General features: G+C 41.2%; 2 protein-coding genes across 13 annotated transcripts in view; both read left to right on the plus strand.

Moving 5' to 3' along the window:
• The window catches only part of yipf4 (Yip1 domain family, member 4), a 5,900-nt gene extending 2,372 nt beyond the window's left edge, over positions 1-3,528 (plus strand). Inside the window, exons 4-6 of the mRNA XM_034609052.1 lie at positions 470-547; positions 661-774; positions 2,221-3,528. Of these exons, the coding sequence (XP_034464943.1) occupies positions 470-547; positions 661-774; positions 2,221-2,358 (330 nt within the window). The 3' untranslated portion in view covers positions 2,359-3,528. The remainder of the gene's footprint in view (positions 1-469; positions 548-660; positions 775-2,220) is intronic.
• Positions 3,529-7,721: 4,193 nt separating this feature from the next.
• birc6 (baculoviral IAP repeat containing 6) lies at positions 7,722-113,493 on the plus strand. Of its 12 annotated transcripts, none has more exons than XM_034608281.1 (73): positions 7,722-8,156; positions 12,606-12,787; positions 15,607-15,744; positions 18,396-18,589; positions 20,435-20,546; positions 21,681-21,763; positions 21,886-22,111; positions 22,245-22,414; positions 23,153-23,211; positions 23,388-25,043; positions 25,936-26,085; positions 26,183-26,408; positions 27,829-27,989; positions 28,221-28,352; positions 29,171-29,302; positions 29,452-29,618; positions 30,687-30,820; positions 30,917-31,078; positions 31,188-31,319; positions 31,611-31,708; positions 31,816-31,963; positions 32,071-32,204; positions 33,940-34,086; positions 34,170-34,357; positions 34,508-34,819; positions 35,021-35,120; positions 35,273-35,487; positions 35,586-35,794; positions 36,177-36,529; positions 36,648-36,867; positions 37,537-37,673; positions 37,835-37,972; positions 38,658-38,785; positions 39,007-39,138; positions 39,494-39,709; positions 39,810-39,993; positions 40,504-40,707; positions 41,184-41,317; positions 42,387-42,540; positions 42,645-42,761; positions 42,853-43,013; positions 43,484-43,610; positions 43,732-43,842; positions 44,686-44,944; positions 45,063-45,634; positions 45,955-46,130; positions 46,240-46,336; positions 46,669-46,863; positions 46,982-47,182; positions 47,388-47,667; positions 47,754-48,010; positions 48,395-48,503; positions 48,751-48,987; positions 50,058-50,907; positions 51,162-51,305; positions 52,997-53,126; positions 54,317-54,448; positions 55,349-55,510; positions 55,649-55,822; positions 60,297-60,520; positions 61,660-61,993; positions 62,956-63,173; positions 64,661-64,825; positions 65,348-65,519; positions 87,391-87,613; positions 90,093-90,238; positions 92,791-92,901; positions 93,847-94,064; positions 95,735-95,896; positions 97,272-97,349; positions 98,974-99,162; positions 109,460-109,594; positions 111,636-113,493. In XM_034608281.1, the coding sequence occupies exons 1-73, from the start codon at positions 7,946-7,948 to the stop codon at positions 111,813-111,815; spliced, it is 15,024 nt and encodes a 5,007-aa protein (XP_034464172.1). In that variant the 5' UTR covers positions 7,722-7,945; the 3' UTR covers positions 111,816-113,493. The 12 variants fall into 12 exon arrangements, with proteins under 12 accessions (XP_034464172.1, XP_034464179.1, XP_034464177.1 ...); XM_034608288.1 differs by having other exon boundaries at positions 41,274-41,317; XM_034608286.1 differs by having other exon boundaries at positions 40,504-40,677.
• The last annotated feature ends 9,053 nt before the right edge of the window (positions 113,494-122,546 follow it).

Consider the following 122,546-nt stretch of genomic DNA (forward strand, 5'->3'; position numbering starts at 1 on the left):
AGAGCAAAGAATGATTTTCTTTACAGAAAAGAAGTTTCTACTCTTCTCCTGACTGACTTCAACAACTATGATAGATGATGAAAGACAGATAGTTCATCCATCACCCACCAAATACTTTTGAAAGCACCTGCCCTTTGCTAAACAGATTCCACCAAAACCTTCGGGTGTGTCAGGTTTACCTGAACTTGTAGTGTCAGGGCCTCTGCTCCAAAGGTCAGTCAGTCGAATTAAAAACAGAACTATGTTATAAATTATGTTGCATTTGTTTAGTTCCTACAGTGGACTAGGGGTCAACTTGAAAATATCAGAATGAATATAAAGAGTTGTTTGTGTATTGAGCTGTTTTAGTTCATGTGGTTAAATCATGTTGATGATGTAATGTGAATGTCACATAATTAGTTAAGTTTATTGACTCATAATTAGTTAAGTTTATTCAGTGATGACACCAAACTCCGCTTTGATTTCACAGGTTGTGTCTTGGATCATCACCATCTGGATATTTGGATCGTTAACAATCTTCCTGCTGGCACGTGTTCTTGGTGGTGAGGTAGGTGCAGCCTCTTCAGCCGGTCGAAAGATCCTCAGACTTGACACTAAAGTTGTTATCGTAAAACATAAACGTTTTCTCATGGAGTCTTGTCTTGTGGTTCTTTTTGGTAGGTTTCCTACGGCCAGGTTCTCGGAGTGATTGGATATTCCCTTCTTCCTCTCATCGTTATAGCCCCTCTGCTGTTAGTGATCAGTCGATTCGAGGTTGTCTCTACACTAATCAAAGTGAGTCAAAGACCACGTAGGAATGAAGAGTCTTTATATTCTTCATGGTGTGGAAGACCAAATGTATAGAATCTGTACAATGACAGTTAACAGGAGGGTCTGCCTCCTTAATGCAGTACAATGCAAATCTTTTTTGGCTGCATTACAAAACAGGTTATGCTGCTTTAATTTGTCATGTGTTTGCGGTAAACGATTTTATTTTTATTTTTGTCATAAATACTCCACATTATAACTGAGCTTTTGTCTTTTTAATACACCTTGCATTATGCACTACTCATTATGAGAATTAATTATTATTTGTAGCCTAATATCACAAACTCCGAGATCAACCTACAAGATGTTTAACATTTAATTGTCACTTTTTGTCACTTTTTGTCACTTTTTGTCACTAATGCCCTAGTTTATCATCTGTGATATGAAATCATAACATTTCCAAAGGGTCAAGAAAAAGTCACAGTTGAGTTATGAAAAATCAAAAAGTGCCTGTGCTGCCTTCCAGCTGATGGCTCTATGGCATAGAGGAGGTTGCACCTACTGACGTCTCACTCACCAGCATTCAGGCGTCGGTGCAGCCCACAGAAACAGGTCGCTCCGCATTGCTGAGCTCACCGTTTCCATTACAAACAACATGTGATTCCATCTATGTTGGATCAGTAGTCAGAGGATCTGAGCCATGACTTTGTTGTAAAAGTTTAGAGTCCGCCATGCTGTTATTTTCCATTGCTGCGTACATTGACATGGCTAAAAAAAGGGCAGTGATTTAAGTGACAAAATGCTGCCCAAACTTTTTTGGGGCAGCCTTAGAAGCAAAAACTGGCCCCAGAATTGTGGAATAATGTCTGAAGTATTATTATTATTTTTGATTAAGTGTAAAGCAGCAAATCTTCATTTGTAGGAAGAATGGAAAAGTAAAAATGTTTTGCTTGAACACTTGACTCGGGTCAGAGAACCACAGTTACTAACTACATTGATGAGCCTAGATGAACTTATTCACTAGTTTAAATCCAGCACACATCACCAGCTCTTTCATACACTTCTTGAGGAAGAGTGTACAAAAACTTTGTAACATAATGATTAATACATATAAAGCTCATAATCACAATCATAAGCCTGCTGTTGTATGTTTGTTCAAACCAGACAAACTATGAACCTTTATCAATCAATCAACAGAGTAAACTGTAGCATGTTGAATTACCTTGTGATATTTGTAAACAATGAACTCAGGAACACACAAGAAATAGTGTTTTATTCCAAAAATGGCATCAGAACACAAGACCTACCCTGAATAGTTCAGCCTGTTAGTAAATAAGTTCATATATAAATGTGAGGAGGGATGCGGTGATGATCATGTCACTTAAAAAGATGAATGAGTCATGTGATATTTGTTGGTCAGAAGTTTTGATGGATAAATGTATTGATACTTTCTGGTCTGCTCTCGTGTTTCAGCTGTCGGGAGTGTTCTGGGCTGCTTACAGCGCTGCTTCACTGCTTGTCGGAGATGAATTCAAAACGAAGAAGCCCCTTCTCATATATCCCATTTTCCTTTTGTACATATACTTCCTATCACTATATACTGGTGTGTGATCGGATGAGTGGAGACTGTGGACCTTCTAATGGACAGTGACCCTGGAACATAGGGGAATAAGTCAAAACTTCGGAACCAGGATTTTTTTAAAAAAGGTGTTTATTTCTTTTTTAACTCTGTTAAACTCCAGATGACGGGGATGCTGGGAATACAGTATGTATCAATGTATATAGTTTTGTCCCTTTTGTCTTTCGTCAATAAAATGTTTATGTTGTTTGCACAGCTTCAACTTTGGTATGCAGACTTCTCGCTCACCAGTGCAATACAGTCGCTATTGTCCTATGTTTATTTGTAGTTCATAAAGCTTGAAATAATCAGAGTTCAACATTAATGTAATGATTTTTTTATGATATAACACTAAAAATGTGTTGCCAAATATTTGTGGGGTTTTTTTTCATTTTGAAGGAAGAAGAAAAGCAGCACCACAGAAGAAGATTGTTGATCAGAAGGTTCTTTATTGTTGTTCACTGTAATGTACGATGAGAAATGTACATTTATGCTTTTCATTTTTCATGGACTTGTTGGTTGATTTATGGATTTTAGCAGCCGATCAGATGGACTAGGGCAGTTACAGTGATATGAACCATTGTCTACTGAATGTGGTGCCTTGTTTTCCCTCCCATGAGTCTTGTTTGTCACTGGTTTACTACAGGAAGATAATTATTTGATCAACAATTACAGTAAATTATAAGAGTAATCATTTGGTATTAACTGACTTATTACTGCTTAACATACAGTCAACACAGCTGTTCACACTAATGTAAAAAAGAATGCTGTATATTAATTGCATTTGTGTTGGTCTCCAATGGATTCACTCACAAAACCTCTTTCAAAATAATGGCTTTTGAATAAGTTGCTACATGCTAATGCTAAACATGTTTTAAATATCAATGGTTGTTGGTTGTCACATTAGAGGAGTGATTAAATTAATTGTACTCTTAATGTGTATAGTGAGTCTACAGCTGCACTACTGCTTCGGTGAGGCTGGATTTAAACTCAGTGCTTTCAGTGCAAATCATGTGAACATGCTTTAATGATGACCATTTCCAACATGAGAAACTGTCTCAAATTAGCATCACACACAAATTCTCTTCAGCAGACATTTTTAGGGTGAAGTAGGACCTCTCAACGGCTTAACAGGAGGATCAGTGAATAAAAATGATGAAACACAAGTGTGTTGGTGATCAAATGGATATTATGTATGTGTAACTGGTTCAACAGGTAGTTTAGAGAATGAGCTTCCCCAGGTTATCAGTGTCAGAAACTAGCGAAGGCCTTAGGTCAGACCTTGTTCTATGTATTTGGTGTAGTCTAACATACAGCTTTATTTTCTCAATTACTGAATGAATGGAATCAAAGAAAAATGATCATGATTACATAGGTATCCAGAAATTGAGTGAATTGACAGAGTACGCTAAGGTTGAATGAGGAGGTGCCTTTTTCTTTGCATCATCTGGTGGGAGACCCACATGTAAGACTTAAAAACATTCTGGATTTAAATCAAACTAAAACTAATTAAAATAAAATGTCATAACAATATGACATGTCATTAGAAAAGATTTGATACCCTTTCTGCTGTTTCATCCCCACTATTTATTCATTCCATCTTGGACCTACACCTCAAGTTCTTCAGTGTGTTGCATTGTGGGAGAACAGCGTGATTCAACAGAACAACGTTTGTGCTTCTCAGGTCTGAGCAGACTTAATGTCACACTTTCTGGGTGAACACAATACACACTCAAACTCTGAACTATATGTAGCGTATACCCGAGACAAGTTCCAATCATTCGGACTCAGAGATGAGAATAAGGATTTCAAAGGTCACTTGTCAGGGTGCTTGCAGCCTGTGGTTTTCTGAATGTGATTTATCAGGGATGCCCGGAGGAAATTTAATTACGTCTGGCACAAAAATTCACTTAGACTCGAAGATGACATGATTAGAATGCAAAGGTCAAAGGCTAATATTCCTTACATTTTGTTGTCAGAACAGCAGTCAAATACTGAAAAGAAGCTACTAACCGTGATTATGAAACAAAAGCATCTTAACATTTCGAAATTCAAACCAGCAAAGGGTTATTTTACATAACTGACTGAAGCAAATAATTGATTGACTGTCATTTATTTCATTTCAGCACTATATTTGATAAATATATGCTATTCATATTAGCGTATAAAATCTGTAAGCTACTTTATTTGCAAAAACATTGACAAGTCTGTATGAAAAAAGAGAACAGATGAAAATAAGCATGAGGATAAACATTTTACATAGCAGAAGTAATAAAAAGAATACCTTTTATTTATACAGCGCTTTAACAATGCTCAAAGACACTTCAAATTAAGTGGTTAAATAAAAGCAAATAACTACATATATAAAATACACATTATCACTCAATATACTGTTTTACACATTGTGTGTTACACAGTGGACACAAACTGCTGATTTAACACAGTGTGGTAGCAGATGTGTTTCAATATCTGCAGTGCGTCAACACCCTAATTGTGATGTTTATTTGCAAACGAAAGCAGTGACATTTGTGCTTGCATATGCAGTGTAGCACTTTACAACCTGTTCAACAGCTCTAATGACTTAAGGGATTCATATTTATAATACATTTTATTTTTCATTCAACTTTTATTTATCCTCAAAGCATACAGCACAGGTGCAAAGAGTTTTCTCAAACCCATGTAGGAATAACTTCCTCAAATGACAGGTTGTCTCCCGGCTGAAAGCTTGGCATCATCTGCGTCATTAAAACCAGTGACTTGTTTTCTGTTGTGGCTGATCAGAGTATTCTTGACTTGGTCAGGCCATGAATCCAGTGATGCCTTTGATTGAAATATATAATCTTAAGACCAGCCAGGTATTTACAGATCATAAACCAGATCAGAAAGTTTACCTGAACCAATCTGGTCCAGTTTCCTCACTCACCAAATAAAACCAAAGTAAACATTCTTGCATACAGGTCTCTGATTGTTGGGCAACAGCTCCTTCTTTAGTGGCAATGAAACACCATCCACACTGGTCAAACAGAGCTCTCCTGTACTTTTTGCAGTTAGAACATTAGTTTCAGTCTCAGGAAAACTGCTTGTAAGTTTTATCAGGCCATTCATTGCCCATGTTGAGAACTGCAAGATATACAATCATATTAGATTTTGCGCAGGATATTGTCTGTATGTTAATCTTGTTGAATAAAATATCCTCTATCTACTTCAAGCCAGCCATTCTTGGTGAAGGGGGATGTGTGATTGACAACACCATAGTTTCTATCTCCCCCTTTTTTCTTTTTTTTTCATATTCAAGGCCCTGCATGGCTTGGCACTGAGCAACTTGGCTAAATCAGTGCTCGCCAGCCTGTAGCTTGAGATTGTCCGATGACACCCTGTCAGCTTTCCCCCTCCTCAGACCAATGATGAAAGGGCCTTTGCTGTCAGGGCCCCGACCCTCTGGAACTCAGATTAGAAACTTCCATGTCTGCTTTGAAATAACCTCTCAAATGTCTTTTACATTATTTATTTTGGCTAATTATATTTCTCTTTTACTATAACATTTTTACTGTTTCATGTGGTATATCACTTGTTCGGGTTTGGATTTTTTGTGCAATTGATCTTGTTTTGTTGTACTTGTTGCTTGTTTCCTTGTTTCTCTTATTTGTTCTTCATGAAGTATTTTGTAAAGCCTGTTTTAAAGGGTAAATATTGTAATTATTATTATTTTGTGTGCAGTAATGCAATGAATGCACGTATACTATTATTCCCCATACTTCTTCTCGTCATTATGTCTGCAGTAATGCAATGGATTGGACATATATTTCGTCCCACTACTCATCCCGCAGTTTTTGTTGCACATGCACGGTGCGGCTCTGTCGGGAATGGTGTGATCTGACTTTTACATTACATTACATTACATTTCATTTAGCTGACGCTTTTCTCCAAAGCGACTTACAATAAGTGCATTCAACCATGAGGGTACAAACCCAGAACAACAAGAATCAAGAAAGTACAATTTCTTCAAAAAAGCTAAACTACAAAGTGCTATAAGTAAGTGCCATTTAAGTGCTACTAAATTGTTAGTTTAAAATTGTATTCAAGGTATAGTCGGAAGAGGTGTGTTTTTAGTTTGCGGCGGAAGATGTGTAAACTTTCTGCTGTCCTGGTGTCAATGGGGAGCTCATTCCACCATTTAGGAGCCAGGACCGCAGTCGTGATTTTGATGAGTGTTTAGGTTGCAGTGAGGGAGCAAAGTCTTTTCTAAGACTTTCGCCAAACAGTTCGCTCGTAAATTGCGAAACGGAAATTTATGGGAGTCAATGGGAGCCTTCATTCAAGGAACAAGTGATAAATGACTGATTTTCAGCCACTTTTTCTGTGCTTAAACTGCTCTCAAAGCCACAAATGGAGGTTGTCATACATGACTGTTAGGTCAAAACATAGTAAAACTGGTTAGCTTAGCAGAAATGTCTGTATGAAATCTATCAGAGCTAAACTTGTAGCTGTATCCATTTCTATAAAAAAGATATCTGTGCGTTCGGCAAAGTCTTGGGATTCTCACGGTGTTTTTATTTCAGAGATATAGGCTTATTGTTTTTGAACAATCGCAGGTTGTTCGTGGGCTTCGCTGGAGTCTAGGTGTCTCTTCAACAGTGGGAGCTCTGTATAATGTCACAGTGTCAGTGGTCTTAGATCATCTCTCTCTCTCAAACTGAAACAGTCTCTGGACCCAGCAGGAAGCACGCTGCACACATTCAAAATATCTAAGGAGGAATTTCCTTGTTATTATTATGCATTCTTCTGCCATAGATTTCTTCCCGCTACACCTCCCACGCACAAAAAAATAGGTCAGAAAGTGCGGCTCGGTCGGGAATGGTGTGATCGGACTTTTCTGAGACTTTCGCCAAACGGTTCGCTCCTAAATTGCGAAAAACAGCGGGAAAAAATTGAATGGGAGTCAATGGGAGCCTTCATCAAAGGGACGAGTGACAGTTAGTGGTCATAGATCAAAGAAATCGTTGATGTCTTAGACAGCTGCAAAGGTGAAAGATTTCATTATTTCAAGCCAGTAGACCCGCTCAGTATCTCATTCTCTCTATCTCGATAAACCTGTCTGTCTGTCTCTCTGTCTCTCTCTCTCTCTCTCTCTCTCTCTCTCTTAAACCAGCCAGTCTGTGTCTCTCTCTCTCAAACTGAAACAGTCTCTGGGCCCGGCAGGAAGCACGCTGCACACATTCAAAATTTCCAGGGAGGAGTTTTCTAGTTGTTATTATTATTAATATTATTATTCTTATTTTGGTGTTCCCAGTCTACCCGTGTGTTCTCAGTTGGACTGGTGTTATCGCGAGAAGTGGCTCGGAGATACGCTAGCGCCGTCTACCTATCGTGTAAACTGACAGAGCCGAGCCCGGAGTTCCTTAGCGCTGATGGTGAATAGCCACCGCTGCGCTGACGGGCGGAGGAGAAGACGCCGCAGAAGGAGTCCGGAGTGGCAAAGGAGCGATACTTCGGAGTTAGTCTGGTAGATTTAGCAGTATTACGTGTATCATCGGATCCTTAGAAAGACCAAAAAGGAAGGGAAGGGGAAAATAAGGAAAGATGGCGGCCGCGGCCTCGCCGGGCTCCGGCTCGTCCACCTCCTCAGACTGGATTGTGCTGAGAGACGGTTGCCTGCGTTGCGACGAGGAGGGCCTGCGAAGCCTGTCCTACCACCCGGCCCTCAACGCTATCCTGGCCGTCACCAGCCGCGGCAGTATCAAAGTCATTGACGGCACTTCAGGGGCCATTCTCCAGGCTTCAGCGTTGCACGGTGAGCCCCGGAGCCTCCTGTCAAACCCTGACACCACTAGTTATAGATTTGACAAACCAGCCGCTGGCTGTCAACACTCTACACACGACACAGGCTGGTAACCTCCGTTAGCTAACGTTAGCTGCTCCTAGCTCCTACACTCGGGCCTTTAGTTGGTTAGCTTATCTGAAAAACACCGTTCTCTTAGTTAGCCTGTTATATTTTTGGACATTTATAACAATCGCCAGACGTCCATCAGTCTTAGTTGGTGCTTATTGAACGTCATTATACTGTTTAGCCCCTTGTAACATGACATATCTACCGTGCTAGCTAATAGGTGGCTAGTTAACTTAGCACAATGCTAGTTCGCCGGGGAAACCTGCCCTGACAGTTTTCTGTTATTCTAGTGATCGGTCACGACAACGTTATGTGTTGGAAGCGCCGTTCATTTCCTGGACATCTGAAGGAGCACATCTGCAGTTGTTTATATGTGAAAGCCCTCTTTGTTATTGTGAATGCTGTGATAGTCTCAAAGCTCAGCTAGCGGCTCCCTAGCTGCTTAATTCGTGCGCTATGTCAGTCATTTGGAGGCAGTGATGTGATGCTGAAAGTAAACTGACATGATGTTCTGGAGCTGGTGTCCTGGGGCCTTGTTTGCTTGCTGGGTTAATGTGGATCATTCAGTCAAATATCACTCGGAAATGTTCTGTCACTAAGCACCGACAGGACATAATGAAGTTTCTGCAAGAGTCACAATGAGCCGCTACAGCTCATCTGGTTAATACCGCAGTGCTGGTCGTTGTCCTCTGTGATCACAACACAGCATGTGTCATATGCTGTAGAAGTTGTGAAAGAGAGATGCATTAGGACACCTGGGATGGTGGCCTACAGACTGTAGTGTGATTTGTTTACATCTTGAATGGTGTTGATCAGCTGGTGGGTGTCTGGATTTTCGCTCTGACCTTTATCATTGAACAAAAGTAACACATTCGAACATTGAGCTCAACAGAATAATTTGTATATCAGTTTACCTGTTCACACATGAAGCATTGATGGGGACCACAGCTCCATCCTGAGCCCTTACTCTTTGACTGTGTGATTGTTGACCGTAAACAATGTTACTACACAGCATGCAGTCGCTCACATTAACACTGTTCAGCTGCAGACCTGCGTTATTCTGCACGGGTCATTGTGTCTGTTGTGCTGCAGCCCATTTGAGGATCGTTACAGATGCCCTTATGATGGAGCCTTTTTTGGAAGTAGGAATTGAAGAAGATAAGACACCTCTTTGTTAGATGGAATACACAGAAGTCTTACAAACATCTTCCCCATCAATGCAGCCTGTCATGTTTGTAGAGTCAACCTTAATTCGACAGAATAGCTAATATGATATTTCCCCCATGGAAGCTTTAAAGTGACACTATACTTCCAGAAAGCAAGACCGATGTTAAACAAATGAACCCTCAATGATATTTTATGTCTTGTGTACAGTTTACTTTCATTTCAGTTCAACTTCTGAAGGGCTTGTTTGATTTTTTTAAAAGTCAGGGCTGATGTTTTGTCTATCTCCATCAGATGGCTGTCAGTTGTGATTATAGCAAGGCTCAGCCAGAGTGATGCCATATACAGATCTGTTTCAATACTTGTTTTTGTAAAAATAACACACTACCATATGTATAAAGTATGTCGTTATGTTGAAGTGGAAGAGGCTCTCGTTTTTGTAAAAAACTTTGAAAGCAGTGGTATATTGCTGTCTGAGTGGTTGTATGGTATCCAGTTTATGTTTTCTTGAATTAATGCGGTGTACTATATGTTTTCCTTGGAAAAAAACATGAACAACATGAACAACATTATAATCATAGCCCTCATTGATTATTAACTCCTTTCGTCCACCCACCAAACTCATGTTTGACAGTGAAAGTTTGACATGAGTGCTTCAGGTCCTCAACTAACCAGGTTCACAAAGCAAAGAAACTCTTTCTGTCACATAGCACTCACATGTTGGGAAAAGGATATTGAATAATAGTTCATCAGAAAAACAGCAATTTGTTATTACATCAGTAATAGCATATGTACTTGTATTATATAACCAGCTTTGCATTATAATGTTACTGTTAAAATAGCCACAAACATTCTATTGCTTTCATTTTGTTGTACTTTGTGCTCCTGTCAATGTTGCAAACGACTGGTAACAGATCTTTAGAAGGTGACAGACTCAGTTGTCACACACATTACATCATCATAAAGATGCACATCCTCTGGCACAGACCTCAAGCCAGCTCATAGTCTTTGAACCAGCATCTGGAATTCAAGAACAATTCCAGACCAACAGATGATAAACCTGTGTACAGCTGTGTGTTTATTCAACTGCAGGGTCCTTTGCAGGAGTAGGGCATTTCAGATTAATTCAGTAGAAATGTACATCCCCAAAGAAAGCAACACATGTCACACTGTGGTTTCCTCGGGCTCGCTCAGTACATGGCCCACAGCAAGTGAGTGCTTTTAATGATTCTGCTGCTTTTCTGTAGCCTGTGGTCACTTACAAATCACATGACCCACGTTTACATTTCTCATCAAATAGTGTTCAATTCATATTAATGTACATCAAGGTTAAGGATATAATAACATCAACATAACAAAAATGAATATTTACAGAATACAAAAATTCACATGTGAAAATGTACATGATATCAAATTGTAAAACCGGGGCCAATCGAGTCTGTTAAAAAAATATCCCTTCTCTGATCCTGACAGTTTGGAGGTGCCTTTAATCCTAAAAACTGATTAAAATCCAGAATTTGATTTAAATCAGTGTTTATTCAGTATACTTCTCTTTTTAGTAGCGTTTTAATGATGTCACCTCCCTTTTGGAATAGCCATGTCAGGCATTTTTTTCTCCATCTAGTATGTGGAAGTGGTATTGTTTGTGCTAGAATTTCTACTGAATGAATTTCTCTACACTTCAAGTCTTAGTTTTGATGTTTTTTTTTATTGTTGATGGTTAATAATATTGACTGTGTTGCCATGCTTGATTGCGGATATGTTTTTCTGTGCACTTTGCACTTCTAAAAATGACTGTGTCAGGCCCTTAGGGTGTTTTAGGTGAGTGTGGGTTTGAGTCCCCTGAGGTGCAGTTTACTTTCTGTCACTGACAGTTATATGTTATGGCTTTTAAAGATCTTTAAAATTCTGGAATTGTTTTCCTACATTATAAAGATGTTTAATATTTCTATACTATACATATTTTATACAATATTATTTTTTTCTATATTTGAAAAACTGATATAACTGTGATGCTTGAATCCTATTCATAAATAATCACATGTTTTGTTCACAGCACATTCTTCGGCCCTTATCACTTAAAGCTCTCTTGATGTCTTCGTTGGTGTTTTCTACGTGTATGGCATCGCTTTTTAATCCGGAGCTATTTGTATCGGTGTTGTTTGTTTGTCTGTTGCATGTTAGAAACATCATCAACACACCCACTCGCTAGCAGTGAATCCTGCGGAAGATCCTCCTGCTGTGTTATCACATGAGCTCATTCGGACATTCTCCAGGGTTTTTACTAGGAGCCTGGCCTGAGAAACTCTGGCGAAAGTCTGGAGCATCTCACTCAGACATTTGCGTTCTCACACACCAGGGAATGTCAGGAGATTATCCAGAGTTCAGTGCATGTCTGAAAGCAGCTAATGTTTCCCCTCTGTTAACTGAAGCCAACTCAAGTACATTACATATATATTAATACTTGCATAATCTATAGGGATGTTTATTGGCAAGACCCTGGCAATACGATATATATCATGATACAGGGGTTACTAATCAATATTTTTAAGACACATTGTGACACTGTATGCAAGATGGTGTATCGTCATTTTAACAATCCAAATGTAAGAACTGATACAGTATAAAGAATACACTACCATATGTATACAATACATTGTTATGTTGAAGTGGAAGAGGCTGAAATTGTTGGTCAAACAAAAAATGAACCACTGTCTGCCGAATTGAAAGTAGATACAGTATCACATAACATACTTTCACTTTCAGTTGTATTGATATTTTCTCACATCACTAATTAAATGGAAGTTGAGCTAAACATGTGCATAAAAGGGTTTATATTGCAATATTTAACTACACACCTCAAGACCACTTACCGTAATGTAAAACCTCAGGGCAGTACAGGAAATGAGCCAGTGCTCTGTTTTCAGTGCTACAGTAGAATAGCACAATCTATGTGTGTCTTGCAAAAATAGATTGAATTTTTTTGTATAAATTAAATGAAGTTTCGGAAATACTCTGTCCATTTACCAGACATCAGAGTAGCTGATGCTGTCTGTGTAAGAGGTGGCCAGCCACTTGTCTTGGTGAACATGCCGAATAAGTGAGGTCTCATTTTGTATTTTTCAGCCAGTAATTTGGACCGTTCTCCTTCAAACCTCTTGACTCTGTTGTCCTCTGTTTCTTTCCCAGCTAAACCTGGTGGTCGTGTGAGGTGTCAGTACTTCCCCGCAGTGGACAAGGTGCTTTTTGTGGACGACTATGCAGTGGGATGCAGGAAGGACCTGAATGGCATCCTGCTCCTCGACACAGCCCTCCAGCCTCCAGTGGCCAAGCCTGAGGACATGGTTCAGCTGGAGCTGCCGGTCACAGAGGTAAGAGAAGACTTCCCCACTGTGGCCATGTTCTTTTCACAGAGGCACCAGGAAGTACCTTTCATGATGGTTACTGTCACCTAATATGTGACACCAGTTGTTGTGTCTGGCCCAGATATGTGTAAGCCTTTTGTTTAACAATCAGATTATAAGTCCTTTGTCAGATGGCATGCTAGTTAAAACCATTGACAACAGTCATTCAGCAAGTGACGTCTTTGCAAAAGTGTAAATGCTCCCTGGGCTATGAGTCAATCTGGCATTCCTCACACTTATTCATTCTTAAGGCACTCAGTACAGACCCCAAACAGCAGAGGGAGCTCAAGAGGAGGGCCACTAATGAGTGTAGCCCTCCCCTTCCCTAAAGTTTAGAAAGTCCAGAGGTGCGTTGGAATAGTCCATTTTGCTTAGGAAGGATTCTAACTGAGTGAAATGACGTATTTCAGCAGAGCTGTTCAAATTCTCTAAATGATAAGGAAAGGAGCTTCAGTGCTTCCTCGGTTATCTTGTTAAGCATATGACGCACTGGACCATTCTTCATGAAATGAAAGGAAAAAATGGGGTCCCACAATTAATTGCGGTAGCCACCTTTACGCAGCGCAACCTCGTAGTTGCACCTGGGAAGCATGTAGGGGCATGTTGGACATGAAACACCTACTCACCATGTAAGTCCCAACCAGATCATAGAGCAGTGGAGGAAGCACACTGTTGGATGGATATTGTTCCTGTATATACTAATCCTTATTATCCATTATTTGTCAATACTGATAATGATCAAGATTAATGTCACATTATGATTTCTGTTAAGTTTAAAGAGTGATTGCACCTAAGTGAAGGATGTGGGTTTGAACTCTTCTTTATTTGCAGAGATTGACAAACACTTGATAAACAGTAAAACAAATATGAGGTAGATTGATGATGTGTTACACCTCCTCACTGAGCACAATGCACAAGTAATTTATTGATAAATATTTAACCTTTTGTTGTATTGCAATTGATAAATTATGTTGTTGTTGATAAAGATTATGATATTGTTTTATTGCCTAGCCTGAATTTGTCTGAAAAAAACAGAAAAGTCAGCAGCCCTTTCTCAAACCACCTTCTTCTCTGCCTGCCCACTTCCACTCTGTGTGTGTTCATGGGGAGGGTCCGCCTAGGGCTGGGCAATAAAACGATAAAGATAATTAGGGTTACATCAGGGTTAAAGTGACAGGAGCGATCAGGAGTCATGATCCGACATCATTGATTAATAACTTAATACATGTGGTTATCAGTTTGTGTGTGAAGAGGGACAGAGACACACACACACACACACACACACATTTGGACATTACACATTAAAGAAGGTGCTGTGAAGGAGTGGTTTGGGTCACACAGTACAGTAAAGTAGATTGCCCTTAAAAACATCAGATATATTGAAAGTAACATTTCTCCTTCATCCTGCACTTTTAATGGCCTGTTTGGTCCAGTTCCAATTTCCACTCTTACCTTTTCACTGACTTTGACACGTGTTCCTGTAAGTCCATGAAGGATCAGGTATATCCCACTGTGTAAATCATTAGAATTAGTTTTCCTGTAAGAACATCGGAGTGACTCCTTTAGCTCCAGCTGTGTGAGTAGTAGGTCTACCTTTTTAATTGTGAGTAATTAGTGTGGACTGAAGCTGCCTCAGGTTGATGACTCTCATTACATTTAAGGTAACGTTTGGAGGAGAAAAATGGACAGTACATTTTGTGGTTACATCACATGAAGCTGCTCAAATAAGGGTTGTTGTCATTTCATGAACACAACCACACTGATATACTGGCTGACATTGTTGCATAGAAACCCTACTTCCTGTCTGGATATGCTACCGAAAGCTCTGGGTGTGGCAGAACACAAGTTTTCTGTGTTTGTGAATCAGGAAGTGATATAGCACTGGTTTATTATATAATATGTAAATCATGTCACACCAATAGTTTGTACTCCATCCTATGCCCAGGCTGCATAGTCATCATAAATAATAACTAATACTTGGGTGTAATCTGGTCACTCCCTTTTCCTTTCTCTTGATGTGCTCCAGTAACTCCACACCTATGGGCAGTAAGCAGCTCTGATTTAACCATGAATTCTCACCTTAATACACACAAGCAGGAGAAAATGATGATAGGATAGCCAGGAATGTAAACAATGGTTAAAATGTATGTGCTCGATCATATGTATTTAAATAAGGAAGTTCATTACATCATATTTTTAAAAGCTTTATCCGGAGATCTGACTTTAGTCTGCTTCAATGGTCAATGGCAAAAAATAGTCAAGTGTCCATGGACATTAAAAAACTGTAAAAGCCAAGGACTGTGAGGCAGATAGAGTGATGGGATTTTAAATCTAAAAGGTCAAAGTTCAACTTCACTGTGAAATCAAAATGTTCTGCATAAACACCTTTCTGGTTGTTGTATGCACCACAATAGGATAGACTGTAACCATGTGTTCTGCAACTTCACCAGTTGGTGGAGGTAAACCACTGTTTTACAGGATGTAGTCTGATATGGTGATGTCAGGCCCTCTAAAGAGGATGTCCTCTTTCTTTGCATTTAAACGTCATTCTTAAGGTCATCAGATATTTCTCTACTTTCTTACTTTCTACTTTGTTTGTGGGCATGTACAATCAAATTACAGCTTTTATGACCCTCCAATCAAATTGAAACCTTGAAAATGTCTCACGTGACTGCACAGTTAACACAAACACCACAAAACTGTGATCATCATAGCAAAATTAAAAATGTTAGATCTGTATCTTGGAACTGAGCTTTACTGCATGTCTGTGTTTGTGTCTGTTTCAGGCCCAGCAGATGCTGTCAGCCTGTCAGGAAAAGATTGATGTGTCCAACACAGAGGGCTACGAACTCTTTATCTCCCAGCTCAAAGAAGGCCTGAAGAATACCTCACATGAGACCGCAGCCAATCACAAAGTGGCAAAGGTTAGTCTGGCAGCCTTACACAAGAAGGTTAATTTTTACTGTGTACACTAGGGCTGGGTATTGCCTACAACCTCACGATACGATACGTATCACGATACAGAGGCCACGATACGATACGTATCATGAAACACGTTGCTTTTGAATAATGACCATGTCCTGCACAGAATTCACTACAACAGCTGTTCTTTATTATTCCATATAACAACAAAGGCAAAGCCTTAAGGATCGCACTACTCAAAACACTTACAATTCTGGCCAACAAAGATCTTACAAGTAAAATAAAATAATGATCTTTCTAATCCCAGAGTTATTGATAAATGCAAATAAAATATTCCTTAACTTTTAAACTTAAAAATAGCCATAATATTCTGGTTTCACTTGACTTAAGTGCACTTCTATTTGCTGTAAGAATGTCCACACAATATATCAGTTCTTTTATAAAGACAAAATTATAATTAAAAAAAAAAGCGATGCACAGAAAGGATCTGTCGTTCACGTATCTCTTCCCAAGATCCCCGGAGTGTTTTAATGTCCCTCGTAAGTGCAGAGTCTGTTGCTTGGACATGAGCGCCGTTGCACAGCTGGGCATGCAGCGGTGCTATAACAGACAGCGTAGGGGTCTTTTCTTCTGTCATTACGAGTGTTGCAACTTTTAGCGGCTTCAGGGCTTTAGCCACATCTTCAGCACAGGCCAGGTCCGCTTCAGTTAAGGTCCACAACTCCTTGGCATTCTTCCGCACCTCAGTGGAGAGTAATGCTGCGCAAATTGCTCTAAGAAGCGCGCCAACATTTCACAGGCGCTGTTCCATCTCGTAGCTGCATCTGTCATGAGCTTGTGCTCGGGGAGATTAAGTAGCTTCTGCTTTTCATTCAGGGCATGGCTTGCAATTGTGCTTTTCCTAAAAAAAAGCCATGATGCTGCGAATTCTTCCCAGTTTACGGGAACAGTGGGCATCTTGAGTGCACTTTGAGCGGCCAAATTCAGACTGTGCGGAATGCATTTCACGTGCTATAACTCCGCCAGTTTTTCACTGTTTCCTTCCATGTTTGTTTTGAATTGAGACGTGTGCTGTTTTTGCCTATGCTGCCACCTATTGGCATTATTGTGCACTGCACCATAGGTGATGTTTCGTTTTCAAGACTGCCGTCACAGCATTTGATGCCGTATCGATACAGTAGCATCTGCATTGATACATGCATCAGCAAGGAGGACGTCACGATATATTGCCATATCGATTTTTTGAGCACAGCCCTAGTATATGTACAAAGCTCCACCATTTGTCCTCATATCAGCTTTGCAATAAACATATCCGCAATCAAGCATGGATACACAGTCAATATTATTAACCATCAACAATTAAAAAAAATCATCAAAACTAAGACTTGAAGTGTAGAGAAATTCATTCAGTAGAAATTCTAGCACAAACAATACCACTTCCACATACTAGATGGAGAAAAAAATGCCTGACATGGCTATTCCAAAAGGGAGGTGACATCATTAAAACGCTACTAAAAAGAGAAGTATACTGAATAAACACTGATTTAAATCAAATCATTTTTTTATTTCGCCTTAAGTGACAAATAAAAATCATGTTTCAGCACTTGAGAGGGAGAGCCTGTCAGGGATAATTAAAAATGCTTCCCCTGTCTGGGGTCATCAGAGAAGCTCAGTCATTTGTTATCTTGTTCCTGTGCCTTTGGTGTTTCCTTCTACCTCTGGGCTGTTACTTCTCAATAATAATTTTTGCCAACATATGAGGAGCATTCATTGTAGGTTAGAGGGCTGTAGCTAAAGAACTGTCTCACACCTAAAACAGTAGAATGGACATGACCACCTTTATAATCCAACCCAGTGTAGTCCTCCAGAAAATGTGTGAATCCTGAAGCTTGTGTTGAATTGGTATTGACACTGAGCTGTTGTTTGAACCCAGTTGTACTAATGCCTCTGCACCAACAACAGCTGTGTTCACTATGACATCACAAAACTGGTTTATGGTCATCATGAATGTGATGAATGTCTAATGGGATAAACTGATAAAATGATAGTGATGGTAATTTAAATCTAGAAAGTCAAAGGTCATCAAAGATGTGACATCATTGGTGTTTTACAGGATTTAGTCTCATATAGTGATAAATTGCATTATACACACTACTCCAAAAATGAAGGGAACACTTAATCGTCACAGTATAACACCAAGTCAGATGAACTTCAGGGATATCAGTCTGTCCCTTTTTTAAGAAGCACAAGTGATTGTGAATCAATTTCACCTGCTTTTGTGCAAATGAAAGTAACAGCAGGTGCAATGGAGAAGCAAAAGCAAGACAACCCCCAAAAAGGGAATGGTTTTGCATGTGGTGACCACAGACATATTTTAGTTTTGACCTTTGACTGATCGGTTGTATAGATAAACCTGACATTATATCATATCATTCACTAATCACAGTCCATACCCTGAATGAGTCACCAAGGAGAGTTATGACCATGGCTCCTGATTGCTGTTCAGTTGCTATGCAGTGATAACACGACTATGTTATAATGCTCTGAAATGAAAACGAAGATTTCAAAGAAGATTAGACAACGTGATGTGTGGTTGTTTCTCCCTCTGATCTGCATTTCCTTTGATATCTTCTAATCCTATCTCTTCTCTCAGTGGGCAACAGTGACCTTCCACCTTCCCCACCATGTGCTGAAGCTGGTGGCCAGCGCCATTGTCAGTGAGCTGAAGAAAATCAACCAGAACGTAGCTGCCTTGTCTGTGGCCTCATCCATCATGGACAGGCTCTCCTACCTCTTGTCAAGTGCCAGGCCTGAGCTTGGGGTGGGCCCTGGGCGTTCTGTAGATAGGTAAGTAAGAAATGAAGCATATTAAATCACTTAAACAAACAAAATACTGGAACTTTGTGTTTTATTGATTCAGTTTAATTATTTTCACAAAATAGATCAGTCATTTGTTTTCAAAAAATATTATATTATTTATATAATATTTGACAGCAGGATTTATTACTAATTGATTATCACTTACATTTTGTGTTTATGCATTTAAAAATAATTTCCTTATGAATTATGATCCTTGAGGGGTAGGGCTGCACAATATGAGGAAAACATGCGATAACATTTTTGAATATCGCGATGACGATATGACTTGCGATAAATATACTTAAACGTTCCCTGGCTACGGACGAAGGGACCATGCACAGCTCCACAGCCCGCCGAGGAGGTGCACAGCCCGGCCGCAGAGCCATGCACAGCTCGACTCTGTCCACCTACAGTGTTAAATTGGGATTTTTTTTTTTACAGTTTTGTCAGTAGTTTACTGCTCCTCTGTGTGACTCTACCATTCGCGCGGTGCGCTGCTCCAACCGTATCAAACCAGCTCAATACCTGGTCTAAGTTTACAAATTTGATTGTTTTTACCTAGATGATTCATTGACAGAAAAAAACATCAATGATCTGAATATCTTTAAAGGGGACATAGCATGCAAATTCCACTTTGTTAGTGCTTCTACAGGTTAATGTGGGTATCTGGCATGTCTACCAACCCAAAAACTCTGGGGAAAAAACACTCGCGCGTTTTGTTATAGTTCCTCTAAGTCAGAAACGTCATGCTTGAGCGACTCGATTGCGCTTCCTGTGTATTGTGTCGTAACAAGGAACTGGAAGTCTCCCTACATGGTCTTCCACACTGCCAGCTGTGTGGAAGACTTCCGCAGTGTTCAGCTCTACTGTATGCCGGGTTACAGTAGTTACGCCAGGTTACAGTAGTTACGCCGGGGTACACCGGACGCGGAAGCGCCGTTCTCCAGCGTGCAGCCGCCTGGCTGTTCACACGGGACGTGCATTTCTCCGCTGGTCAGCCCCATAGACTGTATATATAAGGTCAGCCCGCGATTCTGCTTTCTCCGCTTGTTGTTGTACCCGTTGAATGTCGGGGTTCGGGGGTAAATGATGGTCTTCATAGCCCCCCCCCCCCACCCCTCTCTTTCTCTCTCTGTCTGTCTGCTTGTGTGCTTGTAGTGGATGGGCAGAGGGGGACATTTAATTATGTGATTGGGAAAATTAAAACTCCAGGACAACAGAAGGGGAATACAAAGTATGGGATGCATATTTGATAATTTATATCATATAAAATATGTAATTTATATCGTTTAAAATCATGGGGGGAGAGGAGGGAGGGGGGAGCTGGCTCATTAGCATTTAAAGGAACAGGCACTCAAAACAGGTCACTCTGTGGAGGGCTGTTTTATACAGGGTAAAAAGGGTGCTGTTTTATATGATCCTTGTGGTATTTTGACCAAAGTATGTTACAGACATTTCATTAAGACCCCAAGGAACCATATCAACTTGTGGTAAAATGGGCATACAATGTCCCCTTTAATATATTAGCATATATATTAGCTGGGCTCCATCTGATTGGCCAAATTGACATGCACAGTGTGAATGTGTGGCGCATGGAACACCATTTATCGCAGTCTTTTGAGATACGCATAGCGCACACGTTGACATCTCGATGGCGATACATATTGGATATATCGTGCAGCCCTACTGAGGGGTACATGTATGATCTGTAATGCACAACATGCATACAACACAGGTCTCACAAGTAGTGCGCTACTAAACAGTCACAGTGACACATTCCTCAGCAGCACACAGGAAACTGGGCATCGTTCTTAACTGTTTTACTCTCTGCAGATCCCTGATGTACAGTGAGGCCAACAGGAGGGAGACGTTTACATCGTGGCCACATGCTGGCTACAGGTGGGCTCAGCCCGACCCAATGGCTCAAGCAGGTTTTTACCACCAGGTGGGTGAAGAGACAACTCAGCTCAGCTCACGGGAGCAACATAGTCTGTAGGCTCATACACATTCACAATACGTGCATGCAGTTAGAGGCTATAGGCCTCCACAGAAGAATATTGGTGTTGCTGAAAGATTATTCAGTCAGTGGAAGAAATGGTAATATTTAACAGAATGTAACCACGGCGACTATTCCTGTTCAAACCTGTGTTCTTATAGTAAGTGAGTCATCAGTAGCAGTGCAAACGAACAATAATGTTGCCGTTGGCAACAACGGTTATCATACACAAAGAGGTTATATGTTTTCAGAAGTTCTTTCTGTCCATCCCTCTGTCTGTCCATACCAATCCTGTAAACAATGTCTCTCAGGAACACCTTGAGGAAAATTTCATATTTGGCACAAACATTCAAGGGAAAACTAATTAGTATTTAATGTTTTAAGGTCAAGGTCATTGTGAGCTCACAAAACGTTTTGGGCTGTACCTTAAGAATTATGACATATGCTGAATACATGTTTAATTAAATTCCTTTATAAAACTAAATAACTTTAGTTCTATTTTTACACCTGTTAATCTAACTGACTTCCCCACAGTGGCTGACACATGACAGTGGGTTCAGAAATATTCAGACCTCTTCATCTTTTTTACTCATTATTTTGTAGATTTAGTTTGAATTGATATTTGTCATTTTGGAACCAAATAACCCATAATGACCAAGTTAAACATGTTTTTCACAATGTTTGCTAATGTTTTTTTAACAATCAGCCTCAATTCAGTACAGTAGAAGCACATTTACATTACACATTACAAGCAGTTAATCACATTCCTCCTCTCAGATCCTTTTGGATAAGTACCTGTAAGTTGCCATCTTCAAGTCTCTCCATACATGTTCTATGGATTTTATGTCTAGAATTTGACTGTTGGTTTTTATTTTTAAATATAAAAAAAAAACTTCTAAAAACTAGTTTTACCTTATCATTGTGGGTTATTGAGTGTGGACTGATTTGTAAAATTGGCTATTTCTTTTTTTGGTAAATCTCCAACTTTAAAGTATAGAGATTGAATTGCTCTGAATTTCAACTGAAGCCACTGTTGCTTTGTAAGTATTAAGAAGCTCTAATGATCCTGTTGTCTCTCCGCAGCCTGCCTCAACAGGGGACGACAGAGCCATGTGTTTCACCTGTAGTGTGTGTCTGGTCTGTTGGGAACCTACAGATGAGCCATGGTGAGTGCACGTCATTAACTACAGTATGCATTTATTTAGCTGCTAGAGCAAATGCAAAGCTACTGCCTGTTGTATGTTGGTCCACACATATCTGTAACTCAACATTTCTCCACTAAATCCAGGTCGGAACACGAGCGACATTCTCCCAATTGTCCGTTTGTAAAGGGCGAGCACACACAGAACGTCCCACTGTCAGTGACACTGGCAACCAGCCCCGCCCACTTTCCCAACGGCCACGACAGTTCTGACAAGATCGCCTGTTACGGCTTTGGCAGCTGCCCACAGTTCCTGGCTGCTGCTACCAAGAGGGGCAAGATGTGCATCTGGGATGTCTCCAAAATGATGAAGGTCAGATCATTAAACTGTGAACACATAAGAAAAGATCATCTGTCTTTTTCTTTGCATCCAGACATGAAGGTGTCAGACATTAAATGTTAGGAATGACCCCATATTAACGAGTGTGTGATTGTGTGATGAACAGGTGCATTTGAAGTTTGACATCAACCCGTACGACCCTGCCATTCTGAGGCAGCTGATCCTGTGTGGAGGCGAGCAAAGCCAGCAGACGCTGACAGAGTCTCGGAGACCAACTCTGGCCTGGCTAGAGGAGACCTCCTCCTGCTCTGACCTGCCAAAACTGGAGGGAGATAGGTGAGGCACCCACATTCACTATACACACATCAACAACTTGTGCAATTGTTATGATGGAAAATCCCCCCAAATGGAGTAATAGTAATAGTTATAGGGATGTCACGAAAAACCGTTACTTCGGTACCAAGTCTGCCAGTTTTCTAAAAACGTCATGGTACTTTTATATTTATAGAATCTTGGGACAATATTTCTACAGCTTAATATGCAAACATTTTATTTTTGTTTCACATAAAAATACTGATACTGAAAAATAAGATGTTTGGAGTATGAATTTATATTTAAAATAAATAAAATGGGATTGTAGATGAAACGTTTGCTACTCACTGATCTATCAGCTCTAACTCACTGATTTAATGAACTGTCACTCTCATGTGTCACTTCAGCAAGAGAAGTCCTCTGTATCTGGAATATCTCTTCTTTTATGAAGTAGTTCACAGTTGTTCAGAACATAGTGATTAAATCAAGAAAAAAAGCAAGAAACTAAAACGGCAGGAAACCAGTTACAGTTCATTCAAAAAAAAATTCATAGTGATGAGATATCATTTCTATTTACCTACAGAGTTAAAGAGTTAATAAATAGATCCTCAATTTTATGATCATGCCCTCGAATCGAATGCTCTTTAATCACACGCTAACGGCAAGAAACAGTTTGGACAACTGCAAAGAGAGTACTTTGTTTCATCACAGTTCTTAAATTTGGGTTGTGTCATGTTTTCTTAACCACATCTTCTCTTCTAGTGACGACCAGTTGGAGGATTCAGATAGTGATGAGCATTCCCGATCAGAGTCAATAACAGGTACTTGAATTTAAATTTTGTGTAATCTAATGCTTGGTGGTGCCCTTGTTATTAACTTGTTAATGATCCATATTTGTATTAATGGATTTAGTTTGCTTATTAGAATTGTATTTTCCATCACTCATACTGTGGTGTGAAAAGGAAAAATCTCAGCTCTTTCCTTTTTTCTGTTTCAGGTCAGCAGTCTCAGTGGGAGAGCATGGATGTTAGCCTAGGAGTGACAGCGCTGAGTGTGCTCCAGCAGCCGGAGAAGCTCCAGTGGGAGGTGGTTGCCAGTGTGCTGGAGGACACGGTCAAGGACCTGGAGGAGCTGGGTGCCAACCCCTCATTAAACCAAGTCAAGGCCCACAGCCAGGCCAAAGCAAAAGATAAGGCCCCCGACCACCACAACATTCCCCTCCCTTGCCTACTGGCCGGAGGTCTGCTCAGCTATCGCTCAGCATCCAGCACCCCAATGGCTGGGCCCCAACCCACAGCCCCATCAACAACACGCAGGACCACAGAACTAAGAACTCAGGGCCCTGAGCCCTTTCACTCTGGGCCTGTACAGGACCAAGGTCCCATGGAAATAGAGATCTGCAATCCCCAGACTGCAGCCCAGCAGCAGGGCCTCTCTAATCTAGCAGGTTCTCATCCTCCAAGCCCCTCTTCTCTGCAGGCTGTGCACAGGACTATACCCGTGCTGCTGCTGTACAGTATCAGAGAGGTGGATGACAAATCCTCAGGGCAGGTGTTCGCCCAAATGAACAACCTTATGAGCAAGGGGCTGCACGAGGATGGCTTCACTGTGCCACAGATCATAGAAATGGAGTTTGACACACACGAGCAGCTTCTTCTTCAGGATCCCCCAATCACCTACATTCAGCAGTTTGCTGATGCAGCAAATAATCTGGCAGGGTTAGATGGTCACGTGGACAAATGGAGCACACTGGCTGCGGCGAGTGTCTCTGCCCCACCTCGACCCGGAGCGCTGGTGCAGTGCTTGAGGCTGCCCAAACAGCTGGAAGATGAGAATCTTTATGTGGACTCAATAACACCCTGCTGGGATGGTGTGCACCTTCTAGTCGGCCTGCAGCCATGTGGCGCTGAATCTCTTAGCGCCACAAATCAAGTTGAGGCCCTCAACAATCTCAACCGCCTGCATTCTGCCCTTTGCAGTCAGCGCAAAGGAGATCCCCTACACCCAGTGGCCAATGGGGTGGAAGGCCACCACCCAGGAGACTCCCCACCTCAGACACCCCTCATTCTGCCCCCGGGTGATCAGCAGCAGCAGAGGTCCTCGAGTAGTGGAAGCGGAGGGGGCTACCTTGCACTCTACAAGCTCAACTACTCTACCCGTATTGTCACTTTGGATGATGAACCTGTGAAGGTGCAGCAGATCTGGGACCCTTGTGATGCAATCACCTCTCATATATTGCTACCTCCAGATTTGCTGGATGGCAGGGAGGATGACAGCGAAGAAGCTCCTGAGGAGGCTCTTCCCTCTGCTCCAAAAAAAGGCTTGTCTGGGTTTGGGAAGGCCCCGGCAGGTTCTGCTGGCTCTGGAACTGGGACTGCATGTGGAGCAGCCACAACCAGCAGCAGCGCTACTGTCACTAGTCCCTCCACCTCTGCCTCCAGTCCCAAAGACTGCAAGAGGTTAGAGGTGACAGGCCTGGGACACCTGGTGGTGACCACAAGGGCGGGATACATTATGATTCTGGACCTGTCCACGTTAGAGGTCCTGGCCAAGGTGGAGCCGCCTAAGAAGGAGGGGTCAGTTGAGGAGACAGACCCCTTTGTTTCAGTTACCTATTGCTCTGGGACCGATCGCCTTTGTGCCTGCACTAAAGGTGAGTGGGTTATTTCTGGACCTGTTTCCCTATAGAGAACAACACTGTTGACTACCGGGATGACAAGGTCGGGTTTAACTCATCCTGAATTTTGTTTTCATCCATATTTTTTTGTTTGATTGTATTTCCTGTTGTGTGTTCTGTTACCTCTCAGGTGTTCAGGAATAGTGAGGCCTTTTCGCTGACAAATGTTAGGATATTTTCTATTTATATGTAGGCCGTTACGATTCTTAAACTGAGACCAAACGTCCCCGGTTTTGTGTAGTGATTCCAGAGGACAGAACCATGACATATCTCGTGTGCGTGCGTGTGCGATGCATGGCTTCATACTGTATAGTACTGGTATTTTTTGGAGTACCTAGGACTTCTTTAAACAAGGTAATACATTAGTCATACCAGAAACCTCTCATAGGCTGTAGTTATAAAGTTAACATTAAGAACTTCAGGTGATGGGCAGTAGGCAGGCTGTCTCTCGTGCTCTCTCTCTCGCTCTCTCTCACACGCACACACTCGTTATGCTGGAGTGAACGTCACTCCAGCAAGATTTATATGATCTGGACAGAAACAAGAGTGTTTTTGACCTGAACAGATCTGTTAGTCTGTATGTAGTGATAGTGATAGCACCACCTACTGTCAAAATGAGGTAAGCCTTGTTTTACAACTTTAATTCGATTTACATAAAATGTTTACCATGTGGTCTGAACTTAGTGTGGACCATAATGCTTCATTAGTGGGCGTGGTTCGTCGTTGCGTGACGGACACAGGAAATGACGAAGTTATCCTTCCTGCGGTGTGCAAAGTGCATGTAACACTGTATCCCATGTTGTAGTGCTTCAGTGCCTCCAGGTAAATTATCTGTTGGTGTTCATTTTGTTTCTGCTCTCCTTTGAAGGTGGAGAACTTCATTTCCTTCAAATTGGAGGCGTGTGTGACGATGTAGATGATGGAGACATGTTTATTGATGGCCCCCTTTCTAAAGGGGCTGAAATGCTGCTTGAGGGGGCCAAGCCCTCCTCCAACCCATCTAGCCCAGGGATCACAGGTAGAACCGACACAAGACACTCACTCATTACTTTGTTGGCCTCTCTGTGATACTGTTGTGACGTTGAATCTGATGAGCCACTGATCTTTGTGTGCAGGAGTGGACCTCCTGGTGGACCAACCGCTGACCACGGAGAGCCTGATGTCATTGGTGGAGCTGACACGCTTTGAGACATTGACCCCCCGCTTCTCAGCCACAGTGCCGCCATGTTGGGTGGAGGTGCAGCAGGAGCAGCAGCAGCGACGCCACCCGCAGCACCTTCACCAGCAGCACCATGGAGATGCAGCCCAGCACACTCGCACCTGGAAGCTTCAGAGTGACAGGTATCTGTAACACTAAATTATCTGGATAGATGATTGACAAACAATGGAAAGTTATCTAAGGGCTAGTGTCTTACAATTCTTTACTTCAGAGGCCTGTTTGTCCGGAGGGGTGCAGAGTAAAGCTGTTTTCAGACATGACCTCCTGGCTACTGACTATACCCAGTTTTCCTTTCACACATGCACAAAACAGCGGGAGGTTATCTGCACGGACATGTTCACAACTGCATCAAATCCTCACGAGAGGTGGAGCAGACAGAGTCAGGAAGTGACGAAATATTAGTTTTCTTTATTTTATTTTATTTTTTGCGTGTTTTTTGCGTGCGAAGCATCATCAACCCCCTCACTCACTTGCGGTGCATCCAGCGGGAATCCCCTGCTTTTTTCACACGTCGACTCATCCTGGATTTCTACGTTCATTGTACTAGTAGCCTCAAACATAGTTTGCTTTCTTTTAGGGCTGGGCGAAAAAAACATATCGATAATTATCGCGATACAGCTTTTCCTCATCCCGTCCATGTTTTGATGGACAACACGAACAGCCAATAAGAATGAGCATAGAGCCGGGCCGCTACCAATCATGTGGATGGAATTGAGTTACACCAACATCAGGTTAGGTTGACGCGCACAGAGCCGAGGAGCAGCAGCACCACATGTGTTAATGTTGGGCTCCTGTACAGAGGTGAATGACTGTGTCGATGCAGTGACAGAACATTATCATGATTTCAGCTACGTTCATAGTTTTAGCGGGTTTTCACCGCTGAATCATTATCACACCGCCACTTCAGGACCGCGCCAGAATGAGACCCGTGATAGGCCTGGTCGCGTGTTACTCAAAGTGCAGTCAGCCAATCAGAGGAGGGGCTCAAGAGGCAGGTGAAAACAGCCTGTTCTGTCTGCAGCTCCAGAGAGAGGCAGAAGAGAGGACATGGAAATACACATTGCAGCAGTTTTTTCGACTTTAAACCACTGATATATCATCTTACGGGTACCAATACCTCAAATTATCTTTGACAAAAACACAGTTCCGTAGCTGGTCTGGAGGAATTATGCGTACATGAGGTTGAATTTAACAACATTTCTCAAGTCGCACAGTGTATGCTCAGCTTTACGCTCAGTGTACCTCAGTGACTAAATGTCCATTAATCTGCTAAGAAATCATTGAGCAAAGACACCGTGTACAGAGTGGGGTCCGAACGTCTGGTACCACTTTTGGGCCCCACTGTTACCATAGACTTGTGGAATTATCAATATGTATTTTCTTTGGCATCACAGAAATGCAGTGGCAATTGTCTTTACATCCATATCCAAACAGCAAATACCAGTAGTAAAATCTACATTGACAGTCGTCTTACTTTTGTGGGAAGGGAGGGGACCTTTATTTGAACATTTAAGCAGTTGGTGACCCATATTCTCTCTGCAGCTCCAGCTGGGACGAGCATGTGTTTGAGCTTGTGCTGCCGAAAGCCTGCATGGTGGGCCACGTGGACTTCAAATTTGTCCTGAATGCCAACATAGTCAACATTCCTCAGATCCAGATCACTTTACTGAAGAACAAGGCTCCTGGGCTGGGTAAAGTCAGCGGTGAGAATTTTTATTCAAACATTAATCTGAGATGGTAGATTGTTCTCTTCAATAACAGTGTTTTGAACAAGCATATGCATGGACTTTTAGTGATATGGTATCAAAAGATGTATTTTCTCTTTCCGCAAGTAGCTCAACTGAACTGAGATGTTGATGATACAGCTTCTTGCGGATTTTTTCTTCACAGGTAGAATTGCCTGTGTTTAACTGTTACTTTCATGTCTTTAACAGAGACAGCGGTGGACAGACAGATCTCCTTTCCCCTCTCTAGTGTCCTCCATGCCAATGGGGAGAAGAATGGCCAGCCTGTGCTGCATGACTTCACAGAGGACATCCAGTTCATGGACATAGAGGAGACATCAGGTTAACAATTAGTCTGTTTAGTTTTACATCTGTTTTATTTGAGTATTACAGTTTTTTTACTTTTTCTGAAAGACAGTTATCAACCCCTCAATTTGTCCAGCAAATAGCTGTTACCCAACCAAATATATCAAGTGTTGTTTAACCACCACTGCCTTTATCATTATTTAAGAAACTATGTCAAAATTAATCACATTTACTAAAAATGTCTTTCTATACATGTTTCTTTGTGAAGTTGTGTTACGTAATTTCAAGTCTGATCAGATGTCAGTGTGTGGCAGATATTCACTGCTCATGTGACAAATAAACAATGAGGGATGCGAGTTAGCATGGTATTGATTGGCTGCAGCAAACCAGCAGTATGACACTGTCCTGCCTTACAGCAAATAATTAGCCAGGTTCATCTTTTTCAACAGATTTTTTTTTTTCAGATCCTCCAGCGAAACAAACAGCCCAGTGTTTAGTGGGTCACATGATGTAAAATGCTGACCCTAGTATAAAGACTATATTTGAATCAGCAGTTTATTTTTTGGTGCTGCAAATCATGAATTTCTGCATACATAAAGGAGAACACAGCTGGATTTGATTCTCCCTAACAATCAATTTGTTATTGTGCATTCTTATTCATGGTCACTGGTTTTTCATTAGCTGTGTTCAATTAACAGACAAGGACTGCCCACTTGTCATTAACATTTTCTAATATTCAACCTTGATGTCTCACATTTCCTGCTCCATCTTTAAGAGGGCAGAAGGTTCCCAACACAGTTAAATGTGTGTATTATGTCCTATGTGTAAAGTAGAGCTTTGTATGTTTGTCGTAGGGTCCATGTTGTGTCCATTCCTAGAGGACCATAAGGAGGATATCCTGTGTGGTCCAGTGTGGTTGGCTAGTGGCCTGGACCTCTCTGGCCATGCAGGCATGCTCAGCCTCACCAGCCCCAAACTGGTCAAAGGTAATAACAGTCCTATCTATATGTTTGTGAGAAGTCACAGTCTGACGCTGACCTGACCACAGCTTTCTACTAAATAGTGTTAACAATCATCCATGGAATTGTAAGTGCATCAATGTTTCTCACTTGTCCTTTTCGTCCCTGCATTGTAGGCATGGCAGGAGGAAAGTACCGCTCCTTCCTGGTTCACATTAAAGCAGTGAGTGACAAGGGCATGGAAGAGAGTCCCCGGCCTTTGGTTAGAATGCCCAGTGCCAAACCCCAGGGCACTAAAGCGCACTCACTGTCCACACTGCTGCAACGGGCTCAGGCCTCCAAGGTACAAATTCAGTCTTGAGTTTTGTTAGAATATTTTTTCTCAATCAGGAAACAGATCAAATTTTTCAGAGGTAAAACTGTGCCAACTTGGTGTAATATGTGGTCCAGAATGAGGTGGCCTGTTTGGCTACCCATGGCTGCCAGAATCAAATTCAAGTCACTAATGGCTTACAATGCAACGTCTGTCGTCTGGGCTGCGCCCGTGGTCGTCCGAGGAACGTCGACAGCCCTGCAAGGCAGTAACAGTCCAGACTGTTCTTGTTTGTGGTTTCTTAAAAATTCTAGTTAGTCTGAGTAATACATTTGGTTTTTTGTCATATTTACTCTTTTGAAGTTATCAGCAGATTATTTGAAAAAAAGTTGCTAACAGTATAAGAATTTTAACTTTCATATATTTTATCCACCTTTTTTTAGGATAAAAGGACAAATAAGTCACAAAATGACAGTTTGTATGATTAATCATTTGGGTTTTTCTGTAAATTTGTTGGCCTTAGTCTTAGGTGTAGAGGACTGTGTCTCAATACAGTAAAACAACTCACTAGGTTAGACAGCTAACTTCTGCCCAACATACTTTATTCAAGTCCAGAGCCAATCCTCTACATAATATGCCAGTAGATGCTACAAATGGATCACATTTAAGTAGACCAACACTCAAAATACACAAACCTTTCATAAAATAAAGATTGCCCACTTTAGCTGGCAATGTAGTAATGTCCTATTAATTGAGATGCAAATATATTATGAAAGCCCACCGGCTTTAGTGGTTGTTCCAGGCTCTTTAAACCTTGGTGGTAAACCACCACACATTTCCACCAGTTTTCAGCCTGTAACTAAGGACCATTGTATTTAAGGATGTGTCATCAACCTGATGACATACTACCTGAACAATATGACATGCCCACTGATAGTGTCACGGTTCACACATCTGTGAACCACCTTATTTTTAGTTTAATGGCTCAGAATGGTGGAAAACTAGGTGTGTAAACTGAATCGGAACTGAATAAGTTACAGTGACACTATGGAGACATAATCATGTTTGTTAATCTGTTTGTTTTCGGTGTGTGTGTAGGACAAGGTTTCTGCAGTGAAGACGGAGACACAAACACCTTCTAAGAAAGTAGAAAACCTTCGAGGCTGTGACCTACTGCAAGAAGTTTCAGTTACAATCAGAAGGTTCAAAAAGACGTCAATACCAAAAGAGAGGTCAGATCACGCGACATCAGGTTTTGTAGTCTTTGCTGCACACACTGCAGCTGTTAACTTTAGACTTGACCTTCTTTGTTGTTCTGTGCTTTTCAGGGTCCAACGCTGTGCCATGCTGCAGTTCCCAGACTTCCATGAGAAGCTGCTGGATGCGCTGTGTCTGCGGTCAGAGGGCAGCCCGGCCACTGAGCATGCTCAAAGCCTCATCCTGGACATCCTGTGCTGGCTGGCTGGGGTTTTCACCAACGGACCTTGCAGGTAGGACTTTAGATGGAGCACATAGCAAGTAAGCCAGTATCATCCAGGATATCTATGTGACTTTGACTTTGTACTTAGACAAGTAATATGTCTTGTTTCTTCTTTTTAGCTTAAGAGAGGGAAAGGAGGGGCTTCTGGCAAAAACCCGGACACGGCTAACGGATATTGTACGGGTGTGTTTCTTCGAGGCTGGCCGGAGCATAGCCCACAAATGTGCTCGCTTTCTTGCCCTTTGTATAAGGCAAGTAACATTGTTGTTTTTAGGTCTTTACCAACTCCAGGAACTCCCATAACCTGAATCTCAAAGAAACTGAAAGGTTATTTTCCATTTAAATTATACAGTAAACCTCTGAAAAGAAGAGACCATATGGTGACACTAGTGAAAATGTTTTGCACTTCAGTGGTTATACCTTAATGTCTGGGTAGTTAAGTTCCTGTAATGGAGCAAGCCTATCTGTTGAAGCAGTTTCTTGATAACGTTTGGCTTTATGTGGAGATAATATTGAAAATGTTGTTTTATTTCTTGCTGTAGCAATGGGAAAGGAGACCCAGGTCAACAAGGCTTTGGTGTGAGTCTTCTAAAGTCTCTGCTTGATAATATGCCTTACCTGCCTGCAGCAGCAACAGGTGGTAAGTAACTAAACAGCAATACAGAATGACCCACAGCTCCTATCCCCTGTTTCTCCTCCATGGCTTCAGTTTAAATGTTCTGACCTGTCCCTCCTGTCTGCTTTCAGGCTCAGTGTTCTGGTACTTTGTGTTACTGAACTATGTAAAGGAGGAGGACCTGGCCGGCTGCAGCACTACCTGCGCCTCTCTGCTCACTGCCATCTCTCGACAGCTGCAGGACCGCCTCACTCCACTGGAGGCACTGCTGCAGACAAGGTACCTATTCAATGATTCTCGTCCTGAGTGACATGCATGTTCTCCTAATAAGGCAATTTTCCCAATTACAAGCCTCTCCTCTCACCCCACTCTCTATATCCCCCCAGGTATGGCTTGTACAGCTCTCCTTTTGACCCGGTGCTCTTTGACCTGGAGGTCAGTGGTTCCTCCTGTAAGAATGCCTTCAACAGCAGCATCGGCGTCCAATCAGATGAGATCGACCTCTCTGACATCCTTTCAGGTATCCAGTTAGTGACAAAATGCTACAGGCATTTTATTTGAGTTTTTTCAAACATGCGCACTCTGGAGTGAAGATGCATCAGACAGTCACTGAGTGTGAAGGATCTAATGCTAAATATTATATAACTTTATGTTTATTGTAACTGAACAACAAATCTCTCTCCTCCATCTCTGATGTCCAGGCTGGGTTAAGTCAGTTCTTATCCCGACTTGTGTCTTTCAGTCACTATTGTACTGCAACCTGAGCTCATCTACACACTTAATTCCTCACTGAAGTAACGTGACTGCTGCTAATGGCACACACACACTCTTCTATGGCTGTAGGAACATTCTGCTTCTTCTCTCACATCCCGGGAGAGACTCCTTTCTCATAACAAAGTTAGCCTGAGTCTCGTTTACACAGATGCATTTAGGCTGTTATGTTATTGAATGAAGCACTGAAAACAAGGCAATGGTCACTGAAAAATATCCAGCCTATACTCAATCGTGAAATTATTAAGTGTTTGTTCCCCTCCATAGATCAGGGTAACATGGATTAGGGACGAAAGAAAGAACTCAGGGAGGGAGAGATAAAAATAGAAAAGAGAGGAGGAAGGGAAAGGGCAGAAGAAATAAAGAAAAGCGAGACTGAATTTTTAAAAAGTCTGTTCCCAGACAAGACCCAGATTGAAGATTCAACCATTGTTGCCACATACTTCAAATGGTTGGTACTTTTCAAATACCAAATCACTGTGTAAAATATATGAATAAAAGACACAAATGAAACAATTCCTCAATTACTACTCTTCTAAACTTCCAGGTTTGTTAACGTGGGATTAATCTGACTGTTAATTAATATGCAGTACTTTGGCAATCTAGTTAATGTTTTTACTTGACCTTTTTTTTTAGACCAAAAGTTTTAAGTGGTTGTATCTTCATTCCACCTCGCTGGCATGCTATCTACATCACATATTGTGGCAACTCAGCATGATTTAGCTCTTTACTCCCTCCCACTGGTATATTAATGACACTTTAGATCTGTGAGGGCTCTACTGATGAGCACTGTATAGTCAGAATTCAACTCTTGGTCAAATTCATACGGGTGTACTTTCTATAACCTTTATATTGTCCAGTCCAAGTCTAGAATTGGCCATGTTATGCACATCTTTCACAGCAGATAAGGTTAGATGCACTGATCTGGGGCCTCATTTATAAAACGGTGCGTAGGATTCATACTAAAAGTGTACATGCGCACGAAAGCTTGAAAAATGGCGTACGCCAAAAAATTATTGGATTTATAAAACCGTGCGCATGCACACTTGAACGCAATGTTCACTTTATAAATCACAGTCCACCTAGAAATGTTCGTAGATCTGCCTCAAAGTCCGCCCTGTACACGCCCACATTCAACCATAAATGGTCAATGCAAGGCATCTATGAATATTAAATTATCCTGCTGACCAATGGGCTTCCACGGTGAATCATGGCGTCAAACAATGAGAAGAGGAAGCAAAACCTTCTGACACTGACATCGAGGTGTTTGTTAGTGAGGTGGAGGTAAAGAGAGATTATTTGGTGGCCACAGCAGTGATGTCATTAATAAAGAAACCACACTGATACACTGCTGCTGATGATACAGTGAGTGAGAGTGAGGACGATAGAACAGTGCAAAAATCTAATTCGACAGAAGCTCCATTCTGTAGCTTTAAATGAGACACTCAGATGTTTATGTGAATGTTTGTTTCTGTGTCTTGCAGGAAATGGGAAAGTGAGCAGCTGTGCAGCAGCAGAGGGCAGCTTCACAGCGTTAACAGGACTCCTGGAGGTGGAGCCTTTGCACTTTACTTGTATTTCCACCAGTGATGGCACACGTGTGGAACGAGATGACGCAAGCATGTTTACTGGTAAACATCTTTCATTGAGGTCATTTTTGGCTCAAGTTTCACTGTATGACCTGGTCATTGAACCTGTAACTCTTAACCCCCAGTGAGTACGTTCGGCGTGACCCCGGCAGTGGGCGGCCTGTCGACTGGAACAGTCGGTGAAGCATCGACAGCTCTAAGCTCTGCTGCCCAAGTGGCACTCCAGTCGCTGTCGCACGCCATGGTGTCGGCAGAGCAGCAGCTGCAAGTCCTGCAAGAGAAACAGCAGCAGCTGCTGAAGCTGCAGCAGCAGGTGAAAGACTGAGTTGATGTTACAGATTCATTTTACACTGCAGAAAGCTCTTTTGTTTTTATTGTTGACATTTTTCTCACAAGAACCACGCACTGAGTTACCCATTGTTTCAGTGTATTGTGTCTAACTCTTTGTCTGTGCTGAAAACAGAAGGCCAAGCTGGAGGCCAAGCTGCATCAGACCACCTCTGCAGCCGCTGCTGCCGCCTCTGGTGTGGGACCAATCCACAACTCTGTGCCTTCCAACCCCTCCTCCACTCCAGGCTTCTTTATTCATCCCTCTGATGTCATCCCCCCGACACCTAAAACCACACCTCTCTTCATGACCCCTCCTCTCACGCCGCCCAACGAGGCGGTGTCAGCAGCCTTCAGTGCTGAGCTGGCTCACCTGTTCCCAGGCTCCATGATGGACCCAGGGCCTGTCAACCTGGCTGCACACAAGAACACACAGAAAGCCAAGCCGGTTAGTAACATGCATCATGAAGCTTGGTTACTTAATGATAGCTCTTATCTAACTCTGGAGGAATAGTGTACAGTGTACCAGAATAAGTCAGTAACTGCCATATACATCCATTTCACCACCAAGTTTTTCTTGGCAATAAACAGCAAAAATGTTTCAAGTTTCTTCTTTAGAATGATAACCATGATTTTCTCTTTGCTGCAGAGCCCCATTGGCAGTGGTCTCGCTTTGGCCATTTCCCAGGCATCTCACTTCTTGCAGCCTCCTCCACACCAGTCCATCATCATAGAGCGGATGCACTCTGGTATGTCAAGTCGCAATATTTCATATAAACCAACCTAGTTTTAATCATGTTTTACTTTGAAATCACATTGTTATATACCGGCCTCACACCACCATAGCATCAGTTCTCTAAAATGGAACATTTTAGAAAATGTCTGCTCTCATTTCTCCCAGGAGCTCGTCGCTTTGTCACACTGGACTTCGGTCGTCCGGTCTTGCTGACTGACGTCCTGATCCCAACTTGTGGCGACCTGGCCTCGCTGTCTATAGACATCTGGACGCTGGGTGAGGAAGTGGATGGCCGCAGGCTGGTCGTGGCCACTGACATCAGCACACACTCTCTCATTCTACACGACCTGCTGCCACCCCCTGTCTGCAGGTTCATGAAGGTCAGTGAGACAGATGGTTGACATAATGTTGTGAGTCTTTTGTTCTGTTGTTAAGTTACTATAATTATATATCCTTGTTTGCTTTCTTTAACCATCAGATCACTGTGATCGGTCGCTACGGCAGCACCAACGCGCGGGCAAAGATCCCACTGGGTTTCTACTACGGCCACACGTACATCCTGCCTTGGGAGAGCGAGCTTAAGTTGATGCATGATCCTCTCCGGGGAGAGAGCGAGGCGGCTAGTCAGCCAGATGTAGATCAGCATTTGACCATGATGGTGGCGCTGCAGGAGGACATCCAGTGCAGGTAAGATGTGGATTCATCAACTCCAGCACTAAACACACATTCCAGCTGCATCCCCAGTTTGTTGTGTTAAATGACCCTAAATCTGTTCACTCGAATAGTGAAACAATAAATGTCATCATATGAGGCATCTTTACTTAGGATACTAAATTCTACAGCACCATGAGTGTATGAACTCTGAATATGTTTTACTTATAGCTGCACTTACATGCATTTGTAAGTTCACTAAAGCCATTGTCTATAATGTTTTGATCCCAACCAAACATCAAAACCAACATTGTTAGTCAATGTGATGTACATGATGTACATGATGTACATGATGTACATTAAAACTGTGAGAAAAGGGACTTAAATTTCCATGCGCTCTCCTGTTCTTGTTTACCAGGTACAATCTGGCCTGCCATCGACTGGAGACCCTCCTGCAGAACATCGACCTGCCGCCTCTCAACAGTGCTAACAACGCCCAGTACTTTTTACGAAAACCGGACAAGGTGGTGGAGGAGGACCAGCGTGTTTTCTCAGCCTACCAGGACTGCATCCAGCTGCAGCTGCAACTCAACCTGGCTCACCACGCTGTCCAACGACTGCGTGTGTCACTGGGCGCCAGCCGCAAGTCACTCCCCACAGCTGGTGGTGTGGAGGCCCAGGAGCTGGTTCATAACTCCTCCACAGAGCAGCTGAGGACGATCATCCGCTATCTGCTGGACACACTGCTGAGCCTGCTGCACTCTAACAACGGTTAGTAGGAGGCAGGATATAGCTGGCTCTGCTGGCCCGTGAAATGTTTGCTTGCCTTTTCATGGACAGCATCATGAATAACACCATCGATTCATTCTTTCACGTCTGTATGTTTCAGGCCACTCTGTGCCCTCGGTGCTCCAGAGTACCTTTCATGCCCAGGCCTGTGAGGAGCTCTTCAAGCACCTTTGCATCAGTGGAACCCCCAAAATTCGCCTTCACGCCGGCCTGTTGTTGGTGCAGCTCTGTGGAGGCGAGCGCTGGTGGGGCCAGTTCCTCTCAAACGTACTGCAGGAGCTCTACAACTCTGAGCAACTGCTCATCTTCCCCCAGGACAGGTAGGGGACAATCATTTCCATCTTAGTTTCAACATTATTATTTATTGGCTACTGTATTAGGTGGTGGTAGAAGAGATAGGACAGGGACGAGGGAGTCAGATGCACCAAAGGTCTCTGGTAGCATTTTAACATCTTGATCGCTAAGCGCCAATTTTTTTAAACTTGGTGTTATTTTCATCAACAGCCATTCAATATATTACATCCTTTAAGTACGCTTATGTATTATTGTTGTTACTTGCAGCTTCAAATGTGTATCCATGCAGAAGAGATTCAAAGAAGGTGATGTATGCTTGCACTGGACATGAGGCTCTGTTGTCTTAAGACCACAGTCAGGTTGGCTGTGCGTTAAACTGAAGCTGCGTTCAGATCCACATTAAATAGGGAGTACTCCCTACTAGAATTGTCTCTTCAGTGTTGCCTGTTGCAGCATAATAAGTAGTTTGTCTCCATAAAAAGAAGAAACAAAGGTTTGCAGAAGAGTAATATTGCATCAAAGTGCAGCTCTCTCTCAGTATTTTCTGACCCAGGGCACAAGCTGTTGTTTTTTTGGAAGCCCAACATCTCTGTCACAGCTGGGTTTCACCTTAAATGCTGAAATTACAATGTCAATGTGAAGCTTGACGCACATACAGCACTAACTGCAGTTTTTCCCATCTCTCTCCATCTCAGGGTGTTCATGCTCTTGTCCTGCATTGGCCAAAGATCTCTGAGTAACAGCGGTGTGTTGGAGGGCCTCTTGAACCTCTTGGACAACCTGCTGTCTCCCCTGCAGCAGCCACAACTGGCATCTCTGCGGAGGACTGAAGGTAAGCAAACCCTCCCTGTGGTATGTCAGACACCTAAAGCTGGTAGACGTAACACCTTACGAGGACAGAGTCATATGTCTTTGTATATGTGCACATTTACATTGATTCATGTGGCAGATTATTCATTGGACAAAGGAAGTACAAGTGTGTGTGTTTTCTAGGTGTTTTAGATATCCCGATGATCAGCTGGGTGGTGATGCTGGTTTCAAGACTGTTGGACTATGTAGCCAGTATAGAAGACGAGGCCTCAGGTGGAAAGAAGCACCTTGGTGGAAAAGAGCGGGAGAGAACATTTACAGGTAAATGAATTGAGTTTCGGAGGATTTTATTCCACTTCAAAAGATTTAGTTTATTTAAAGTATTGAAAAGATTACAAGAATGGCTAATAACTTCTCAATCTACCTACTAATTCCACAAATATCTGTCTCCATATCTCACGACTTGTTCATCTCAGCGGCTATGCACTTGGCATCTGTATTGGCCCAAGAAAGTGCAGTGCTGAACTTTGCGTGCTATGTAAATATCAAAATGGCCGCCAGATCATTTTGATGATTATTTTTATTTCCCCATATCAGACTGACACAGACGGATGCATATCTTCATCATGGCAACAACATTCAAAGAATTACTTCCTGTTTTGGCAATTTGTCTTCAAACTAAAAGCACGATGTTTGCTTTGTTGCTGCAATGCTTTATATCGAGCTGAATTATAGAGCTTTTATTTAAAAATATTGTGAACTTGCGTCTGAAGGTTGTATTGATTGCTTGACAGACCTCTAAAATAGCCGACATGTAATGTATGAAAAATAACAGAAGTTTTGTGTGGCCCTCTTCTCTTGATCACTGATCAATCACTTAACTTTAATATCTATGGAAAGACTTGGATGCAGTAAACTTCATATGATTTCAGTTCTTACTTTTCAACACAGTGTAGTGTTTTCCAGTGTCTGTGAACTGATGTGTTGTTGTTGGTCTGACCTTCAGGTATTCAGTGGAGCTTCATCAATAACAGCCTCCAGTCTCAGAACTCCAGCAGGTCGGCTAAAAGCGGCAGCAGTCTCGACAGACTCTACTCCCGCAAGATCCGTAAGCAGCTTGTCCACCACAAGCAGGTAAATGTGTCTCATTCCAGCACCGGCAACCCATCAAACTTTTAGTATAACAGCCATATACAGAGTAATATGTGAAAATGTGTATAAAAGTTTATAAAATGTTTATTCTGATTTTCTGTTTGTTTGACATTTGCCCCTCTCACGTTGTTGCTGCAGTGCAGAGGGGTTGTCTATGAAAGGCTTTTGCTGTTCTTTTATTTATCATGCCCTTTTTATTGTAGCAGTTAAATCTATTGAAAGCAAAACAGAAAGCTTTGGTGGAGCAAATCGAGAAGGAGAAGATCCAGAGCAACAAAGGCTCCTCGTACAAACTGCTGGTGGAACAGGCCAAGCTCAAACAAGCTACATCTAAGGTGAGCAGCTCATCACACACTGCTGCACAGAGCTCAGTCTGCAGTGCCACCATGTTCTCACCTCCGGAGTCACTGTGGGGCAGCGTATGTTTTACAGAGCATTGCCGCTATGTTCTGTGAAGTGCACGCAGACTGTATTTTAATATTAAAATAGACAATCATGCTAGACAGTCTTCCATTTGATTCTCAAAAACTGTAGTTTTGGTCAATGCTTTGCTCTGTTATGGTGGGATTTTACCAGTCAGGTAATAAAGTTAAGAAGTTATGTGAGTCTTGATGCAGTTTGCCCGTGAAGTCCATCACTTGTCAATATATTATATAAACAATGGATTCTTATCCTCCCTCCTTCTTGCAGCACTTTAAAGACCTGATACGTCTGCGGCGGACGGCTGAATGGCCCCGCTCCACATTGGACACAGAGTCCCCAACAGCCAAAGAAGCCCCAGAAGTCGAACCTCTGCCCTTCACACTGTCCCATGAACGCTGCATCTCTGTGGTTCAGAAGCTGGCCCTCTTCCTCCTCTCAATGGACTTCACCTGTCACGCTGACCTGCTGCTCTTTGTCTGCAAGGTAATCATCTGACACCTCTACATGGGCTTGTTAAATGCATGAATCTGTAAATACTGTAGATACCTATAATCATAAATAAATTATTTTCTTACCCGCTCAGGTCCTAGCTAGGATAGCCAACGCCACAAGACCCACAATCCACCTGTGTGAGGTTGTGTCTGAGCATCAGCTGGAGCGCCTGCTGCTCCTGCTTGTTGGGACAGATTTCAACCGGGGGGACATCTCCTGGGGGGGAGCATGGGCACAATATTCCCTCACGTGCATGCTTCAGGACATCCTGGCAGGTGTGTTAAGTTCAACATATTGATGGGAAAATGTTTCCACGGTTAGAAAATATCGCCGTATCTTGACCTAAAGCTTATATAGATCAAAAATCATTCATGACCATATGGCACAATGATGTCACCATAACATCACTATCAAGTCAGAAAATTACGTCATAACGTAGTAATACATTAACTTGGAACCAACAACATTAGAGATATAATCTAAAACTTATTTAGATTTACCAATCACACCATCATATGGTACAAATTACTTAATGATGTCATTTTGAAATGTTAATATAACAAACAGGGAGTGTGCACGGTGTGCATTGACCCTCCAATGGATTTCATTGACATTGTGTTACATAATTTAATGTTTTTTAGTGATTTAACATCTGTGGATACACACACAGACACACTAACTTCACTTGAATGTAAAATTGGTCTTAGACTGTTGAACCCCATTCTATACATAGTATGTATATGTATTCAACAGAAAATTGTGTCTCAATTTTGTCGGCTCCTCAGGTGAGCTGCTGTCTCCAGGATGTCTGGACATCATGGATGAGGTGGGGGTGGGTGAGGAGGCTGGGGCTTCCTCCTCCTCGCTGGGGGCTGATTCGGATGACTCCCTGCCTCAGCCGGCACCCATCCCCCTGGTAGAGAGCATAGATGAGGCCCTGGTACCTGATATCATCGCAGGTACTAGCGCAACCTCCTCACTGTTCCAAAGTGCGTGGGTAGCCCTGTCCGTTCTCCACACTTCCCACAACACCACACACACGATGTTGATATGAACCAACTCTTTTTAAAATATTTTTGTGGTTAAACTTTCTCCTGTTTTTATCATAGCTGTATGTTCTGCCTTTTAGAGTAACAGATCAAATTTGCAGGTTCAGAGGCATTTTAGGAAATGTGTTATGTGAAGTAATGTTATCTGTCTTTTGCATTATATGTGTGTGTCGTTGGCATTTAACTGGCAAATCCTGGATGCTTGCTTATAGTAGTGATTTTTCGCCACACTGTTATTACAGAAACATTTGATTCTTACTGTGTCATGTGCCTCCAGTACAGGAGTGTAAGAGCTAATTGCTTGATCGGCATTAAAATTGCCCAGTGAAGTGCAGGAGCAAAGAAATGCTTTCTTGCTTGTATATTTTTCTAGTGTGCTTGCTTGGCAATATTAAAGCTGTTTTCATTATCCAAAGGTGCTCCACCTCTGTCATCTTTGGAAAAAGATAAAGACATAGACTTTGACTTGCTACAAGACCTGATGGATGTTGATATTGATCCTTTAGATATTGATTTGGAAAAAGATCCACTCGCTGCCAAAGTGTTTAAGGTATGTGGACATTAATATTCTTGTTCTTCCTTGTATTTGTCACTACCTTCTTCAAAGTTTGGTATTACTGTATTGATTGATCAACATGCCATTCATCGATATAATAGAGAATAATGAAACAAATTTATAATTTCACAATTTCACAACATAGATGTATGTTCACAAGAAAAATGAACTTGTAGGGAAGCGGAGTATTTTTAAGATGAAGTTGATTTTTGAAGATAATGTTTTAATGTTATGAGATAACATAATTATATCCAAAAAAAAAACATAGTTTTAATTTACTGATAAAATATTTTCAATTACACGTATATATTATAGTAAACATAGCAAACAAACTACAAATGTCAGCTTGTGTGTCAAATTAATGTAGATGTTGTCAGGATATGGTAGTGTATTGTGGAAATATTACAATTCACTGTGCTATTAAATTTATAACATACATTTTATTATTTAAGTGAGTTTTTCCTCAGAAAATTACAGATTTATCTCATAACATAAGTTTCTGAAAATATTAACACTTACCTGTTGTGTTAAGTGTTTATTTTCTTGACAGTTGAGCTAATGTCCGTTAACTAAAAGAGCCAAAGGTTTTATGAAAACTTTTTTTATTTTTATTTTTTTATATCATTACCTTAAATTGTAGTTACTAGTTACAGATGAATTTGAAAAGTAAATAGTGCTGCAGGCCTCTCTTCATGTAATGTCAAACTCACCTTAATGGTCAGAATGACCGATCACTTTCAGATTTTAGAGGAAATGATTTATTTGAACTGTTTAGAAAGCTGATGTTCTGTGATGTGTTTTTATCTCGGGCCGCTCAGTTTGATAGTAAAATCCTAATTTAATAAATAAATTAAAAATCTAATAAATTTGACAGTTACTGACTTTTGAGGTGAAAGTCTCCATTTTCTCCAGGCTCTTAATGAATTTATGTAATCATCAATTGTTGCTTAAACTGATACACCTTTTACTTTCGGTTGGAGATATGAAAGCAAATGTAGAAAATGCTCTGCTTACAGTACCTGTACTCATCTTTCCAATCACCTTCTCTCATGTCTCTTCTCAGCCTATAAGCAGCACCTGGTATGACTACTGGGGCGCTGATTATGGCACATATGGGTACAACCCTTACATTGGAGGTGTTGGTATCCCTGTGGCCAAACCTCCAGTAGCTGCTGAAAAGCCCGGCTCACAGAGTCTGTCAGTCTCCGTGTCACAGGGTAAGTGATTGCTGAAGATGGAGTATTTCTCTTGCCAGCCTTTACCTTCTTAAGTTCATATTTTAGTGTCTTTCCATCTAAGCTTGAACATCTGTGTGTTACAGCTCTGGATGCCCGCTTAGAAGTGGGCCTTGAGCAGCAGGCTGAACTGATGCTCAAAATGATGGCAACTCTGCAGGCTGACTCCATTCTACAAGCGCTCACCTCAAGCTCATCGACAGGTAACACACCAAACCAAGCTGGAAAGTCTCAGTGCTCGTCTTCGAGTGCTTGTGTCATGGCTGTAAGTTTCTTCTGCCGTCTGACTTTCAGTGAGCCAGACCTCCAATGGCACTGATGACTCCTTGCTGAGGGCTCTCCATGGAGGAGGCTCTCCTCCAGGGAGCAGCCTCATGGTCCAGTCCTCGTCCATTCCCATGCTGAGTGCCTGCTTTAACAAGCTCTTCTCCATGCTGCAGGTCCACCACGTACAGGTCAGGACATGCCCTGTTTGGACCCACTAAATGGAATTATAATAATGACACATTGTGTTATATACATTGATATGTTGTGCTGAGTGGAAGCGTTGAAAATCATATCATTGTGCAAAGGGGCTTTCATTTAGCTTTTTTGGAACTTGTCAACAGAAAAAAAGACTAATGTCAAAATGAAAAAACGTATTAGTGCTAGGACATCTGGATCTTAAGTTTTCAAAGAAAAAAGCTGAGCAATCCGCCCCACTCACAGCCCCTCCCCATTTCCTGTGTTGCAGAAAAACTGATTTAATTAGAAACAGCTTCATTCAGTTTTTACCTGTTTTAACGGAGACACAGTGTCCTGAGTCATCACAACCAACTTTACACTGGAGTTTAGAGAATGAATGACTTTGACATCTATGTAGAATACCTTGTAAACCTAATTAACAAGTCAACAAAACTTTTGAAACCCTTTTCTTCTCCCTCAGTTGGAGTCACTGCTGCAGCTGTGGTTGACGCTCAGTCTAAACACTTGCTCGGGTAACAGTGAAGAGAGCGGCTCGGACATCTTTATGTTCAACGCCAGCCGAGTGCCCACCATCCCGCTCAACCAAGGTCAGGACTCACCCACACACTCTTTCCTCACATACTGTACCTGTGATGTGGAGCTGTAGAAGCTGAGTTTATTACATTGCCTCACATTGTATTGTTTCTGTGTGTATCTGTGTCTGTCCAGCATCTATCAGCAGTTTCCTAACCGTGCTGGCGTGGTACCCCAACACCTCCCTGAGAACCTGGTGTCTGGTGCTGCACTCTCTCACTCTTATGACCAACATGTCAGTCTGCGGTCAGTACCACACATCCACTTGTTTCCTTCTATGTGTCTTCAACAAAGTTGTAGAGCTCAGTCAAGACAAATCTTCAGTCGCCCTCTCAAAGAGACACTTTTTCTTAAGTGCGAGAGCTTAGTTATTATGTCTGATCAGTCGAGCGTCTGTGAAATAAAATGTTCATTAATTTAGTCGACATGAGAGAAAGTTACAGATTAAAATGATATAATGAAATATTACAGGAATAGAAGAGCTGAAATGCTTTGTGAATTATGCTTCACCAAATTAGATCTGACACGTCCATTATTAGTAATTTGTCCTAACTCATCCATTTAGGAGCTTCATTTAGCCTTAACACAAATCAGGGATACAGCCGCAGAGTCACATTATTCGTATTAAATTAGACTCTCCTATAATACAGCTCATGTTTTTCATTATTCAAATCTTTTTTGGATGTGAAAGCATCCTTGAATGTTCCATCTAGTTGATGAGCAAAATGCCCCCTGCTCAAACATTCATTACCACAGTAACTTTGACCAGACCAGAACAACCGTGATGGATTACTAATGTCGAGACACATTTAATGTTTCTGCAAGGTGACTTCCAATGTGCAATAAATTAATTGGAAAACAAATCCTTTATGAAAGATCAGCATTTAATCCACACACACTTTGTGCTTGCTGATAAAAGTAGTCGGTAGTCGTAAGAGAAGAAAATGTAGGAGGTGAAAGTCAAAGGATCGGAATATGTTAATGTTTCTGTACAAGACAGTATAACTTAGATTAATGTATACTATGTTTTTTACTTTGTATATCGCTGGTGTTTAGTGATTTGTATAAAACGTGTGTTTGAACTTCCAGCCTCCAGCAATGGGATGACTTCTCAGGAAAGCACAGCTCAGCAGATGGTGTCTGATCCCACCCTGGTTCATGTCCTGGTGCGCTTCCTGTCCGGCAGCAGCACCAACGGGACGAGCCAGCACACCTCTCAGGTGGGACCCACCGCCACCCAGGCCATGCACGAATTTTTAAGCCGCCTGCAGGTCCACCTGTCCTCCACCTGTCCGCAGATGTTCAGTGAATTCCTGCTCAAGCTCATGCACATCCTGTCTACTGAGAGGTAGGCTTTCATTTTTGGGGGAAATTTAGCAATGCTGCTGCTTCAATGTTATAAGCACATTCAGTCATTTTGACTAATAGTGGTCTTTGGGAACTAATGGATCATCTTAATCCTTCAGGGGTCCTTTCCAGTCAGGCCAGGGTCCGCTGGATGCCCAGGTGAAGCTGCTGGAGTTCACTTTAGAGCAAAACTTCGAGGTGGTGTCAGTGGCCACCATCTCCTCTGTCATTGAGTCCATCACATTTTTGGTTCATCACTACATCACCTGCTCTGATAAGGTGGTTTCCCGCAGCGGCTCAGACAGCTCTGTGGGTGCCCGCGCTTGTTTTGGTGGTCTGTTTGCCAACATCATCCGCCCCGGAGATGCAAAGGCTGTCTGTGGAGAGACCAGCCGAGACCAGCTGATGTTCGACCTCCTCAAGCTGGTCAACGTGTTGGTTCAGCTGCCTCTGTCTGGAGACCGAGAGTTCAGTGGGCGGCTGCCGCCGGCTTGCAGCGGAGCTGCTGACAGCAGCGTGTCAGATGAGGAGAAGGTCTGTGGCAGTAAAGAAAGCGTGAGTGGTGGATCCTCGTCCAGTCAGGGTCCTCCTGCCGGTGTGGCAGACCTGGTGCTAGCCAATCAGCAGATAATGAGCCAGATCTTGTCAGCGCTGGGCCAGTGCAACAGCAGTGCCATGGCCATGATCATAGGTAAGACAAACCCTTTAGGAGAGTCATAAGTTACACAGCAATACTGAGCATTAATCTCTGAGTGTATTGAATTGAGCAACTTATTGCTTATCAATTCAAAAAGGATGAATTTTGTTATTTCTACACACCTTTCTTTAACCTCTGCATAACCTGCAGTACATTCAGAAGCAGGATTATGCAGGTGTTGGGGTCAGTCGATAAATAATGACAATTAATTTGTCGATATTTGATGGAACCAGTGAACAAAAGACAAAAATCTGACACCAGGAAGATAAAAGTTTTTGTTCTGATGCCAGCTGACTGTCCTCTCTGGTCTCCAGGAGCCAGTGGTCTCCATCTGACCAAACATGAAAACTTCCATGGGGGTCTGGATGCAATCTCAGTGGGTGACGGCCTCTTCACTATCCTCACCACCCTCAGTAAGAGGGCCACCTCAGTCCAGGTCATGTTACAGCCCATCCTCACGTACATGGCCTGTGGCTACATGGGCAGACAGGTAAGCGTCAAACTGATGTGTTTGGGCATTGATAATTTGATACTAAAATACTTCTTGAATAAATGCAACAAGTAGCCCAGTGCCATATCTGTGTACATGTGTTTTGTAGGGGTCTCTTTCCACATGTCAGCTGTCGGAGCCTCTTCTGTGGTTCATCCTCCGAGTGTTGGACACCAGCGAGGCTCTCAAGGCCTTCCATGATATGGGTATGTGAATATATATATAACACCTCATTGTGCTATTTTACTCAGCTTTACTTACCCAAACCTTTTAAATGATTTTACTATTATTGGGGCCGTAGTTCTACCAAGCCATACCAAGAACAGTATTTTTGCACTGCACTGCTTAGCACAGTAGCGTTTACCTGATCCGTTAATGGAGATCTTATGCTAACTGTGATAAACACATTTCTTATTTTCTTCACAAACCAGTCAAATGGAAAAACTTTTAGTCCAAGCGACAAAAGTTGAACTTAATTAATATGAAGACTTTTTGAAACCTTGAATGTTAAGTGAACAAATCTTTTTTCCCTAACCAGGTGGTGTGCAGTTGATCTGCAACAACATGGTGACCAGCACCCGGGCTATAGTGAACACAGCACGCAGCATGGTGTCCACCATCATGAAGTTCTTGGACTCAGGCCCTGGAAAGGCAGCGGATGGCAACCTCAAAGCCAGAGTGATGACCTCAGAGCCAGACAACGCAGAGGGACTCCACAACTTTGCCCCTTTAGGTGCCTTTCAGTTACATGCAGCTCAGTCTGTTACATTCACTGGGATGATATTTTTGCAAAAATAAACCAAACAAACTTGCACAAACTCTTTTCTAATTGTACATTTGTCGCTTCATAGGCACGATCACATCCAGCAGCCCCACAGCGCAGCCAGCTGAGGTCCTCCTTCAGGCCACGCCACCGCACCGCCGGGCCCGCTCAGCAGCCTGGTCCTACATTTTCTTGCCAGAGGAGGCGTGGTGTGACCTCACCATTCACCTTCCTGCTGCTGTGCTGCTGAAGGAGCTCCACATCCAGCCACACCTCGCTTCACTAGCCAGTGAGTGACGACGGATATACACATTTTTACAACTCCCGCATTTCTCCTGTTTTTACTGAAATTTCAGCAGCTTCCATTTCATAATCTTAAATGGCACCATTGTGATTTTACTGTATCATTACTGTATCTTTTGAAAAGTGTATTTTCACCTCACCTGGATGAAAACTCATCTGTCATTCCTTGTGTAATTGTCTTTACCACACAGCCTGCCCATCCTCAGTCTCAGTAGAGATCAGCGCTGATGGGGTCAACATGTTGCCCCTCTCGACACCAGTCGTCACCAGCGGCCTGACGTACATAAAGATACAGCTGGTGAAGGCGGAGGTTGCCTCTGCCGTTTGCCTGAGGCTGCACCGGCCTCGGGATGCCAACACCCTGGGTCTGTCTCAGATTAAACTCTTGGGCCTGACAGCGTTTGGTAACACTTCATCTGCAACTGTCAACAACCCCTTCCTGCCTTCTGAGGACCAGGTCTCCAAAACAAGGTACAATGACCCGATCCTGGTTTGAGATTATATCCATGTGGACGAGGTGTGGGTATCATTCTAACCTTTCCCCTTTTCCTGTACAGCATTGGATGGCTGCGTCTGCTCCACCACTGCCTGACGCATGTCAGCGACCTAGAGGCCATGATGGCCAGTGCTGCAGCCCCCACCGCTAACCTGCTGCAGACTTGCGCAGCACTACTCATGTCACCTTACTGTGGCATGCACTCGCCCAACATCGAGGCCGTCCTAGTCAAGATCGGCCTGCAGTCGACGCGCATCGGACTCAAACTCATTGACATTCTGCTGAGGAACTGTGCTGCCTCTGGCACAGACCCAGGCAGTAAGTCACACACCGTTTTAATCCACAGTACCTTTAAAAACAGTCAAAAAATCTTAATCTATCTGAATAAATGCTGTAAATATGTGTTTAGATTAGGCTGATAGGTTTTGAAAGACTTGGATGCTTTGGCCCTCTAGTTAGTACAAGTGTTTTTGTGCTGCTTCATTTGATCAATTTGCTCACCATGATTATGCTTACATTGGTTGTACTTTTCATGAAATTGTAAATACCCCACCCCAAACACAAGGAAAGTACCATGAGCAAAAACCTATAGATCAATGTTGAAAAATGATTTAAAACTTGTCTGTTGAATTTAGTTCAAAAGGGTTAAAAAATAATTATCTATCATAAACACCATCCCTATCTTTGCTCCTCTCTTTGTAGATTTGAACAGCCCTCTGCTGTTTGGGCGACTAAACGGTCTCTCCTCAGACTCCACCATCGATATTCTGTACCAGCTTGGCACCACACAGGACCCAGGAACCAAAGACAGGTACATCCACATTTTGTTTTTATCTTGACTCAAATGTCCTCAATCTTCCCTCATTGCGAAGAACAAGCAATGAGAAACTGTTTTCTGTCAAGGTTATATTCCAGACAGACTTATAGGCTAACAGTAAAAAGTGTCCTTACACATATTTTACTGTCACGTGTTTGTAAGGTGCTAAGTAAAAAAATACAAAAATGTATCCTTGTTATGAGTTATTTATCCAAGCTTGCTCTGAATCTAAACCCCCCAGGATCGAGGCTCTCCTTCAGTGGGTTCATGACTCTTCACGGGTGGCAGCCCACAAGATGAGCAGCCCCATGGGATACACTGGGGCCGGCGCTGGCTCTTCCTCTGCTTCTCTGAGAGAGTACGGCCTCCTCATGCCTTCACCCTCTCACCTCCACTGTGTGGCAGCCATCCTGTGGCACAGCTACGAGCTGCCTGTTGACTATGACCTACCTGCACTGCTCAACAGAGAGCTCTTTGAGTAAGTATATACATACATGTGCATATTATATATTTAGAGAGAGTATAAACATGTAAATTTAGTCTGTATACATGAAATCAGAATCTGAGCTGTTACACATTCACCACATTATTTTATGTTCACTAAGAAAATTGTTGTTTTTAGAAAATTTGATCCAGGAAGCATTTAAGTTCAAACTGATGAAGAATGTGGCCACATGCGTCGCAGACCACTGTGGTTTCATGTCTTAATAAACACAAGTTATAGATAAGACAATCTTACAATGTTGTAACATTTCAATAAGATTTTCAATACAAGTAAAGTCTAAGTGAAATATTCAAATTCAACATTGAGCACCAGCGCAGCACAAGGTTAAATATGCCCACACAGAGATTAATTGTGCGTCTTGTTCGACTTTGTAAAGAGTGATATAATTAATGCATCATTTATCATCTCTTAAGCACAATGAATTAAATGAAATCAGCAGAATAAAAAACAGGATGCACTATTTAAAGCAATTGAATGTGGTTGAGGAGGAATGAGCAGAGCTCACCTAAAAGCAATCGTTCATCTTCGAGGTACAATAAATATGCCTATAAATGTCTTTGGCAATTAGCCCAGCCGTTGCTGAGGCTGAGGACGGATTGAATGACTTTGTCAAATGTACTGTAGGGCAAATAGTAAGGCCGGCCTGTAATTCTAAGCATGTTTCAAGGTTAGACTTTAATATCAACTTTGTGATAATGTTAATATTGTTTGGAGTTTTTATTAGTTCATATTACAGCTTTAGTATATCAACACAGAGGTTAAAAATGTGAATTCCCAGTACTTAAGTAATTTTTGAGGGAGAAAGGAGTAAATATTGTACTTTGGTAAGATCTTAATCCCACAAATTCAATTCAATCCTACTCATGATTTGCAGTTAATTTATATTACACAAATAGGAGGATGTTTAAATCTCACATCCCTACTTATCATGAACATGTATTGATGTGCATAGAGTTTATCAACTTTGATGATGCAGCCCTTAAAAGCTGAATTTCATAAATTCCTGTTTGTTTATTGATTCAATTTATTGCCCTTCCCTCCAGGCTGCTGTATAATTGGTCCATGTCGTTGCCATGCAACATTGTGTTGAAAAAGGCAGTGGACAGCCTGCTGTGCTCCATGTGTCACATACACCCCAGCTACTTCTCTTTGCTGATGTCCTGGATGGGGGTCGTCTCAGTGTCCAACGCCAGCCACTCTCAGGCCCAGCACTGCCGTCTCTCCATGACCGACGACGGCAAAAAGCAGCATGATGCCAATACCAATGCCTCAGGACTTACTGATGATTCCAAGCACGCAAGATGCCCCACGAATCTGTCCGAGTCCCAGTTAACCACACTGGCAGCCGCCTCCCAGTCTCCAGGAGCCATAGAGCAGCTGCTGGACTCAGGCTTACCCTCGCTGCTGGTTCGCAGCCTGGCCCAGTTCTGCGTCGGCCTCTTGGCTAGTGCCGACCTCCCTTTGCCTGCTGCTCAGTCCGAGCGAAGACACCAGCACAACTACCACTCATCCTCACACAGTCGGCCACCTCTGGCTCCAGAGCTGGTCGCGCCGGTGCTGCGCTTCCTCATAGAAGTAGGCAACAGTCACGCCATGAAAGACTGGTTAGGTGGTCCTGAAGTCAACCCTCTGTGGACGGCGCTGCTTTTCCTGCTGTGCCATTCCAGTGCCAGTGCTGGTGCCAATGCGAGTTGTCAGTCTCTGCGCTCAGGGTCTGCAGCAGCTCCACCTCCACCCCAGCCTCAGCTTTCAGGGTCACGCTACTCTCTGGCATCTTCTGGGCAAGCTGGAGGGCTCACCACCCAGCAGAGGACAGCTCTTGAGAATGCCACTGTGGCCTTCTTTCTCCAGTGTATCTCCTGCCACCCGAACAACCAGCGGCTCATGGCACAGGTCTCCTCCTTCATGCCATCACTCGCTTTATTTAAGACACTAGAAATTGAGATTTGACATCTTAGATATATATTTTCTGACTTGTTTATAACCCAAAGCAGCCATAGACTATAGCTATATTAATTACTGTTAGTCTTGTATTAATATTTGTGTGCTAATATTTTAATCATGTAGAAACCATGTACAATACATTTTTTCATTGAGGTGTATTCATCAGTCTCAGTAATAATTTGAAGACTGTTTTCTGGCTGCAGGTTCTCTGTGAGCTCTTCCAGTCTGCACCCCAGCGAGGCAACGTGCCGATCTCTGGAAACATCTCAGGCTTCATTCGACGGCTTTTCCTGCAGCTCATGCTTGAGGACGAGAAGGTCACAGTCTTCCTACAGTCTCCCTGTCCGGTTGGTTCATTTTCTCTCTTCTTCTCCTTCTCAGATTAGAAAGAAATGCCAGTTGGACTCCCAAAGAATAAATCTATTTTCTTTTCATTTGCACATCACGACAGGGATTGTGTGTTGGATTTGAGTGATACAAAAACGCAGACAACCTATAACTCAATGTGCCTGAGTGCCTTCTGTGTAGACACATGGAGCATCAGAGCTAATACTGCTGCTCTGCTAACTTGGTGCTCCTGATTTGCATTCTGTTTAAACATGGTGTTAGTCTTGTGTTCTTTATTATTGGGAACCCATTTATAAAGACTGCGTTTACAAATCTTTTTGTTTGATGCTCCAATTAACAAGATGTGTTATTTTATGCATCTTCAGACAATCGCTATACCACCCTCAGTGTCCTCATAAAAGTGAGGAGATGTTGGCTATAATGAACAATGCAATCCCAAAGCAATCGTTAAAAAGCAGTTCCTCTTCTCTCTAATCTCCCCACCTTTCTAACGGTTTCATCATGGCATGAATCACTGAAAATTGTGTTATTTATTTAAAACAGGGTAGCTCGGATATAACATAAACCTCTTAGTGTTGCATCATTTAATATGGAAACAATGTAAAATGTGTAAACGGTGTGTTGTACTACGAACTACTTAAGGAAAATTTGAGGAGATGTGATATAATACGGGATAATACTCTTTTCCAAATGCATAACATCCAGATGGGAAAATTAGGTTATATGATATCATACATTCTGGGCTTTGTCACATAACTTGCATGAAAAGGAGTGCCTAAGAATACGGCACAAACAGTTAGTGTAGTACTAAGTGTAAATGACTGATGTAGTATTCAGCTGTGACCACAAGGGGACACTGCAGCAGTATGAAGCAGGGGCCTCCCTCCCTAAACAGTGGTCCACTCAGACTGAAATGGCCATGGTATTTTATATCGATTTTTACTCTACTGAGAGTATTACTCTGTGACCCCCTCCTCCTACAGCCTCTCCATGAGGTCAGAATTTTCACAAGTGCACAAGAAAATCTGATCAAACGTTTTAGTCTCTCTAGATATGATAGTGTCAGTCTCAGGGTCAGTTGGTTGTCCAGCGCTCTGTCCACCACTGCAGTCCAAACTGGAATATCTGTTATTGGACTAAAAGCATTTATTGTCCTTCCTTTGACCCCTTGAGTTTCCAGACATTTGTAGTTCTCTTTACATCTAGTTCCTTCATCAGGTGAAGATTTCCATTTGTCCAGTACTTTATGACCACTTACCTGCAAATATTATTCCCATCAACAGCCTGAACTTGGTTGGTGGACATGGTAAAAATTATACCTGTTGAATAAAAGCATGTTAGCATTTAGTTCATTGCAAACACAGGCACATACATGCTGGAAATCCCAAGATCCACAGCTTTTCCAGAGGAAAGGTTTCTGATTTTGCAGTGAAATCCAGAGATTAACCAATATTCAGCCCTCATATTTTCATGAGAAAAAACACCACAGTTTAGTCAGAATCTCTCTCAGGAATTTAATAGCATACACATATTAAAACCTTTTCAAAAACAATAGAAAGGTCCATATCTGATGAGAAAAGGACCTATATTGACCATATATTCACACAATGGTTTTACCTTCAGCACACAAAGTTCCTGGAGCTCATCATTATGTTTGAGAAATAATTTGTTGTGTATCTTCTGTTTTTAGTTATACAAAGGACGCATCAATGCAACAAGCCACCTGATCCAGCATCCCATGTATGGCGCAGGCCACAAGTACCGCACCCTCCATCTGCCCATCTCCACCACGCTGGCTGAAGTCCTGGACCGGGTGTCTGGTAAGTTTAAGTGAGGAGGGCATGTTGCATATGTGTGTCAAATCACACTCTGGATGTTGAAACTGTGGGAGACACACACCCTCAAAGACAAAAAAACGAGGTATAATCAGAACAGTGGATGTGGAGAATGGTTACAGCCCTAATGTACCATGAGCCAGACTTCGAAACGAAAACAGGTTAAAAAGGAACAGCTCTTGTGTATATTCATACGTCTGTCTAGTAATAAAAATAGTCTTTAATTGATATAAGAACAAATTTGTAGGAACGTTGTTGGGGTGTCTATGTAGTTAAAATACATTATATAACCAACACATTTGTTAGATTTTCTTTTGGGCTATTAATTTGAGAGTCGTCTCTCTCTTTGTATTTCATTTGTTGCTATCCAACTAAGTTCTAACGCCCAAGAAAAGCTCATAATCATCATGCTTAAACATATTCTTGTGTGGTACAATAATGTATGGTTACAGTGCAAACAGGAACTGCTCACAGCAAATGCAATGAATCACTTTACAATGTAGATGCACTGAGATCTTATGAAACGCATAAACAAAAACTGGGCTATGAGCTTAGCTGTGCTCACTGTCTCCATGGCAACATCATACCTCTTGTAGGCATCAGCCACATGGATGGAGAGATGGAGCCCTTATAGGGAATTTGTATCCTATTTGAAAAATGGATGAAAATTTTGAAGATTTTAACTCGTAACACACTCTCCTCTTTCCATCCATATACACATGATAATATTAATTAAGAAACCTATGGGCATACAAGCAATAAAATTCAAAATAACATTTTTCATGTAAAACACACTAGTGTCAACTCGGATCCTGAATCAATGAACCAGTACATTGCTTTACTCGCAAGTCAGAAAGGTTGGATACCATTGTTCTAAGCTGCATTATCACTCTTCCTCTTCCATTCTTTTCCATATTGTAAGTGGATGCAGCAACAAACAACAAAGTTTTGCATTACTACCATAATTCAATTTCTTTTACAATTGACTGCTAAATCATTGAATTTTTAAAAAACGTGTGTGTGAGACAGACGTAACATCTACTGCCGGTGTCTTTATGTAGATTCTAATCTTGCAGATTCTAATAGAAAATCTCTACTCTTTTCAACTCGCAAATTTTTGTTTTTTCAAGGAAAAATAACTCATCTGTCTCATTGTGTCTTCATCATACACACAGACACACCCAGCATTACAGCCAAGCTGATCAACGAGCAGAAGGAGGACAAGGAGAAGAAGAACCACGAGGAGAGGGAGAAGATGAAAGCAGACAGCGGCTTCCAAGACAACTACAGTGTTGTTGTGGCCTCAGGTACTTGGTTCTGTTCCTAACCCTAACCCCCCATTGGCCATTCATTAGCTTATTAGCTAACCCCAGCTGGTTACCATATCTTGTCCAATCTGTACACAGCTATCAAAGGAAAAGGGAAATTGAGTAGATTGTTTACCCACAAATATCCCACAGTAGTGTTTTTTCAGTAGAGTCCTCAGGGGCTGACACCATTGGAAGTGAGGACAAGTGGTGATTTTCAAAAGAAACACAGCTACTTCAAATCACGGTCTAAAGCAGACATGTACTAAGGCTGCACAATTCACCGTGCAAGAATAAAATAAAAAGTAATTGCAATAATAAAAGCCAGATGCTGTGACAGTTGCATTTTGACAAAAGAAGCAGAAATCAAAGCATCCACTTACTTGCTTTTATCAATGAGATTATGTCTCAAGATGTCAGAGGAAAACAGAGGAACTCTACTGATTTATAAATATAAAAAAATCCTATATCTGGGGTTCTGTTGCATCGATATTGATGTTGACCTGAACCAAACCCAAGTCAAATCTTCAGGCTTTGGTCAGGTGAAGGTTGGTTGTGATTTTGTTCCTCCACAACTCCTTCACTTAAAGAGTGCCAAAATTGCACCTGCACAAAGCTCTGTTCTGCATTATGACTGTTTGAACTGTTAGCAACAATGGAGAAAGCAGTGTCCATAGATTTGCAACACCTTTTGCTGACAATCATACAATGTAATATGTTTCATTTGATGCAATCAATAAATCTGATTTATAGATATGTCCTACTGGCACACTTTATCAGCTGTTGGTAGCTTCCAAGATCAATATTTGGATCAAAATCAAAAATGAACCTTGAGTTCTGTGGGCAAGAACAAAATTTGCAGAATCTGGATGTGTCCTTAATGACTGTCTCTGCTATCAGGCTTAAAGTCCCAGTCCAAACGGGCTCTGTCAACCCCTCCCCGACCTCCATCAAGGCGGGGACGTGTGATGAGCGACAAGTTGACTGCTTCATCTGGTGTGGACCCCTCAGCCAAAACCATTAGTGTGCCTGTCTTCCACCTCTACCACAAGCTGCTTCCAGGTACTAAATGTGCAGATGCAAAGTTAACATGCTCACTCAGGTCTGGCAGCAGGGGTTTGGGGTTTGTTCTGTGTTAAACACTCAAATTCAGCAACCATAGCTCTTGTACGAAGTGGATTTTTGTATTTACCCTATCAGGTCAGCCCCTTCCTCCTGAGATGACCCTGGCCCAGCTACTGACGCTCCTGTATGACCGTAAGCAGCCACAGGGATACCAGTCCATCAATTTGACAGTCAAACTGGGCTCCAAGGTCATCTCTGACCCTGGCCTTTCCAAGACGGACTCCTTCAAGAGGCTACGCACTGAAAAAGGTAAAAAAAAAACTTTGTGTTAGGCTCAAATAAGATTTAAGTCAAGTTTTCTTTTTCACATTTCTTTTCAGTTGAGCATGTCACCAAATCTAAAAATATGAATGAGTTTAAAATTTAAACTAAATATTGGCCTAAAGTGTGAACATTGTCGAATTTATCAACATTAAATATCAATGTCATCCTCGGCACAACAAAGGGGGTTTCTGCTTTAGTTGTGCACATACCTTGGTGTTGCTGTCTTTTGTGTACCTGTCATTCAGGTGCACATCACTGCGTCCTTGTTCTCTGGGAAATCACTATATTTAACCCTCAATTGTCTGACAACCCATTATCTGGAGCTACTGCCCAAGATAAGACCTATTTCTGTGCGAAACACTGGGGTCTGTCTCTTCCATGTTTTCCTGATGTTTTTAGTGTTTTGCTGTGGCATTGTTTCAGTATTTCAGTGATTATTTTGACAGCACTACTGCCTTTATAAATATTCCCACAAATACAGTCAATGCTCTGGTTGTTCGGTTCTTAATCTGACACAAGTCCCGCTCCCATTCTTGGACCATAGGTTCTGCACCTGAGCAAGCAGCGACACCGAGATACCACTCATCATGTGGCCTCCACCCATTAATCCATCAGCTACTGGACCTGTTAAGGACCATAAATTGGACTTACTCCAACACAGAACCATTTGAATGGAAGAGAAGGAAGGACACTTTGTTAGACCTTTTTGTCATTGGAAATCAAGTGAATATATAGTGGTTTTGAAAGTGCAGGTGCATCCTTAATGGTTTGTGCTGCTTTAAAAATCCATTCCAGTGGCTATAACTCTCCTCCTATGTCAGGATTTAATGGAGGTGTCCTCAGTTCACATCACCTCGGCCTTTTCTTGGTCTGCTCTGTTAAAAACAGACTTTGAAGTCTAAAAGCTCTTGGAATGGGTTTGAGCACAAACTGTTCAATCACAGTTGCTCTCCTGTTTACCTTTACCCCCCCCTGGGGAATTAAAGCTTTTTGATCTTTTAGATGTTACTTTTATACAATATTCATGGGCTTTTTAGTCATTCACGTATGTACAATTGCAAAAAGAAAGGCTGTTGTATACCTGTGATGCTATGCTGAATATCGCTTGTTATTTCTGGTTTTAAATAGTATGTTAATAATTTAATTTGTAGCCATTTACACAGTTGCCTTTTCCAGTGTGAGAGATTATCAAAGTAACCCGGATCCTCAAGGACATTTAGTTCGTACAGGTTGTTGATGGGATCAAACTGCTGACCCTCCTGTAGCTAGAACAGCACTGTTGGTCCATGGAGTTAGTTGGGAGTACAATTAGCTGTCTGATTCTGCTGGGTCAGAACTAGGTCAGATCATTTTTAACAGCAGTGTCTTGTTTCGATTATCTCGGCACCGGTGAAACTGCAGACCCTGCTTAGATACCTTTTGTCCATTGGTCATGTCCTCTCTAAAATCCATACCTTCCATTCTGAAACTGAAGTCTCCTTGTTTCAGATTACTCTAGATGACTAAGCAATTCAGGTTCGTAGATGCTGTACTACAAAACTGGATGTATTGTCAGAATGTTATTACTTCTTCAAGGTAGAAGTCCTCACAAGAGTGCTCGCTCTGCTTTTCAATTTATTGTCCCAACAAGCCTCAAAAGTGAGCCAGCAACCACAAAGTCCCTTGAATTTATAATGCTGCTCTTTATCACTTATAAAGATTCTCTGACGTACCATTTGGGAGAAAAGTTTCATTGTGGCTACTGCAGGCAGAATGTTTTGGTATGCAAAAGCAACTGTGTTCTAGCAGTGCAGTGCTTTGTTGGTTGAGTACTCAAATAAAGTGCTAGCCATGCTGTACAGGTTATGTTTGAGCAGAGCGTTTTTTTGCATGAAGCTCTTTTCCTCTGCAGGAACATTTGTAAACTCAGTCTGGGTAAAAACAACAGACATTGTGAACTTAGTCAATGTACGGAGAGCAGGAGGAGATGGTGTTTGGTTCGGCGCGGTTGGCGCAGCGCGGTTGGCGCAGCGCAAGGCACAAATGATAGAGACACAGAGAGGAGCAGTAAATTACTGACAGAGCTGCTAAAGACTGTGTAGAAAAAATAACTTTTCACGGTCAAAACATGTTAGAAAAGACTTTAAATTAACACTATAGGTGGACTTAGTGGTACTGTGCATCCCGGACTTGGTGGCACTGTGGCCAGGCTGTGCGCCTTCTCCCGGCTGTGGAGCAGTCCGTGGTCTCTGCGTCAGTAGCCAGGGACTGTGAATGTTTATTCATCGCAAGTCATATCGTCATCGCCATATTAAACAACGTCTTGCATATCGCATGTTTTCCTAATACCGTGTGTGTGTGTGTGTGTGTGTGTGTGTGTGTGTGTGTGTGTGTGTGTGTGTGTGTGTGTGTGTGTGTGTGTGTGTGTGTGTGTGTGTGTGTGTGTGTGTGTGTGTGTGTGTGTGTGTGTGTGTGTGTACGAGCCAGCCCAGGTGCCATTCCTCTGAAAGAACTGACTGCTGTCTTCTTTAAACCACTTACGTCATGTCTGACATTTAACTAAACTACCATTCCCTTACAAATGGCCCCAAAAGCCTTTCAAATTCATCTCTCCTTCCCTGAAACCCCTTTTATGCCTTATACACGAAGGGAAATAAGGCAGTGACCCCAGATTGTGATGGTCAGAAATTTCCTTTGGATTCACTACTGAGGCTTTCAGCAGGTGGAAATGTACTGTCATGAGGTTTAAAAGTATTTTAGCAGAGTTTTAACTTTTTAACAGGTTTTTCACAAAATAGATTTTTTTTGAAGTGGGTTACTCCAAAATATCACATCTAAGTGTGTTTACAGGTGAGAGTAATACTGCTTATGTAAAACAGGTTGTATGAAGCCTTTTGTGTCTCCAGAGGGAGCTGCATAAAGTCTGATAAATATCACCTGAGTAAAAACTGTAAACTTTCCATTGTAGGAAATGTAGGCACTATTGATTTTAATCCTTTTTTCTTAAACTGTTCCTCCTGTGTCCATTAATTGCATTGCTAAAATGATGGGCTACCTTTTTTAAGTTTTTAGTCTAAGTTGTCAAACAAAAGCACTCACATATTTGCCTCCATAGTTTTTCTTGGATTTGAAAGCCCATCATATGGTCGAAGTTTCATTAGTCCTCTGGAAAGCTGCCAAATGACACTCTTGTCCTCGCCCGCCTGAAAACAGGAGCATTCTCTACTCCTGTTTTGTAAGTTCAGACACGGTAATCTCTGTTAAAAGCCTTTTATTAACCAGCCCAGCATCTGTTGAATTCATCACCAGAGAATGTGTGGTGTAGCGTGAGCAGAGAGCAATAAATCATCCACTTGATTTTCTCCTCTGTAAGAGATGATGAGTGGCTTTTTGGAAGATGACCTATCAATGATAATGATAAAGCAGCGAGGCCATGCCTTCAAAATAATAAGGTGGTGGGTTAGTGCTGGTGGACGAGGGATGTGACCCTTCATTATATCGTCTGACTTTGTCTTCCTTGCAATATTTTTTGTGTAAACAAGGGCATCAGGACGGTGTTTAATTTTTCTGCATTTTTCATCATCACATTTCATCTGAGGGTTGCATAGCCACAACTGTAAACATGAAGCTCTATTATTGAGTGCCAGTGATGAAGACACACTGTGGATATTGGAAGCTGTTATCTTCATCCCGGCTCTCCTTTCTCCTCCTCTTGCCTTGTGTTTGGCTATTTAAACAATGGAAGAGAGAGATACGTAAATCTTTAGTGATAAACCCCATAGTTTAATATTGAAGAGTGAATGAAAGTGCCTGAAAGAATCTGAATGTGTAGATTGTTTTTCTGTGGTCATAAAAGTAGAAAAATAAATGCATAAAATAACTGAAATAGAATATTAGAAGAGACCAACAACATTCTCCTTTATAAGGAACAGACGAATGTCTGCATCCATCACAGTTCAAACAAGAAGGGCCAGTAGCTAATCCAACAATAACCTAAATACAAATTTGACTTACTGGCTGACTCCATAGCAACATAATACTTTACTGTTTACTACACTGAATTGGATAGTGGCAGCTGTATGTTCATACCTCAGAGCATATTAACACTCTGGTTCAGATCAGTCAACAATGTACTTCTGTTCCTGGAACACAGATATTCTCCTTGATTCATTCATTTGAGATTTCTGTTGAAAAACCTGTGAAAAACTAAAACAATTTTAGTTTATTCAATCATATTTGGCAATTTAGTTTTATGACAATATCAACATCAAAGTCTTGTTCAGAGTCTCTTTGTAAACAAATCAGCAGTCCAATATCCCAAGATACAAGCTGTATGAGATGTACTTTACTACACTAAGCCAATCAGTTTTACAAAAACAAACAGTGCTGTTTTCTCAGTGTTGAGATTCTCCTTATGGTAGATGTAGGTGATCAAGAAACAGTGCTCCTGGATGCCAGACAGTGCATGAACATACAACAGGTCCTCTTTTTGCTCTCCTTGCAGTGGACCACTGTGACACACTGAACAGCTGTCCTGAGGACGAACCAATGTTGGCCAGTGAAGAATGTCTGGACGCCGCCACTGATGAGTCCCTGTTGGAGACCAACCCCATCCAGTCACCACTGCAGGTCTTTGCAGGCATGGGCGGCCTGGCCCTCATCGCAGAGAGACTACCTATGCTCTACCCTGATGTCATTCAACAGGTGAGCCTCACAGACAAGAAGGGCTCAACTCTATATCTAAAGCATGTTAATGTACTCTCAAAGCCCTCATTTTATTTAGAACACCACACTTGGACTGGGTAGTGCCTCCCTCAATTCCTAATGTCATTGATTCCACAAGATGTCAGAGAATGTCCTTGATTCATGTTGACATGACTGTAGCACATTATTTCTGCTTATTGGTCAGCTGCTCAATCATGCTGCCAATCTCCTGTTCTACTACACTCCAAAGGTTGTACTGGACTCACAACTTGTCACTATGGAGGTCACTGATGTTCACTGAACTCACTGTCATGCTCCTAAACCAGTTTGAGACTTTTACTTTGTGACATGGAGCATTATCCTGCAAGAAGTAGCCATTGGAAGATTGTAAACTGTGACAATGAAGTCATAAACATGGCCAGCAACAATACTAAGATAGAAAATGACATTCAAACCATGATTGATTAGTATTAAAGTCACAGTGTGAGTCAAGAACCGTCACTACACCAACACATGACCAGCACCTGCACTCTTCACACAAAGCAGGTTGCTGGGGCTTGGTTAAACCTATGATGAAATAGTTAACGGCTACTAAGCTCATCTCAACACATCTATTTTTTTAATAAAGGAGCAAACTCTAACCATTGATAAAAACAGTGTGGTATGGTTGAATGCTGTAGAAAAAAATAGTAAGTGGAACTTAACGGGATAGTTGATCCAAATATTGAACTTATGAACTTGAATTATTTTTGGGGGGTTGAACTATCCCTTTAAGTTGGGATTGTTTTGTCAGACTCATTCCAAGGTCAAGAATGACCTTGCGTCACTTTGATATTTATGCTAGAATGGCTCTGTCGCCTGCCAAGTGGCTCCCCTTGATTTAATAAGGATGAAATTGTGCTTTTGCTTTGATCTGGAATATGTATGTCATTGTCTGTCTTTATTAGCTGGGGAAGTGAAAAAGTAATAGAAATAGTACATTTTGCAGCATGTAAAGAAACCAGTCTCTTCTCTGCACATCATGAAACTGCAGAGTTCTTGCTCTCTTACAGCAAACACACCTGTCTGCATTGTCTCATATCCACACCTCTTAATCATCGCTAAAGTGACCCTCTGTTCTACCGGATTGTCATTCTCAGGTCAGTGCCCCAGTGGTGCCCTCAGCCACACAGGAGAAGCCCAAGGACAGTGACCAGTTTGAGTGGGTAACCATTGAGCAGTCGGGAGAGCTGGTGTATGAGGCACCGGAGTCCATCGCCACCGAACCTCCTCCTATCAACAAGCAGCAGTCCCAATCGTCCTCGTCATCCTCATCTTCTGTGCAGACCATGTCACCCATCCCCGCCCACTCGCTGGCGGCCTTTGGCCTGTTCCTGCGCCTGCCCGGGTATGCAGAAGTGCTGCTGAAGGAGAGAAAGCACGCCCAGTGTCTTCTGCGTCTAGTGCTCGGAGTCACCGATGATGGAGAGGGCAGTAAGTCACCAACAGTTCTACATCCGATGTTCTTTTATTGCTTGCTTCTAATATTAATAATGTCTCTGAACATTTTAAAACAGTTGTCCATCTGAGTTTGTTTTACATCTCCTTTAAATGAGAAGCTTTGTTGAATGATGTCAGAAAGAGACATAAGCTGCTTTCAGACATGCACTGAGATCCGGGGATCCTCCGCAGTTTCTCCGGAGGATGGAGCGAGGCGGGGGGGTTGATAACGCTTCTAACAAGCGTCAGACTCAAAAAGAAAACAAACCTCTCCGCTGGAAAAAGTGGTGCCATACACATAAACAGCAGACGAAGATGTCAAGATAGATTTAACACCTTACATCCCGTCGCTGCCTGCTGCACCACCTCTCACCTGAATCATGTGGAGAATTAGTTGCTGTTGTGAACGTGTCTGAGCAGAGAACTCCCCGCTGCGTTAGAGGCAAACTGCGGCGTCTGGACCCAATTCTCTGGAGATCCTCCGCAGGACATGTCTGAAAACGGCTATTCTTTATGGATTTAAAAAAAGGGGCCTAATACAATTCACAATTTTTCAGTAATATACACATATACACACTAAAGAAGTTTGTGTATGACGGTAAGGGGTTGCGTGAAATGGCAGAATAACATTTTAAATAGTTATATACATTCCACCAATGTTATATATCTAGCCTAAGATAGTAATTATAATAACTCATATCAGTTGTAAAAGAATAGAAACTTGTCAGCATTAAAATGATTTGCTTGTTAGTGCTAGTATTGAAATATCTTTTAAACAGATGAAAGAAGTTACTACTATTACTTAATTTTTTTTAGCTTTCTGTTTAAAATGTTATGGTAAAACTCACAGTGGATGATCTTGATATTTGCAAACCAACAAAGGCCTCTTAAACACAAACCTAAACAAAAATGCTTTTGGTTTTCAGATTTAATTGTTTGCTTTGTTGCCCTCTTAGGTCACATACTGCAGTCTCCGTCAGCCAATGTGCTGCCCACTCTGCCGTTCCATGTCCTGCGTGCATTGTTCAGCAGCACTCCTCTCACCACTGATGATGGTGTACTCCTGCGCCGCATGGCTCTGGAGATCGGTGCCATCCACCTCATCCTGGCCTGTCTGTCAGCTCTGAGCCACCACGCCCCCCGTAACCCCAATGCCAACACCAGTGTCTCTGAGGTATAGGCCACGCACTGACATAAATGCTTAGAACACACACACACACACACACACACACACACACACACACACACACACACACACACACACACACACACACTGAGAGTTATTCTGGTATTCATAAAGACCTTCAGCTGACCATGGTTGTTCCCTCTCTCGAGCTGTCCCTTTGAAGAAGAAAAGACCCGCCAGATTGGCCTCTGAAATGCAGAAATGTCCTCAGTGTTTGATTGTGTCATTAACTTGATTTAAAAGGAAAAAAAATACAAGGACAAAAGAACAGACTTACACGTATGCAGACATTGTTTTTCAACCTTAGTGTTCTGGAAGAAGTCAGCTGGGCTCGACTGTAACTTTCCTTTAATCTTAATTCCGCTTAAACTGACACTACACCTTCATTCATTGCCTAGACTTCTACAGAAACATGTAACAGAAGCCCTGAACAAACATCTCTTTTCTTAAATCAAGCCAAGCATTTTTCATTACTTTAATATGTATAAACAATGGGCAGTCCAACTATGACAGATGGGTCTTTTGTCAATATATTTGAAAGGGAGAGAGACACAGTTGGCCGAGTGTTGCACTCAGCTCTTTAATGAAGCAATGGCACAAAAGTTAGAGATCCTTTATGTTATCATTAGAAATATAAATAATTAAAAAAATTGGTTCCTTATGATATTGTGATGTGATGTGGCAGTCGGCCACATTCTAAGTAATTACTGGTAATTAATTACAGTCTAGGTAATTAATGGGAAATACTGCTTTTGCATATCTCCCAGTGAACCCCTGACAAATAGCTGAATTGTTCTGCTTGAATGATAAGTGGTTAGGAAACCCTGTCAAGACTTTGAGCCCAGAACTGTTGCAGCCTGAAATTTTGGCCCAGTTGTGGAGTGTATGCCTGAAACGATAGATATCCTTGAAATTATAACAATGAGAAACCAGCAGATTATAATAATCTGACACTTTTGGCCTGCAAAGTCTGTGTTGTTGAGCAAAACGATGCATGCATTAAAATTTAACTTTCTCCTCTTGGCTTGCTTAATAATGACAAACCATCTCCTGAAAGCTGGGGTCTGTAGCTTCTGAACCAGATCTGCTTCTGTCTCTTGCTCCCTTTCCCAACACTGTGGATTTATGGAGTTGTCAGAGCCAAGTACAGATCACAGGGACAATAACTTGAACGTGAGCCAAAGACTTGTCACTGTGGCAGTGGCTGTCCTTGAGACCCCCCACTCTCTTTGCTGTGATCTGAGCACAGACGTGAGATGATACCTACGGTTTTAAATGTGAGATAAAGGCATGCACATCCAAGAAAACATCAAGCCTTGACTGAAATGACATTACTGGGTTTTGTTTTTACTCGTGTTGGCTGTGATAGATACAACCGCTTTCGAATCCATAGTCATCCAACAATTTCGCCCAACTCGGATAGTTTCATTCTTCTAAAACTACATATTGAGTTTTCTCTTTGTCTGCATTGACAGCCACAGATGTCCAGTTGCCACGGTGGTGGCACCAGTGAGGAACAGCAGTTGTACTGGGCTAAAGGAACTGGTTTTGGCACTGGATCTACTGCCTCAGGCTGGGATGTGGAGCAGGCCCTCACCAAACAACGGCTAGAGGAAGAACATGTCACCTGCTTACTACAGGTAAGGCTTCATTCAAGGCTTTTCATTTAAAAATGTAACAGGGTAACACAGTTTTGTATCAAACAGAACAATGTTTAGTCTTTTTATCTCTATAACTCCCCAGTAGATACAGTATCTACAAATCACCTTAATGCCCTGAGATATGTCTTTGTGGCAGTGGTTCAGGAGACAGGAAGACTGATGTGTTGGTTTTAGGTTCATCCAAACTTCATGCCTTGGATTGCACTTTTCTTACCATTGAAATGGATTATTCTCTCACACACTTTGACAAGTTGATTCCTCTGAATAGAATACCTGTAACATTTTAATCTAGATCAAGATTGACATTTGTTGGACAGGGAGTTACCAGACAGATCATAGTTAAGCAGACAGTGATGACACAGCATGGCTGTGGACAGGGATTGTCCGAGTCTGGCTCTGTTCCAAAGCAGGTCATCTTAAGTCTGCGCCTACTGCCTATATTTCTCAATGTAAGCAACTTTAATTGGGAACCAATCTTATTTCAATATTGTTTTTCACTAGGTCTTGGCAAGCTACATCAACCCGGCAGGCTCCTGTAGCTGCCCCAGTGCTGATGCTTCTTCAGCAGAGAGCAGAACTCACAACAGCCCTGCGCTGCCAGCAGTGCTGCAAGAGCTGCTGAGCCAGTCCTGCCTCATCCCAGCCATGTCCTCCTACCTACGCAATGACTCAGGTAGGCTCCCTGTTTTTACAAATGAAGAGTATGACATGCACAGTAAAGGAGGTGGATTCCAAAATGCTCAGAACCCCTGCAGCCTCTACCTGCCTGTACTGTAAGCTTTACAACTCCATGCATTTCATTAGAATAGAGTGGTTACTGAGCATGAGGCGGGAAAAGTTTGTTTTCCGCCTGTATAGAAGATGATAGGTGGATTGTCTGGACTACCAATGAGTGAGCAGCTATTTTGGCATATACGATCCCTGCCAATCTTTTCTTCGTTTTATTCAATGTACTACAGTAGCTTCAGTACAGTTTTTTTTTTTTCTGCCTGAATTACTTGAAAAGCAGAAATCAAACTTGGTCTTCGTCTCAAACAGAAGACACTCCAGTAACTGATATAACAGGGGTCACAAGGCCAACAGATGACCAGAGGTTTCCAATTCAATAAATACAATTCAACAAGCGACTATCCCAACAGTAACGTCCTCTTTACAGAGGTTTTGAACTGCTCTCTCAAGATCTCCTTTTCAACCTTAACAAAAAATACATTTTAAGCTGTTCACCATGTCAGAATGATTTTTTGCATTGAGTCTACTAATGCTCAAAAGACAGGGTAATCAGTGAGGCTGTGGGGTGCTATAACTACAGGTTTCTCTACCTGCCTTCGACTATGGCCAATCAGAACTTTTGAGCCTTCAAACTTGGTTTAACAGTTTGTATTACTTAGCTTGTTTGTAGCATAGTTTTTGACCTCATTGGCAGTAGTGGACAAGACAATCTTAATCCATGTTCCAGTATTAGTCACTACTCTGAACCTTACAAAAATACCAAACAGTCCTTACTGACAGAACAACAGTCAGATCGAGTAGTTGTGTACTATGTTTGAGTCCAGATCAAGTAATCACACAGAAACATTGCCGCAGAGATTACGCTTTTCCAGTCTTATAGACCACAGTGCTTTTCTATTACACACCAGGCTACTGTCAGGAGCAATTTGGGGTTCAGTATCTCGTCCACAGGCTGATGGAGCCAGGGATCAAACCACCGACCCTCTCTCCCTCTTAGGCCACTGTGGGGGACATTGATTTGTGATTGATTAGCAGTCATCTTAGACTTCTCTACCATACTGTTTCTATATCCAGTATGGGGCTTGGCATTATTAGCACCATGCTCTAACAAACTGAGCAAACTGGTCATAATAGTAGACCACCTTTATTAAAAACTTTAAATACTTCCATTGCTCCTCATCATCTGTAACACTGGCACTTCTTTACTGTGTGATTGACTATTTGCCCTTAGGGCTGTGTCTGTAGTGAAGAAGTTAAACAGTTTTAACTCATCAGGAATTTATTACCTCCTAGGCAGGGAAACACATTACACAAACAAATCAGAAACGCATAGAGGTTGGACTGCGGTATCTCAACACTTTCAGGGCTGATTAACTCTAACAGGCACTATCAGCTTGAAGAAACTCCCTAACCACCCAACATTAAGGTGGCAGACAATCCATAATGCAACACTCTGTAAGAGAACATCTTTGCATTTAAAAGTAATATCTGATTTGAATAATATGTAATTGTCTAGTACTCAAACTGCCAGTTTTTCAAACAAAAGTTCCTGAAACAATATCCTCTCATATTTGGGCTATTAAGGTGTATTTAGGATGACATCTTGGCTGGTAACATGTTTTTGTTTTTCATTTTAATATGCATTCAGACATATTGTACTCTGAACGGCTAATCAGCCCCTATGTTTTCTGTGAGATGTAGACAAGTATAAAAGTTTCATACCAACCACCTTTTGAGTTTGCTACTCTGGGAATTTCAATGAATATGAGATGACATCAGCCTTTCTGGTTATGAGACCCTCATTATATTGTCACTGGAGTGTCGACCCTGTGAACAGCGCTGTAATGTTAGTATGTAATTGGGCAATTGTGGAGGATGAAACAAATGAATAAGTGATGGGAAAAAAACATTCTGTCCTGAAGCAAACATTTTACTTTTATAATGTTGACAAAGGATTTTTAGGAAATATGGTGATAAGAAGAAAAGACTGATTCCACTCAATATAACCAACACACACACTGATTTGTCTCATGATGCAAGGTGCTGTCTTTGATGCTGAGGTTTGGTAACTCTGGTCTTTGATGTCGGTGCTAAACTTGTCTTGCAAAATGAAACACCAGATGGCGCTACAGTGTCTTGCATTGCAGTTAAGCTTCTTCCTGTTTGACCATGAAGTCACATTGACATCCCAGTAGTATAGGTTTAATGAGCCCAGACTAGTCAGAGACACCATCCACCCATGATTTTGTTTTCAGGAATGAAAGGAATAGTGCTTTCACTTAGATTAGCTCTGTCGTCGTTTTCGTCTGATTGTTTAGTAAATTGGATCAGAGGGGGATTACATTTTTTGCAGATGGTTATTTTGGCCCAGTGTGGATTTGTTAAGAATGTGTTATCTTTAGTGTAGTATAATATAACACTGTCGTAGTGTAACTGTTGGTTAACTGCGTTGTGTGTCAGCTGGAAGCAACTTTCTGTTTTTGTACATGTTAAGATGATCCCTTGTTTCAGTCAGAGCTCTGGCTGCTGAGCTCTGAGTGCACAGTGGGCTTTTACTGCTCAGCTCAGGCCACTCCTTTGCTTGCATCCTGCTTCTGTTCCCCAGAGACTTGCTGGTTATGAGTGCTGGGTGGACCCTTGTGTTGTTTGGCTGACTCAAAAGCTTTAAACTGCTCTCTTCACCAGTGCTGCAATTGAATGGTTTTCACACAAAAGTGAGTGAGCAAAAGTAACAAATAACATCGGTTTTATTGGTTTAATGTTTATGGGACAAAAACATATTCAATCCAATTCTTCCCCCACTAATGTAAAAAGGCACAATTATAACATTAGACAAAAAACTAAAGAAAATTAACAAATTTCACTCAGCATTAACTTTTTCCATTGCTTTCAACCACACTTACCACTTCACCTGCTCTATTTGAAAGTACACATGGTGGGGTGTACTTGAAACCTTTAGATCAAAAGGCTAATAAGACCGTAAGAAACCTGCAATATAATTAATGCAGCGGGATATAGTGATAAGTATGTCTGTCTGCCCATCTGTAATCATTTTGTTTCCAGAGCAGAACCCAAAACCATTTGTAATTTTGGGTGAATAAAAAATCTCCTGATGACTCTATCTTTTGTTTGATTTTGGCCACTTGAGGGCAGCGGAAGCAAGCAGTGAGCTCAACATTAACATATTATCACCTCAATGCTCATTATTTGCCTTCGTCCAGAGAAAATCAAGTAACCTTGCTCTCATTTCTTTGGCTGTATCATTAGTAGTAAGCGATTAGTTTACAGTGCTGATTAGTGTAATAGTGTGTGGAGCAACTCTATATCTTCCTTACCACTGACACTGTCAAACTGCCTCTGCTAGACTAAGCCCATAAGCTAGCTCATGTTTGGGGTGTCAGAAAAGTGGCACGGGTAAATGGAAATTAACGTGTGTACCTTCAAGCTAAATTGGAGCACTGAGCTTCTCTTTAAATTATTGAAAATAATTCCCAGCTCTATTCATTTTATAGCCAGTGCTCGGTTTGTAATAATTGATGTAACAGAGTGAATCAGATTAATTGTCTTAATTGCACACCACTGGTTCAAAGAACTACACAGGTCCTGTAAAATGTGCACAAGCTAATACACAAGTCCTATGACTCTAATCACTGGTAGTTTGTGACACATCACACATATTTTTGAGGGGTTGATTGAACTAAAAAGTAGCTATAGTTATAGTGTTATTGTATTAGGTAGGGCTGCATGATATAAGGAAAACCTGCAATATGTGATAACGTTGTTGAATATTGCGATGATGATATGACTTAAATAAATAGTATAAATATATAAACAAATGCTTAAGCATACGGTGTTAAAGTCTTTCTGGTTTGGTTTCACTGCTAACATAAACCCCATACAGTAAGTGGTCTATGAGACAATATTCCCATTCCAACAACATGGTTTTGTTGAAAAAAATTCCACACTGCTACGGACGCAGGGACCAGTGACAGCTCCACAGCCCAAGGGAGAGGGCGCACAACCCGGCCACAGCGCCACCAAGTCTAGGGCAGACAACCAGGAAGCCATGTAAAGCTCCACAAAGTCTGCTTACAGTAATCATTTGGCAATGACGATACATTTTCGATATATCATGCAGCCCTAGTATTAGGTAGCACCACACTGAAGTGAAGTACAGATGTGACTCTGTTTAGGCAGTTAGTGGGATATTTCATGCTTCATTTGGCTTTGCCACTTTGGAATTCACCAAGAACAGAAAAGCAAGTTTCTTCCAAGACAAAAACATGGAAACCTTTAAACCATGAACATTTAGTTTTTACTATAAACCCATTACACCTGTATGTAGTTTAGTTCTGAAACAGTAAAGCATTCATTGTCCACAGAACCAGACTCTGTTCCCCTTCAGATGTTTACATTTTGTTTGATCAGGACCCTTTTTGTGTTTAGTTTGGATAGAACAGATTTCATGCAGTAAGATACACAAGGATTTTCGCATCAGTGTTTATATGCTCCCATTACCATTGTGTGCTGTTGCTTATCAGCCAAGAGCCGGTTATAGCTGAGTGTGTGCCACCTCTTTGTGCCTGACTCTGTACTGCTGGCTGTTTCAGTTTGCAAGAGTATCTCTGTGTGCAAGCTGGTGTGTCTGCTAATGTGCCCCTGGTCTCATAATTAAGTAACAGCAAAAAAAAACAGTGAGTGTTATAATTGTTCCTCATTATCCGGTAAGTGGCTCTGACATGCATTTTGTGTGTGTGTTTCAGAGACAAAAATGTTTTTTGTTTGATTATGCATTGCCACATGCTCTGTTGAAGCCGTAGCCTTAATGACACATTTTCCTTTCAAATCTATGCATTTACCTCTCAATTCAATAACAAATGACATTATACTGTGAAAACTAGCCATTACACATAGCTAAATGAAGTAATGCTGCAAATAAAGTCTGGGGGCTCTCCGGCCGTCTTCTATACGAGAGCCAATTGCACAGGAGCTCTGAACAGTCAATACATGTCAAAAGGAACCATAATAAAGAACTGAGAGTCCTCCTGCTTCTCTGGAGTCAGAGGAGCTGCTAGTTGGAATAAGATGTCATCTCAGCTCTGTTTATTCCTTAAGAAGATAAGATAAGAAAAGTAATAGAAAGTGACTCCATATGCTTAATCGCGTGGGATTTGTTGCTAGGTCTAAAACTTATGTTCAGAGTTTTTATGAGAAAACAGCTTTGAAAAAGTAATGTTCAGCCAGTACCTGCACAATAGAAAGAATGAAATAGGTTGTATATATACAAACTGAATTCCAAATGCATTGAAAAGTAAAAATACAACTTAAACCCATAAAGAATCAAGTCTTTTAGTACAGAAGTACAATAGGAGAATTATCATTATACTTCACAGATGGTGCCAAAAATCACTCACTAGACTGGTAATATTAGTTGCATTGTTTAAAATACCTTGTTGATGTATAAGTCAACGAATACAACTGATTAATCTTCAGGTCATTTATTAAACAAAAATACCAAACATATATACATATGTTATTTGACAAAGTGGTTTCAATGCTTTTCCTTTTCTCATATCATTGTACATTGAATACTTCTTTGAACATTACAAGTTTAACAGCATGGAGATGATCATTAATTTATTTAGCATGACTATAATCACATCAACAAACAATTTTTTTCAAGTTGAAAAATATATTATGTACCCTAAATCTAATGACATTCCAGGTGCGAATGAAAATTATTCAAGAATTTCGATACTATTAAGTAGAAGGCTTTGTAATTTACTTCTACCCGCACGTCCAACAGTCTTTCAGCATCCCTTATCGTTGTTTGCTTCTCTTTTAGAAGTCGGTGCAGTACCTATCAGAGACTGTTTTCTTATGAAGGAGCACATTGTTGGATCTTAATTCCAGTTCAAAGATTTATAACCTTTTATCTTGCTGCTGTCACTTCATTGTATGGTAATTCAGCCTCTGTATTGAACACAGCCTCACAAGGCTGAATGAGCACTAGAAGGCTTTACCTAAGCCAGTTGAAGAAATATAACATATAACCTCTTGGAGTGGAAGAGATCGTTGCTGCATAATACTCACATTGATGCTTCTTTAAAGACATCATGTTGGCAATGTTGATAGCTTCGTTCTCCGCCAATCCTCTCATAGAATTGGGCAGAAGGACTAATGGAGCATTCCATTTCAAACCCAGAAGATCCTTACCAACCCTAACTTCATAACCTAAAATGGCTGCCCCATGCATCAATAGTGGCAAAAGCTGTAGTAATATACTGTTCATCTAGGGACATGTTGTTATGCTGTATGCATGTGCAAAATGCAGCATGATGTATAGTCAGCTGGCTAAAGTGAATTTTACTCCTGACATGTTCTGGAACACCGTCAACTTGACAGTGATGTCATTCCCAGCTTTGACATAATGTTTCATGTTTTGCTTGGTTGTTTTAGTTTTAAGGCACATTTTGTTTTGTTCTGTCTCATCCCTCATTCTGTGTTTTAAAAGGCATCTTTTTTTCCTCTTCAATGTACAAATGGCAGACTGACAAAGTTTGAAGTAAGCTGGTGCACATGGTGAAGAATTTGCAGCTAAGAAATTTGATATCTTTTCTCTGAAGTTGATCAAAAGACCAAAAAAGAGCTAACATCAGAAGTACTCTAAATTAATGATAATAATACTTTGTCTCTGCAGGACATTTATATTGGCAAGTTTTTACCAACATGTCAAAGCAACTTGGTGTCAGCTTGTTATTGAGTCATTTTGCCCCACGGTCGGCAAAAAATCAATTTGTACTGCTTTTACAATTTGAAATGGAACAAAATAAATAAATTAATGATGAATTGTCTCATATACCCCTTTTAGATTAAATAACAATGCTAATATATTTAAAGAAGCATCATTAGCCATATTGTATATTGTCAAATAAGGCACTAGGATCATTAAAGTCCAACCTATTTCTCTTCATTCTACTCCTTCAAATCTGTGGAGCTGGTGAGGCTCCTGAGGTCCCAGAGGATCAGGAAGCACTGAACAAACCTGCTTTCCTGAACTCACCTATTTACCCTGTTAACTCCACGAAGGTCATAATCATGACAAATTATTTATAGCGCCTTCTTCAACAATGCTCAACTTTTGGCCCAGTCCAACACAAAAAGTACCTAATTCAGATAATATTTAAACCTGTCTGGTTTTCACTGAGATCATGGTGACTCCTCCTTACTCTCCCAATCTTTAGTCCAGCTATTAAGCATTCATAAGACTTAGGGTTCCTTCCGGGTTTCTGATCCCAAGTAATCCCATCAAATTGTTAAGTAATACAACACACTATTCACCAATTCACTCAGTATGCCTTCAGTCTACATTAAAAGCTTACCTCTACATGATGTCACAACAGCGCCTTTGATGACCCTATCATGTCTGTCTCGTCTAAGATTTTTGGCATGAACCTTGTAAATGGAATTATACATTGATATAATGCAGTCATATAGAGCATGTGAGAAATATCCTTTGGAAACATTTCTATTGCTCCCAATATCTCAGGGAATCTTAGAATTGTGAAACCAGCTGGTTCTGTGTGCGTGTGTGCGTGCGTGCGTGTCTAGATTGGATTGAATTCATTGCAGCTAATCAAAATCGCCCTATATCTCCTCTAGAGAAATAAATCCCTTCCAAAAAGAGCTTCATTTCTCCTAACTGCCCCCAACACCTTTTATTTGCCCTTTAGTATCACCCTGTCTACCAGAATGATGGCCTTTATATTTCCTTCAATTCCTTCCACTGCTTCTCGACCCCGTCAGCCTAGCACATTGCCCCACATGAATCATTGGTTTCTTGGCAAATCCTTTTGGGATATATTACAGTTTCCTGCCGTCGCCAGGCACTCCATCACAGGACTAGGCCATTAGTGAGTGATAATGCCTTGGAATGTCATCCGCACACTAATTTCTCTTAACTGAAGATTTAATTTCTTGCATGTTTTGTTTGACACTTGTGTGGTTATATTTATTGTGACATCTCTTCCATCCTACACCATAATTCCCCCTTTGACCAGCCCTAGACAGACAAGATTTAAAGTCTATTTAGGCTTTCATATTGAGCGGGACATGATGTTGCAGGGTAATCTGAACATGACTGTCTGAGAGGAGGTGGTTGGTGATGATTAATTACTCCAGATGCCATAGAGACCACGTGGAACGGAAAGGCACTCCCTGCATTGCCGGACAACCCTATGCATGCTTATAGAGCCTGTCTATCTATTGAAGAAGTGTATGGGTGTAAACAGTGGGGGTTTCACTAGTCTAGGCTTTGGTTTGTTCAATTTAGCATTTGCTATTTCAGATGTTCTCTTAGTCTGGTTAGGAAATAATGTTTTTGACAACCTCATGCACAGAAAAGTAATTCTATATGCAATTCTAAGGTTTTTCAAAGAGCAAGGTGGTGTGCTGCCACCAGCAGTGATCATCTTTTAATTTTAAGAACTGTGATGTACTTTTTGTCCCTGGTTTACACTCTCAAAGATGTGTGTTGGATGAGATTGAAGATGCTAGGCATTGTGATTGTATCCCTCCCTTTCTTTTCCACTTGTTTTTTCAACAGCTGTCAATAGCCTGTAAAGCTCAATCTGCCAATAAGTAACAGCCCTGTACCAATGTCTCTGCTTTTAGTAAGGATGTAGCCTACATAAACCCAACAGAATTCTTTTGATTACAAAAATGCAGCAATAACTATGATCATATGAACGCATGTACATTTCACCTGTATAAGTAATTAATGAACCCCTGTTATGATCCTCACACTTTTTCTCACAGATCCTTTCACACACACTCCTTGGGTTCTCTCACAGATAAGGCTTTGCGCTATCCTTAGTTATGTGCTCTGATGTTTATTGTTCAAATGTCTCTTGTTGCACAATACATCTAGACTTCATTCAAATATTTATAAAAAAGCCTTTTTAATACAGGAAAATAATTGCTGACACTACCCTTAAATCGAAATGAACATGAGTCTGAAGAGTATATTTCAACCCCCCTCTCAATCATCAGTTTCAGGAGGTGGAGAGAGGTGCAGTAACAGAAAGATAGGTTTCACCTTACAAGCACAGCTGTACTGTTAAACTGCTACAAGTTGATTCAATTCTCCGTTTTCTTTACTCCATCTGTAATAGACTGCTTTCCTATAACACTGCCCCACCCTCAACCTCTTGTTGTTACCAATTTGGAGATTTCTTGAAGTAGCATTTCTAGAAATGCATCCTCAACATGTTAAAATTGTTGCAGGTATGCTCCTAAATAGAAATGTGTTTGTTGTAACTGTGTAATTCTAAGATGATGAAAGTACAGCAGAGCTTGTCCAAAGCCACATTTCTGGGGGAGGGTAATTTTTAACAGAAGCCCTGAAGCTACACATTTTTGGACCTGAAGACTGATTGAGTTTGGTAGACAACTGTGTCTCCAGAGTGGCGTCCCAATGTAGTTCTTACACGCTCTGCTTTTAAACATGTTTCTCCAAAGCCCTTCCAGGAAAGTAGCAATTACAGCTCCACCAACTTGAAACTGAAGTAAAAACAAATGGAAAAGCATCAGAGTCTTCCCCATGGCTGTCTTGTTTGGCTCAACTTCCAAGTGAGTCCAGCAGTCCAAGAAAATGACATCAAGGGGAAGATGGTACTTCCTGTCAGGCCACAGGGGGATCAGTCCTTGCTGGGGGCTTGCTAGTGTCTGTCTGTCTCTGCTCACCCTGATTCCAGCATCGCTCTTCCAGCCCTTTGTTATCTCACCGGCTCATGGCTGTGACTTGGGAATATGGCTTCTTTTTCTTCAGCCAGGCTGTCCATTTCACTCATCCTCCTTCTGGGGAAGATGATCATGTCAGACTTCACTTTCTCATTAACCCTTACAGCTCACTTAAGTTGTTCTTGTCCTATCAAAAGTAGGCTTTTATAAATCCGCTATCCTCTAATTTGGTACTTCACAGTGTGGTGTAGATGTAAACAAAAACGATGACAAAGAGGTTAAGGAATGTGCCAATGATTCCTAACATGGCCAATATGGACTCCTCCTGCTCCTCCTTGACCTCAAGTGCCCGCACATCCTCAATGGTGATTACTGTGGTGCCCATGATCCTGATGCTCACCTAGCCTGGCAAGGGAACACTTATCTGGAATAGAAGGAAATTGTAAAGACAATGTCAAAAGTTGTCACACAAACAAAGAAAACAGCAGAGAACATGGATTGAGTTAACATAACATGCTGCTTTCACACCTTGGCAGTGCTTCTGTTTTCATCCTCCCCCATTAATCTACCAGCTTCTGCACAAAAACTGCACATAACAGCTCTGTGTTCAGGTAGACCCACTGACATAATTATCTCCATCCCCACCCCCAGAGGAAATCAGTCGTGAATCAACCAAAACAATAGCCATGTGGAGTGGAGATTAGTCCGTGAATACTCTTGTTTATGAGCTTCTAAAGCTTCAAGCCGAGCTTCTTAACAACAAGCATGAAACCAGCTCTTGCTCAGTCTTATTCATGGATTATCTGCGATGAAACTGTTATTTAACAGTCATTTAAAGCCACCTTACACTCACCCACCTCTTGTAATATCCCATGATATGGTTAATCACCACCCCTCCTAGATCATCACAAGAAGATGCTCTCTGTGAAAATCCCACCCTCTCTTTGGAGGTACCACCAATGATCACAGTGACAAGTGAGCAAAATGGTAAACAGGGTAATTCTCGGCTCTTGGTCAAATTTGAACACAGCTTCAGTCATTTTATCCCGTTCAATTCTCATGTCAACATTTAGTGTGGCTATCTATCTATCGTTGAAGTTCAAAAAAATTGGAATTTGCAGTTAAATACAAAAAATTATAGGGTATAAAGTGAAAGCTGCTTACCCTAAGGCGTCTAAGGTGTAAGTCAACATCATCCAGCATGCTTATTGGATCCTCTCTGGAAAACCGTGGCATGCTACATGTGGAGCCCTCCAGGAGAGGGGGTCTGCCTATTAACCACAGTTCCAGTGCCTTTAAGCGACAGATTAAGTGACGGAGAGAGGAATCAAAGGCAGTGGTGTCCAGCGATGTTTCCAGTGAAAACCTCCTTTTACAGTCCCCCCGTCTACAGCGTCACCTGTCAGGTTCAATTACCCACCACCCCCCAGTTTCCCTCTTGATTAAGTTCACCCCCACACAGTTCTTTGCAGTCGCCTTTTTTTCAGTAGGTTTGCATCGCAGCTAGAGCGCTAGCAGCCTCTGTTTAGGGGGCGAGGAGAAACCCTCTTCTCATTTGTCCCCTCCCACCTCCCCACTTTGCCTCCCATCCTCCCCGTCGGCTCCCTCTCTTGAGTTCCCTGTCACTGCTTTGCCTCCACGCAACTCCTCCACCCCCTTTTCCAGTGTATCAACAAATCTACACACCGCTGTTCTGTAGTGCCCCCACCTCAACCCTCCAATGCTTGCTACGAACCCTCTGGGGATCACTGCAATTAGTGTCTTTCAGAAAAAACATATGCCGACACCATGCGTGATTTTGTAAGATCAGCTGATAGAGTTTCGGTGACACCCAGCCTCCACTGAGCGAGGTAAGATCGGGCAAGTCCTGGAATCAGTCAAGTCTGACAAGTGATATTCCAGAAGAAGAGGAAATGCTGTAAAATCCCATGAAGCAGACGTCTGTAAAGAGGCAGCGGCAGTTGAAGTGCCAGTCATTCACTCAGGCAATATGGATCTGCACCTACCGCCAGTAATAGCAGCGTTACCGTAGGGTTCCAACACCAGTCACTGTGGGAGTACAGTGCATTGCATAACCAAACAGAAGGATGGCGAGAGAGGATGGATCCTGATGGCCGTGGCAATGAAGGAGAAGGAGCATGAGAATTAGAGAGAGAGGGAGAGATTCAGGGAGGGAGAAGGAGGAGGGAGGGGGAAATGACATCGCTCCCGCTCACTGTTGTCTCCTCCTCTCCCGCTGCTGTGCAGCCTCGTTGAGCACACACACACACACACATATGCACACACATATGCACACATCTGTACTGCTGCTGTCTAATTAACACAAAAATACCAAAAAGAGAAATGCTAAACGGGAGGTGAATTCAGCCCTACTGCTCTGAGTTCAGTTGCTGTTATTCTGACAAACCTGTGGAGAGGGGAGGAATGGATGAGGCGGGTGCAACAATAGGAGGTGGCGGGGGAAATAAACGATGGTTGAGGCTGGGTGGAGGACAAAGAGGGAGGCAGTAGGGGGTCTGTGTATTCAATTCAATATTTCTCTTCAAATCCTCTGATACGAAGGCACAAAGCCCATAGAGCATTCTTTGCCCCTCTTTTCCTTTCTAACTTACCCTCACACTTCAGGTACCTTTTTACCCCACTAATTAGACCTACTGTTATACCCTCGGCTTCTGGCTTCTCCGTTTTGTGAAATATACATCATTACCTACGTTAATGCCAATTTTAGTTACTTATGGTTTGCTTTTCCCAGCTCCAAAGCACCATGCTGAATTTTTTAGGTTAATAAATGTTGAAAACTGCATTCCCTTCCACTTGCATTGGTCAGTGCAGTTGGACTGCAGTTCTAAATGTATGACAACAGGCTTCTGACCCAGTCAGCTCATTTCTTCGAGCATTATGACTCACACTTACTCCTCTCTTCCTCCTTAACTCACATTCTCTAAATCCTGTTGTTTTATTCCTTATCAGGTGGCTGCACATGTCCTCTGGGGGCCATAAACACAGCATAATACTTTGTATGTGCAAACTACATTTTTAACAGGGTGACACCTGCTGGACATGTGTCACAATTATATCAATTTTGATTTTCTAAGCACTCAATAAACTGGCCTTAGAATGCACATTGTCTTAAACAGGCTAATAATAGATAAAACAGATGAGATTATTAGGTGAGCCAGTAAAACCATGTGTTGATGCTTGAACCAATTTTTTTGTGTCATAGCAGAGAATCAGTCATGAACAACATAGCAGGATATAACTTCTCTTTTTACCAAATGTAAATAATAAAGGAATTTGGTGTAAAAGTTAAAAATTATATTGTTAAAAACCTTTTTTTAGCAAATTTCATATAACTTGTTTTCAGTGCTCCTGTACTTATCATGTCTGTATGGGTGACCCACTACTCTTCTGCAATCTTCCATAGGATTTTTACTATAACAGTATAGTGATGCCACAAATCTATGCTCACACACAAAAGTGGAAAAGCCCATTTATCACTATATGTACATATAACGAGACCAATAATGAACAATCTTTTTTTAAGGTTCAACAATGTCATACAGAACAATAAAGACAACTTAAAGGCAACCTAACCTAATTCAAATAGATTCGATTAAAGTAGATGAACTTTATTGTCATTAAATCTAATCTAAATACAAAAACTGTACATGCAAAAAGATAAAAAGCTTTGTGTCATTGAGGCCAGTTTATTCTGAAGCAAGGGTTGCCATGGTACTCTGTGTTACCAGTGTTACATAGTGATCAGGCACACGGCAATTAAGTTACTGGCCCACCAGCTACACTATTTCATTTTTTTATAGACGTAACACTTTTTGGCTTGATTTTCTCATAAGCTGTATAGCTGCCATTCATCGATCCAAAACCAGTCAATTTTGTCATATACTAGTTAGCAATACTTAGTTTGACATTACAGTTATAAACAAAGGGTATACTTTGAGCAGCAGCAGAGTCACATCAAAGGCAAACAGAGTTTTATCACATGATAATAGGAGAGTCGACTGACCACTAAGCAGCTGATTTGGTATGAAGCAATGAAGTTAGAGATCTTTTATAGTATTATTAGAAAGTAAAAAAATTATCAAACTGTGGTGGGACAATTTAGACAATGGTGGGCTGCCGCAATCTAGTTAATAAAAGGGAACGCCACACACACACACACACACACACACACACACACACACACACACACACAAAATACTGCCCTCAGACCAGGAACAAGGTGATATCAGAAGAACAGTCCAAAACCAACCAATATTAAATATTACTAACAGAGGAGCTATTTACTATGATTTTGTTTGTTTATTTTAGTTTGTTGACTATAATGTTTGTACAAAATGGTGCACAAGCACATAATTCAGGTGCACCCAAAATTGATTTATTATAGCATAATCTTACGAGTACAACCTTTCAAAGAGCAATTAACTTAATTCTAAAGAATATATAGTCTGACATTTGAATTCAAATAAAAAATATTAAAATATCCCAAATGAATAAAACATAAACCACACACAAAATGGACTCTCTGGCTCCGTTAAGAAAAATTACTCTTGAATAAATATTAGACAATTGATGCAGGATTTATATTTGACCAGATCGGTAAACAGAATGGGATGGTTATGATTTACATAAGCATTTTGGGTTTGTATTGTATTAGGCAAATATTTGTGTGTGTGTGTGTGTGTGTGTGTGTGTGTGTGTGTGTGTGTGTGTGTGTGTGTGTGTGTGTGTGTGTGTGTGTGTGTGTGTGTGTGTGTGTGTGTGTGTGTGTGTGTGTGTGTGTGTGTGTGTGTGTGTGTGTGTGTGTGTGTGTGTGTGTGTGTGTGTCATAAACTCTGGAGCGAGTCAAACAAACACAATGTAAATTCAGGTCCTAATAACTTCTGATTAGTGTCGGTTTTTATTATTAAAGTGTAAAGAAAGCACAGGTCAGCAGGAGTGTGGAGGGATCACACCGAGACAGGAGACTCTGACACGGTACAAACCAACTGCTGCTTCTGCTCTGATCCTGACACAGCAGAACTAATCGTTTATCATTGGTGGTCCATTGTGGAAAGCCTGTATTCACACTTTTTGTCGCCACTGTTCGACAATTACCAGCTCGTTCACCGCCTCTCTTCTGTCATCTCTACTTTATTGTCAGTGTGTGTGAGTGGGGGCGGGGCCATCCCAGGGCCTGTGAGCTAGATGAGAGTCCCACACTAACAGCAGAAAGTTTAAAGGAATCATTGCAGCTGGTTAACATCTCTCATCATGAGTCCACCATGGACCCTTCTCTCCAAAAAAACATCACTGCTCACCTCAAGTTTGCCACTAAGCAATTTGATTCTCCACAGTTCTACTGGAAGAGTATATTTTGTTTGCTGATGAAACTAAGGAATAATAATATTAAAACAGTACTTCCCAAAGGAGGGAGCAACGCATTGGGGGGGCTGCACAGCTCACTACTTGAGGGGGGGAATTAATTCCCAAGTTAATCATGGCAGGATAATGCCAGTGTGCCTGGTGAACAGGGAGGAGAACAGTGACTCTGAATAAATACTGAAGTAAATTCACTGAAGATTGCCTCAAACCAAAGAATGAAACTCACCTGGATGAGTGAGTGGCCCATGTACAAAGTTACTGGAAGTGACTGTTTGAGGTATTTTTGTCAAAGGAGGATTAACCAGTTATTAAATCCATGGGTTCACTTTATCCTTTTACCTATTTAATGGGTGTTTTCAGTAAAAAAGATTAAAATTATATTATGATTAAAGCCCAGTTTGTCTTGTGACTTAGATGACTATTGGATCACATTTTATTTGATTGTGAATTTCAATACCTTAACATTTTGTCTGTGCTGCCATTAAACTTACTATTCCCTCTTATTTTTCAGAGTAGACTTCTAATATAGTAAAATAATTATTATCTTTGTGTCTTTTTAATTCTTTCTTTGTCAACCTCAAGTCAACACATGATTGGCAAATGGGCAAAATGAGTTAGGTTTTGCCATTTTCAAATAGGATTGAGTGATTTTTTTTTTCCTTGTTTGTTTTGCTTGTTTCTGAGAGTTGGAGTTTTCTTGCTCATTCTAACCCAGTTAAGATGTCCACACTGTGTGTCGAACCAAAACTAAGGTGCTTGAGTAGCTTGGTTTACAAAAAGATTCTTTGTGTAGACAAATGCAGTCACCGTTCCATCTGTCCTTTGAAACAGCACAGAGCTTCAGGCCACTTTTTTCTGGTTGGTCCACATAGTCTTGCTTTGATGCACATTATCTACAGTGTCCACTGAGGCAGACTGTGTTGGCAGAGACATGTCAGAGTCTTACTATTTCAGCGACTCTCTCCTCTGTTCCATTGCCCTAAAGGGGTCAAGAAGACCTGACATTGTCTAGCCACGAGCTTGAGTCAGAGTATTAGCCACCCACTCGGTGTGACCCGCATGCTCAATGGTTTCTTCCCCTGGGAAGGCAACAGATACCTGCCCCTTGTGGGAGCCACCAGCCCACTCGCCAGCTCTTCTGTTCACCCATGAGTTGAGACTCTGTTGTAAGTCATTTAATGCTTCATAGCTTCTTTTTTTTTTTTTTTTTTGGAGCATTGCAGTAAACCAGTGGGTGTGTGCAGCATGTGGGTTTAAAGAAGACCAATGACTGTCATATCCTGTAGTCTCAGTGGGTTTGTTATTGCAGCGCAGTGTTGTATATGTTATAACCAAGACATTAACAAACTGCTAGTGTGGTCACAACAAAATTCACTAGTGTGTAATGAATATAGTAGAATCTGTGTAATAGGCTGTTCTCTCAAAGCTTCATTCATCACTTTTACAATAATTTATTTTGGCCACCGGGGGCAGGGGAATGGGCTGACAAACCCACAGCCCTGATATGGTCTTATTAAGTTGTCATCAGTAACATCTTTTTATTTATGCATCTAGCTAACATGGAGAAACTTTGGTAGTCGCTTGGTCCAATGTGTTTGGTCTTCTAATGTTGAAAATAGAGAAAGTCAGAGGAGTGCACAGGCATAACGAATTTCCCACTGGGAACTATGAATGATTGTACATAATTTCATAGAAATCTATCCAATAGTTAAGATATTTTAGTCTGGACCAAAGGACCATGTCTTTGTAGGTTAGACATTAGGAGTGATAACTTTCATGGTCTATGTAGTCATTTGATTTGTTGTTTTAATAAAATCATTCATTAGAGGGTATTTAATGTGATCACAATTTGAACTGAACTTTAATTTGTTGCCCCACTTGTAAAAGCTTGTGTAAGCAGCATTGTATCAGTTTCTTCAGTTTTCTTGGATGATTACGGCAGTGCGTTAGGAAACGTTGAGATGCTTTATGAATAAATGTACATCATTGATGAATGTAGGGCGGGTTCTCTGTTGTATGATCGTACACCCACACATACACACATTTGCAGCACCAGCCAATCAAGGGCAATTATCAAGTGTTCATTCTGCGAGCTTCTATGCACAGCTACCCTCATTATAAACGGACAATTCTCCCTAGGGCTGAATTATGAGCTGCTTTGAAATGATTAGTGTCATTTCACTTGGAGGCAGAAAAGCTTTATCTGACCAGGGGTGTTTGTATCCATTAAATTGAAGGAATTTCTGAGGTATTTTGGGTTATTGAAGCATTAGCATTTCGGCAGCAGGGATTCTGCCCCCCATAACGACATTCAGATATCTAAAATTATCTGTTTGTGTCCCTCAATTATGGATATGAATACTGCATGTTTTCACATCGCAATTTTCATCACTTCTTAGCCCGAATGTGGCACTGTGTTAATAATTTAACAGCAAAGAGGTGTCCATTTCTAAACAAGTTTCCCTTTCAAAACCATCTTTGTTCCCTTTGTGGATGCCCCCTCCCTAATTCTATACCCCCAGTAAAATACCAAACGTCAGTCTGTCAGCTGTAATTGCAGGAATCTTCTCATCTTCACAAGGAACTGGAGGGCAGAGTAGGTTCTAAATTAGATGAAAAGTAAGGCAGGAGACACAAGTGGACAACAGGGGTTGGGGGTTAATTAGAATTTCTCAGTTTGGCATTTGATAATAGTGCAGAATTGTCTCTGGTTGATTATAACTGTTATTTCCTGGTTTTAACTTTTTGACCAAGCAGTATCCAACATTAGAAGTTTTTATTAAGGTAGAGTTGAGAAAGGACGTCTAAAATGGTGAAAAAATGTATGTTCTTCTCTTCAATTTTTATTACACACATATTTGAAATGACATTGACAAGATTAAAAACCTGCAATGTTGATATTTAATGGTGCTCCTACTTTTTACAGATGCTGCTTATCACGTGTGCATGATGTATTTGTGTATTACAGTAATCATAGTCGAAACTACAATACTGCAACCTAACCAATAGATTGTCATGGCAACATCGGAGTACTGCAGTTGTATTTGTAGGAAAAGGTAAACAGCCTTACTTTGATCTATGATATTTCAGATACTTCTCAGATGGTTTGATGTCAGTTGTCGCTAAGAAATGTCCTCTTATTCATGAAAAGAACAGCTGCTTTGAAATGAAGGCAAAGTGTCAGAACATGTAAGGAATTCCACCTGCCTGAGTACATGGCTCAGCTTGTTTAACTTTTGGATAGCTCTTTACAGATCAAATATTAAATATTTGTCCATGTTTGCTCAGGCGGTAGTTCTGGTCAGGTTCTATTAACTTTCACAAATGAAATGCATTAACAGTGGCCTTACCGCTATGGACAGTGCATGAACTTTATAACAAACTAGAAGTTAAACTTTAATTTCATCATGTCAGAGTTTCAGAGGGATGATTGGCTAATTCTTTCAAATCTTATGTATATTTGGGAAGAATCTGAGTTGAAGCTGAACAAATACGTTCACCGACATTTTCACTGGCAGCATGACCGCAATCATCGAGGGAATGACTGGCCTGATATTCTAATCTTTACTTTTCCAGACTCATTTCGGACTATGGTATTTAACACAGCCTGTGCCTGCTGTTTGACAACTGAAGAGCCCGACTTAGTCACTCATAGTCATAGAGGAAAGGACAGGCCTACTGGCCTGTTCGACGAATCATTTCTCTCCCTGAATATGTGTTGGTGCACAATAGGAGCAATAAAGCTAGAATCTACCATTCACATTGGCAGTTAAATCTCTGAACCATTTATTACATTTGATTGTGACAAGTTAGCCCTGAAGTGACAAAAGAAAGTTGAATTTCTGTTTGTCTAGTGGTGTCTCTTCATTGTTTGATTCTTATTTTTTAAATCATATTATTTCTATTTGTGTCTAATGTATTGCTTTTGTTTTCCAAAAGATGGTTATTAACTTGATAAACAGATGATTCTGCCCATGACTCACAGCAGCACCAACAGCTGACTAGACAGGAAGTGGAAGCTCCTAGAAATGAGTTCACTGAGATTAACCTTCATTTTTTCAAATAATTTGTTTGTTTTTGACTTGGTACAAAGTATGAAGAAAACATTTACATTTACCTATTTAATTGCTATGTCAGTACCTCCTAAGTTTTCTCAGCTGGGTGTACATTTTTTGGTACCAACTGTAAATGTTGGTTCTGTATTTTGCAATATTGGTACAGCTGAGCCCTAGTTCGTTAGATTCCCTAGATCACTCCAACAGCCTAGCAAGCACCTCTGATAACACTGTTGTACCAGCCTGCTGATGTCGATCCTGCTATTCAGCTCCATCTGTGACTTTAGTTGTAGTGGAAGTTTACTGTAAGTTTTGTGTGCATCTGTAGAATCTAAAGCTTGATCTTCAACTTTGATGAAGTGATTTTGTGTGTGTTTCTGGATGATTCACAATGTGATTTTAGATGCAACTTCCTGGTACGCTATTTCAGTGAGGCAATTGCTTTGAAACTAGGTCAGGCTACATGGGCGAACTGGGAGACATTAGAGTCCAACAGTAGCACCTCTATTTCAAGCTGCCCTTACACATGCCACGCTAACTCATCGCAGGCACTCACATTCAGGTCTACAGGCCTTTGTTAACTATTAATCAGCCCAAGCATCCAACATGGTTATACGCAGCACCAATCTCTGTACGCCCCCCCAGAAGGCCCTAAATCACAACGAGTGGAGTCTTCGCTGTTCGTAGCACTGCAATGACTGCAGGTCAGCACTACCAAGATTGTCATAACTGTGATGGATTTCTTGCCTCTTTGGGATGCTGTTCTTCCTATGGCTAAGAACAGGATCTGATTTGTCTCTATACTGCTGGCTTTGCACCACTGTTCTGTCCTCCAATTAGGGGGTGGAGTTTCTTGGATTTCATGGAAGTTGGAGTGTATTTATGGGACAGGGAAAGTCGGTGCGTAGAATAATTAGTTGTGAAAGTTACATGCTTTTCACAATAACTGCATTTGTATTATAAAATACATTTTTTACGATGATAGATAGCCAAATCTTGATGCCTATCTATCCAAAAAGTGTTCAGACATTTCACTTAAAAAGCAAATATATCAAGCTCACTTTCATGGAAACACCAAAGTCACACACCCTCTATGATTGTTTGATTTAAAGTGTCATTGCTAAAATCATTGTTAAAAACCTAACATGATTTAAAGTGGAAATGTTATAGTATATTTTTTGTTCAAACCTGGGGAAAAATGGGAATAATGGACGATTACATGCTGCATGAAAATAAAAACCCAAGGGCAGTTTGCCAATGATGCTCAGTATTGTCCTTCTTTTTCTCCCCCTGTTATTATCCCATTATTTAAAAAGGCATGTGTTGGTGATGTTCTACTCCGTCTTTTTAATTCTTTTCTCTTTCACCCAAGACTGCTTGGCATTTAGTACCCACAGTGGAAAGAAAAACAAGTCTGACATTGGCACAGAGCAGGAGGAGGCATTCTGATGAGTTATGAGTGTAGTATCTAGAAGGGATGGGGATTCTATGCTAGATGCCATCCAGAAACACTGGTTAAAGGATCTGAGAGCAGATTAATGCCTCGGAAGGTCAGTGTTGTGCAAATGGAGGGAGAAGTAGTAGGGAGCTGGGAATTTCAATATAAATGTAAAATAGTCTGGGGGCCACAAACAAGAGCTGTTCTGTTTATTTTGAAGCTGACACTTCAGGGCAAGCACATGGATGCACAAGTACATCCACTCACACTAAACAACCCTGTTCTCAGAAAATGGTGTGTCTTACACGGTCAGCCTGTTGATAATTATTTCACATTCTCAACACACCCTTGTATCTGATTGGCTTCTGTACAAGTGCTGGTTGAGACAAACCATGGCAAAAAAGTATTATTATATAAAGTATATAAAAACTGAGTCTTTGATGATATCTAGTTTTTCAATTTTTTTTTTTATGATTTCTTACACTTGTTTCTAAACCTCTCCCAGTACTGCGGTTTATAACACTGGCATGGCTACATTTGGTTAGTAAAGATTTACTGCGAAACATTAGCATATCAGCATCATTGTATCTCCAAAACACTGCTCACTATTCCTCACTACTAAATGCTTATTTCTGTACCTAATGATAATTTCTGACAAGAGTTCATTTAAAAAATAAAATTCACTCATTACGATTTTTTTGAATAGTTATCGTTCTGTAAAACTTAAATTGGATTTTCTTACTTCAAACATAATATGTTTGACTCTGTATTCCCTACTACGCTTTGAGTTTAGATCCTCATAAATGGTCAACAAAGATCGACACCGAGATGATATGACCAGCCTGTGTCACAGCTGCTCACCCTTGATATTGTACTATGATGTTGCTAATTCACAATAACTTAAAACCTGATTAAATCCAGAACTGTAGTCTCAACCAATACTGGATGTGTAGGTCCAATGTCGATACAGATTTTGATATACTATTCGGGTGTATGTGTGTGTGAATGAGAGAGAGAGAGATATATTAATTCCTCACGTTTTGAACAGCTGAAAATCTAGTGTTTACTGACGTAAGGCGCAAAAAACAATGTAAGGCAGGTGCAAATATAAATGTAATCATGGGTGTAAACATGTCTCCTTTTGGTTCCTCTGTGCTGTTAGCATCTTACACTTAAGTATTCTTCGTTTCTCTCTGCAGTTCTGGATATGGCACGCCATGTGCCTTTATATCGGGCACTACTGGAGCTGCTGAGAGCCATTTCCACCTGCACAGCCCTGGTCCCTCTGCTGCTGCCTCTGTCTGGGGACCCGGGGTATGACGATGAGGAGGAAGATGAAGAGCACTCTGAGGGACAGACATCTGTTGGGATGCTGCTGGCCAAGATGAAGACATGCGTGGACACGTATACCAATCGCCTCAGGTAAGATCGAGCAAATGCAATTAACTTAATGGAACAATGTAATGTGTTTGCTCAGGTTTTTACATTTTAAAGATGGACCACAAATGTCACAGAGTACATCAAGGTGAATAGTGACACATTCATTTAATCATCTTATTTGCTAAAGCTTACTTCATACATGACAAGTAATGTTTTATTGAACACTTTGATTCAGCCATAATCTTACCAATCTTTAAATTCGCCCCAGTATCATTCACGGTCCTCCTCTCTGCAATACTGATGAAGTGGGAATCTTAACATCTTTAGCCCTGTTCACACTTTGCTTTGAAATCCACCCTGAATGAAGGGAATGTGCCCCAAGAGGCATTGAACATCGAGGAGGCATTGAGATTCAGTCACTTAGCTGCTTTGAGGTGGTCAGGGACACGTCGTGAATGTGTTGTGTTTTATTATGGAAGAAAAAGACTTAAGTCTCAGCAGAAAATTCCATTATGCTGGGGGAGGTGCATTTCTTTTGCTGAGCGTAAAGTACTGAACCTGATACACACACTCAACTAACAATTGGATATACATCCTAGGAGATGAGGCTACAACATCTTCAGATAAGTGAGCTCATCTCCCTCACTCACAGCCCCTGTAAGCTTCTGGTCAACATACTATACTCAGTTTTATGTGTATGTATACACTCTGCATACATGCATCTCCAAGTGCCTTATTTATGAATGATGTATCTGATGGTATTTTTAGAGCATGCCCATCCTGAATGTTGCAGCAGCCATAGTGTGGCAGCATGGTTCAATTAAGGTTCCACAGGAGGTAAAGATAATAGTTCCTGATAAATCAGTGAGACAACAGTGGATTACTGAGGCTGTACACAGTCCAGTCAACATTTTACCTCACAGCAAGCTTTGAACTTACAGTATGATTAGCTCTTCATGTCTGCACCTATTTTGCTGCTTTGTTAAGAGATGAACAATGATCCTCTCTGTTAACAGGGTTAATAAGAAATGTGTAATCTAAATGTGTACCTCTGTCAATGATTTGTAGACCACATCAATTCCTCTTTTAATTTATAGGGTTATGATGTGCATTAAAGGGATAGTAACAGGAATTTCTCTTATATTAGGGTGTGGTATCACTTAAAATTAGGAGTGGGCAGAATAGATAAAGCAGTTATCAAGACACAGAAAAAGTATTTGATTAGTATATGATATATTTACATATTTTATCACAGTATCATTGTGTTTAACAGTAAATGTCCTTGGAAAATTTCTTGAGAAACTATTGATAGATAAAATATAGCCAGATATAAATGATAGCTTTCATTAATACATTGAAAAAAATAGGAAGTGTATGATTGGTGTTTGGTATATCGTTGCATATAGAGACGCTGTATGAATGTATGGGTGAATGTGACTTGTACTGTAAAGTGTTTGAATGGCCAATAATACTGGAAAAGTGTCAAATGAATACAGTCCATTTTACCAGTCGACTAGTTGAACAGAAACCAGAGCCTTACAGAGTAACGGTAAGAATGAAAGAACAGATATTCCTCCTCAAACAAAGTGCAGCAATCAGTCAAACTCAATTTGTCCACACCTATATGGTCTTGACAAGAGGTTTAATCAGACAGACTGTAAGCTCAGGCTTTAAGCCTGTAGAATGTTTACCATGTTCAAAAGCATGCTTGAGCATTTATGCATGCTAACAGTTGCTAATTGGAAACAAACACATGGCTGACCCTGATTGGAATGTCATTATTTTTAATCATAAAATAAATAACAAGGCTTCAGAAACCTTGAAAATAGAAACATTCTTGATCTAACATCCATGGAAATGGGCAGGGAAGCACTTGCTTAGTTCAGCACTTGAAAATATTGGGGGGGAAATTTGGTTCACAGTTATGAAACCTTTAGACAAGCTGATGAAATGATGCAAATGTTACTTCAATTGAGGTCTAGGTGTGAATCATTGTTATGTTGCAGGTAATGGTCTTAATAGACATGTACGTTCAGCAGGACAGAGCCAAAGAAAAAAACGAAACCCTCCCCAGAGTTGCTCTGGAGAAATAGTTGCTTTGGACAAAAATCCATTTAGAAGACAAACAAATTATGTTTCAGAACTAAACCATTAATCAAAAATATTCTTCATTATCAAATTGATTCAGTGATAGTTGTCTCACTTGTTTGCACATGTATAGTTATACTGCAAACACAAACCTTCCATAGCTCATATGGCACACTTTGAATGGTTATAGTTTGCAAAAGAAAAAATTGAATAAATCTTGTGTCACACCAAAGTCAGACTGAGCTAATTAGAAGACTGCTGAATGAAAGCTTTGTGGAGAGTTGGCTGATTAATGCGTTTGATTTATCCCCAAAAATGCTACAATGTCTTTTGGAAGCATAATGACAAAAGAATAAACTTAACCTTGTACACAAAAAAATACATTTCTAAAATTCAAGTTGATGTGACTGGATGAATATTTCTTGTGTTTTAGATCAAAGAAAGATAAAAGTAAAGGTGTGATGAAGACCGATAGCTCAGATCCAGAGCCGGAGGGCTTGTCTCTGCTGGTACCTGACATCCAGAGGACAGCTGAGATCGTCTACATCGCTACTACCAGCCTGCGGCAGGCCAACCAGGGTATGTATGCAACATACACTTGTGGTTTTATTGCCAAACACCGATGTCACATTCTCCATTTTATATCTGTTTCATTCAAATCCCAGCTTGAACAGTCTTGGTTTGCAGCAGTACGCAGTTATATCAGTACATTTAAACTTATGTCCCACCGAAACCCAGTTTCATAGAAAATGTGTTTGAGAAATGTGAATCCGTAACGCGTACAAAAACAATTCTTCATCATATTTGATTATCTGTCCTTACCAAAAGCCTTTGTTGGCTGACATCCAGAATTGTTCAGCTTTATCTGAATTATTTCTCTTGGTACAAGGACATGAAAATGGGTCTCTAAGTTTAGCTTACCAAAACGTCTGAAATCCCTCAGCTGTGAATGACTAAACAATTTAATCAAGAATGCTATTGGCCTGTTTTTAAAAGTTCAACTTGACCTAACAGTGGAAAGCTTCAGGTCAAACTCAGCCTTCGGTACTGCCTGAAACGTGTTGTAAAGTGACTCTGTGACTCTGGAAGTCAGTGATGGACTGTGCACTGCTGATGTCCCGTTTCTAAAACTGTTCCACGTTCCTTGGCATCTTTTCTGAGGCTCTCCTTAGCCCTGTGAAGAGGAAGGACGGCCTCTTCAAGTTGTATCACAAGATTCGGACGTTGAAAAATTGTTAAGGGCAAAGTACAGATGTCTCGACTTGTTTTTGTACATAGAGATTTGGACAAAGAAAGGACATTCTTCTTACTAGCCATTAGTCACCTTAAGCAAGTAGCACCATCAATGTCCTCCACATGATGAATCATTACACCTCCCCTAATACCTTGCCTACATAGTACACAATATTAATTATCCCCCACCCGCCCATTTCCTCCAGCTCCTTTCGGAGGATTTTTATGCTCGGCCCACATAAACAGTCGTCTTAGTGATCACTTAGGTGGGGGAACTGGCCATTACATGTGGTGGAAGTGTGGGGTAGGGGATACAGATAAAGATCAATGTCATGTCACTTCTCATAGAGAAATCCATATAATGAAGGCCTCGGGCATCACATATCATACAGAATTGTACAGTGCGGAGCTTGCAACATTAGGGCCTTGACAGATGTATAATCATTTAATTAGTACAGAGGCTTTAAGAAACATCTCTGAGAGGAGCTATGATCCGATAGGAGCTGGACAGTATTGATTTGAGGAGAAGTATTCCTCTGAAGTATCGATATACTTGTCCTAACAGAACAGGCTAAATCAATGATGATATCAGCAGATGTGCTCTTATTTATTCATTATTACTTCTTACATATTTTAGGTGGAATTAAAGATCTATAGTTTGAATCGGCCTTTATGGTAAATACATAGAAGTAAATTCTTGATCTTTGAAACAGTAGTTTTACAGATGAGAACTGCAAGATGTAGTAGACTTTTATTTCAATCTACAATATGTTTTTCCTGATATATTAATGTTGGGGGTGCTGTCAGAGACTTCCTTGCCGAATCCATATTTTGATACAAATGTTATGCAATATATGGCTCTCTAACTTTCTCCTCAACAACTTTAGAGGTAATCACAACTTGCATCCTAAGGAACTTTCAGTGAGTGGTTGTTGCCGCCATTGTTTTCAATCTACATCCAATCTCATTTCTATTGTCAATGATGGTTGAACCTTTTATGCATCTTTACCAAGGCATTATGTCGGATCAGTCCACTATGGTGAATAAGATATCTCAGAAAAGGCCGTTATGGAATTGTTCAAATTAGGTACAAATTTCTTTTTGGACTGATTTTGGTGGACAAATGTCAAAGTTCACAAAGCAGGTTTTTGGCCATAACTCTATAATTCAAGTACTAGTTGTATGAGAAATTTCAGACCCAATTTAAATTCTATAAAATGATGAAGTGATATCATTTTATATCAAAAAGGTCAAAGGTTGACTTCCCTATTATGTCATAATGATCTCCAGGAGCACTTTTCTGGCCATTATTCACCACCATAGCTCTGGAACAGAAGGGGAATAGTGACCATATTTCCTGAAACTTGGGTGGAAACTTGGTACAACTGCGAGATGGTTATTCTAGTTTCAACATGCCTCCACAGTTAGCTGGTTGACCGTATTTACCACAGAGACCACAAAGAAGAGCACAATACGAAGCTTGGAGTTGTGTAATTTGCTTTGTGGTGTTATGCAGAGAACATCAGTTTGTCCACTGGAATTGAGGAAGGTTGTGAGTCACAAAACAAGTCATGAAAAGTATTCAATGTATCAAACTCACAGGCTTAGTTAAGATTGTCGTAGTTGTTTCCAACAGGCTTTTTGTAATGCTGCTTTGTGTGCATGCCTGAATATATGTGTCTGTTTGATGAAGATCAGAGCACCGATTGCTTGCTAAGGTGACGCTTGTGATAAATAGTCCTGTGGCAGGCTGACCCTGCAGGATTTTCACAGGGGAAGACATTCTGGAGCTGATGCCTCTGTGTCACTGTCACTCTCTGAATGCCTCCACTCTGCTCTGTTTTAACTCTGGTCTTCGTGGTTTTTGCTCCTCATCCCAAATCCCTCCTCCTCACCAGAGCGAAAGCTGGTGGAGTCTTCAAGAAGGGTGTCAAGCCGACCCAAGCCCCTGTCCATCGTACGCTCTCAAGAAGAAAAATATGTAGCTGCCATGAAGAAGCTGCAGTTTGGTGAGTTTATATATTTGCTTGTGGGTGTGTCTGTGCGTTTATGTGCATGGACCATTATGTAGAATGCATACATTTTGTATTTCTTTTTCTTTACACATAAAACATGGTGAAAAAGATGATTTTCATGTTACTTTAAGAAAACATGTCAGCAAATCAACAGCAAAAACAACTATAATTCCCCATTCCTCTGTTGAAACGTATTTCCTCAAACACACACACACACACACACTCATTACATTTTTCTGTCTCCCTCTCCTGTCTGATATGATCCATAATGCCATCATGCCAGAACTCTGAGAGGAAATCAGACTCAGACTATGTTCCCATCCTGCTCATCCCTTTTGACTTGTCCATCACTCTCCATTCAGCCATGTCATGATTAATTACACTGGTTTTGCTGTGTCACAATTGATTTTGTAAGCAACTTGATGTCTGAAGTAATTGCAAGTGACTTGAGTGTAAACGGTGTTGTTTCACTGTGCAGACAGAAAGGCTGAAGACATTGACGGACAGACTGTAACTCACTATAACAAAACATCATTGTAATTTTTACTGACATAACCAGAGAACAGTCGAACAGTACAACTGGCAATGTTGTGAGCATGAGCTTTAAAAAAAAAAAAAAAAATAGGACAAGATGTTGAATATCCCTTGTACATTTGAATGTCTTCTGCACAATTAAGGTTACCAACTACCAGAAGATGTTAGCAGGTGTTAGTGGCCACCAGCAGATGTTAGGGACATAACTTCAGTTGTGCATCATCAAGTGTTTGGGCCTTGTAATCAATGATACGGGCCGAACTGCTGGCCTGCTAGCTAGACATTTTTCAAAATAAAATTACACGTTAGGCTGCTATGTATATATTTATTCATTTTTTGGTGCAGTTGTATATGAGCATGGGGGCATCCCACAGTGACACTCACACTTGTCTTTTCTCTGTCCAGACACCTTTGAGATGGTTTCCGAGGAAGAGGATGGGAAGCTTATGTTCAAGGTGAACTACCACTACATGTCTCAGGTGAAGAACGCCAGTGATACAAACAGTGCAGCCCGATCCCGCCGTCTCGCTCAGGAGGCCGTCACCCTGTCCACCTCTCTGCCCCTGTCATCCTCATCCAGCGTCTTTGTCCGCTGTGATGAGGAGAGGCTGGACATCATGAAGGTAAAGTACTCGACGATCTTAGGCCTGGCACCACAGCATGACCTTTTCAGATGGTGTAAAAACCTACAACTTAGGCATTCATAATTGGGTTTGATGAATGTGTATATTGTATGTAACTGTCATTGTTACGAGAAAACTGATATCCTGAAACTGTGGCACAGAACTGTCCGGTTTTTTATAGGGTTGTAGCCTGTGATTAAATGAAACCTACAGTTTGAGAACAGAATAAAGGTGAACTTTTGTGTCTTCCTGAAGGATGTTGTGTACTGTGCTACTACGTCTGGTGTTTTTACCATACGTCTTGTCATTGACCGCTCTTACTCATTCCTCCAGTGACATTTAATAAATGGCTGTATCCCCGACAAGTTGATTAATGGCAGAATCTCCTTTTCTAAATGTCAAAGTCCTCATCCGCTTAGCTTAGTTTAGGCAAAAGATCGCTCTAACTAAAGGCAGTAGCAAACTAACAACAAAGTCAGAATCAAGGAGCAGCCTCAACATAAAGGGACAGTGGCTAGTGAGGTGGAAATCTGATCCCCGTCACATTGCTGCTTTCTTTATTGTTCCTGCACCAGACTTTGTGTGGAAGTGCAGTACAAATTTTTGGTCTGAATGTCCATGTCAAAATATACTTCATGCATGAGTTCCACCCGGCACCCTCAAGAAAGATTAGTGTAGTTGTAGAGTCATGTCAGTCGACATGACAACACTACGGAAGAATACTGTGGTGGTTTACAACAGGATGTTTGCATTTCTCTGAAAAAATATAGAACGCATTTTCCTCCAGGTTGAATGCTGGGAGTCCTTCAGCTTCCTCTCAGTCTTTGTGATCCCCTCTCCTGTCATTTGATTTGTGGCTACTCTGTCCTTACTGTACAGACAGGATGATGATGTTTAGGGTGGGATAGGTCACTTGCTCTTGCAGTAGAGAGATCATATCTAATCAGATAAGTTACCTTACCGTTTGCCAGGTGTGTCTGGATGTTTTCAGTCGTCCAGGCTTTAAGCAGCTTTCACGCCGAAACCATTTAGTCTCAAAACGTATGCACATAAAAACCATGCGCACAAGTCACGAGTGCACAGAACAGTGTCTGTGAGAAGACCATTCTCTTGAGAGAATATTACTACTGTGTGTGCACAAATGCAGTCCTGATAGCTTGTTGTGATGAGCAAATGTCACATTTACTTTTTATAAAGATCAGGTCTGAGTGTGAGTGATTAGAAAAGAGCAGAGGAGAAGAATCTCTTGTTGACCAGCGGAGTAATGCACCTCGATGCTGCCAATGCCAAATATGTGTTTGTCATATGTCTTAACATATTCAGGGTCTTATGCTTTTTTAAGTGCTTGTGTGTCTTTGAGTAATGAGCAAATCTCTTTTAGTCAGTAAATAAATTGGATTTTGCTACAAATGCCTTGAGTACTGTAGATATATTTGATCGCATTCTCTGGCTAATTACACCCTTTAGTCTGTGTGTTAATTACATTATTGTGACTGTGGAAGAACCTGAAAGAGGCAGCACCATTTCTCAATAAATTTGCCCTTTGTTTAATCCATATTTACTAATAATAGAGTATATACTTTCTTTAATTAACCTTTTTTCCAGTGTGATGTATAACGGCCCCTTCTCAGGCTATTTGTGTTAAAGCCCTCTACTCTTTGAATTTACAGGTTCTCATCACAGGTCCAGCCGACACGCCATACGCCAACGGCTGCTTCGAGTTTGATGTGTATTTTCCCCAAGATTATCCCAACTCTCCACCGCTGGTCAACCTGGAGACTACAGGCGGACACAGTGTGCGCTTTAACCCAAACCTCTACAATGACGGCAAAGTGAGTTGAAAAATGCTCATGCTACTCTTCTGTCAAGTAACTGCGATGGAGGATTTTTATTCAGAATGTGTCATCTGCCTTCTGACAATCTGTACTAAAAATTCCAATAGTGAAATGGACCAGAAAAATAACATGCCTGGTTGTCAATCACCCACAATGGACTTAAACCGTCAAATGAACCCAATATATCTTTATCTGTATCTGAAGATCTTCCCAGCTCTGTCAGAGTTTGTTTTTAAAAATGGATTTCGCTAAGGGCTTCCTTCAGACAATTTTGAATATGTATAGCTCTTCCACCGAGGCCTTGGCTTCTTTCCATTTAGGAGCTGGGGTCAAGGTGCTGAGGCTTACCCAATCTGCTGCACCTCATTAGGCACACACTGACAGTCCACATCTATTTCCATAATGGGCAGACAACTTCTATAAGAAATACCTGGAACTTCCCACATCAATGGAAGGGGTGGGGGCGAAGGGAGCCACCATTCAGCAAGTCATGAGGGGTGAATGGTTGGTTAAGTGGAGGAAGCAGGAAGACAGATGCATAATAAGAAGCTTGTTGCTGAGGGTTGTTCATATTCAGCTGGATGTCTTTTTGTCTTGGAAGCTGTGAGCCATGCTAAAGGTTCAGGTTGAATAAGAACAGTGATATGAAGCATCTACACATTTTTACAGATTTATGTTCAAAACAGGTCTGATTAGCAAACATAGGTATTGAGCACAAGTTAGGGAGTTTTAATTGAAGATGAATAGTAACAAAATGTGATGGAGCCATTATTCAAGTTTCACTTTTACAAACACACCTTTAAACTGTTACAACCCAAACATAACCTTCATGAGGGTAGGCTTTATAGCAGGACTGTTGCTCTTGACTACATCAGTTTCAGCTAAGTGTATATGCTAGGGTATTATTATTGTTATGCATTTCCCACAGAATGAGTTAAATCTATGGCAGTAACAGGGGTGCACACGCCCGAAAGTCACTCTCGCAACAGACTAAAGAGTGAAAGAGAAGTTCTTGTGCGAGGAAAAAGAATTGCATTGCATAACGCAACTGCAGCTGGAACTATGAGGTCTGACAGTGTGTGGACGGTACCTTGTGGTGGTACAATAGCGCTGCACGTACCAAGTTAGAGATCTGTTATGTTATTATGAGAAATGTAAAAAAATGTTTGGTTCATTATGAAACTTTGGCAGGAAATATTGTAATATGGCGGGGCCCCACATCCAAAGATGTTTTGTCATGAATTTCATAAACCTGAGTCTTTCACCAATGCAATGGATGTTATGCTTAAACTCTTCTATGTGTGGGTTATACTTACTAACTTGTTTTCTTACTTTTTGTTTTGTTGCGTGTGTGTGTGTGTGTCTAAATCAGGTGTGTTTAAGTATCCTCAATACATGGCACGGGAGACCAGAGGAGAAATGGAACCCACAGACCTCAAGCTTTTTACAGGTGAGCTGGAGATCTTCCATCATGACAGATCAGCAGGGCTGTTGTTTGAGTCTTTGTGTCACAGGCTATAGTTTATCACTGTGCCATCATTACATTGCCAGGGGCTGTGTATTAATGGACTTGGTGTTTCGACAGCTGACATGAAGGATCCTTTTCAAAGTCAAGTTATTATTTTGCTTTGGTGACAGTGTGTCGATGTTAATCAAACCAATATCATTTGGGGCTCCAGGTTATGCCTGCGCACACGCATCACTCATCTCGAAGTTGGAATCAGTCTGCTTCAATTGCCAGTTAGCCCTGATGCCATCTGATTTTAGACTGTTTTCATATTTTACTCTTTAAATCCTCAGTTCGTAGACCTACCCCTGCTGAAATTGATAAAATACCAATATACTCTTTTCTTCAGACAAATCTGACAAGTTTATTCTTATTTTTAAACTCCTAGGATAGACCGTGAAATACATGCCTACTGGGGTCCATTGTAACTGAAGTGTCAAGCTATTGAGTGAAACTAAAGATTCCTGTAAATCCTGGACTCAGTTTCCCCCCCCAAATGTTCTGAAAAAACAAATGTTGATTGTGCACTTGCTTTTTTTTACATGGCAAGATAGGGCATTAGCCTTGCTGGAGGTACAGTATGTGCTCCTGGAGCCCCCTTCTTGTTTCAAATGTTATTTATGGTAAAGGGAATATTTCTGCTTATTTATCAGTGTTTTTATCATCTAAAGTCTTGAGGGGTTGGACCTATAATGCTTGTGATAGATAATGTGTAGCATTAGGGGACTACTGGGTATCCAAAGTGATGAACAGGCTTATAGATATACACACACCCCCACCATTATTTGGTTGTTTGTGATGCACACACTTGCATTTACTTTCCATATATATTGATCCAGCAACAAGCAAGCCAGAGCCTTTGGAAATGGATTGCTCCTTCTTCTTTCTTCCTTTTTTTTTAATAATTCCCTCATTTGCAGGGTTGGAGAGTGCATAGAGATGTCTCCATTGATTATCATTCAAGTTAGTGTGCTGCGGATCAATAAAGGAAAAAAGGGGGTGGGTGAATAAGAGACAAGGGAGTGGGCTGGAATCAAGCGGTCATCAGCTGGGTTGAATATCGGCTCTGAAATTCAGAAATCCAGGATAGGAGGCACGCATCACCGCTTGGTGGAGCATTTTCAAGTTCATCCACCTCCAGCACAGCGTAGGCCAGCAGGCAAGCCTCCAAGCCCAAGATCGTCATTGTTGGTAATGTAGTGGCTTGGAACAGACATAGTGATGCAGCAGGATGTCCTTAGTCTCCTTGAGACAGGACAAGTCATGAATCGGGCTGTTAATAAAGATGAATTGAAGGATATATCTTTACAGGGGCCAAAATATTTCGTGCCGTGTCAGACTCTCCTCAGTGTCCACCACTGAGGAGACATTAACCAACAGAGCAGAATCAAGCTAGTTGGAAAAATGTAGTGTATCAGAATGTTATTTTGAAACTAAACCAAGCTACTGTCTACATATTTTATGATTAGCATTCACCATGGAATTTGAACCACTGAGGTAATCCTGAGTTTTTTCAACAAATTTAAATATTTCTCCCTGCCTCCTCTTTTCATTCGATTTGCTGTAGGTGCTAGTGTCGGTGCAGTCCCTCATCCTGGTGGCTGAGCCCTACTTCAACGAGCCAGGGTATGAGCGCTCCCGTGGCACCCCCAGTGGCACCCAGAGCTCGCGGGAGTACGATGGTAACATCCGGCAGGCCACCGTCAAATGGGCCATGCTGGAGCAGATGCGAAACCCCTCACCATGCTTCAAAGAGGTAGGAATCACTCTATCACACATAGCAAGAGTCCTGTTAACATGTCATTGTTATTGTTACCTTAAGTGTTACAGCGACATGAAAATCCCAGTCAGCCTCATTTACTGGGGCCACAAGCCCAATAACTCACAGCAACTGTGGGTCCGAACCTGACTTGACATACAAAAAAATGACTAAATAGTAAAGACCAGCTAACTGCTGACACGTTTCAGCATAAAGCTGAATGCATAAAACTGCATAAAACAGAATCAAAAGCATTCATTTCCTAGTGAGGCACTGACAGTTTTGAAAAAGGTGTCACATATAAAGGTGTCATTGTTGTGTGACAAAGACCTCCCACAACATCTGTCTCATAGGGAAATATTATACAGATAAATGCAAGGGTCCCACATAGTCTAAATGACTCATTCACCTTTAAACCTTTCCTTGATGCCCTTTGCTGTAATTTTGAAATTTTGAAATTGTTTTTTTTGAAGCTGTCAGCTCCTAGTAGCTGGCTCCCCCCTTCAGCGCCAACTAGTAAATGTTTTTGGCTCACCACAATTCCTTCATGTGTGAAGAACTAAACACAATATCCATTAACTGGGTAAATCCTCGCACAACAGAATCTCAAACCTGACCAAAAAACACAAGAAACTTTATTTTGTCCAATAACTACCAAGCAAAACACAACCTAAACAGTTAGCAAACACTTGCTGGTAACCCTGTGCAAACTCTAACTGTTAGTTTATACTTCATTCCACCATGACACCTTCAAGGAACTACAGTCACGTGTTTACACATATCTGAATACCAAAAGAAATGGGAGGAGATATACTAAGTCAAGAAGCAGTCATATTATAAATAGATAAAGTTTGCATAAGACCAACATGCAAACTTTATTCAGATTTTTTTTTTTCGGGGGGACTGAATAATTTTTCAAATGTAACAGTGCTAGAATAGCGATGGTTTTTAGTATAAAAAAACAAACAGATTCACGGTTGCGTGTCAACACCCTCTTGGGCCTGGGCCAAGGAGCAGACCTTAACTGTGAACTAAGTCAATATACATTAACCACAATTCACCACTATTGGTCCTTCACAGAATACATTATTTATATTATTCATATTTTTGTAGATTTTAGTTTGCACCCTAAATAGAAAATTAAAATGGAATGCAGAATTATCCCCCTGCCATTCCTGACATTTTCCAGCTATTTTAGTCCACAAACCAAACCTGAATGAAAAAGCCACCTATTCTCCCTGAGAGTTGTTCGGCTGCTCTCTCTAATCATGAATTCCCCTCTTATTAATTCCTTGGTAGATGACATCGTCTGGAGGTCGGCCTACCACTCCCCCGCTCTCTCTTCCTCAGTTTTCTGATTTCCTGTGATACTTTAAATGGTCCTGTGAGACGGATAGTCCTTTGAAAAATAACAGTCTTTTCAACCTGCACATCCAGAGGTGCCTCATTCAGAGATGTCAAGAAAGAGGGATTGAGGGAGGGGAGCACTTTAGGACAGGAAAATTAGAGATAGAGAGAGGGAGAGAAAGAACATTTATCCAGTTACCTTGACAGGATTACATGAGAAAAACAGACTGTAGAAAAGCATGAAAATAGCACGATGTCATGCAAAGGTTTCTGATTTATTGATTTACGTTTACTTCACTTATGGGTTGTTCCAAATTCCAAGTCCTGATGTTGATTTGTGATAAACTAGCTGAGGAAAATGTCATTTTAAAAATTCAGTTCTTCTGAAATAGTGATGGTACTCTAACAATTAATTCCATGAATCCATCTCCCTATAAACCTATATATATGTTGTTTACCTGGTATTAAACGAGATACATTTTCACCAAGAATAATCAATCACAAACATGTTTCTACAAATCAGAAAATCTGATTAAAATCATGCAGTTCTTTGTCAATAACAGACTCTGCAATTCTATCGTCTTTTTTCTCTTCAAACAACAAAATAATTCAAATTGTTCTTTCTATCTTTCTTTCTTGCTAAATATCAGTGATGGATTTATCAAAAGCAGAGATGGTCAACGTTTTGAATTCGTGTTTATTCTGTACGGCCGTAGCGGTGTTGGATGTCATATTGACTTATGAAGTCAACTGTCACTTACTAAACTTTCATTAAACCTACAGTTCTTACAGTGAACAATATGCCTGGACATGCTTTCATTAGTACAGGTTGTTTTTTAGAAATCAGCACGACATAACCACACAGAAATGAAGTCCATAAATGTGATGATCACTGTGTTGGATCTGATCTCATTTGTCAGTGAGTTAAGCAGAGCCACAGGTTTTCAGATTCACTGTAGTTTGTAGATTTAGTTCAGGAAAGATTCTGGATTAGATGATTGGCATTATGTCCATTATTCACTCCATGAATTCACAGCCAGTGCTGCTTGTATTTCTGTGGGATTTGAAGGTGAAATATAAGTCTAGCACAGCAGGTGATGCTGGGTCTGTGACATCACTCAGCCACTGAAATGGACCACTGGACCGAGAGAAACTGAGGGGACACAGTAGAACTTGGCAATGCTACGCGGCTGAGCAATCTCACACATACGCACACAGAAATCCAATTAAGCTTGGTCAGATACTCCCATGTGCTTTCTCACCACTGGCCTTTTAGCGCTTTTAAGTCCTCAGCTGAGGCAAACATCAAGACAGAAAGGAAAACCACTATCCATGAACAAAATGGTTTCACCCTCTTCCTGCTCATAATTGAGATACATTTCTCATATTTAATCCACTCCAAGGTTATAGTTCTGATCTTATTCTAACAAGAAAAAGAACTCCGAAAAGTGTGTAAAAACAATAAGTTGCTTAATATATGAATTTCTGTGCATAAGAAACGCTTAATAAATACGATACAAGACATTACAGAGGGCCAAACTATGGAGCTTTTTTCCTATCTTTATTCAAGAGCGTGGTCTTTCAGTTTGAGCGCATGACTTGTTGAATTTATGTTCAGATTGTGTATGACTTTCCATCAAAACCCTGCCCTTGCACTCAAATAGCCCCTGTTTGCACTTAAATTTGCTCTGCTTCTGCTCAAACTGTGTGCTTGCACTCAGATATATTCTTCCTCACACGGATTTCCTGTGCTCAATGCTTCAGCCCTTCTCCGCACTCGGGCTGCTTTCTGCGAGCTCGTGAATCGTCTGCTCTCAGACTTCTCCTCTGCGCTTGGATTTTTTTGTGGAACAACCCTATCAAAATTGGGAAGTTAACTATTCTCTTGTATGCTGTCATGTCCACCCACAGCAATGAGTGTTTTTACAGAATGCGTGTACAACCAATCAAACAGTTCTATTATGCACTCAGTAGACTGTTCCTGAAAACTCTATGCATGGCTTGTTGAACTTGCAGTTTTTTGGCTTACATCTGCTGTTCCTGAAGATGCATTGTCTGCTGATGTGGTGGTCCCTGCTCTAGTTTGGCTGATGCTTCTCGAGACTGACGCTGTCAAGTCTGTCACTTGCCTAAGCTCATCCTGTCACTTCTCCTGACGCTGCATCTTTAGCTCTTTGGATCTTGACACAGAAATGTGGCACTTTTATGAGAGGGAGTGAGAGGCATCCTCTCAGTGACCCATCTCATTGCCCTACATTCTTTGACACAGCATTGTTTCTGTTTGGAAAACCCAGTGCGTCATTACATGTGTGGTCTTTCACTGCTGTCCCTCCAGGTCTTTGGAACCTGTCTTTTAGCTTGACTGAAAATCAATGAGCTGTTCAGCTTGTCCTAGAAGACGCCCTCCATGTGAGCTTGCTGGCCTCTGTCTTCTTTTTGCTGTCTTACTTTGGTGTACAGCTTCATCAGAAGCCTTCATATCAACCTTTGCTGTTCCCGCTGCTCTCTTACTGTTGATGAATAACAGCAGGCTCTTATCTGGCAACAGCTTCACTATTCTCTAACCCTGACCACTGGTTCTTCATTTATCCATCATTTTGACCTCATTTTAACAGTGCTGCATCCAGAAAATGTGTCATATGTTGTGTTGACTACACTAGCTCAGTATGCGATTCAGCACCAGTGCACCTCACCTAAAACCTCCACTAGGTTTCCATTCTCCACACACACTTGAGTTGGTCGGTCGTGAAATCTGCTGTAAATTTTCAATGTTGCAGTAATATACTGAAAAGGTTTGAGTGTTAGTCATTCTTTGTTACTCCTTCTAGAACATCGCCCCTTTTCCTAACCCATCATTATTTATGAAGTACTAGTACAGTAATATAGCGTCTGGCCACACGTTGCAGCACTGAGCAGCACTTCACAGTCAGTGAATGAGAAAAACAACCTGTGCCGTCATTATTCTTACTGGCTGAGTTGAGTGTCTGTTGCAACTGCACACAACAGTCACGGATACTTCACTACAGCAAGGTGATGTCACACAACATTATAGCATGTTTAACTTCAATTGAAGAGATGTGTCTTGGTCAAAGTGAAACTGTGTTTGTTATTACTTTTCCCCCATGACGTCATCTTTTCAAACTTTACAATGATAATATATAGATTTATAACATCTAATGAACATTTCATGATGTGCTTGTTCTCTTTACTGGTCTCGACCATAATTTACTTAAATTTGAAGTTCCCATTAAAATTATTTTTTAACCTTGAAAAACAATCTTAACTCAACCTCCAGTTACTGCCATGCTCCAGTGCTTTCAACCATATCACGTCATCTTCATCAGTGGATGGAATTTGAGTGGAGGTTATAGAACTGTTCAAACTTTCCATCTTTTGTAGCGCTTGCACTTTCAAAGGTCACAAATGAACTCTTTAGAATCCCCTGAAAATAAATGGAGAGGTTGAAATGGTTGACGGCTCCAGAACAAGCTCGTAAGTGGAGCTGAGATTGTTTTGTCTAACACTGTGCAACTGTGACTGTAAGTGAAAGGTTGGAGACAGAGAGAAAACCGAGATTTTATCAAGACTCAAATGTACCCACATGGATGTTCCATGAGACCCTGCTGATGATGATGGTATTTGGTGGGATCTAACCACATAGACATTTTATTTTTGGTGTGTGTGTATGTGTGAGAACCAGATGCTATTTATAGAGGGGGAGCACAGGCTTGAATTATACAGCAGCAGATTGTCAAGTGGAATTAAGGACAATGGGCTGCATGTTAAAATATGGATCATTTTGTGTGTGTGTGTGTGTGTGTGTGTGTGTGTGTGTGTGTGTGTGTGTGTGTGTGTGTGTGTGTGTGTGTGTGTGTGTGTGTGTGTGTGTGTGTGTGTGTGTGTGTGTGTGTGTGTGTGTGTGTGTGTGTGTGTGTGTGTGTGTGTGTGTGAGAGAGAGAGTAAGAAAGAATGAGGGTACACTTGTAAATGTGCATGTTTGAGTTGAGAGAGGGCTTCGCAGTGCGTTTGTGGTAATCAGGCTGTGTGTTTGTGGGTGTTAGAGAGCAAACGCAGCATTGTCAGTAAGGCTGTACCAGATTAAGAATTTTGTCAGCTATCATCAGATTTGGGGATTCACTGTGAAGATTTAACTTGTCGTTTTCCTCGTGGCCTTCAGAAATTCACAGAATTGACATAACTGGCATCTAGTTATCAACAGGATAGTCCTTAATTACTTCTAAGAAACACTCTAGGCCAGATTTACTACTGATTAATTTACATTGTTGCATTGAACATCCTTCAAGAATTTATTATCATAATGTAGTGTGAGAACTGTGGTTTCCATATTCTTGCTTTTAAGTGAAGCATCTCAATGTGTACGATTTTAGAATGTGGAATTCTCACGAGTTGGCTCATAGTGGGTCAGTCACTCCCTGGTTGAGTTGCTCTGCAGCTGTTTTTGGAGGTGAACGACCAGACGCCTCCTGGCTGCTGTAGTGTGACAGACCAGGTCTCTCTTTTAGGGCTGCATTAATATATAATTGCAACGTGTGACCCGTTACACTCTCTCAGATTGAAATGCTGGCTAGCATACCTGAATGCAGAATCATGTTTCCTGCGTTGTCATGTACGAGAGACACTCACTTTTCTTGCTGAATGTCTTATGCAACCATGACTTTGCTCAGTCTTTAAGCAATGTTTTCTGTTCTGCGAATCTCCACTCTGTCTCTAAAACAAATGACTTCAGTCGTCTGGAATAAAACTGTCATGTAAACTTCCATTTGCTGTGATGTCCAAATGTTGGTAGTGAAACTGACTGCTGCACTGATCTTCATTTGCTCCATAACCACCTCTCCCACTGTGCCATTTTGCAGCATCATTGTGTACAGAAGTGTGTCTTCTAGAAACAGTGCCCCTGGCTCCAGAGTTTCCATTAGCTTCTAGAATCCCTCATCCTCAATAATAATCACTTACAGGCATCGTAACTAGTGCAGTGAAATCTGCTGTGCTGCTGATAATTGCTGGTTTTTGTGTCTGGTCAAGATATGTATAGATGTAATGAAGGTATTAATGATAGCACCAACAGTTACTACTAATACTAATAATTTTAATAATTTTAGTTTTTAATGAGTAGTGACACCATACATACCAAACCATCTTGACATGGTTAAAGCTCACCTAGTTTACCGTACTTCACCTCAGGTTTAAGCTTCTCTCATCAGGTTAACCACCAGAGCATGTACGTTTTTTAGCAGGTATGCCAGCTAGTCCTGCTAGAACATAAAAACTACTGATTCCCCTTATTTATAATTCCTTATTGAACTGTTAAAAAACACGCGTTTTATAGAATGTCAGTCAACTGAGGCGTATGATTTGACTCATGGTCTTTCAGGAGGCAGCCATAGTTGTCATACTGTACATATATCTTCACTGAAATGCACAAGGGCCTGTGGAGCCACTGACAGGTGGCAACGATAACTGGCACCCCATGATCTCAGGCAAATATCACCAACACTGTCCCCCATGTGGCTTAGTGCGATAGGGTGAGGGTCAATGTCATGAGCCAGACCATTTGATTGATAGCTGTAAGGAAAAGGGCGGGATGTTGGGAGGTCTATATGGTGGACCTGAGGCTGAATCCACCTCCATATATTTTTGTGCTGGCATCTGGAGGCTGTTCTCATGTGGGTTGAGAGCTGCACTCGGTGAACCTTTCATGATTGCACAGTGATATTGCTGCTTAACATGCTCACATTCCTCTCAAGTGTTTCACTGCTTAAAGTATCACATGGTAACGCTCTCACACACACCACAAAGTGCTAGGAAGCTGTCCTGACGGATTGTTCCATTGAGTAGTTTGTATTGCTCCATTATTGATTGGTTTTAAAGAGGCATCTCTGTCTTGACGTTACCAAGCAGCCAGTTTTGGGTGTTAACTTTTCATTTTACACTCACTCAGCACAGCCTTTTCATGGTGTTGATTCATCAAGACGTTGCACATTTTCCTCTGAGATTGTGCATTTTTTACATGACTGCATCACATAATGTCTGCAGATTTGTCCTCCACACATCACATAGTTTCTTCTGGATTCACATCTGGTGACTGTGGAGATCACTGAAGTTCACTGATGTTCACACTGTCATGTTCAAGTTTGAGACTTTTGCTTTGTTACATGGAGCATTATCCTGCAAGAAGAAATTAGAAAATGACCAACTGTGGCCACAAAGGGATGAACATGGTCAGAACTTGGATAGACTGTGACATTCAAACCATGATTGGTTGGTTTTAAGGCCCAAAGTGTCAAGAAACCATTCCACACATCTTCACACCAACAGCAGCAGTCCTGACTGTTGACACAAGGCAGCTTGGCTCCATGGATTCATGGTGTTGACTCCAGATTGTGATTCTAAACCTCCTGCTTCACCAAAAATCCAGATTCACCAAACCAGACTAAGATTTTCAGTCTTCAAATGTCCAGTGTTGGTGAGTCTGTGTCACTGCAGCCTCCCATTTCTGTTCTTGGCTGACAGGAGTGGAACCTGATGTGGTCTCTGATGTTGTAGATCATCCACCTCAAGGTTGTTGTTCATTCTGGTGCTTCTCTACTCACCATAGTTGTAAAGAGTGGTTATCTGAGAGCTGTCCATTGGTGTCACTTGGCTCCGGCTTTCAAGGCTGTTACCTTGGTCGCTTTTGATTTGATTATAAATAATAAATTGGTATGTTATTATTACTAAAATCATTATCTGTATTACATAAAAGGTAACTTGACCAGGATGTCAGCATATTTAGATTTTACCTCCTCATACATGTATCTTTACTTTTAAATTATCGTTTATGCACTTTACTGTTTCATTAGTTAAAATAACATTGTAGCAACAGCTTTTTGAGATTGAGCTAGGATTGACTTAGTGGTAAAAACTGGTTTTATTTTGCAGGTGCTGTTCTAGTTTTGCTTTGGACATCAGAGTTAGAAACATGTATTCTTCCGTCTTGGCAAGGGTCAGAGCTGTGGTCAGGGATAGTGGGGCTGGTTCCCGAGGCCTTGACACACTACTGATGGAATACAGAAAATCAGGAATAAGGAACTTTTTAATGACTGCATGATTCACTCTCGCCCTTGACCCTGCATTGGCCGAACGTTTCCACACGTCCATTCTTAAGCTTCACACACGCCCCCTCGGTTGCCCTGCGGAATAATGAGTGGACAGCATTACTTCAAAGGTCAATGAGTATATCTGGCAGCCCGGGCTTTCCATTAGAGGGCCTCGTCTGTGGCTGCACACATGAGCTCAATGTATCCGTGTGTACAATTCTCCATGTACGTGTGTGTGTGTGCGTGCGCGTGTGGGTACGTGCATAAGGACATGTATTTCTTGAAAGGTCATTTGTCAGGACGCCCTTATCCAACAATCCATGATCAGATTTGGTTTGCATATAGAGCTTCCTTCCATGCTGTGATCAATGGCCATGTCCAAATACCAGAAGTCAAACGACTGCTGCATTACCACATGGAGCCCCAGGGAAAATGTCCCATTTAAACCACCGTGTCTCAAACATGTCTATGCATAATGTCAGGCGTGTGCCTCTGTCTTGATCTTCCTTATGATGGGTAGTATATGGGTTCTGTGTCTTGATTCCTGAACCTTGTCTCTGCTTGAAGAAAGCCTCAGCGGCAGCCGACCACGCCATGTTTACCACTCACCTGCAACCTTGAAACATTCCCTCTGCTCTGGGGACAGTCATCCACCTCCCCTAGATGTCACTGAATCAGCTGAGGGAGTGGGGGGATTGGTTGGGAGGAACAATAGATAGGCGAAGATATGGGAAGTAATGTGAAAGATGGTATGAAGACGGAGTGTGCTGAGGGAGATGTAGATGGAACAGAGAGATTCAAAAGCAGCCTCCTCCCCCCGCTCCAGCTCCCCTTGTGGCCTCTTTGCCTCTCCTCCTGGTAAGCAGCAAATCAGCAGCCACCATAATAACTAATTCACTCCTTCCACCAGCAGAGCAGCAGCTACAGACACATCCACTACAGCGCTCACTGCATACTGATGACTCTGCCCTGGCGACTGTTGCTAGGAAGTTGACTGGAGGGGCGGGAAAGCAGAGTATCATACATATGATGTCACATAGTGGCTTAAACACCTTTGATAAGAAACGGTTCCTAAATAATAGAGATATGGGTTAGTAATCATGTGGAGATACCCTACTAAGTAATATTCCCACCAAGTTTCATGAAAATCTGTTCATGTCTGACTTATTTTGTACATACACACACAGACAAACACAGACTGGACTGAAAACAACACCCTGCTTCTGGCTGAGCTGGGGTGGATAGTAATGAACTTTTGCCCTGACGATGGCACCAGATGAAAAGCCAGAGGATGACCTAAGTTAATACAGTTCATCAGGGGAAAATGGACATTTATACCCAATTCATGGTTGCGGGACATCCCCAGAGCCACACAGAGACAGTCATGTTTTTGCTGCTGTGATATTTGAAAATCGAGTTCAGGTGTTGGAACCCAGTTTGTAAAATGGTATAATATCATGCATCCATGCTATGAAGAGCAACAGTTTACAGTGCCTTTCAGATTAAATGTTCTGTCATTGACTCAAGTTTGATCACAGTAGGATGTTTTTTTTTTTTTTACTCTTTGTTCATCTGACACAAACCACAAGAGAGCCTGTATTTGGGGAGCAAACTTGTATAAGTGTGACTGATCTGAGAATGGATATGGATAAAAGAAATACCATTTGGTAAATATTTATCCATGAAATAATAATACAATGAGGTGTATTCAGTAAGGCTATAAATTACATTCTTGTGTAAGGCTCCAGAGAAGTTTATCAGGGTAACATTGGTTCTGACTGCGATAGAGCAGAATGATTTCTTGGCTGTGCTGCCCTGTGGTTGACCACTGCTCTGTCATGTGTTTGCAGGTGATCCACAAACATTTCTACCTGAAGCGAACAGAGATCATGTCTCAGTGTGAGGAGTGGATTGCTGACATCCAGCAGTACAGCAGCGACAAGAGGGTCGGCCGCACCATGTCCCACCACGCTGCTGCACTAAAGGTAAAGTCATTCAATGCAGTGAAAATGTCTAACTGTCAGCATTACAGGCTCTTTGACCACAGTGCCACATGTAAAGGTAGACTTACTCTAGTAGTGGCCCGATGTCTGTAATCATATCTCCCATGAAAGCTTGTGAAAACCTAGTTCCACGACTTATACCTTTGTATACGTCCAATAAGTCAGAGTGAATTACCTGATGTGGCTGAGCCAACTGCGCTCCACTGAAATACTGGAGCTCGACGCGACTCACAACAGGATGAAGCAGAGTGGGTCCCGCTGAGTGACCCTCAGTCTGTCAGAGACACCTCTGTCTCTGACTGCTTTACAAGCTATGACCACAACTAACATAAAGTACAATTTCAAACTATCTTTTTCTTCCACAAGAACGAGTGAATATTTTTTAAAGGATATGATTCCACTGGAGAAAATGCATCAGGTCGAAACACTGAATTATGTTGTATGATTTTTTTTTTTTTTTATCTAGTCACAAAAAACAGACTGCTTTCTCACCGAGTGACTTTCAAAATGTTACACTTCCTGTTTTCATGCTGTTTAAAATGTCCTCACTGCACTAAAGGTTTACACAGTGGGCAGGTTACTGCAATGCATGTAATCACAGTTGGTGTTTGAGCTCTGGTGTCCTGCTAATATACTGTGAATTAGCTGCAGGGGACAGTGGACCCTCGCCAGGCCAGCACCTTAATTCACATCCCCAGCCAACTCACCCCCGAGACACACTCATGAGCTCATAATGTGCAGAGATACACACTCAAACACAATAACTAGCACCCACACACTGTGAGGCTGCTCTCCTCTCTTCTCCCTCCGGCAATAAATAACTACAACTCATCCCCACTGTAAAAACATTTTAGCTCCACTGAGAAGAGGCCGGAGCAGAGCCCACTTGTCATTTAGCTTCAGAGTTTGTTTCTTCTCTATGCTGCGTGCCAGCAGAGGTGCTTTATAACCATCCAAATCACTATAGAAATACAGACCGTTTACCATCTTTAGTATTACAGGTTCCTCATAACCAAAATGTGGACACAGTGAAATGTTCCCCTCATGATGGATGAAGATGAGAAGATATTCAGAATTTATCCTCTTTGGACCATAATTATATTTATCAATAGGTCACACAGACTAGTTATGGATGTTGGCCCAGTAACTAGTTCATCTGTCCACATGTACAGTGCACACACTCACCGCCCTGCTGCTCTAATACTCACCACAGTACCAGATATGGATTCATCTGCCACTAAAAATAGTCTGCAGAAAATGCTTTTAAAGGGATAATTCACCCAGAAATGAAAATCCACTCATTATCTACTCAGCACAAGCTGATGGAAGCGTGGGTGAAGTGTCTGGATTTTCAGGGGTAAACAGTGTTGCAGCCAAATCAATACAATTGGGAAAAAAATTGTGAACTATCTTCAGACATAAAAAAAACGACAGAAGATGAACAGAACGTGCCTCCGTACTGCTTGTGTGGTGCCATCTAAGTGTCCAGGCTTAAAACTTGGTGGAAATGACCTCGTTTCGAGTCGAACATGAATGTCGGGGCTTGTGGACACTTTGATGACCTCACACGAGCAGTATGGAGGCATGTTATGTTTTTTCTGTTGTTTTACTACGTCTGAAGATAGTTCACTCATGTCTTTAATTGTGTTGGATTTGGCTGCAACACTGTTTGCCCCTGAAACTCCAGAAGTATTTTGTAAACTCAAACTCACCACTAACTCTCCATCGGCATAGGGGTGAGTAGATAATAAGTGCATTTTCATTTCTGGGTGAACTATCCCTTTAAGTAACATTTGTTGAAAGGAAGTTTTACAACCAATGGAACCAGTGGCTTCAGGGAGTCCAAAAGAATTGAGAAACTGACAAATACATTGCGTGGCTTTTGGTCTTTTAATGTGATTTATTGACAGTAAGAAAAATATAGAATAACACCTGACTTTTGTGACAGCTTATTTGAACACATTGATAATCTGTGAAAAATGTAATGTATTCCTGTCTGACCGTGTGTGTGATCTCCCTGCAGAGACACACGGCCCAGCTGAGAGAGGAGTTTCTGAAGCTGCCCTGCCCCGACGGTCTCGAGCCCGACGGTGACGAGTTCTCAGAGAAGAGCGCCGCCCTCATACTCAAAGAGCTGCCCAGTCAGGACGCAGAGAAGCCCGGCAGCAGCCAGGACAGCCACTGCAGCGAGGGCCAGCTATGAGTCCCCACCCCCCTGCTCCCTCCCCACCCCCCTCCCAGCATCTCCGACCCTCCCCGCTCCTCCTTATGATTATTGCTCCCGAAAAGACTTGATGGCTTCAGAGCACAAGCCACCACTTTGTCAATATTTGTATGTAAAGATCTAATGGCAGAAAAGAATAGAACGAGGGGACGTGGGGAAACAGAAGACAACGAGATGAACTATGCTACACCCATATTGGAAACAGTCGACAAAAACTTTTATTTACCTGTAAAAGAGTGTAAACATTTTGTGCTTTTTTCCAATTGTGAAATAACCACTGATTGGTATGTTATTAAACTTGTTTATGTATACATATGGAAGAGGAAAATTACAGATTATATAAGGGAAACTACCTTTAGAGAAGAATGTTTACTGAATGTTAATTTCCTTTTTTTTTTTGACTGTTAGAATGACAACAGTTGTAACCAAGGATAGACTGTTCATTCTTTAAGGAAACTATTTAAAAAGTGAGCGAGAAAAAGAAAACACAAGTAATAGAATCTGAGATAAAAGCCGCTCTGCTTATCCACTGCTTCATTTGATTTCCTCCAGGATCATATCCACTTGAATAATGCTGACGTGGACATTCTTAATGTTATGTTCTCCCTTTTGCAGGCTCCAAATTAAAAAGCATCATGCTCTGGATAAACATTTGTTGCCTCTCAGAACTTCTCCATGACTGTTTTCCATCAACACGACTGTAGATCATGAGACTGTGTCAGAGCCACATCGGAAATGTATTTTGAAGGCTTGTGCATGTGTAAGTGTGTGTTTTCTGTGCGTGTGCAACAATCCCCAGTGAGATACAAAGCTGTGATGTGCCTTTGATCTACACCATACCACCAAATACTCCAACAGAGTACCTTTTACTGATTACTTTGCTATTTCTACAAAATTAATGATTCTGCTCCGTCTGACATAAAAACTGCTTTAATCTTTTTTTTTTATTATTATGTTGAACTCCAGTGAACAAAAACTGCACTTTCTATTTTGCTCACTCCTTAGAACAGTCACATACTCCTTTTGCTAGGATATTAAATGGAGCTTGAAAGTACGGTTGGATTGTGCGAATGCTTCTTTCTGTGTGTAACAGGACGTCAGCGCTCTCACCTGAGAATATGACAGACGGTGACTGAACACCTGAGCAAAGATGTCAGACAGAAAACAAGTTGTTGCAATAATGACGACTTGAGGAGTGAGGAGCAATCCAGTAAAAACAAAGAACAACGTCCATATCCATCTGTCATTTTCAATGTATGCTCGTAATTTTATTAAATGACTTGAGGTAGATTTTTTTTTAATGTTTTTTAAAATGTTTTTTTTTTTTTTTAAATAGTCTTCAAAAACCTCAGTCAACATGCCTGGACTTGTAGAGTTCAGTTAGTTCTAAAAGTTTAAAGAAAAAAAGTTTAATATTTATTAACACTTGAAGGATAAGACCAAGAGCAAAATGCTAGCGTTGATATGCTAACAGTGGCAATGCTAGCATGCTGATCTCAGGTATTTTGTTTACAATGTGCACAGTATTAGTTTGTAACAATTACATTTGCATACCAGCAAAAATATGCACCAGGCAAATTTGATTTGCAGGTTTTTTTTGTCATGAACTAAATTAGAGCAGAAATAAATGTCAACCTGCTGGGGGCGCTAGAAATTTTGAAACCTGTCTCACAGCAGATTCAACTTCATAAAGCTTCACATCGAATAAGAGTAGGTGCAGTGACTGCTTCTGTTTTCATACTTAAGTTTCTTACCATGTGCAGACATTAAACTTTAAACACAACCAGACCTGTCATTTCATAAACTGGTTCATGTCGTTATGGTAATGAGAGTGATTGGCTGGTTGGTGAATTCTGCTTCACAATGACAGACGCCAACATTGAAGAAGTCTCTGTGAACACTTCCCCGTTCCCCCTGTGGTCACTTTTCCAACACCTCCCCCTGATATGCAGTACATCCGTGCATCGGAACTCTGACTCTGAAGGTGATCTATTCTGTTGAGCAATCCGTTGGAAATATTAAATGATGTGGTCCCTTCACTAGACTTTCAACTGTTTCTCACAATATGCAGTGAGCGGTTTTGGCTCAGTTGCCTTGACATGACCTCAGTGTGTAACCTACTCCCCTTGTGTCATATTACAATCACTAATTCTTCACACTCACTTGACATTACTCAAGTATATCTGAACAAAATCTGCACCTAATGCAGTTCAACTGTTATTGGTTTGTGAGGTGTTGAAGTGGAAAATGCCTGAACAGGGTTGTGGTCCAACCTACTTAAACCTTTGTGATGTAGTTTTGTTTTTGATGTAGAAATAAAGTTAAGTTAACATCAAGTATTACTCACCAGAACCCATAAGTATCCTCGAGGTCTAACCAAGTGGCAACCATGATGATGAGATGAGATAAACCTTAAGTGATCCCACGCTGGGGAAATCACCTTGTTCCAGCAGCAAATAGTCAGAATCAGGTACAATACACATAAGAAATTAAATATACATATATATATAGAGAGAGAGAGAGAAAGCGAGATGATGATGATGATGAAGGTGAAGGTTGCTTGTCAATTTATTTAACTCTCCTATTTCATGGCATTTACAGTGCTTGTATGAATGCATATGTAGTTCTACATATACTGGGTTACATGTTCACTTCCAGCAAAACAAACCAGTCCTTTGGCTGCATTGCATTCTGGTCTATTCAAAGAGTTTCTCTCCTTTGTCAGATTCCACCTGAAAGTTCTGCAAACTTGAATCAACCCTCCCACACATCTTCAAAGACAAACCCACAAAGGTCGTACTTATTGAATGGATATTCTATTGGATTGACTCCACATGTGTTCACTGTATTGTGACCACCGCCTGCATGTAGACCTCCTGTTATCTGTCACCGTCCACTTTGGATGATTCAATTCCACTCTGTGGAAATTCATTTGAGTGGCTTTAAGTGATTTAGAAAGCTCTATATAAGATCCCACAGCTCGCAGTGCATGTCGGATCAAAAAGCTCGACGTGAATACCAAAGAACTCATGGATCTCAGAGACACAGGGAATTCTAATGAGACTCCACCAGGGATGGATTTATGATCAAATTCTCAGGAGCTTAGAATCATGAATCTTTTTAGAGGTGGATCACAGCTACAGAAAAGTTGCCACACCGTTATTCACCTATTTCAATCTACGGGGTCAAATACAAAATATTTTCCATTTTGCTTTTGTGTCATGAATATGTATGCAGAACATTTCAGAGTGGCAATGCATTCTTTAATGCCCAGGTTTAACTTACAGGTGCTACAACTTTTAGTTTCTGTACGTTCTTCTGGTTGGGTCACGTCTTTTGGCCGAAGTGGTGAAAGGAGGAGGTCAGAAAGAGGCAGAGATGACGACTAAACAGGATGTTTACACAGAAGGCTGCTGTTAATTCTTATGTGAAACTGTCGGCATTCCATGGCAACAAAGATCCTCGACCATACAGAAGTGACCCACTCCACTTGCAAACTACAATGTTTTCCTCGACCTATCCAAGGACACCTTTTGTTTCCATAAACCTAAACAAAACCTGTGTGTATCCCTTATGTTTATTATGGGTTGGAGGACTTGCTGTGCTGCCTGTTACACTTTCAGATGTGTCATTACATACTTAGTAACCACACACACACAATCACACAACCTACAACACTGTGAAAACCAATGCCTTATATGAATGTATTTTTAAGTCTAACCTTAAATGTAGAGATGGTGTCTGCTTCCTGAACCCAGAGTGGGAGCTGGTTCCACAGGAGAGGAGCCTGGTAGCTGAAGGCTCTACCTCCTGTTCTACTCTTACAGACTCTAGGAACCACAAGAGAGCCTGTGTTTTGAGAGAGAAGTGATCTATTGGGACAATACAGTGTTATGAGCTGTTTAATTATTGATGGGACTTGATTATCAAGGGCTTTGAGGAGCAGGATCTTGAACAGCAATGTCTTTTCTCAAAAGATTCAGGCTCCTACACTAAACTAAGTCTAGTACAGACAAACAATAGCGGATAGGGAACAGCTCATTCTCTAAATGCTAAAGACGGGAACTTCATTATTTTCTATCTTATCTCCTTTATCATAGGATACACTTTAAGAAAGGCAAGGCTTCCCCACAATTCCTTGTGGCAGCAACATTCTGCCATTCATGAAAACAAACAATCAGATCATTGTGTAATTTACTGTATCTTATGAACTTTACACAATATGTTACATCCACTATGAACATTACCCGGTTGTTGTTGTACAGTTATCAAAGTGAAGTTCATGTTGTAGTGTAACCTGTTTGTGATTTGAATCAATTATATATTTATCTGTAGCAATGGTTTCTTGGAAAACTTTAGAAATATCATTCATTATTTTTAATTCAGTGACAGCTGCTAAAACAGGTTCCTCTCTTTAGCAGGAGAAATCCAGCTCTTGTTAATGTTGGCTTCCTTTGAAATCAGAGGGCAACAGGCTTGATCTGGGACACATGGGACAAAGGGCGGCTGCACATGGTTCTAGGAAAGGTAAGTTTAACAAGACTGGGATTGATATTCTACTCAATGGGGAATTTCTTTGAATCTGTTTTTAACGGAACATTTTGGGTAGAGAGTCAAACACTCCCGGGAAGAAGTGGAGGGCTGGAGCCCAGTGGCGATCAGGAAGCCTTTTGTTGGCATCAGAAGTTTCCTTCCAGGTTTTGCATCATTGGTGGAGATGAGTGATGAGTGAGGGTATAGATACCTGAATGCAAAGTGATTGTTCTACGGATGTCAAAAAGAAGTCTAGTAGTAATAGAACACATGTAGGAGATAGCCACCATGTTGTTCTATTTACTAATCACTTCCATTTACATTCATACACTCTACATTTGTACATTTGAAGAACCTGCAGGTTAAACACCTACATAAATCACACAAGGACAATCACTGGAGTCCTGACAGGGAACTGACAAGACCAACTGAGGTATGGAAAACACAGGGTTTAAATACACAGAAGTAACAAGACACAATGGAAATATTGCATAATATCATATTTAATGCAGAACGATTGAAAATGTCATTGAATCACTGTGATAATGGTTTCAGGAAAATCACTATTCACGCCGTCGAAACAAGAACGTAAACAGTCTGAGTATGTTCGTTTCTCCCGTGTCGTGAATATGAAGTTTTTAAAAAAATCCCCCTTTTTATGATCTAACGTTTTCAGTGCGGGGCAGAGGTTTCTATGAACAGAACTTATGTTACATTTCAATAACTGATGTAAACACACTGACTGACTGTGTTTTGATCAATAGATCAATCTGTCCCGTCTGTCCAGCAGTTATCAGATGTGTCACTTTTATAATGTCGGTTGTTAATATAATATCGTTAGTTGATATTGTTTGTCACTGTAATATCGTTGGTCGGCTGCTGATGACGTAGTGAGTGGTGCCCCAATTCCAAAGGGAAGATTTTCTCGTCCCCCCTTGTGGCCATGTAGGGGCACAGGAAGAAGAATTGGGGCAGGGCTTTAGTGTACTAATTACCACTTAACACAAAGTACACAAAGACTGAAAGTAATGTTGTAATTTATAACATATAACAATATTTGTGACCCATGTCAACTGGGGACCATGGATGACTGTACAAACTGTTATATTAATCCATCTAACATTGGAATATTTCATTGTGGACCAGTGTGCAATGACAAACCAAACATTTAGATGTGGAAGGAATGTGTCTCACCAGGTTTATGTTGCTAAAGATGCTGGTTGGCATGATTTGCACCATCAGGGGAACACCTCTGGCTCCTGAGGAATTAACGTCACTGTTGAATCTCAGTTCACCTGAATCAGGCAGCCTGCAGCTCCATGTCCCTTGCAAGCAGACATTACAGTTCCATGTTTGGGTTTTACAGAGATGACTCAGTGACCAGAGAAGAAATTCTGCCCCTGCAGGAGTGAACTTTCTATTTCCTTTTGCATGTGTGTCACTTTACAAACAGGTGCATGCAACAATCCCATATCTGCAACTGCTTTGCATGTGAACACGTAAAAAAAAATGGATCTTAAAATGTCATCTGAAGAACCTTGTGCTCATGGCAGGAGGATGGTTTCAGCATCACTACGCCTGTACAGCTGCTGGGCTTTTCAAAACCACCAGCCCAAAGTTTCATATATATGACAGAATAAAGCAAAAGTTATAAACACAATTATAAAATATGTACAGTGGAAAAAGCAAGTGAACCATTTCTCAGTAAATGCATTTATATACAAATTTGCCAGATATCCTTGTTAGTTACTTTTATGATCAATATATATCAAACCATTTACTTCATTAATTAACCCGGGGTCATGTAGCTGTGGCAACAGCAAGGTACTCCAGGTGTCCCTCTTTCCAACAAAGCTTTTCAGTATCAGTATTTACATGTGCAATGTAAATACACATTGCACATGTGTATTTACCCACCACCAACACCTCTGATGACAGTTGGCTGGATTGTTTACAGATATATTCAACCTCCCTCGTTCCATGTGAGTGATGCCCAAATGGTCATTTAACATTGTATTGCCAAGATCAAGTTAAGTTCCATGCTTGAATGACTGGTGTGCTATCGTGCTCAGTACCATCATGAGCAGATGCTTCGAAAAGCATGTTAGGCGAGCCCACTCTGGACCCTCAGCAATATGCTTACATACAATGTGCAAACAGATAATACCGTTACCACAGCACTGTTCACTGTCCTCACCCACCTGGAGAAGAAGAATTCTCACCTGAGGATACAGTTCAGCACAGACACTCACACACTCCCCTTGAGAATCAACACCAAGCTCACAATCGTAGCCTCTGTAGCTGGATCCCGGGCTGCGTTCAGCCCGCTCATAAATGGTGGTGTGCTGAACACCCGGTGTTGATGTGCAACCATTGCAACTTTAGCAGCTGAGAAGACCAGTGTTGCCGTCATGTTCTAGATCAGATCCTTGATTGTTGTTAACCAACACACACTGCTCTCCTAATGATGGCATCCTTCTCACAGACATTGCTGTGTTCAGACTGGATATGATCACAGATCAGGGGACAGTGACGTCAGAGATGTGCTGCTTTAATTCATCGCTTCTATGAGATACAGGATTGAAGGCGGAGCTTATGGCACAGATTAGATTGTATTTGAAACCAATGTCCTACAGCTGCCTCTGTTATAGTGGCATGGGAGGCCATGAAGGACTTTCTGAGATGATTCATCCATTATTCAATATGCTTCTCATAAAAAGAAGGTTAATGCTGCTGAGCTCTTGGATTTAAGGAGAATTACGGCTGCAAGCAGCATTGAAGGGACCTTCCCCCTTTGTGCACATTGGGGGATGGTGCAGATGAATCTGCAGACACCGATTCAGAAAGATAATGAGCCATTGGTTCTTCACACAGGGTGATGCCAGAGAGTGCTGAGGGAGGGACAGGCGCTGCCACCAGGTTTTCCAACACCTGGATCTTTATCTCTATGTATTGTCTGTTTACCATGGCCTGCTCCTGGTTCATTGCTGCCATCTCACCCGATATCTGCTCGAGTGTGTCCACAGCGTCTGCTGTCACTGCTGCTGCAGCCATGTTGGGCACCAATGTAGTAGCTCTCTGCTCCCAGGGGTTCACCGGAGCACAGAACACACAAGATGTCAGCTTCCAAACCAGTGCTCTTCATTCTGTGTATACTGCAGCTGAACACAAACCCTGTCCACTACCCACTGGTTTTAATAGTGTGCCTGATCTGTGTAGATTAGAGGGTGTGGTAATCAACCATTAGTCACTCTGCCAATTACATTACTATGGTCTCATACCTCCTGACAGGTGAACCTATCACAGAGGGGCAAAAGGAAAAAACTAATCTATCAGTAATGGCCCCACAAAATCCTGTGAGGAATATAGAATAACCTATTTTCACACATCTAGTTTTATCTAGTATTGTTTTGCTTATCTCCTCAGAAAACAAGCAAATTCGATTGTTTTAAATATTAATATCAACAAGAAATAACATTCATTATCATACCAGATTCAGCTTAACATATTAAGATTGATGTAACGCAATCATGATAATCAATGTAAAAAATAACACTTCTTCTGAGTTAGAAACCACCACATATACATGATCAAAATAAATCAAAATAGATCTCATGTCTAATTGTTAGGGCACCACGACCTTTTTCCATCTTACCACGTCTAACATGTCCAGATCTAGTGAAAAATGATGTCGTTTGACCTCTCTCATCCAATAGGATCAGAGACGGTGTGTTTAAGGCTTCTGCAAGTACAAGAGGGAAACTAAAAAAGTACTTACTGCATCATTGGATTTTTTGCATCATCTGAGGGGAACAAATAAGAGACAGAAATTTACAGGACATACATCTTTTTAACGATTCAACCAAGAAAAGTCTGACAATGATGTCCTCAATACAGCAATATTACATCTGATGTATTCCACATAAAGATGTTGTATTGATCCACAGTCCACTTTCAGAATCCTTCTTAGATTGAGTTGTTTCCCTCCTGATGTCGCACTAGGGGGTTAGGAAATGAATGTGTGTTTTGTTGTGCTATTTTTCTCCGGTATTGTGTCAATATTGTTTATCTGTTGAAAAAGCAAATGCAGAAACCAGGCTTACTCCCACACGCCTCAGACAAGGAAGGATATCAACCTACACATGGGATTAATACTGTGTGTGCAGTAGTTTCTTACCTTTACGACCCTTACTGCTATCACTACTCCTGAGCTAATTCACAGTGTGTCAATTCAATGGGGATGAAATTAATAACAAGGGCATGAAATATATTATTATTTGGAGATATTATTATGAGGGAGAAAAATGTAATGTTGTGAAATACACTAATTTTAATCTTTAATTTTATACTAATTATTTTAAGAGGTTATCCAGAGCTAGTTGTCGTGCATACATGACATACACCAAAATAAATGTTTAGCTGTGTTGTATCTACCACACTGTTACAAAATAAAGCATTCAAACATATCTTCAGTTGAACAAGTGTACGTAAGTGTACCTCTCAGCCAGAGGCTTCTTCAGTTCTATGTGACTAATGGGAGGTTTCAGGTATTTAACTTCCGTGGCTCTGTACCTGCGCTAAGAGTCATTATGTTAAACAAGCAGGTCGTTGAACCCCCCCCCCCCCCCACCAGTTGTTGGTCGTTGTACACTTGTACAACTGAAGATACCAGGACCTGGATGACTGATCTTCACAGTCATATTCAAACATAATGAAGCAGCACATTCACGTTGCAATTAAATGTTCCCTTCACCAAAGTATTTCACCAACCAGGTAGAATGTGAGTTGTGAACTCACAGGCTGGGAAAGTGGACGTACATATCTGGAATGAGTTTTCTTTTTCATCCCACAACCCTCCACATCATTATCACATGTTCACTTTATTTCCATCTGCAGACACAAAGATAGCATAAAACACAGACACAGTTTGTTTGGTTTAGAAATGGACTATCAGCACCTTTTGACCCTGCACTGTTTTCTAAATGAAGCACATATGTTAAGTTCACATTGTTCAGTCATCTTACCAGTGAGGTCACCTTCCTGGTCTGGTAGAAGATGAGACTGAGGTTGAAGCCTGTTTATATGCAGAAGCAAGGGCAAGATTTCCAACGCCCCTGGGTCTTTATCTGTTTAGTGCATCTTCTTTATGGGCCCAGAGATTTATTGCATGTTTTTTTGTATTGTTCTTTACATCGGTTTTGTATTAATAATTACAATATGTATTTTCAAAATACACCTGTGACCTTGCCTGCCTGCATGGTTCTTTACAATCCCACATTTTATTTAATTTTTAAAGATATTTAATTTGTATTGCCATCACATCTCACCCATGTGACTTAACCTAGATGGCAGACATGTTTTTACAATATACATAAATTACATGAATGTGTCACCAAGTGATACATCATAACAATCATATCGACATACATATTTATACATATATACATACATTTTATTTTCGGTCTGACTAGCTGTGTGCAATGCGGAAATGTTGTGTCACTGCTCCTCTTCCTGGAAAGAGGAGCAGAGATGTGGAGAGCAGCTGCCTGTGTTTGAAGCTTTTAGTAGACAGTGCATTGCTGTATCAAGAGAAAGTCACACAGTTGATGAAGTAAAAATAAAATAGTTTGATCACAAATCTGTCGTCAAAAGAAATATTGTCAAAACACAGAAGAGAGGGGGGGTGGGGGGGTGGACAGGCTTTCCAGAGTTATCTGACCTGGACCGGTGCATCATTGGAAACACAGCACTGCAGGTGAGCTCTGAGCATCTGGGTGCAACTGTAGCGTGGTTGCATATCCCGGGTCACCGCTCGTCTAAGAATCTGAAATAAACTCAGTTCTCAGAATTAACAGACGACAAGTGGAAACATTTCAAACTAAAAGCTGTAAAACCATGGAACATGTGACACATGTAATATGTAAACACCAGTATAAGCATTAAGATGCTTCTCCTCTTCTGCAGGATGAGCAACATTTATACAGCAGAGCACTCAGTCACAAATAGTTTTGAGATATTAGGACATGATTAAGATAGGATCTGGATGCACAGAGATATTATCCCACTTCTACTCATAATTTAACAGATTAAATAATGTGTGTGTGTGTGTGTGTGTGTGTGTGTGTGTGTGTGTGTGTGTGTGTGTGTGTGTGTGTGCGCGCGCGAATGTATCTGCAA

Source organism: Hippoglossus hippoglossus, chromosome 15 (assembly GCF_009819705.1).
Source record: "Hippoglossus hippoglossus isolate fHipHip1 chromosome 15, fHipHip1.pri, whole genome shotgun sequence".
In the NCBI taxonomy this organism is placed as follows: Eukaryota; Metazoa; Chordata; class Actinopteri; order Pleuronectiformes; family Pleuronectidae; genus Hippoglossus; species Hippoglossus hippoglossus.

Bases quoted from the DNA above. Each gene is read 5' to 3' on its own strand.
- birc6 (XM_034608281.1), top strand. From the start codon at position 7,946: ATGGCGGCCGCGGCCTCGCCGGGCTCCGGCTCGTCCACCTCCTCAGAC. The intron at 50,908-51,161 runs GTCTCCTCCTTC...TTCTGGCTGCAG, and splicing joins ACCAGCGGCTCATGGCACAG to GTTCTCTGTGAGCTCTTCCA. The intron at 65,520-87,390 runs GTAGGCTCCCTG...TTCTCTCTGCAG, and splicing joins CTACCTACGCAATGACTCAG to TTCTGGATATGGCACGCCAT.